Here is a 107340-nt window from a genome sequence, read left to right as displayed (position 1 = left end):
GGCATCTTTCATACAGCCTAAACTCTTGTTCCCGAGTGTCTTCACAAGATAATTAAGCACTCCATCAGGGAGAGCAGACAGATTCTGCCTCATTAATGAGAGGATGAGTAGAGTCTACACATGTGGGTACAGAATCACAACAATCTTTTCAGATGGCTGGAGCTCAAGTTTGGACCAGACCCCACCCCAGTGGCTCCTCTCCTGAACCAAGGATGCACCCTGTGAGAGGTGGCCACAACTGAGCCTGAGATGTCCCATCTCCATGGCACCAAGATCAAGAGCGGTGAGGCCAAGATAAAGGCCTGTGAGGGACCTTTGTTTCTGCATATGCAAGGCTGGCTCTGGAGGGGGCACCAAATGCTATGCAGTTATTTCCTCTCATTTTTGACAGCAACGTGCTTGCTGACCTCTGCAGGGATCTTTTGACCCAGGGGACAGGAGCTCACTCCACTGCCATGGGTTTGCCTTGGCAGCTTCGTCCACCACCTTCTTGCATGAAGCCAAGCCACTGAGGTTAACTTGCTCGAGGAGGAGGCTGAAGCTCCAAAGCAGCTGGGCAAGTCCAGGGAAACCACTTTCATGGCCACATGCTCAAGCAGCAGGATTAAGTCAGTGACTTGGGGATGATGAAGATCCTACATGAAGAGGACAGCACCTTCAACATCCAGACAGACAGGCTGAGCACTGCCCCACAGGGCAAAGCTGCCTCTCCAACTGCCCCACCTTACATCTCCTGAGGCTTAGCAAAGTTTCTAGCATCTTAGCTTTACTCATACTCCTATTTCTAAACCAGGATGGAAATCCTGTTCCTAAAGGCTTTGGGACCCTCACTCAGATTTTGATCATGTATCACAGCAGATGGTCCTAAACCCTAAAGCTAGGGATATTGCAAAAAAACCTTTTCCATGAAAGACCCAAGCTGGACCCATGGTTCACATCTGCACATTGGATAAAATGGTCTGGGGTTTCTAATGCAAACTTCTAAAACACATTGAAAAAAATTAATTCCCCACCATACATCCTCTTTGCCAGTAAGCTTTCCATCTATTTATTTATTTCTCCAGGAAAACCACTATACCAAACCTAACCCCTATGCATCTTCTCTAGTAATTCTTCAAGAGAACAGGAAACTAAAAGCGACTCTTTCCCATCTTGCAACAGATCTGTCACAAACTTTCACCATCTGAAGACTTAACACAGTCCTAAGTTCAGCCTTTCCAAACTTTCTCTCTGCACTGAGTTAGAATATTAAAATGCTCGTGTCTAACTCCAGGGTGGCCTACTCTGCTGCCTTTCCCAGCCACTACCACCTACCTGCTGCGGTAGAGGAAACCACGCATGGCTCCAGCTGCCTCTCAGAGCCCACCCACCAAAACGGCAGGGGAGTTTTTGGGGTCATTTACAAAGATCGCAGACACTGATGCAAATGTTATGGCTACTCTTCTCAGTTTGCAGCTAACAAGAGCACAGAAAGTGTCTCGGCACCTCCATCCCAGGCAGAAGCACAGCTCGGCACCACCTGAAAGCTCAGCAGAGTAGCGCTTTCCTCCCCTGTGCGAATGCACTAAAAAAAACGCAGGGGGCTCCTGCTTCAGCAATACACAGAATTTCAGCTGCATCCTCATTTTTGAGGATCTTAGGCGCAGTCAGACGAGTTTTCCCCTCTCTTTACTGCCTTTGGTGTACAAAACCTCAAGAGATAGTAGGACTAAATGAGAAAACCCTTGATGCTGGAAGCTGGCACTCAAAGACCTAGCAGCATCGGTAAAACCAGCTCAGAACAGCCCATTTCCTCTTTCTCAAAGAGACAGTGAATCGTAGAGCTCTGCCCAAGCTGCTCTTTCCCTCTTCCCCTCCTTTACTGAAGCTGGGCATTGCATTTTCTTGCCTTGCTCTTCCTGAGCAAGGCCATCTGCAATGCAAGCAGACCGTGCTGCTTTGGTGTAAGCGGCTCCTGCTGTCGATTCTCCACCTGAAATCACACAAAGCCTGCTGGCAGGAAGGGATGGACATTTCCAGGAGCCGCCTGAAGAACAAAAAAGCATCTGCGACTCTTCCATGACCAGGATTTTACCTTTGTCACAGGGCTTGTCCAGGCTGCAGACGCTATCTGATTTCCCCCTCTCCTCCCTCCCGTTCCTAGCAATTACTTCTTAAGCTGTTAAAACAACCGTAGCCAGTCTGGTACGAAGTGGAAAAATCTGATCCTAGGGAAGTGAGCAGGCAGAGGAAAAGGGAGGTCAAGGGGAGGTGGGCTGGGAGCAAGAGAAAAGCATTAGGCAAGGAGAAGCTTCCCTCTGCCCTGAAAGCGAAGGCTTCCAGCCTTGGCCAGAGCTGACGCCTCTGGCTTCCAACAGCACCCACAGCCATCCAGGCTCCTCTTCGCCTGCCACCGCTGCTCTCAGCTCGCTCTCTTCAAATGGGAGGATATAAAGCCTTCGCCAGCAAGACGAAGGAGGAACAAGCTTACGCTTACCACAGCGTCCTCGCCCTTTCATTTTGCCATCGGGCTGACTTCCAACTTGTTCCCATGCAGGTGGGATGGCTGAACACTGCTGTCGTTCAGGCCACCACAAAGCTGTGGCGCTTGGCCTGCTTGCTCCAAATTCAGCCAGGCAAAACCTGTTCCTGCATATTGGGGACCTCTGTAGAGCCCCCTGCAAGCTGATGGGAATGGCAGTTTCCTAGAACCATCCATTTTTCTAAATATGCTCCAGGATGTTTGGTTTTCTTAAAGCTTCACTGCCAAGAGTGAGCAATTCTGCAAGCTTTTAACACCAAAGTTTTGGCTTCTGCATGGGAAGAAGGAGAAATGCACCAGAGCCTGCAATCTTGTCTCTAAGACCCCCAAATCCCCAACTCTGAGACTAGCATTAGTTATCCTGTTGCTGAATGGCCTAGAAGTGGCAATACGCACCCATAACGTAGGCAATCCCAAATCCCCATCCCGCTTTGAGCAGGACCGTTCTTTTTCAAACTTCCCCGTCCACATGACATTGATGCAATGCTTCCAGCTTTTGAGTGGCAGTTCAAAACAAACAAACAAAAGGCTTTAATTTATATAAAACAAAACCATGTATAATCAGTTGAACAACATTGACTGTACAAAGGAATAAAAAAATAAAAGGATAATCAAAAAGAAAATCGCAACCAAACCCCCACAACCCCATAGGAATGGTACAAGTGTTGGAGAGCAGCTAAAGACTAGTGTTGATATCAGACACAAGAACCTTTTCCTTTTAAATTAAAATAAAAAATATCGAGCAAACGCTCCAGGTGTATCTTCCATTTTCGATCCGGAGAGGCATCTACTGAGATTTTACAGGGCAAAATCCATTGTGGTCAAAAGATGTGAGAAGTGTCATTTGCTTCAGGGAAAAAAAACAAAAAGCAAGCCGAGGTAAACAAAGTTTGTTCTTTCCTAGATGTACAGCAGTTTTGCGATTTCATGATGGAAACCTTCGTTGCCTCTTCACCCCATATACTGGAGCCTGGTTCTCGTGGAGGCAAGAGACCATGTGTGCTGCCCAGAAGTTTTCCAGGAGAAATTGCCTTGTGCAGTGCTGGAGGAGGGGGCAGGGGAGCATCACCTGTTGGCTGTATATCCCTAGATTCCCAGGCTGCTGAGCCAGTGATTGTCTTCTGCTCTGCGTTAAGTGATGGGAAACAGGTGCCAGGCAGGCCAGACAGGTTCTAGAAATCCCCCAGCTTCCACACCACGAAGCCAAAATTGGCTACAGCTTTGCTTCTAATCCATGCCGCTACTACAAAGGATTCCTCTCCCCACTGCCTGCCCCTCCTTTGGGGTTTAATTCTCTCCTCGCTCATCTGAGCCGGGCAATAAAGCACACTAGAGACAAGCCCTTGGGTTGTGTTTTGTTTTCAAGAGCAGGGAGGGGAAAAGCACCTTCATTTCCTAAGTGAATTTAAAATAAGGGCCCTGCAGAGAGGGTGCATCAGCCCAGGATGTGCCCCCCTCCCCCCCCCTGTTTGAGCAGAGTGGGTTGTCAGCCACGCGAGAACTGCGGCAGCTTCATTCTGCCCGTGCGATGCAACGAGCTGCTCGGAGCAGGGGGGCAGAAGAGCAGCAGTCCGAGGCCTTGAGGAATCGCTAGTAAGCGGAGAAAGATGGCAGTTAAGTCAGTAAAAGAGGAGACTGGTCCAGCGCAATGCAAAGCTGTTCGCTAAGATCTGAAGGCCATGAAGCTACTCACAAACTGCATGTCCTGATTGCCCACAAGAATCTGTCAGCACAGCTTGCTCCCACTGTCAGCCTCTAGTTAATTTCCACAATAAGGGCTAGGGATTTGTTTCAAGTTACCAGGTGAATCTCCAGCACAAAGCAATACATTACTACAGGACTAAGCCAGGGAAGCATGAGCCCTTGTATGACAGATCTTCTCCCACAACAGGCACCTCTCTCAAGCTCTTTCATATTCAGGAGCAGGACTACAGACCAAAGCAGTTTGCAGTTCGCCCTCCCCGACTTCCTGCCGCAGCCATGCGAGAGCAGAACACGCTCGTCGCTTAACGCAACCCTGTGGCTTGTACAACTGCTCTTTTCTACACCGCTTTCAGTTTCTGTATTCCAACAGCAGCTAGCTTTCCAGCCTCAATCACTGTCTGCTCCTTCACCCTCCAGTAGGAAAAGCTGCTTCTCTCCTTTCCCCACTTTCATCTAGGACAGGAGCCAGAGCAACACTAGCTTAGGCATAAGAAAAAAGCCAGGATTTGAGGGCCTTCGCCTCTTGGAGTAGTGACCTTAGGATCTGGACAGCAGACAGATAAAAGGCAGATGCAGGACTCCAGAACCAGTAGCCCGAGCTGTGCAGGAGCAGGAGACTGATTCTGCGCTTCTTCCTCTGCTTTAGGCTTGACGCTTCTACCCTCTGCTTTTCTCAGTCCCTGATCAGCTGCACATCAGGAAATGCAAAGCAAACGTGGCATCAGTTGACTGTATGAGTTCTGACTGCAGAGCTGCACCTCTGTCCTGCCTACCTCCCCCTGCTCCCCAAATCCACATCCTTGGTCTTTCCACTCTGTCCCTCAATTGAGTTAACGCCCCCCCCTCCCCCCCGCAGTACATGCAAGTTTTAGGGTACGATCACAATAAGGTTACTTGGAGTATGCAACACAAATCATTCTTTCCTTCTGCATATGTAGTAATAAAAAAAGTAAACTCATGGGGTGATTGAAAGTCTCTTAAAGCATTTGTACGCTTTCACCTTAAAATCACCCACTTCTCCCCTTTTGCTGATACTGGAAAATTTAATCCAATGCTTTTATTTACATGGCTGCATAAAATTTTCCCTGATGGCTTCTTAAAAAAAAAAAAAACTTTAAAAAAAGTTGTTATATGTGTGTATGTGTGTATATATATATATATATATATATATATATATATATAAAATATTTACACAAGTAGATGAAGGCAGCAAGCAAACTGCTTCCTTCAGCTTTCCAATTGGCCAACTCTTGCCCCCCCCCCTTTTTTTTGGCAACAGCAGGTTAACATCCTGGTGGAAACTGTCATCAGTCCCCTGTTCCCATTTCTTTTTTCCTACATCCAACAATCACTATTGCACCAGCTATCTGTTCAGGAGTCCAAGAGTTAAAAGTTGCAGCACAGACTCTTTGCCTACTCCCTTAAGCCTCTCAATCTTCCATTAAATCCATTCCTCTATTGAGGCTGGATGAGCTTCCCCCCACCTCCACCCCCCCCCCCCAGCCCAACCCAGCAGCTGTTGAATTTTCCACCCCAGACTGAGAGGCAAAGCCTAAAGCATTCTTGGAGGGGCACTTGGCAGACTCTTCTCCCTGCCTGTCCAATGAGATCCAGCCAGCACCACACTTCATATACGAAGCCAAACATCAGCACGTTCCCAATCTTGTGTGCACCGTCGGAAAAGCAATGAAAGCCCATCCGAAAGGATCCAGTCGAAAAGGGTTAAGTGTGCAAACATCTGTACATCGGTGGGTGAGTGTGAATATATTAAGATGCTCATAGTGCATCCATCCTGCTAAGAAATCTTGCAGTTGTTGCGCGAGCAGTTCTGTGGGGGGCTCTGAGGTGGACGAATTGATTTCGACCTCTTCAAGCTGTTACCTTTGCTGCTGCTCCCACCCCCACTGCTGGCCAAAGAATACGACCGGCCATGCATCATCACTGCATTCATCCCATTTGCCATAGAAAAGGATTTCAGGTGACTCTTGATGGTGACAGGCAATGGCAGCTTGTCAATGAGGTGGACTGGAGTACAGGATACAATGGCTCGGCAGCACAGGTCCTGTAAGCTGAACACTGGTGGGAGAAAAGACCAGACAGTCAAGACTGCACAGACAGACTTCTTCCTACAACAGTTCTTTATGCTGTGTTGTTCTCGTTTCTTAGAGTAGAAGAGCTAAGAGAAAAGCCAGGAGCCTTGAATAGAGAACAGATTAGTTGGGAATCCTTTATTTCCAACCTTTTGTCCTAAATTCCAGGCAAGCTCTGCCTTTACAGGTTAGCGTTTTTTGAGACACCAGCTTTGGTGGCAGCACTGGGCGAGACACTACTGCCACTACTCCTAGCACAGTGGACAGGATAGGTAGAGGCCTTGCTCACATTCCTGCCAAACACTTGGTTTCTCAGGCTACCATTTGGCAACCTGAAGGTCAGGCCCAGGGAAAGCAGGCAACAGGTTCTGCAAGCCCTGAGGCTGGACATATTCCCATTTGGGAATGGTTTGGCAAGGAGCAGCCAAAGAACAGGCTCTTTGCTGAGCGACTGCAGCAGCAAAGATCCCACCAAACCAGAACAAGGCTCAGTCACTTGAGGCTTCCCAGTGGCTTCTTTGCTCAGTGCAAAACATGCAAATCATCTTTGGGAAGTCTACTTGGATGCAGTTTCTCAGCAACTGCCACATGAGGGCATGCTTTTAACCTCCAGTCTGCAGAAGGCTGCAACCTGTAAAAGTTGCTATACTATTCCAGAGCAGGCAGAGCAGGAAGTTAGCACTTAGAAATCCTGCCTCTGGAAAAGATTCAGGAGAGGTCTACAGCAAAGAGAACTTCGCTTTCAAACCACAGCTGCAGGCCAGCTGTAGTTACCCACCTACATGAGCTCAACATAAGGCAAGCCTTCAGCACAGAGCATGGTGTCACACAGCACCAAGGAATTTGCTGTCAGGTTGCAACCTTCTACATCTGGCATGAAGAAAGAGCGCCTGAATTGCAAATTCAGGCCAGACTACTTTTCTCCTGCTCACCAGCCTTCCACAGGTATGAAACAGCAGCATACCAAAAAGGTCAGATGCAGTGATCTGGTGATGGGGGCTAGCTAACAGGATCTTCCCTCTCCCAGTGAGCAGGAACTCAAGACCCATATGAAAGCCGACAACCCCATAGATGGGAATACAAAATTCCCACTGCTTAATCTGTCAGTGGGCCACACTGCCACCTCTGGGCAGAAACATAGGACTTAAAACTATTTTACTTCAAATGCAACATGCTGAGAAACAGTATGGGCTCAGCTCACAATCTGCCATGCTGCAGATGTGCACATGACATACTGGACTGTTCCAGCACACTGCTCCATGTCTGGAATAGGCATGCAATTTAGTCCCTTTCAACACTTGTTGTCCTGGTTTCACTCAGCCTCTATGTCTCTCTGAAACTGGAGATACAGGCTCAGACAAGGTTAAGGACAGAGGTGCTTACACTTGAATTCATCCCACACGAACATTTGAGTGAAGTACTTTTAAGTAAGTTAGGAGCTTAATTGCCCTCAGCCTCATCTAGAAAGGAGAGAGGTGTAGGATGCTCCAGAGCAATTCAAAATCTAGACATGCCAGAGCTGCCCATCCCTCATTGCTGGCTACAGGGTTCCTGCAGTAATATAGGCAACTTGATGAAAAGCCTCAAGTTAGACATGCTGCATCTGACCCACAACTTGTCAGGTGCTTTCAGATCCCACAGTAAACATGCCTCCCACCCAAGGGGAGGCAGACAGCCAAATCCTTCCATCTCCATTTCAGCCCAGTCAACTGTCATGCCTTTCCCACTACTGACCTCTGTTGGGTCTCCAGATCTTCTCCATGCCATGCCTCATGAGTACAATGCGAGACAACTCTGTGAAGGATTCTATGACGTTGAAGTTGCACAGTGGGCTGACTTCAAAAAACGTCATGCAGTTCTTCTCTGCATAGGCCCGGGCCTGCTCCGTCGGTACTTGCCGCTTGAAGGCCAGGTGAAGCCTGTTTCCCACCAGGATCCGAGGGACACCTGGGGCATGCTTAAAAAAAAAAAAAAAAAAAAAAAAAAAAGCTTGTGTGATGATGATGAGAAAGGCGAAAGGCTAATTTATCCTCTCCAGAATCCACTTCAGAAGTAATCTTCCTATGTTTCTTGGCTATTCCCAAGCTCTTTGCTGCTACTCTGGATTTATACAGAAGTTGAGAGCGGCACTTATCCCCTCTGCTCTGCTGATTAGTAGACTGCAATGATTCTCCACAGCAGAGCCATTATCCCTATCTCAAAGGTGCAACCTCTCAGGATTTTTAATCACGGATCACTGCACTCCTGCAGTGAGTTTATCTTCCCACACTACCATACACATTGGCTCTTCACAGCCATAAAGGCCAGTACCCTAGCATGTGAATGGTGCATTAAAAACCCTACAGATGTTCTTCTACTCAACTTACCTCATCTATTTCCTTTATCCACCGATCTATCCCATCAAAGGACCAACGATTAGTGATATCATACACCAAGAGAATTCCCTAATAAAAGAGAACATGCAATTAGGAAGTTTCATATTATACAAACTAAAAGGGAGATGCACCTGGAAAGACTATTTCTATATTCAGAAACTAACAGGCTGAGACACAGAAAGAACATTTCTCAATTTGCCTCAGTTTTAGCCCTAGCAAGTACACAAGTATGCAGCAAGTCTGTACTAACTCAGATCCACCAGAGGGGGATTTACACCCATTTCTAACAAGTTACCAGCTCTGAGAAAGGTGCCAATTCTGCTTTTCCTTGAGCATCTCCCACATCACTTCCAAAAGTGTCTGCAAAAAGAGGACATAACTTGGTGACTTCGTATCAGATTTGTGGTTGGACAAATACGTTTGCACAACCTCACTTTCTGAATCTGCTTGGAATAACAACGTGGGACAAGCAAGGTTGTGTAAAGCATGCACTTGGCTAGTAACAAATCTTATACAAAGCCACTAAAGCAGAAACAGGCCTTTTCCTTTCTCCTTATGCAAAACAGATATCTTAAATAACAGGATGGCAGCAGATCCCAACAAAGTTTTTACATCATAACGTATCTTCAGCACATTTTTCCTCTTCTCCAGATTCTGTTTTATTCTGTGCTCCTTTTACTGTCAGGGGAGAAGTTCAATGATTTCAATAATCAAGGTAACAAGAGCCTTTGGAGGATTAAGGACTCAGAATCAGAGTCCACAGTAGGCTTTGCTAAAGGCTGGTGCCACACTGGCAGAAAACAAACATAGCTACAGTGACTTTAGCACATTAGTCAATGTAAGAGCCAGAGTAGATAAGATCAAAGTTCTCCCAAGTGCACAATCCTGTCAGTGATGGGAACCAACAGCTGGTAGCTGCAGAGTTACCTGAACAGACCAAGTACATATGTCTTCTCCCCACAATACTCTCCTAGCACTCAGTTTGTGTGCCCACACACAGACATGTGTGTGCATACACATGGGAATGAGAGGAGGAAGCCTGCACTGTAGGAGACACAGCTCAAGATGACAAAAGCAAATAGCTAAAGACCAACCACAGGGAAGATGCAGTCGTAAGCCACCATCAGCCTATCTGTAAAAGTCCTCTTGCCACCGCTCATTGATGAAGAAATCTGCCGGGCTGTCAGGAAACAAAGCTGCTCAGGTATGTGGCTTGTTCTAGGCCAGCCTGTTGCCCAGTGAAGCCAACATAGCAACTCTGCTCTTAATTCCTACCACTTACCAAGAATGGACTAAAATAGTCACCAACCATTTATTCTTCACTGTAAGATGGAAATTCCTCTTTCACTCTGCTCAGCTGGTGGTACAGTATAATGGCATTGTATTTTCCAGTGGCTTTTCCTTTTTTTTCATTCTAGAAAGAAGGGGTACCTCCTGCACCCTCAGGCCACATCTGTCTTCCCAAGGTACCTCTCACAGTGTTGAGCGCAACGATGTCCGCAAGTGGGACAGGCATGACTGGACATGGGGAAGTTTGTGTCTGCACCAGTAATAACATGCAGCAGCACCTCAGAGGGTCCTCACCCTTGCTCCAAACCTAGCTAACAAGCTACTCAGGTTCAAAAAAAAGCTTGCCTAGTAAGGTGTTGCTGTGAACTGAAGTATTTCTGAGGATAGCCACGAGGAAACTAGGCTATGTCTGACCCTGCAGGTACATCAGGAGTTACCTGTTAGCATCAATGGTCCCACACATATAGGATTTCGAGAATTGTCTCAAGGAGCAGCTAGTGCTCCCATTGTTTTTCCAGTCCATCACCTCTCTTTTCTTTTATAATCAAAAACATTTCAAGTGATGACAGAAACTTCAAGGTCACTCTGCAGAATCGTAATTGAAGATACACTGAAATAGGAACTAGAGAACAGATGAACTCATATTGCTGAGAGAAGGCAACACAGCAAGGCACAACATAAAGCATCACATAGAAAATAACCCAGGAGCAGTAAGACTGAGCTGAGGGCAAAACAAACTAGTTCAACATATAGACTCTGGGACGACAGATCATTTAGCAATAAGTTTGGCAGAACCAGTCTTCTTTTAATCTGGGGTGTCCTCCAGGACTAGTCATCTATTCAGCAAGTCCCCAGTGTATAGCCCCGTAAAATATAGCTTAAGATGGCAAAGGAAAGTCTCATTTGACAGCCTGGTCTTTGCTACTTGAGATACCCAGAAACAGCTCAGTGAAGGAGGGAGCTGACAAACTGCCTAACATCTATCCTCATAGAAGTCAATGATCACTAAGTGTCCTAATGTTCCAGCAAAGCTGCTGCTTTATTCATTTAAACAGAAAATCTACTACCTAGACAAGAGACTCAACCCACTCAGTCCTCCTGTAACACAGCTTTAAATTCTTTGCTGCTGCCAAAGCCCTTGATGCGCTGGGTAAACAGAGACACCATGTACAGAGATGTGATATACCTCATAAGTTCACAGAAAATGATCAGAAGAATGAGATTTAAAGTACACTGGAAAGAAACACCGGGGCGTTTGAACCCTCATAATAATGTCATGTCTTAAGTTGGCACTTAAAACATTCCCATCATTTGGAAAAACGGTCTTTCTTCAAGTTATGCTGGTATATCCAGCATACATGATTTTGCTTCTCATTTTTTCAAAACCTCTCTTGGAGCATGTAGCTCTTACAAAGCCTGCCCAGTTTCTATAGTTGCTTTTAATCTTGGTCAAGAGCTCCAACTCCTGAATGTTAGCCTCATCCTTCCTGCATAGTATTCCCATTGCATGTGTTACTTTCTAAGTGAAGCTTGGCCATTTTGGCCTCACAGCCTTTCTAATATCTACTCATTTGCATTTGTGCCATTTGCAGGAAGGACAAAATATGTTAAAATATGTTAAAAGAAGGGGAAAAGGTAAAAAAAAAAAAAAAAAAAAAAACTTGCACGGTGGGTTGTTCTTCATTTTTGACAGCCCAACATGAAAAACAAGCACTTCCAAGTTCTAGTTTAAGGCTCCTCTGACAGTAAGTTTTCATATAAATAGTAAGCAAGTAGATCGTGCATATGAGTATGTGGTGGGGGGAGCAGACTGATCTTAAGTTTCTTACAGGGAAAGCTGAGAGCTCATTCCTGTCCCATAACTTCTTGGGCTGTCATTTCTAATACAGTTAAAGTAACACTTTTTACTCAAAAAAAAAAAGGCGGGGGGAGGGTGGGGTTGTTTTGGAGCAAAGAATTTTGATTTCTTCTAGGTCTAGGTAGGGAAAAAGAGTAGGAAGTAATAATTATACTTTGTTAAAAAAAAAAAACCTTGCAAAACCAAAAATAGCACTTTAAGAACCCAATCACAAACTACTCACTACCAGGTTGCAACATGTTTTAGGTGCATTTTGAAAATGGAGATTCTGAGCTTTGTTTTCATTTCTGCTATATGAGTTTTGACCTCTAGCTTCCAAGGCTGCTTATGTGAATGAAAAGCTCCAGTCTGAATGACGTTACTGAAAGAGCGCATGACAGCCAGGGAATAACAAAACAGAAAGAGTTTGATGACTCCTTTCCAAGACATAAACAAACTGTCAACAAGTTAAATGAAGTCTACTTTATTTCTGGACTGACATTCCTTTAGCCAACAGAAACAGACTCAAGACCTAGTTTGTCAAGACTGCTTCTGGCAGAAATACGCTCTAGGAGAAGAGCAGCTGGCAAGTGCAGTTTAAGATCTCCTTAAGAGGAACAAGGATGAAACATCAGCAAAAAGGCAACACTGAGTTCTCGTCAGCAAGGTGGAAGTGAAGACAATAGTTACTAAATGCAAGAAAAGACACACTGTTTCCCCCAAGTTTACCCTCTAATGTCAGAACACAGCTCCATGTGCACACATTTAGAATTAAGATACTCAGGTCAAACTTTCCAAAGATCAGGAAAAAAACAAGGCCAAGTTGTCTAAAATCTTGATTCTGTCCCCATCTTCCCCAGCATGGATATTAAGACCAGCTTTACTCTGCATGAGATGGACGAAGGAGCTCTAAAAACCCCTCTCCAATGTGTGGCACTGCCAGATACTTTGTACTTCTGCCAGACAGTACAGGTATGCTCCAGACACCACATTTCTACATGACACATCCGAAATACACTTTGTCATTACTACTTTATCTCCTAGAGAGAACAGTACAGATGTGCAGACAGGGAACTGGATCCATCTCTCCTGAAAATTTTAACTCAGATCTGTCTTTTTTCCACTTAAAAATTGAAATAATGTACTCAGAATTTTAAATTAACCATAAAAGTGAACAGATTTCTATTTGTAACCTGCATAGTTCTCTTTCCAAAAGCCTAGAAGCCTAGATTGCTGTCAACACCATAATTATCTCCATACCTCTCAAATACTACTTGATTTCACAGAACAGCTTTCAAATGTTATGCACCCCAATCTCCCCTGGTTTCCATAGCATCAAGCAGTGAAGAGCTCTACCCAAACTTTACATGCAAGTTCTCAAATCTAGGCTATTCTAGAGCCCTCATCAACTCTTTCTTTCTCTGCTTCCCAGTCTGTCTACATACAGGCTTCTGCGTTAGGAGACTGGACTCATCCCTAGACCTTTATAAAGTCTTTTGACACCTGATTTTCAAAGTTTGTTTCCACTCTGAATTGAATACTAAATTTATTCAATTCCATACCACTGCTTGTTCATCAGCAGTGGAAATTTCCATTTACGTGCTGCCTCTCACAGTGAGCAAAGAATACAAAAGATCATCTGTTACTGTATGCAGCAGCACACTTACTTTTGACAAAAGTTAAACTTGTATTCAGCAGGAGCTTACAGAGAGATCTGTCTACACAGACAAGGAGGGGGAAGTCAAACCATGTCCCCAGGACTGCTTTCAGCTTGCTGCAGGTACCTAAACTGGACTTACCCCAGACCTTACTCATGGGTCAATTACACCCTGCTGCCAGATAATTTCCTAACAGCATAACATATGGGGAGGTTTATCAATCATTAAGCTTTCAGTAAACATCTTGACAGATAGGGGCTGACTCTTTCAGCAGCTGGATAACCTCCATGGAAGAGATGTGACACACGTAAGTGTTTGCAGCAACTGAAAAAGCTGTAAGGTGTTCAGCAAAGACATCTCAAGAGCCTCTTGAGTTGCCAAAAAATGCCAACACCTCCCTGCATACTACAAAGCCCTGAACAGCACAAAGAGCAACTTTCAAGATCAGCTACCTAAGCAGAACTAAACAGTATTTGTTATTCTCTTAGGCCTGCAGCTCTGGTATAAGATGGAAGAATTTTTGAATGCTGGTTATGACTTTCTATAGATGGCCTGAAAAAATTCACAAAGAACTTAAGTTTTTGTATATCACTTTGGCTGTGAAATGATGGCTCTCCTTCCTTCCATTTATATGGCAAATAAGCTGTCTGTGCTCTCTGGAGAGAGACCAGTACACTGAAATACTACCACTACTGCAAATTTGGAAACACAAAAGGCAGGAGATGCCAGAATAATTATGAAGACTGCAGTATTACAGACTCCCCTAGTTTGTCCTGCGGGTAACAATACTGCTGGATTTCCACCTCTACCCTCCTTTGCCCCTACAGTCAGGTTGATTCGGCCTCCATACTCTTCCCCTCACCCTCAGTGCCTAGAGGTCAGTACTGCTATCCTCAGAAAGCACTCCTCCTCCTTCAGCCCAAACAGAGATCCTGAAGCAATGCTGCCAGGACCTGCTGGCCCAACACACTCCTAGAAGTGAAGGGATGATGAAAGCTGTTATGCTAGAAGAGGGGAAATCTCAAACCTCAGGAAAGCAAGGAGAGAAAAGGAGGGAAATATCAGCCAAATCAGTATGCTACAAGCCTTGAACCAAAGGGCCCATTGCCTCCCTGAAAAAAAATCCTATCAGTTAGGCATGGCAGGGAGGGAGAACAAGAAAGATCTTGTTATTCTAGTGACAACCAAGTGATACTCTGTGATTCTACAAACCTGCTGAACACTCTTCAATAATTTAAGACTGCCTTATCTATAGCATAAAAGAGGCACATATCCCAGGCTAGCTCCTTGCATGTGAATGCAAGTGCATTCACATTTTGAAAAATCCTTCCAGTAGTACTACAATATTAGGACTTACAATGCAAGAATTGCATCTGTCAAGCACAGAGTCATTCAAGGCCACACAAGATCACTACGCATTTGCAAACAGTCCCATGACAGTTTTTGTCCAAAGAGCCCACAGGAAAGATTCTCTAAAGGACCTTATACACCTATGGGATTCCTGGTCCTGCACAGAGTCCAAGATTCTGGTTTTGGCCTCAGTTTTTGCAGGTAACTCTGTGCTGTGCTCTCCAGTTACACATTTTAAAGTGAACACTACTCTCCTCACTGAGGACCAAAAATATCAAGGCATTGTGACACACGGTGAATAATTAAAAAGAAAAACAGTTCGCAAGTGGGGATGCATTGAAAGATTTACATCTGTCTAGAAATTGAAATGGAGCTGTAAGGCATTTATACTGCATGTAATGCCTCCATTGGGTTCCTACAGCCTGTCTCTCTTGACACATTTGATGCTGGATGCCAGAAGGTGTCATGTATCTGATTGACCTAAAATTTGAAATAGACTGCTTATATCTTTCTTCCTCAAGATGAGGTTCTTGATGGTTTCTTTACTTGGGACAGCAACATCTTGCCCTTTCATTCTGATCAGTGTTGTTTTAGAGAGTCTCTCTTGAAATTCTCTGGAAAGCTTACCTTGTTCATCTTATCTGCTTATCTCCCTCAAGGGACCTGTGTAAAGGAAAGATGTTCACAATAAACCTGATCAACCAACTTGACAGAGCAGTCTTTAATGTGAATGATTTAATAACAAACGTCAGGGTATCCAAAGACCTTCTGGAGACCTGTGCAGTCGAGTATAGTTTTTCCTCAAGCCTGCCAGTTTCTAGCATTCTGCTTGTGTCAAAAATTCCCTTTGCAAACAAGTTTTGTGATGCTCAATCCTGATCTGCTAAAATAGTCAACCTTCACCCTCAAAAATAACAAAATAGCCCTAAACAGCAAGCCTGCTCTATAGAAAAAGTGGGGAGTTCTCAAGTGGAAAGAAAATCACTGTTGCTCTCTGAACTATATTCCTGAGATGAGCATTGCACTCTGAAAAAGCAGGTGCTTTCTGAAGGCTAATGACTAGAATCCAGGTACAGCCTTCTCCAGATGACCTGAAGTAAAACTTAGATCAGTTTTGGTATCAGATGATCTAGCTCCCATGTGGCAATATATTTATATTCTTGTATTAGTGGGAATACAGATGTTATCTCTAATTTTCTCTCCACAGCTTCTCATGAAAGAGGGAAGTATCTCTTAATGGCTAACCAAAGCAAGAGGACTGTTTATTTTTAGTAGTAGATGCACTGCAAGTATTTTAGTAGTAGGGCACTGCAAGGATGCACTTCAGTGCCTTTAGTTATTTTCACCATCCAGAAACTACTCCTGGCATAGCATTAGCTTCATAATGCTGCCCTTCCTCTGATTGAAAGCTGCCATCTAGTCGATCTGTGATACAGCCTTTTCATCAACAGCGTAAACACAGCTTAGCCCAGTGTGGTCTCAGGTGAAAAGAAATGAAATGCTACTGAGTTGTCTGTTTCTTTAAGGTATTTTTAATGCTGCATGTTCCACTGACATTTTCGCCTCACCTGTCCACTTTCGTCTCTCCTATCTCATCATTATCTAACTTCAAGACTTCTGCTGTGGCAAGTGTGGTACAAATCCAGGTGGAGAAAGGAAAAGCAGTTAAACCCTTATAAGCCAAAGGCTAAGGAAGAACAAATACCGCACAGAAGAGAGGTGCCAGGAAGATGACAAGGCTCTATTTAAAGTACAAGGTGATATTTTCACAATAACAAGTTGGTATAAACTGGCCATGAGCATCTTTAAGCTGAAAACTAGCAAAAGTGTCCTATTAGGTAGAGGACCGAGACTGTATAACCGGACTTCCCAGAAGGAGTACAAGGAGGAGGTTTAAGAATGAATTCAAAATTTGAGTTTCTGACTAGGACTTTCACAGGTTGCTTGCGAGAGCAAGGGCCTGGCCTCAGTAACCTGTCAAGTGAGAATATCTGAATAGTGAGTGCTTAAGAAAATACCCAAAGCAGCTGCATGGTGTGACAAGTGCCTTGAATTAAGGGAAGCACTCCTGACTCCCCTCCCTGCTTTATTGTTTCTCAAGAGTAATGGTAAGAATTGAATCTTCTAAAGGAAATGCTGGAGAGATTGCCAAGTGAAGAACTGTCTCCTAGCAAGGACTAGACTTTCTTTGGAGTTTTCCTTTCCCCCCACAGCAGAGTCTCCTTTTTTTGCCTGGTCTGTGGCTACCCCATCATTCCAAGCAAAAGGACTTTTCTTGAGCACCTTGATGAATTCCCTAATTGCCTTTTTTTTGCAGACTCCACACTGCTTCCCTGGGTAAATAGCTGTGTGTTTTCACAAGCCAATACCTTGAGCAGGGACATCATCTTGAAAACGTCAGAAGTAATAAAGCAAAATAGCTTCACTGTCCCAGTGAAGATGAGTGGTTTCAAATGAGGATCACCTCACTCTTTCAACCAAAGAAAAGTATTTTCATCACCATTCCTTTCACCTCTCACACCTGCCCTAGGTCTTTGTATGGCAGCAGCAGCTAGGAATTCTAGCACGTGGTGCAGGCTCCAGTGGGTTAAGTTCTCCCAAGACACAGCATTTATTCCAAGGAGCTCACAGTCTACACAAAGGAGAGAAAGTCTATTGTACAATGGTCTAGAAAAGCAGGCTAGAGACTGAGGTAAAAGGGGACAGATAATACTACTAGACACAGGTTGGGAAGCCTACCCTCTATTCATTTTCTGCTCCTGGTTTGATTTGGGCATCTGACCACAGTGATTTCTCACTGACCAAAGCTAAATTATGAGGCCATCAGAATACCATGCTGACCAACTCTGTTCATTTATCACTGATAAGGGATAGGATATGGTCTCAAGCAAAAGGATATTTATTGAAGCTCTAGAATTCTCTGAAATGTAGTATGGGTAGAAGGAGGTTTGTCTTTAAACTCATGCATTGGACTGAACATGTAAGTTAGAGGCCTGTATACTCTCCTACTGCACATTGCACACCAGCATTCATGTGCTTTGCACTCCTGCAACAGCCACAAGCCTCAGCTTCCAAGATGCTGCCTCAAAGCCATCCACAACACCAGAGGTGCTCACAAACAAGAATAAACGAGATACTGTAGGAGGTATCAACAGCACATCCTAGCCTAAGTGTTCTCATGTCTAAAGCACAAGTAAATTTGCAGGAGGTCTTAAGTTCATTGAACTTGAGGAAACTTTATCCTGGACACCCCCCCCGTCATGTTACCAAGAGGATTAGCACAACAAGAAAGTATTACTAACAGCAATTTTTCAGGAAAAACACAAGATATTTCTGTTATTCAGAATCTAGACTCTGTTCTGTAGCAGGGCCCAAAGGAGAAGCTCAAAATGTAATGCTTTGTTTCATGTTTTAAAGAATGCACTTGAAAATCCAACTCAGCTGCTCTAGTTTCAAGTCTGTATCCATCATGCAAGTTGGAGGAGTCATATTTTTGGAACTGTCTTGAATGCAACACAGATTGGAAGAATTCCACTGGGAAAGCTGGTGTCATATTTAAACAAATCCGACAAACCTCAGAAAGAACAAGTCCCCACATTAAAAGCAAAGGCAGATCTAGAGGGAGAATTGCTTTGTCCTCTGTAGTCTTCATCTTCTCAGCCCTTAGCGTAGAAACCAATACCGAATTTAGTCTGCCAGAGACCTTTTCTGTAAAAGTCAGTCACTCCCTCTCCCCTCTCTCCCACTGTTTCATAAAAAAAAAAAAGAGTACTAGGCAGCAAAGAAATAGAGTGTGTTAACATAGTTCCCATCCTTCTGATGCTTGATGTGTTCTTCTTCAGAGCTCTTAACTACAGATTGAAAGATTTTTTTTACAGTTGGAAAAAAAAAGTAAATATCCCCTCTCAGGACACTGACAGCACGCTTACCTGGGCTCCTCTAGAGTAGGATCTGAAAATGGTACAAAATCTTCCTTGCCCTGAGGTGTCCCTGTAACAAAGAAAATTAGTTATAGCTAAAGAATCAAATCCCATAGCACACACCTCCTTGGTTGGACCAGAAAAAAAAAAAAAAAAAAAAAAAAGAAAAGAAAAGAGAGAAAAAGTAGTGTTGACCTGCTGACCTCATTAAATCTTAGGAATAAGCACAATATTAGAACTGCTCTGCAAGATATTTTCAGGAAAAATCTGAAGATATTCCTTGAGTGTACTGCCACTTTCAGTCTTAATATGATGCACAACACAGTTCCTCCCTGTCCTCGTGTTTCCCAGGCACAAACAAGATCCCTCAGCACTACCTTAGGATCTACCAAGATGCAAGTCATTTATTTCCTTGGGCAAAAGATCTTTTCTCTAGTTCTCAATAGTCCACTGGCAGCTCAAAAATCAGGATGACACTACAGATCTTTCCTATTCATGGTTAAAAGCTAACCTAACATAAAAAATGAACATGATCATTGAAACCAGGAGAAATTTTCTTGAACTAGCTAGTTTCACTTACTTTTCCAAACAAGGTTTAACCAAATATGAAAGGAAGTGTCTTTACACCTAAACCTCTTTGATAGATCTAGTCTAGCATACCCTACACAGGACCCAGGAACAGTACTAGGGAGGTACTGCTCACTGGGACAACGGGCTTTAGAAACACTAATCTTTGTCCTGACTGCCACTTGTGACAATCCAAATGGGCTACATATTACTGATATGTAATCCAAATTCAGGTTCATTTGCAAAAATGTTATGATGTTTGCTGTATCTGTCCGATTCTGGCCCAGTGAAGACAAAATAGTAACCTCTGAGAAGGTTGGTCAATCCCACAGACATTTGCAGCAGCTATACGAGAAATGCAGTGACCACAAGTTTCAAGAAAGCCCCACTTACAGATCTAAAGCTTTCAAGGGCCATATTATTGGTCTGGAACTTCAATCTAATGGTCTGTGCTCAAACCCTCTTCTGCCCCAACAAAAAAATACTAGGTCAGATGAGGAAAGAAATGTTAAGAGTAATCATTAAGTAAGTCAAAATCATTACGGCATAAAATAATGACGTAAGCTTTTCAGGGAAGGTTATGTGCAGGTTCTCCAACCTAAGTAATACAATATAAAAAGAAAGGGCTTTAAGAAAGAAGCAAGAGGTGACTACACAGAGAGTTGAAATGTTAAAATAGGCATCTTACAAGAAAAATAAAAGAATATAAAAATCACACAGAAAAAACACAATTAGCCATTTCCTTTGTTTCATAATAAAAATGAGGACATCCAACTGAGAGCAGGTGTATAACTAAACCACAAGTCTGTACACTTCCAAAGTCAGTCATTGAGGCCAAGAAACCAGTGCTCAGTTCGCTAACCTAGCGATTCATACAGATTTTCTTGTTGATACAGGTGTTGGAAGTGGAAATTTAATTTCTTGTTCAAGGGACTGTGTTACTCCCTATTAAACCAGGGTGAAATCCAGAATAAGAACTGGCTATCTCTTGTCTTTTATCTACAGGATTCATGTGGCAGCTTCACAGTAGTTTAAACCACAGACAGAAAGCCGGCCAAAAGGACTCCTAGTCTCCTGCCTCTGCTAGCATGGGAAGGAGGAGTCATCATTCACTTGAAGCATTCACATCTCCATCCCAGTGTCAGGTCACTCCAGTAAACCCTGCCCTCCAGGGATTTACTGTAGTCTCATACTAACTGTGAGGTGAATTCATTGCACTGCCTATGGTAGCATTTTCCAACCACGTCATTGAGAAATATCCAGGCTTCTGTAGGGACAAACAAATGGCTTCACATACTTTTCTCCTCCTTTCATATTCTCTTGTACATATTTCTTTTCCTATATGATAAGGAAAGTCCAGTACTACTGCCAGAATAGTTCTGCTCCCCCAGTGATAGAAGGCTGTATGGGAATACAATCCCGTATAGCGGAGAAAGACTGAAATAGGATCATTCTGGCAAACAGGACAGCACACTGTTTGGGCTACTCATTAATGGAAGGAGGCCTGATTTGCTAGAACAACTCACTGAGAAGAAAAGCTAGTAAGCCTCACTGCATGACCAGGGGACGCTCTGTGTTCTCCATAGCTCAACGCAGTATCGTGCTAGTGATACTCCTCTGCTCACTGATGCTGGTCCTACAGTGAATAAAAACAAACTCACCAGAGTTCCAGCTTGACCCTCCTGCCATCCAGCAAGATAGTAGTGGTCTTGTAGTCAATTCCTGAAAAGAAACCAACAAAGAGTTGAGCAAACACTGAGCAGATCTTCAGAGACTGGCAAGAAATCAGCTTTGCACACCCAGACCCACCATTTAATGTTTACTGAAAATGTGTTTTTTTCTCCCTCTTGCTCTACTGCAAGTTTCTAGAGAACTGGGACAGAGACTTGATAAAACATTAATAGAAATCTGCTTCGAAATAAAGAGCACTCTTGTGGAGCTCTTTCCTGCCTCTGGAAAACACAATTAACCCTTAGATTGCCTCCTCCTTTTGCAGACTTGGATAAAACTTGTTAAGACTCCATCTCTAGAAGATTCACTGTTTTGTAGCATTGTCCAAAGTGACAGCGTTCAGTTACAGACTTCTGGGGGATTAGCTAGAGAGAGGAAAAACACAGAAGTTTCTCTGGCAAGTTAGTCTGCAAACCAAGCATCTTTGAACAAACATCACCTCCTGAAAAATTCAAAGGACGTTTTGAAAGGTGGGGATACTGAAAGCCTGCCAGAGTACACAATTTCTTCTTTCCAGCTATGGGACAGAATAGAAATTGAGACTTGAGAAATACCCACTTGCTATACTTGATAAGGATCCTCTCATATCCACTCATCCTCTAGGATTGTGCCACAACATGACAACATGCACTGCTGAATTACACAGCCCACCGTCAGCATGAGAATGAAGTTCCCGAAAGCAGAGAGGGATGAGCTTGGCAACTCCCTTTGCCAAATGCTCTATCAAGGTGGTGGCACCATTACCCTCCATGCTTCATTTCTTCTCCTGCACAGAAAACTGCAGAGTTTCACCTCAAGGTCACAATGGTCTATGAATAGCCAGGAAGCAAAGGTTGATGCAACTCAGCACTGTTTTTCAACTTTTGCATCTTCCCTTGGTTTAAAAGGTGGCATCATTCAGACCACAACCTGATTTCACTAGTTTGCTTTGTGCTTGAAGACCAGAAGACTCTTTTTTTCCCCTAGGGCTCAGTACTGAGTCCCATCTTGTTCAACTTCTTCATCAATGACCTGGATGAGGGGACAGGGTGCCTCCTCCGCAAGTTTGCTGGGAGGAGTGGCTGATACAGCAGAGGGCTGTGCTGCCATTCAGAGAGACCTGGACAGACTGGAGAGCTGGGCAGAGAGGAACCTCATGAGGTTCAACAACGGCAAGTGTAGGGTCCTGCACCTAGGCAGAAATAACCCTAGCCACCAGTACAAGCTGGGGGCTGATCTGCTGGAAAGCAGCTCTGCAGAGAAGGCCCTGGGAGTGCTGGTGGATGACAAGTTGACCATGAGCCAGCAGTGTGCCCTTGTGGCCAGGAAAGCCAATGGTCTCCTTGGGTGAATTAGGAAGAGTGTTGCCAGCAGGTCGAGGGAGGTGATCCTGCCCCTCTCCTCAGCCCTGGGGAGGCCTCACCTCAAGGACTGCATCCAGTTCAGGGCCCCCCAGTATGAGAGAGACATGGAGCTACTGGAGAGAGTCCAGCATAGGGCTATGAAGATGATCAGAGGGCTGGAACACCTGCCCTATGAGGAATGGCTGCGAGAGCTGGGCCTCTTTAGCTTGGAGGAGAGAAGACTGAGGGGGGATCTTATCAATGTGTACAAGTACCTGAAGGGAGGGTGTCAGGGGGATGGGGCCGGACCCTTTTCAGTAGTGCCATGCAACAGGACAAGAGGCAATGGGCACAAACTGAACCACTGGAAGTTCCGCCTGAACGTGAGGGGGAATTTCTTCACTGTGAGAGTGACAGAGCACTGGAATAGGTTGCGCAGAGAGGTTGTGGAGTCTCCTTCTCTGGAGATCTTCAAGGTCTGCCTGGATGCAACCCTATCTAACGTGTTCTAGGTGTCCCTGTTTGAGCAGGGGGGGGTTGGACTAGATGATCTCCACAGGTCCCATCCAACCTTACTGATTCTATGATTCTATGAAGATTTGTTGTACTCTATACCATGGGGCCAGAAGACAGACATGTAAAGCATTAATAATTCAGGCACTCAAAAGAGTTAGTAGAAAGATAAATCATCAGATGTGTATCATACGGGAGTCAAGGCAGTGAGCACTCCTCCTTTACCAGGAGCTGAGAAAGCAGCATAAAACCCTGCTTTTCACAGAGCTGCCATATCAGAAGAGCATATCCCCCCGCAAAAACTGCAATATTAGGCTGTGCTAACAAATGACTCATTTGCACAAGATGCACAAGAGGTGTCCAGTATCTTCATATATGCAAAAAGTTGTTGGATCCTGTCAATATGCTCTCTCATATTAAGGGAGAGAAGAAAAAAAGTCTTTTTTTTTTTGGAAAAAAAAAAGTAACTCAGCTTAGCCATGTTACTTGGAAGTGAAAGGAACGTGCTTTTTGCCCTCAGCTGCAGCAGATAGGAAAGAGCACAACTGCACCTCCAATCCCCTATCCCACAAAACCTAGGTTAGAGAATAAGACAAGCAATTGGCAGGCGGCCAGGTAAACCAGCTTTGCAGGGAGCCTTTAGGATATTGAAGTTGGTCAGACACGGCAAAAAGCACTATTACTAGGCAGCCAGTGGAAACTCATTTACAGGCTTTAACAAAGCAGAACCCCTTCCCTCCGACTGGATCAACTTTGCTTTTCCCTCTCACCGCTAGTTATCAAACTTGTATTTATTTCAAAAACCCACCATTGTGTTACCAGCTGTATTTCCCTTCTCCTTCAAGGGCAACGCTGCCCTGAAAACCTAATGGACAAGTTTGTCAATAAAGCAAATGGATTTTTTTTCTGCGTCATCAGCAGGAGCTTCCGGTTAGTGAAAAACAAATTGGATTTTAGCATTCACAGGGCGCTATAAAATGCAATCAAGATAATTATCTTGAATTCCAACCATTTGCAGTGCTTTATCAGAGAAAACGGATAGTTTGTTTTATCTTCCTCCAGAGACAGTGAATGACCTGTATTTATTTTCATACAGGTATAAATCTCCACTGTCCCAAGGGACAGCAGGCAGCACTGTATTAGTGGACACAAGTCTGCTCTGCAGCCAAAGGATGGACACTCCTGAAGCAGCCAAAAAACCCATGCCTTTTTTCCCTCTCCCTCATCCTCTATTCCAGAATCAGATTTACTCCATAGCACGGGCTTTTAAGGAAAGGGCTAATTAAGTGCATTGCCTTACCACTGAGGAGAAGTCCTCCAAGACTCTGCCCTATGCAGAGCTGTCCCATTGCTTTTTGCACACAAGAGCTCCCTGCAGGCAGAAAGCATTCAATGGCCTCTGCGCCTGCAGCCCAAATGCACTAAGGGAGCGCTTGTGTGAAAGCGCTACGAGCTGACTAAGAGGAAGAGCAATGTGGTGTGCAGGGCAAAGGATTGAACAGCATGTTATTGTCGCCAAGAATGTGGCATAAACCCAGCTTGTCCCACTTCAGACAAGCGATGGAGCCCTGCTTTGGGACAACAGGCATGCAATATTTAGAATAGACAAATACACTGGGCTAATAACTAAAAAATAATTTCCTATGTTTTATGCAAAAGTACAAAGAAAATAAAGTACCAAATCTGCTTCTTCACATTTGCAAACAGCTGCCAGTCAATTGGTTTTTCCTGTCTGGCTTCAAGGTAGCCCATATCTTCACACAGAAATTATCTCCTTAGCAAAGTACTGGAAATAAAGGGTAAAGGCCTTATTCCTGAAGATTAGACTCTTGCAACACTTGAATGGAAGTTAGTCTGAGGAATTCATATATACAAGTTAAAAGCCAAGCTGTTTTGACCTTTTATTTTAAGTTATATTCTGCATTTAAACATTATCTGGTATCATGAGTTGGCATAAAGTGGTTTACTTTGTAACTTGCACCACATATCCAGATTTGGACTAGGGGCTAAATTTACAAAAAAAGACTTTTAAGCAAACATTCTACTTAAAAGCTCACAAATAAACTGTGCAATGGCAACCTTTATGGGGAAAATGTCAACTACCCTTTGTTTCCATGTCATACAGCACCTTGGGACGGCTCAAAGCAATTCTCTTTAAAGCCTGCCTGCCATGTCTTTTGGGGTCTGTTGCACAGTTGGTGAGGTGCTCCAAGCAGGATGCAGATGACAATGCAATTCCAACATTCAGGCAGGAAACTGGCACTTATATAGCTGTGCAGGAACAGCAGTTGCCACAGGCAAATCCACAGCATCTCTACACTACTACATAAATCAATCACAGATGCATTTATAAATTATAGGATGCAACACAATGGTTAACAGCCCTTTATTAGCAAGGGTACGACTGGATGCAGGTTATTATTCTACCCCAGCTGTTATTTTGGAGAGGCCAGAGGACACAGCTACTGCTAGACAGTCCCCCTGGGAGAAGGGGAGGTTGCTAGTCTGCTGCGGGCAGCCGTGCGGCAGATACCTTATTCTTCACACCTGCGTAAAAGAGCAGAGCGGTTCCAGGCTGCACATACCAAGGCCCTGCTCACCATGCTTACGTGGACGTTTTGGCCTGTCTGAAACCAACTACATGCAGAGAGCTCACATAATTGCGAGCAGCTGCAACTTAAATCTAAGAGATATGACTTCTATTTTAACCATATTAACGGGTTCTTTCGCTGTAGCCCGGTACATACCTCCCATCAGCCGCTTACTCCCACCGTGTAGAGCAATGGTCTGTAGCAGACAGATAAGCCAAGGGTCCAAGACCGCTTTCCCGACCCACCTTTAACAGCTCCCCAGTTTAGCCCTGGCTGTTCTTTTGTCCCAGGGATTTTGTAAGGAGGCAAAGTCCAGCCATTTCATACACAGCAGCCACTAGATGCCACTATCGTACAGAAGCTTTTGGCAGCGTGACAGCCTCTCGCCACATCGCTGCTTTTCCAGCCTGCAACAGAGCAGCTCTTTTTGTCTTTTCATTTAAAGCAGTTCAGCTAATGAATTCAGGGAGGTTTACATTTAATTTCTGGAGCTGACAGGGTTTCTCCCTACCTAAATAGCACCTCCGCTTGCGGCAGAGTATAGCTCATTTCAAAACTGACATTTCACCTCTCTCAGAACAAGCTTTGATCTTCTAAAAAAGATGCACTGCTACACACCCCACACTCTGTGCTTCCACACATATTGCAACATCAGCAAGCCAGTCGATCTGCCACCAGCAGCTGCTTCAGGAACCCTGCCTGGTCCTCAGGGCATGCAGTACTAAGCAGAAAAAAGCAAACAGCCAGGTTTAAAGCTTATTTTATTTTATCAGCTGATCTCTTTCTTTCTTGGCCAATATCCAGCTTGATGCAACAAAACAAACGAAGCTTGGAAAACAAGTCTGGGGCGTTCACTCTCATTTAGCGTTCAGTTCAGCTCCTCTGCTATTTTTTCCAGTTCCGCTTTAGACTCCTACTTAAAGTGACGCCATCTCAACTTGTTTTCTGACTAGTAAAACTACCTGGTAGAGAATACTATGTAAAGTGATCTGTTGTCACCAGCCTTGCTGTCATGCACTCAATTCCCCTTGGCAGAGTTAGCTGCATGGGAACTAGTACTATAATCATTCCCATCTCCAGAAAATTCAAAAAAATTCTTTTTAACAATTGACCAGGAAAAACCTTAGAAATTAGGCCATTTCCCCCTGGAAATACGTAGCACATATTACACAAATCTTTTGTCTATTCCAAATTACTAACTTAAGAGCACAAAACACTTCCTATCAATAGCTATATGAACTGAAAAAAACCTTAGGTTTAGTTAAAATTTGGCCGGTCACCTGAAATACAGTACCATCTTCACTGGGAAATGAAACTCCTTCAAGAACGTTGCTTTGCTTGGAAAATTATGAAGCTACTGCTTCATGATCAGGCTGTTGGTCTCTTTTTCCCACTTAGGAATTCACTGCTCAGGGAAAGGCATCCTAACATTCGTGTCAAGTCCTTAAAGACTGTTTGCCCTGGCAGCAGTAAGCCAAAGCCGAAACCGAGGAGGCAGCAGATCAGCAGATACACAGACCGAGTTGCACTGAAGAAGGTAGAAAGAAAACAGGGATATATATTTAATGTTACTTTTACGCTCTCACTTTGTACAGGGCAAAGTTACCCGCAGAAAAAATGGTTTTAAATGAACACGGTCCTATAAACGTTTACCGCTGTACGCACAAGAGTTTCTTGACTTTACATCCATTTTTGCTTTTAAGACAAGTAAGAGACAATTTTGCATTTCCAGACTCTCAAGCCTGATCTGATCTAATGTCTGTAGAGGAGACGAAAGGATCTCCTTCCCTTAAACGGCATTTTTTGAATAAAATTGTTTCAGCTCTTCTGCTCAGCACTAAGATTATGTGTACTTTTCCTCCTTAGGATTTCAAATAAGATTCTCGGTTAGTGATGGGACAAGAATGATATGAGTTTTCAGAGAGCATTTCAGTTTTTAGCTGTAGTTTGTTCAGTCCAAATCAACTGTCCTCCCCCTGAAAGGCTCTAATGAGCCAATCCCCCCAAATTAATGGCTTCACTATACCTGTGGAAATATATATCAAAAGGCTACCACTGGGAGGAGTCCCACTGCAGAAGGATGAAGGGGCTTGCATCATGTTAGAATGAGCCATCAACTGTTTTTTCTGGAAACCTTCCCAAAGCCTACGCTCAACCATGCCGGCAACAGTATCTCAAGTTTGCATCTGCAGCGTCTTTGAGAAGAAGGCCATTCATCAAAAAATCTGGAGCAGAAGACACTTTAGGTGACATGCAGAAAAAGGCACTCAAGTGAGACACTGATAGATTTTTAAGGCAAGCTTGCTTTCCTTCCTAGAGGTACTCTAGTTATCACTTCAAGTCATTTACAGTTTGTGTGAATCATAGGTTGAGCAAAGTGGCTTTTGCCACTTCATTTCTTAAATGGATTGCTTTCTATTCTTGGGAGTCTGGAATTCATTGCCTTCTTTTCTGCTAATCCACCCACAGAAAACACTGGTACATTGAACTTCATTAAATATATAACCAGTTTCCCCCAGCTTACGGAAGTGCTCTGCTCTGCGTAACACCAGCTCATTTTTTTTTTAATTAAACAGGGTTGAATTCATTTATACTTCAAAAGAGAGAAACTGTCCAACTCATTAAATGTGATATTATATATGGTGAACAGTCAAAAATTCTGGGGTGTATAATAACAAGTAAGGCCAATCCTTCACTCAATGCATTATATAAATAAGAAAATAAGGTAGGTTAAGTAACTATCTTTCTCATTCAGTCCTAGACCAGATGGTATCTTTTACCTTTTTGCTTTCAAAGCCTCCTAAGCACCAACAAGTATCTTGCACTGAGACTAAGTAGAGCCTGAACTGTTTGGATATTCAAGGTGGCAATATTCACTTGTGCATGTTTGAGAGATGTAATCCACATCCTGAGTGGGAATGCTTGCTTGCATGGCATGCTAGAAGTCCTCTCTTTTCTCCTCCACAAAGGACTTACACAAACCTTTCAGATGGATTAAAAATAAGTAAATAATAAAGGAATTCCAAAGAAGCTATGAATCTATGCAAAAATCAGTATGACTGTGCCACTAAACAGACTACATATCGAAGCAAAGGAACACTTCAGTTAAGTTCTACACTTCTTTAGGCTGAAGTTACCCCAAATGCCAGTTACCAGCTGAGAAGTATCCAAAGATAACTCTTTATTCCAAAAAGAACTTGCATGTTACAGATGTTACCTAAAATATTCTCAGTCACAAGTGAAAAAGCTTAGTTTCAAAAGTCAAAACTAAGCAGCAGGTGGTGAGATGGGGAGAGAAGGCAAGCCACCAGGCAAGGCCGAGCACTTCTGCACCAGAAAGGAAGGGCCCCCACAAGGCATGCCACCTACCCAGGTGAGAGCTGCCAGTAATAACAGCAGGCATCAAATTTCCAATGCCCAACTAAAGTTCTCCTTTGGGCAGATTTACAGGAGATCACTGCGAGCCACAAAGCTGAGCCAAGAGATGGGCACAGTAGTTCCATATCTGCAGCGTGACCTGAGAGCAGATCAGCTCTGGAGCAAAGGCAGCATTTCTGCTTGGAGGCCTCCAGACGGAGTGAGGGGAGAAGGCAGAAACAGACAAGATCACCCCCCGCAAAAAACCCAAATGAATAAACCCCACACCACTCAAACCTCCCCAAATAACTGTCAAAACATATTAACATAATTGATAGCAGGAATTTGAACAGCTAGGAACCCAGGCACTTGGCACATTGGTTACTAATGCAACGCAAACCGAGGTTTCTCTACTGGCACAAATCTTCCCAACCACTTTATTTCGGGGGTAGAGCTGCCCCCTCTCCCCAAATCCCAAAACAAATAAACAAAAACCCCCCACTACACTCAACTACTTTGCATTATCGACAAGCAGTGTTCTTGGCACGCTTTTTCTAGTGCCCACTTTTATGCATGAACCAATACACACAAGGTAAAAGAGGAACAGAGCGACTCAAGAACAACATCTGCTTCTCAAGAAGGACATTTCATCATGTTTTTCTTTGATGCAGACAGCATCTATACAAAGCGATTGCTTTCTCCACAAACTCATTAGTCAAACTAAACCAGACTAACTATCTGGGACTCATTTTCCTGCAGAACAGTTATTCTACGAAAATTTTATGTTTTTTTTGGGGGGGTTTTTTTTTTAGAAAACATCCTGCACTTCCTCATGTAAGAATGTATTTGAAGATATAGTCAATAAATTATCCATTCACAGTTACTGAATCCAGCAGCCAAGTTATTGCAAGTGCCAGGAAACAGACAGAATATGAAGTCAGGGGGCATTATTAAGACAGTTCAAAATGCCTTATTTTTAGGCTTCTTTTAACTTGTGCCTTTGTGCCTTCTCTAACCTGAAGAAAGGACAGTCAGGGCTAAAGATAAAATGAGTGCATTATCTTGTACTACAATTCCTACTATTACCTTAGAGAAGTAGCTACACTTTCTCCATTATCAGTAAGCGGTACTAAATCTCAGAAAAAAATGTGGTATAAGCACACAAACATTAGTTTATGAAAAAAAATGAATTATATCTATTCAAATAGATAAAATAACTGATGAAGTTATCTGGGCCTAAAAAGTACAGACAACAATTTAGCTACTCGGCTCAAAGCAGTAAGCCAAAGGAAAAAAAAATCCAGATAACATGTAAGTTCATTGGTTTGAGTCATGCATTCAATTACCCAGACTTTAGGGAGACAGACAGTGAGTTATCTTCACCAGCAACAGGGGTCAAGAGAGTTTTAAAAGTTGATCGATAAAGCTCCCTCCTGGCACATCACATTGGCTTCTATCTTCTGCCCAGGCTCTCCTGCAACCACCTGTCCTGATGGTCATCATTGCCTGCTCAGAGCAGCAAATACAAAATCCATTCCCGCTGCACATGGCAGTGGGAAATAACAAGAATCTTCAAATCATTTAACTGCTAAGGAGTTCCACTAAGAAGCTGCGCAGCGGAGACATCTGAAGGCCCTTTTGAGCCTGAGGAGGCCGCCTGAGCCTGAGGAGGCTGCCCAAGGTGCCCACAGCAGTCAGGATTCCATGTCCCAGAAGAAAACCCAGTGCCTCATGCTACTCCTTCCAACCAAAGCTGTCCAAGTACTTGCTAACTATGCAAGTCTGAACAAGCTGCTGAGCACCTAGTACAAAGAGACCTACCGAAATGCAGTGAGAACAAGTGCATATGACTTCATATTACCCCAATTCATGGATTTCTTTTGAAGCATGTGTTCCGCCTTCCACTCATATCCACCTTATTTCAGCTATTTGTTTTAGATTTACACTGAAACTCTGGGATACAAAAGCTGCTTATTTTGGTGTTTGTTCCAGGCATCATCATCTACCACTAAGGGCTCATGGGCAGAAGGGGCCACATCATACAAATAATTGCTTGTTTGGTTTTGTAAATAGCAGAAGTAAAATATATATTCAGAGCCCTCCAAGAAGTTCAGATTTTGCAGAATACTTCATTTGTCAGCTGCCTGCTCCACAATTCAGCAGAGTGAACCTCAGCAGCTACAGTCCTCATGCACAGTGGAACTTTGTTCTCTGCTCATTTAAGGACGGCAACTGCATTTGAAAACTGTGTTCGGAGCCAGGAGCAAATCTGTTCCTAAAGCTCAAACAATTTCAGCAGACACCCAAGAAGCCATAGAAAAGAGTCAAGAGTCAGTCCAGAATTGAGAATGTTAAGTGGATTTGTTCTTTAGAGGAAAATCAAGATTGATTTTATGCACAGAAACTACTACAAACAAAAGAGTGTCTTCATGCTTTGCAGTTCAGATCTCCATAAAAACCATACAGCTGCACTCAAAAACAAAGGCAGCCTATGAGGGAAAAAAAAAATATCATGGGGCACCATAACAATCTTCATTGTTGCTGGATTACCATACAAACACGAAGATCTACTCACAGACAGAAAAAAAAAAAAAAAAAAGGAAAGAAAGAAAAAGGTCTAAGTAACTGTATTAAATACATCCAAAATTCTAGCATTTCAGAATTTAACATTCCACATTTACATCTCTAAACACTGTACACAAATACATGGGAAATACTGGGTTTACAGAGTCCAAGTTTCACAGCATCAATATTAGCCTGACATCCACGTCAGTTTAACACACTGCCTTGCCTTGAATACTTGCATCAGATTCAAGCCCTTGGATGAGGCCACGTGCCCGTTTTTGAACACTGCAGTGGCTCAACACATTCTGAACGTGGAGGCAGTCTCCAGTTACCTGACACACATGCAAGTTCACAGAGGTGCTCCTCGTGTTCAAAAGCAGTTGTTGAAAGCCACGTTGCATTTCCAAGTTTTGCCATTTAAATGGTCACATGGACACTATACATTCAAACTCCCAGGAGAAGAAAAAAGGCTGCAGTATTATTTCGTTTGGGCTTAGAAGAGTTAATCAGCACCATGCGTCTAGCACGCATACTTACAGCACTCCTAGAACAGAAAGACTAGTCACCATGACAACTTTAAGCGAATACTGGAACCTCAACTCTTCAATTTTATTCTCACGGCACTTACAGCGAGTCCCACAGTTGGCAAGGAACCACTCCAGGCTGGAAGCATTAAGACTGATGCTAATTTCACACTTCGATGAACTATTTCCACTGATGACAACAGATCTCACGGGACTTAACTTACCATATAGAGCTGCCTGCACTCAATCCATCCTTGCCCTTAAATGAACAGCTGCTACCGTTAGCAAAGCAAGAGTCTTTCTATTCACCCTTATGAAACACGAAGCTTTGCAGAAGCATCACAGCAGTTCTTAACAGCCTTAGGCCACGCTTGCAAATGTCTTGCTCTCCACGTGAAGGGACACCTCCTGAGGTCCTTCTTATGACCTACAGTTGTGGCAGGATAAAGAATTAATTCCAGCTACCTTTGCTGGAAGCAAAATGAAATGTACAGTCTTGTTAAAAAAAGCAGCATTAACAAATTAGAGATACTGTCTGAAGGGCAGGAGGTAAAGGGAAAATAATGCAACAATTTGTAGAGGCAAAAAATCCAGCTTGAGACAACGGATATCTTATTACTAAACTGCAATTCTTAAACAGTCTTGCTGCCGCAACCTGGAGAAAGTCAGCATTTTATGTTTTAAAAACAGACGTTAAAAAAAATACTGATTTTAACCCCTTACTACAGATAACACCTATGAGAACACAAGCATGACTCAATTTGAGGAAGCATTTGACAGCAAACATGCATTTGCTAGCATTTATGGTGAAAAACAAGGATGAGGCTTTCTGGTGAAAGTGTGATCCACCCTGCGTAATGCCATCTCCTTGGGTCTCAGCACAGAGACTACCTGCTAGTTTTCTCCTACAAGGATTTTAACATGGGTGTCCTGCTGGATCTTGTCCTTACCAACAAAGGAGAACTGGTTGGAGATGTGAAGGTTGGGGGCAGCCTGGGCTGCAGTGACTATGAGATGGAGGAGTTCAGGATCCTGCATGAAAGAAGTAAGGCAACAAGCAGGATTGCAACCCTGGACTTCAGGAGAGCAGACTTTGGCCTCTTCAGGGATCTACTTGGAGGAATCTCATGGGTTAAGGCCCTAGAGGGAAGGGGGATCCAGGAGAGCTGGCTAGTATTCAAGCATTGCTTCCTCCAAGCTCAAGAGCGTTGCATCCCAAGGAGAAAGAAGCCCAGCAAAGGAGGCAGGAGACCTGCATGAGTGAGCAAGGAGCTCCTGGCCAAATTCAGACAGAAGAAAGTACACAGAATGTGGAAGAGGGGACAGGCTACTTGGGAGGATTATAGGCATATAAGGGCAGCCCTCAAGAATCCCAGAGCCTGGATGTAAGGGAGAAAGTCTGGAGAAAGGAAGCCTTTCCTATGGTTGAGGCAGACAGGATTAGAGATCTTCTGGGCAAGCCTGACATCCACAAATCCATGCGCCTGGATGGGATGCACCCCCAGGTACTGAGGTAGCAGGCAGATGTTGTTGCCAGGCCATTCTCAGTCATCTTTGAAAGATCATGGAGAAGAGGAGAGGCGCCTGAGGACTGGAAGAAAGCCAATGCAATGTCACTGCAGTCTTCAAAAAGGGCAAGAAGGAGGACCCAGGCAACTATAGGCTGGTCAGCCTCACCTCCATCCCTGGAAAGGTGATGGAACAGCTCATTCTGGATGTCATCTCCAAGCATGTGGAGGAAAAGGTGGTGACGAGGAGTAGTCAGCATGGATTCACCAAGGCGAAATCCTGCGTAACCAATCCAATAGCCTTCTATGCTGGAATGACTGGCTGGGTAGGTGAGGGAAGAGCAGTGGATGTTGTGCACCTTGACCTCAGCAGGGCTTTTGACACCGTCTACCCTAACATCCTCCTAGATAAGCTCAGGAAGTGTGGGTTAGATGAGTGGACAGTGAGGTGGATTGAGAACTGGCTGAAAGGCAGAGCTCAGAGGGTTGTCATCAGTGGTGCAGAGTCTAGTTGGAGGCCTGTGGCTAGTGGCGTCCCCCAGGGCTCAGTACTGGGTCCCATCCTGTTCAACTTCTTCATCAATGACCTGGATGAGGGGACAGAGTGCCTCCTCCGCAAGTTTGCTGATGATACCAGGCTGGGAAGAGTGGCAGATACAGCAGAGGGCTGTGCTGCCATTCAGAGAGACCTGGACAGACTGGAGAGCTGGGCAGAGAGGAACCTCATGAGGTTCAACAACGGCAAGTGTAGGGTCCTGCACCTAGGCAGAAATAACCCTAGCCACCAGTACAGGCTGGGGGCTTATCTGCTGGAAAGCAGCTCTGCAGAGAAGGCCCTGGGAGTGCTGGTGGATGACGAGTTGACCATGAGCCAGCAGTGTGCCCTTGTGGCCAGGAAAGCCAATGGTCTCCTGGGGTGAATTAGGAAGAGTGTTGCCAGCAGGTCGAGAGAGGTGATCCTGCCCCTCTCCTCAGCCCTGGGGAGGCCTCACCTCAAGGACTGCATCCAGTTCAGGGCCCCCCAGTATGAGAGAGACATGGAGCTACTGGAGAGAGTCCAGCATAGGGCTGTGAAGATGATCAGAGGGCTGGAGCACCTGCCCTATGAGGAATGGTTGCGAGAGCTGGGCCTCTTTAGCTTGGAGGAGAGAAGACTGAGGGGGGATCTTATCAATGTGTACAAGTACCTGAAGGGAGGGTGTCAGGGGGATGGGGCCGGACCCTTTTCAGTAGTGCCATGCAACAGGACAAGAGGCAATGGGCACAAACTGAACCACTGGAAGTTCCGCCTGAACGTGAGGGGGAATTTCTTCACTGTGAGAGTGACAGAGCACTGGAACAGGTTGCGCAGAGAGGTTGTGGAGTCTCCTTCTCTGGAGATCTTCAAGGCCCGCCTGGATGTAACCCTGTCTAACATGCTCTAGGTGTCCCTGTTTGAGCAGGGGGATTGGACTAGATGATCTCCGTAGGTCCCTTCCGACCTTACTGATTCTATGATTCTAATATCAAATTACTTCGCAGTTTCTCACTATATGGAAAATAAGTGAACAGTTCTTGGGACAACAAAAGAAATAATTTAACATTAAGCAAACAGGCCAGGCAAAACAGTTATTTCACACGTTGTGTCTAGTCAGTTTGCCTGTTCTCTGAACCTCCAAAACCACAGGCAGAACGGATTACACTCTTCCCCTGTTAAAAACCTGTAAAAGGGGAAATATAAGACGGAAGGAATTCTCTGAACAAGATCGGGGAGCAAGAAGGGAGGTGCAGAAAGCAACTATTTACCAAGTTGTGCGTTTTATTGTACCACTCGCCCAAGAACTGACCAGGAAAATCAAAGTGGGTGTGGAATGCAAGTCAAAATTATATCCTTTTAAAGAAAAAGCCTCTTTTTTTTAAATCAAGTAAAACATTATTCCAGAGATGCACAGCACCTTTCATTAAGCTGTCAGTTAAATACAGCCTTTCAATACCTCCTTCTGTCTGACTTCTCCTTGCTGTTAATGGCTTAAGAACATATTTCGTTATAATCGCATGAGGATTTCTGTACAAATTCAGTGCCTTATATCAAAATGGCTCTAGTATTGCATAGCACATACAGGACATTAATCACTTTAAGAGAACAGGTGCCCAAGTTTTAATGATAAAATACTACCTGATTTTTCTAAAAGAATAGTAATGAGGAGGCAAAGAGAAAGAAGAAATTGGGGGACAAAGCTCAAGAAGTTTGGACTGTAAAAGTTGTCTCAGGAAACAAACATATGAGCAAACAATTTCAAAATTCATGTTATAACTTTACTACTTCTAGAATTTTTGCAAGAATAAACAGATCTCTGGGGGTTGGGGGGGGGGGGGGGGAAGGGAGAGGATTTTCTTTCACAGTCTTAGCTTCAGATGAGCTCCAAAATATTTAGCACAATGGAACAGAAGGCTTGAAGAGTTTTCACATCAGAGTTTCCTTCCTTTTCCTCAGCCTGAAATCAAATTAAAACCTGCTTGACATGATGCTTCTGTATCACCGCTCATTTAGTGACATAGCTGGGATGACAGAGGAAGAGGAGGGGTAAAGGCAGAGCTAGCAGAGAAATTAAAAAGAAAAAAGGAAAGCAAGGTTATAGGATCTCAGCACTCAAACCTAGGCTTTTAGCACAGCTGTTTGCCAGGGCAACAAAAAGATGCTCTGCTCTTTATGGAGAAATGAGGCAGCTTGAGGAAAACATGCCAGGGAGCAGCTGACAACAAAAGCTGATGGAGAGGGGGAGGAGGAGGAGACATTTTAGACGGGCTTTCATATGCAGTTTATACACCCAAAAAAAACAAAAACAAACCCACAGAAGTGGACAATGGGTCTAGATAAAGCTAAATCCACTTGCTTCAAAAAAGAACTTGAGCACTGAAGAGAAGCTTTTAATTCCAGTTATTATAAGAACACTTCACCCATTTCAGATTTACAGTCTCAGTCTACATTACTTGGACTTACAGCTGAGTAAGCAGCAGTACCAAAGCAAGGCTACAACTGGATTATTGCACGAGGTAGATCTTAACCAACTCTTCAGAGAACATTAACAACATTTCTCCAGCTTAAAAAAAAAAAGAAAAATAAACAAGAAATAAAAACTATACACGGTTCACCTGAAAGGTTATAAATGTGCAATATGCTAAGTTGCTGTCCAACTTTAACCCTCACTGACTTGAGAGCTGAGGGCATCAAGAGCCGCTAGGTGCTCAGAATCTGGAGGGATTTAGCCCCTAGATAAAACATCATTAAGTTATAAGCTACAACTAGTAAGCTGCCCATCAAGCAGTGGAAGAGTTTCAATACAGTACATTAGGAACTATTTTTCATGGGAAGGATTAAGAAATAAAGCAAGGGAGAAGTAAAAGATGCTGGAGTCGTTTCTGATACAAAGAAACGCTCCATTTAGATGAGACTTTTGTTTCCATGATGACATAGAAGCAAACATCCTGGAGTATGCCAATGGGAGCGCTGGCAGGCACAGGGAATTACTATAATAACTATCCTCCCCTTTTCAAGCTATTGAAAGAGGAGATTCCTAGTAGCATGCCCAGTGCCGCTTGACTGAAGCGCTCCCCAGAGATTAATTCTGCAGCCACTAAGGGAAAACGACAGCAAGGCTCCATTAGGAACATTTTGCCTCAGTCCACCCCACATCAGAATACTAAAACCTTAAAATAAAACATCATTTCAATTAACCCAGAGTCATGCCAGGAAACGAGCAGTGGTTTCCACTGGCATACAACATCTGGAACAGCTGGCCAGCCCACTGGGACAGTTCACAACTGCAACCAATGTGGAAAAATGTTCCTCTGTTGAGACACTGTGAAGACACCCAACAGCATGCAGCCAGGCAAGGATGAGGAATAAGCAGAATGGCAGCATCAAGATTAATCTTCCCTCCTTTCTGATGCCAGTGAAGGCCTGGATGCAGCACAGCAACCCAAAGGTGAGTGGTCACTAGGAAGCCTAAGGCCATGCTGCAGTACTGCTCGACATTCGTAGCTGTGCCTTCTCCACCTAAAAGGTGTCACTACATCAGCATTGCCCCAGCAGAAGACCAGACTTGAACCAGAAGATCAGGGTTTCAAGAAAGTAAACGAGCGATGACAAAAACTGCAGCAGCAGCATTTCTAAAGCGCAGAAGGAACTCTAGCTGAACACAGCAGCAAACTCGGAGCCAATAGGTGAGGTGTCAGAGGAGAAGTGAGAGACTGCATTTCCCTGGTAGATCTTGGTAACTTGAAAGGCAAAAAGCAGAAGTGCAGAAGACCAAGAGAATTCCATCTCTTATTCCCTCCATGTTTGTGAGGAAAGGGAAAGCAAGGTAACAACTCTCCTTTTCTCTATCATGTGCATTGGTTGTGCTAAAGGTAAGTCTCTTGGTTAGTGAGTGATTAACTTGAAGACTACTACAAAGCAAAGCTAAACAGTTTCCCAGGTGACATTTCTGGATGCATGCTGGTGACTGGGTGATTAGACTGCACTCTAGACAAGGAGGTGTAAGAGGACATATGGAGAAAGTAATTGCTGTAAAGATGGATTTGAAATGACAGGTAAAGGGAACTTCAAATTTAGGCAACTGAGAAGAAACAGTCAGAGGAAGATATGCAAAGACATGGGTCATATGAGAAAACATTTTAGCAATTAAAATAGCAGCTACGAGGTCCCTAGGCAAACAGCACAGGCTGGAAGGGGCTGAGCAGTGTTTTCAACCATTCTTTTAATGCTGTTTCTCACCGGCCTTCTGACTAGGGTAAGGACACCTAGTAACATGGCCCTAGACCTTGATTTGGGGAACCTTTATTCTGGGAACCAAGAGTTCCAGCTGAGCACAAACACAAGGAGCAGTATGGTGCTAAAGCAGCAACAAAAACATGGGTCTGCAGAGCAGTACTCATAGATCCTGTCGAAAAGTTGAATTCCTTGCATATGTATTACCAGGAAGAGGTGTTGAGAAAGACTCAGTTTTTAATCTAAACAAGAAAAAGCTGGGAGGAGCTATGGTAATTAAGCATTTAAGTTGTCTTCTTCGTAACATTTCCTTGGATCAGTTAATAACAGAGAACTGAGAAACTAAGATTTTCTTCAGTGAGTGAATACAATCAAAGAATGGGTAAGGTCAGAAGGGACCTACGGAGATCATCTAGTCCAATCCCCCTGCTCAAACAGGGACACCTAGAGCATGTTAGACAGGGTTACATCCAGGCGGGCCTTGAAGATCTCCAGAGAAGGAGACTCCACAACCTCTCTGCGCAACCTGTTCCAGTGCTCTGTCACTCTCACAGTGAAGAAATTCCCCCTCACGTTCAGGCGGAACTTCCAGTGGTTCAGTTTGTGCCCATTGCCTCTTGTCCTGTTGCATGGCACTACTGAAAAGGGTCCGGCCCCATCCCCCTGACACCCTCCCTTCAGGTACTTGTACACATTGATAAGATCCCCCCTCAGTCTTCTCTCCTCCAAGCTAAAGAGGCCCAGCTCTCGCAGCCATTCCTCATAGGGCAGGTGTTCCAGCCCTCTGATCATCTTCATAGCCCTACGCTGGACTCTCTCCAGTAGCTCCATGTCTCTCTCATACTGGGGGGCCCTGAACTGGATGCAGTCCTTGAGGTGAGGCCTCCCCAGGGCTGAGGAGAGGGGCAGGATCACCTCCCTCGACCTGCTGGCAACACTCTTCCTAATTCACCCCAGGAGACCATTGGCTTTCCTGGCCACAAGGGCACACTGCTGGCTCATGGTCAACCTGTCATCCACCAGCACTCCCAGGGCCTTCTCTGCAGAGCTACTTTCCAGCAGATCAGCCCCCAGCCTGTACTGGTGGCTAGGGTTATTTCTGCCTAGGTGCAGGACCCTACACTTGCCGTTGTTGAACCTCATGAGGTTCCTCTCTGCCCAGCTCTCCAGTCTGTCCAGGTCTCTCTGAATGGCAGCACAGCCCTCTGCTGTATCTGCCACTCCTCCCAGCCTGGTATCATCAGCAAACTTGCGGAGGAGGCACTCTGTCCCCTCATCCAGGTCATTGATGAAGAAGTTGAACAGGATGGGACCCAGTACTGAGCCCTGGGGGACGCCACTAGCCACAGGCCTCCAACTAGACTCTGCACCACTGATGACAACCCTCTGAGCTCTGCCTTTCAGCCAGTTCTCAATCCACCTCACTGTCCACTCATCTAACCCACACTTCCTGAGCTTATCTAGGAGGATGTTAGGGTAGACGGTGTCAAAAGCCCTGCTGAGGTCAAGGTGCACAACATCCACTGCTCTTCCCTCACCTACCCAGCCAGTCATTCCAGCATAGAAGGCTATTGGATTGGTTACGCAGGATTTCGCCTTGGTGAATCCATGCTGACTACTCCTCGTCACCACCTTTTCCTCCACATGCTTGGAGATGACATCCAGAATGAGCTGTTCCATCACCTTTCCAGGGATGGAGGTGAGGCTGACCAGCCTATAGTTGCCTGGGTCCTCCTTCTTGCCCTTTTTGAAGACTGCAGTGACATTGCATTGGCTTTCTTCCAGTCCTCAGGCGCCTCTCCTCTTCTCCATGATCTTTCAAAGATGACTGAGAATGGCCTGGCAACAACATCTGCCTGCTACCTCAGTACCTGGGGGTGCATCCCATCCAGGCGCATGGATTTGTGGATGTCAGGCTTGCCCAGAAGATCTCTAATCCTGTCTGCCTCAACCATAGGAAAGGCTTCCTTTCTCCAGACTTTCTCCCTTACATCCAGGCTCTGGGATTCTTGAGGGCTGCCCTTATATGCCTATAATCCTCCCAAGTAGCCTGTCCCCTCTTCCACATTCTGTGTACTTTCTTCTGTCTGAATTTGGCCAGGAGCTCCTTGCTCACTCATGCAGGTCTCCTGCCTCCTTTGCTGGGCTTCTTTCTCCTTGGGATGCAACGCTCTTGAGCTTGGAGGAAGCAATGCTTGAATACTAGCCAGCTCTCCTGGATCCCCCTTCCCTCTAGGGCCTTAACCCATGAGATTCCTCCAAGTAGATCCCTGAAGAGGCCAAAGTCTGCTCTCCTGAAGTCCAGGGTTGCAATCCTGCTTGTTGCCTTACTTCTTTCATGCAGGATCCTGAACTCCTCCATCTCATAGTCACTGCAGCCCAGGCTGCCCCCAACCTTCACATCTCCAACCAGTCCTCCTTTGTTGGTAAGGACAAAGTCCCTAGCACAGTAATTGAGCACTAGGAATGAGGCTTTAATAAAGATACTAAGCCTCAGCTAAGGGATGATGTTGAAACTAGTTCTGAGGAGGTCACTGCAGAAGGGATGGTCACCACATTCCTGCAGCAGGACAACAACTTTCACTTCAGCTTTCAGAAGCTCCTTGAAAAGGAAATCAGAATGTAGGCATAAACTTCCTCCTTATGATGCTCTCAAAACAAGCTGAGGGCATGGAAAAACAAGCCCCCCTCCCCCCAACAAAGCTATTTATCTGGAAACATGTTGTATTCTTCCCTTTACACACATTCCTCCTTTCCTTTGGGAACAGCAGTAGGTGGAGGGGAGGTCCCTTCCATAGAAGAAAGCGTGATAATCAGGAGTAGTACATTACATTCACATCCTCATAGTGCAAGCAGCCTGGACCCTGTTTCTGGTGCATGCTGAGCACCTTATCATATGGCAGTAATGGCATTTGTGCTCGTCAAGCACTCTTCTATAAGGAGGCCTCCACATGACTCATTCAGTGGTGATGCAGTACAGAACAGAGCAGGTTTCTCAAGCAAGCCCAGAAACAAGCTAAACAAGATTTTTTTCAGCGTAAGCATATAAATAATTAGATATTCAGGAGAGGCTCTATGACACAGTATTGACAAAGTGATAGATCCTCTTGTGGAGGATGCAAGGTGGTTCCTCATCTCAGCATGTACACAACCTCTTACTTCCATGTGTAGCTCCACCACATCTACTTGTCCAAAACCCTGCAGAGCTCTGCACGTAGAATTTCTGTTTTGTTACAGTATTTGGGGAAGGATAAGGACAGAATGCAAGTGGGCAATTTAAGCACTTTAGTGGCAAGCGATCTGTGCAGTTGACTTGCAGCCATGAGTAAGGCACACAGCTTGGCTTTGAGTCAGCTATTCCATTACAGCTCAAATTACAGGGGCTAGAATAACCTTGCACTCACTGTACCTTGGGAGAAAGAGTGCGTGCAGAGAAGGAAGAGTGTTCTGGAGTCTCAAGGGAAAGGCAAGCTTTTTGGTTCTCTGGGAAGTCCTCTAGCTGTCAAAAGTAATGGTGGTGCTCGGAAAGGGAATGGCAGCCTGCCTCCTCAACAAGAGATTTCAAGGGAGTGGAGGAAGGATGATATTTGGGAATGATGATGACACTGGAAGCCTAGAAGAAAGACTACAATGTTCTCTCCAACTCTGCACTTTTGCCAGCATGTTAGTAAGAAAGTTTATTTCAGGAATTTTTGAACCAAGACAAAGCAAAATGCAAGTCCAGCTTGGTTACAAACCCTCCCGGGTGCTGAGTTCTATGCACTAACAACAGTTTCCTTTAAATCTCATGTAAAGCAGGGAGGGGGAGCCAATATCCAGCACCATGGCACAAACAGCACTCCTGGGGAGCAGATCGTGCTCTTTTCAGGAAGCACGCTCAGCCTGACATTCCTCAGGGGCTGATATATTCATCAGCTTGAACACAAACCGAATGAAAAACTCACAAGTCACAACTAGACCTCAAATCCTGAATCAAACCGCTGCTTTTAAATTACAAAGTTCTGTATCCAAAGTCCTAGCAGTTCTCAATTTTTCTGCTTGAATGGACAAGTATATTACTCTAAGCCATACACAGACCAACAACAGAGAACTATCCAGAGCTAGGATTAAACATACTGACACATATTGCAAAGGCCAACAGCATCCAGCAAGTAAAAACTTACTTTTCAACAGTGACTTAAAAAAAAAAATAAAAAAGAACATTAGTAAGGTCTTGCAATACAGAATAGGAACTGCACTGTTAAGAAGTGTCTAGTTTAATAATGAGATGCCAGGCTACAAGGCTGTGTTGCGAAGTGATGCTTTGGCTCAAGGATCCTGAATAATAACGGACAGAAGTTACTATGAGGCTCTAATATACATATATAAAAAAATAATACATTGTGCTCAAGGCTTTCAGAAACTGGCCATAAGGAAGCAGAGGCTACCTGCTCTTTAGAGCTCACAAAAAGAGCTGCTGATAAACAACTAAGAGATAAGGAAGTCCGATTTCTACTTTCTCATGACAGATCTGCGGAAAAGAAAGAATCCCTCAAACTCTTTACTAGATAACAGCTATATGACAGAGGAGTAGCACCAATAACGCAGAGCTTAATTTCATAAAGAGTTTCACTTCTAAACTTAAGTCTTTCAGAAGAAAATAAATTATTACAGCTGAAGGGAAAACGTATTTCACACTAAATTTCAAAAACCTGTGTTAAAAGTTATCTTTGGCCAATACAGTAAAACAGCAGACTCCCAAAGAGACAAAATGCATGGGTACAATTACTTTACTTCTTCCCTTCCAGGAGTTAGGGAAACTGCGTGAAATGAGAGATGTCCTAACCACAAAATAAGCCTGAAGTATATTTCATTTTGCACCGATAATGGGGAGATCTGTTTTCCAGACAGATTGAATAAGCAATGCACGATACAACACTTTTTTCAAATTGGGGCATGGAGATGGGTGCCAGGATGATGATGCTGGGGGCGGGGGCAGTACTTGAAAGTAAGAGATTTATAAAATAGCCTCTACATTACATAATTTTGTAGTTTTAGGACAGCATTAGATCCATGTTAAAAAGTTTAGACAGAGGGATTCAGAGGTTTTGGAAGCCTGCAACAGAGAATATTAAACTTTTTACCTCCCTAGATTAGAGGTTCAAAGCCAAGCTATTACAGAGCAGGACAACTCTTTGGGTAGTATGCACAGAGCCCTTAATAATCTTGCACCAGCTTGTAGCTGACAAGTGCTCACATCACAAGAAACTATAGTATCTCAGCCAACTGCTTCAACCACGAGGTCAAGCATTAAATGTTCACAAAATTTAAGCATCTTCCTATCAAGTGATGGTCTTGCCAGGGCACAGCTAAAGCATGTTAACAGAGATGCTTGCACTGCCAGTGCTTATATCCCAGCTATACCAGAGACAGAGCAAATTTGATTGCCAAAGCTGTCAAGAATATCAGCAGTATCAGATTCACTCAGATTGCAAAGCTGTTCAATCTGATTATCCAACAAGCATGCAGTTTCGCAGCAGCAGCGGAGACTACCAGAGCATATATTGTTATGGAAAAAAACAGTATCTGACTATATAAAATTCACTACATAAAAATGAGTTCCACTGCCTAAAGACAGGGACTATTTTAGATATATTAGTTTACCGATATTTCTTTCTCTAGAAAAAGATGGTATTTTCTTGTTGTAAGATAGTTGATGCAGAGACAAAACTTCTTTAGTTATATAGAGAAAAAAAGAAATCACAGTTCTTTGTACCATCACACCCACGCTTTTTCCAATCACACCTATTATTTCACAATTTGTTTCTAAACAATGGTCAAAACCCTTCCTATTAGAAGACAATTCCAACTCAAAACAACTGCTCCTGTTATAGTCTTCATCTGTTTTTGTTTAAGCAAATATTCATCCCAAGGAGCACTTCTATAGGAACCGAGGCAGGTTCTTCAGAGATACAAGGTCTCTTCAGGGAAGCTCAGAGGTGTCAAGTATCTCCTCCAAGGTAAACCACACAAGCTCAGCCAGACATCCAAACAGATAAATAATACCACAATCTTCTAGTTCCATAACTTGCTACAACCAATTTCACAACCACCATGACTTCTCTGAGTTACTGCTTCCTCATAAATATCTGCAGATCAGGTGTGCTCTTGCATCAGTTCTTAAAATGATGGTAGTAGTGCTGAGGACTATTAGACAGTTAGGAATCAAGCCACACTGCTCCTTTAAACTCTAAATTCAGCTTCAACCCAAAGCGTCCAGAAGCACCCAATTATCTTGGACTCAAATACTAACTGTTCCAGCTCTCAGGTTGGTTCTGGTGAGGATGCAGGACCTGAACTAGATTGCTTCCGTCAAGCCATTTGAGTCATTATTTTGCATTAAATTGCATGTGAAGTCTGACAGATTGAAAATCACCCCAGGACTTGTACTGTGCCAGGCAATGTTACATTTTAACTGCAGCGAAGGGATGCAGGAAATAGCACAGCGTCACTCCTTGGCTCTTAATTATAGTCTTGTGACACTATAGTTAATGGTCTGTCATGGGCTTCATTATATACCCTGATGTTTGCAGGAGGCAGACAGATGAATCTGTGCTCTCAGTACCTAAGTACCAAGTCATAGCAGCTTTAGTCTGGAAATAATGTTACTGTTCTTTTGTTACAGTACTTCCTTTAGCACCATTCAATCCTTGCATTAACCTCTGCCACGATGATGAAAATAAGATTTGGCTCTTTAAGTATGGTTGGTAATGGTCCAGCTATGCTTTGGGATTTGCATGTCTTGTGATTACATCAGACACCAACTTCTTTAGCATCTCTCTAGTCAGAGCCTCCAAGAGACCCTGGTGGTTTTAAGGAATTTTCAGCACCTTTCCATTACCATGAATGCAAGCCCTGATAAGCCACATTATTTGTTTGCTTTTTAAGCTGAAAACATAAACAAAAAGAACTCCCCAAATCCCCTCCAAATCCAATCTTTCCCTCCCCAAAATTGACCTATTAGCAATGATATAATGCAGAGCTCCTTTCTTCTGTATGTCAAATGACTTCAGAGCTGCAGTTCAGTAACTGTGAAAGCACAGACCATTCATCTTCTCTAAAACTAGCTGCAATGTCACAGGACAGAGGCTTTCTCCCACCACCCCTTCCAAACTCCTTACCATTGCTGTAGGCATAAGGCGATTCAGATGCTCCATCTTGAAGGCTCTCCAGGATTTCTCCTTTTCCAACATCGCTGTCTCCTACCAACAAGAACTTGAGCAGATAATCATAGCTCTTCACAGGGCTTCCCTGGGTTCCCATTCTCCCTCTCATTAGCGAGGAGGCACAAACCGCATACTAAACACGCAGCCAGATTGAAGGGAGCTCCAGAGCTTTTGAGGACGATTATTTCCCTCTCCCTTGCAAAGGGGGGGGGGTGAAAAGGCAGGAGAAGAAGCTGGGCTCACAACGAGCCCTCCATCTTCCCCACCTTGCCTCTTGTCTTCTCTGCCAGGATGTGCTCAGATACCTGGGGGAAGGAGAGGGAAGAAGAGAAAACAAAACAAAACAAAAAAAGGAAAAAAATTCCTAGTTCCTTCAGGCGTGATTAGCACCTTATTCACTAAGCAAGCGCTCTCCCCAGCTGACAAAGGAACCACACTCGGCTCCCCTCAAGGCCGCGAAGCCGCCGCGGTGGCTCCCAGCGTCGCCGGGCAGCGCCCGCGGGGAGCCGCCCCCGAGCCGGGCCTCCCCGCAGCGCGCCCGTGGCGGGGGGCCGGGCCCGGCCGTCAGGCGCCGCGGGCCGGGCCTGGCCCCGCCGTCCCGCCCCGCACACAGTGCGCTCCCGCCTCGCCTCGCCTCGGCGCCCGGCCCGCCCCCGCACTCACCTCGCGGCCAGGGCGCGCCCCGGGGCCGCGGCAGCTCCGCCGGCGGCACGGCCGCACCTCTGCCGCACCACCCCCGCCCGGCACCGCCGCGCAGCACCCCAACCAGCCGCGGCAGCGCGAGAGGGAGGGGGGAGGCCGAGGCGGGCGCCCCGCTGCCATAGGCTCGCCTTCACGTCCGTCATCGCCGGCACCGCCCCACCACGCCCACTCCCGCGCTCTTCTGACCCGTCAGAAGCCGCGACCGAAAGAAGGGGGCGGGACCGGGAGGCTGCGCTGACGGATGGCCTGCGCGAGGCGCTGACGGGGACTGACTACAGGTCCCGGCGTGCCTTGCGAGGCCCAGCCGCGGCCGCTCGGGACGCACCGGAGCAGGGCATGCTGGGATTGGAAGTCGGGAATCGGGGCGGGGCTCGCTGCAGGGCGAAGCAGGGCGGCGCGGGCCGGGTGTGGGGCAGGAGGGCACCTCCAGGGAGGCAGGGCGGCGGGGGCAGGAGCAGGGAGAAGCAGGCCTGGTGTGGGGCAGGGGGAGGCCAGCGGAGGGCAGGCTGGCAGCTGCCCCGGCCGGGATCGGGCCCTGCAGCTCCCACGATGGTGCCGGAAGTGCATCAGCGCACCCGGCTGCAGCTCCCTGGGGTATCTTGAAAGGCCGTTTGAAGAGAGGGTCCTACTGCACTCTGCCCCAGAACAGAGCGTGGGAGAGAAAAGCCAGTGCAGTAATTGTAACAGTTGGGCCGCTGGGCTGCAGGGGGAAAAAGGAGAAAAGCAAATTAATGCTTTTCAGAAAGGCTGGAAGAATTCCTGTGTTTGAGAATGATCCTGGTTCCAAGAGGAATTACACTAAGGCCCTAAACCAGGGTGGTGTGTGTGTGGGGGGGGGGGGGTGGGGGTGTCTCTCCTTGGTTCCTGCTGCGCTCCAGCCTGCAGCTAATCTGTGGGGCTGTTAAGTAGTCAGCAAGCAAAGGGCACCATTAACCTGCCTGTAGATACCAGAGGGAGTGAATTCGCCCTCCTGCCACCAGCAGGCATGGGAACATCTTGCAGCCCTGTTTGAAAGCCACATTTTTTTCCTGTCTTTTTTCTTTCCTGGCTAATCTCATTTGCATTTCAATAGCAGATAGGTCCTCTGGGCTCTGGCTATCTCAGAGCAGGCACCGGTGTCTGTACTCAAACACTCTGACTGTGGAGCACCCAGAGCTGAGCATCTGCTCAGCTCGGCTTGCTTTGCAAGGGAGACTTGCAGGCGTGGGTACTCAACTTGTTCCTCCCCTTGTGGGGTGCTGGGGACCCCTTGGCTATCATACTGTAAGCACCCTGGGCTGTGAGGGCTGTCTGATCCCCAAGAATTGGGGCACAGATTGGGTGTTACAGTGTTATTGCCTATCTGGGCTATGTGAGGCCACTGTGGTGCCAAGGAGTGCTGGAGGCCCTGGAAGATCCTGATGCCTGGCTGAGTGAGGATCCTCTCCCTTGCAAGCCTCACAGAGGTAGCACTGTGTCAAACAATGGACCTTGGCTAATCTTTTTAGAGCAACCAGCCTGCTAATTAGTTTCCCAGCCTAGCCGCCTTGCTGCGTGTAACAATTAGTGCCATTTAAAATGACACCCCAACCTCCGCCCCCAATTTTCCTACTCCCAGAGGACTGAGCAGGCTTTGAACCCAGCAAGCACCAGCACAGCTCATCTGTATTCCAAGGAGGCTGCTGGCTCCCTCCACTCCTGCCTCACAACCCACACATTCGCCTCCTCCTTCAGGGAGTTTCCAGTGATTTTTGAGTGCTGGAGGTCTCCAGAAAACATTGCTCCATTAAACCACCTCCTTTGGGGAGTTTCTGGTGATTTTGAGTGCTGGAGATCTCCAGAGAACACTGCTAGATTAGACCAAATTAACAGGCCAGGGCTGCATTTGGCTGGGAACGTATCCTGGCCTATGGGCTGTGGGTTCCTGGCACTGCTGAAGGGTTACGGGGTCTGAGAGGTTTCTTCTTGGCATACATATGCACACACCTGTGCATGTAAGTGGGGTCTGGCTGCCCACAACCCAGAGCAGGGCTCAACAGCATCCAGTCAACACAGCCCCTCTGACTCCCCCTCTTCCCCAAATCCCTTTTACCTCCCTGGGTCATTTCTAACTGAAAGTAACAGCAAAGATGCTGTAAGAGGGGTCATCCCTCCCTTTTTCAAGAAAATCTGTAATCGGAAGGAGGAGGGGGATAGAGCATATCTCTACTTCTGCTAAGGGCACGGCATGAACTCAACTTTTATTAGCCTTCAGAGCATCAACTCTCATTCTCACATTCTGCTAACTCTGTTAGTGCCACTGCTTGTTTTCTGAAGCATGCTCACATTGATCTCTGAAATCCCCCTGGATGGATGTGAGGATGAACAGATGGGGAGGAAGATGGGATGGATGGAGGGCTGGGGAAGGAGGGTTGGATGACTCAGGAAGAAGATGGGATTGATGGGGGCCTGGGGATGAAGGGTGGATGGCCAGGAGGAGTGGCACTTTGGCTGTTGCCTCTGTGTGGGAGGAACTGGCAACAGGGAGAAGGAGACCATGGCAGCCTTAGGGCACCTCTTCCGAAACATGGAGATAGGGATTATACTATATCAGATGCCAGCAGAAGGGACTTTAAAAGTGGCCTGTAGCTCAGCACACTGCTGAAGCAGGGCTTGGCATTTTTCCCCGCACGAGACGGACAATATGGTCCTTTGCTATGAAGATCCTCCAGTGTCAGGCTCTTTCACTTGACCTCCTTGCCAAATTGCCTGGGAAATGGCTGCCCAGGTGCAGAGGAGGTCCTACAGGAGGGTTAAAGGCAGCCCTGTCTCTCCACAGAGCTGCAGGTCCCTGCAAGCTGTTCTCATGCTGGTGCTGATGGGAGGCAGCTCCTTTGTCTGAGTGCTTGGAGAGACTGAGACTCACAAAGCTGTTGGCAGCACCTTAATTTGGGGTCTATGTGGCCATCTCCCTTCTTGCTGACCCACAACCATTCTCCAAGCAGGCAAGGACAGCAGGGGAAGCATCACAGTCATGGATAAACATTGTCAAAGGCACTCCAGGGGAAGATCCTCTTCGCTACTGGAAGCATTTGGGCCAGTGTTACTACAGGTCCCAGGACAGGAAAGCCCTTAGGACTGATCTGAGATTACTACACACTTAAAGATGGCCCTCGTGTGTTTTCCTGACTCGGGTCCATGAGACGCTGCTTCCAGAGGGGCTGGAGAGCAGCTAGCTCTGGGGTGGCAGCCCCTGGCTCCCCAGCCATCCTTTGGCACAGGCCTAGGAGGACATGGAGTGCCCCAGCCTCATAAGCTGCACTGTGTGCACCTAGCAGAGCCCAGCTGAACTGCTGGCCTCACCCATGGGCGTCACCAGGGCTGATGAGGTGGAGGTGTGGTGAGAACCTGGCCCAGGGCATTTGGGGTTATGATTAGCTGGGCTCCGATCCTTTTCTGGGCTGGGGTGGGGGAGGAGGGAATATCCTTCCTGCTGGGGTTGTGCAGGGGAGTTGTGGGAAGCCAGCAAGTGGTTTAGCTCCAGTCTTATGAAAAATGAGCCTCCACCCATGTGTGGCCAGTTTGGGGCAAAAGTGGTGCTGGTCTACTGGGATGACAAGTCTTCAGAGCCTCAGAGACACCCACTAACCAGCCCTGTGGTGCTCCAGTGATCTTGGCCTTTGCTGTGTCCTTTTAGCTTTTAGGGCCCCACGGGGTGTAAGGCAGCCATGGTAGCACAGCAAGATGGCCTCCAGCCTTGGCAGAAGAAGAAGTTAGAGAGGAGCTGCAGACATGCAGTTTAGAACCAATAGAGCAGCATTTTCTACCAGTGAAGCATGAGAGGACATGTTTAAGCCTGTGAAAAGCTCTTGCTTGCTTTAGATGGTTACAGATATGTTTGCATTAGCCCGTGTTGAAGCCAGAAGCAGTTGGGATGAACTCATGAACTGCAAATGCTGCTATACCTCAGGCCAAGGCTGCACAGCTGCTTCCTCTGCCCCCCAGCCCCAGGCACAGAGGTGCTACCTTGCCCCACTTCCCTCCATCCAGGATCAGAGGCCAGTTTTGAACTCCTTCCCAGCTGCCTTGCACTGGGAGGACACCGGCATCCATCAGATCCTTCCATGCCCTGCTACAAAGATGCCCTCGTGTAGCCCCCATGCCCAGAACCTCCCCCTGCTCCTCCTGCATTTGACTTTCTGAAATCCTGCCTCCTCTTCCCCTGCCTTTCTCTCTCCCTCTTTTCTATGAAGCTCAAAACGTAATCCTGCAAAATCCTGCGATCCCTTTGTGTAGCTGGTGCTGAAGATGGGCTGTGGCTTTTCAGTGCAGGATCAAGGCTTTAAAACATGAGCAGTGACAGAAGGCAATGATTCCCCGCAGGTCAGATGGTGCCCTGAGAGCTTTCTTGCTGTTGTAATTCTTGCCTTGCCCAGTGGCATGGAAACATGCAGCTGTTGGCTCAGTGGGGCTGAATGCAGCCCTCCCTTGGGCTGGTGAGTCAGCTTCTCTGCTCTCTGCTTTCTACCAGCCTCCATGCCTCACTTTCTTGTTCTGCTCCCTTGCCCATGCTCCTGAAGTTGCAGCAACAGCAAGACATTTTACTTGCATGAAATATTAATTGCTGCCCAAACCTGTCTTTTACTGTGTGACTGATTCACTTTCCTCCCTTGGGGAATGCTCTGCATTGAGGAGCAGAACAGGAACAAAAAAGGCAAAAAAGGACTCTCCACCTTGCTGATGCTGCCTGTCACAGCCCCTCTGTCAGCTGGCAGGTGAGCACAGGCAGTCTGGCAGGCTGAACCTCTGACCAGCTGCCCCATGCACAGGACCCTTTTGCCTTGAGCTGCCCAGGGCTATCAGGACCCTGAGAGCCTAGGGCAAGGAGCTGCTTCTATGCCTGCTTATCAGCAAGTGACTGCAGAGGGACAGTCTATGCCTGTTTCCTGACATTGCAGATATGCATCGACAAGGCAGAAGCTGAAGGGAATGAAGTCACTGAGCACTTTGAAGAGATGCAGTGTTGGAATGAGATTGCCTAGATTTTGTGGGGCAGCTGAGGCATTGCAGAGACCCTCGCAACCTCCCCCTAGCACTGGAGTTCATCCTAGCCCTGAGAGATACACTCTGTGACTCAGGCCATAAAATGGGTTTTGCTTAAGCAGACAGGCTGTCTGAGATGAAGAGGCTTGTACTCAAAAGTCAAAATTCGGACAGGAGTATGTGACCATCCCATGTCATGGACTCCTTTGCCAGGAAGTGTGCTTCAGCCATGAGGAACTGCAAAACTCCCAATGGGGATAACCAAAAGGACTCTATAATGGGCTGAAGGAGAGTGCACCAAACCTGCACAAATTGTAGCTAATAAAACCCAACAAGCCCAGCCTCACTGATCTAGCATTACAAGAGGCCTTTTTGCTCTAAGAGGTTGAAGGAGTATTAGCATGAAGCACTGGGAGCTGGCCAGTGACGACGGCATCTGTCGTCAGCTGACTGAGACAGGAAATCTGGGCACCAAATTGCCTTAGCCAAGCCAAGGACTCCCTTCCCACCTTATGCCAGCTTGCTAGAATGAGTGGCACAAATGGCTTTTGAGCTCACTCAGGCACACACAGGGGCATGGCTAGCTCTCACCATCTTGAAACCTTAGCAAGTCCAAATGTCCAGGTTGAACGCTGTTACCATGGGGGTCAGTCTAGATCTCAGTGACCAGATTCTGAGACTCTGGGCCCCTCATCTAGCACCCAAACTGCACAGCGCTTCTGGTCTGTGAGGTGACAGGCCCCTCCACTGCCTTGCAGCTCTCAGGACAAGGGATCTTCCTTTGATCTGACAAGAAACATTCAGAGTCTGTTCCCCTTAAATACTGTAATTTAGGTAGGCATGAGATGTTTCAAACCTACCCAGCTTGTGGTAGAGAAATGATACAGCCCTTCCTGCCATGGTCTTAGGAGGCAGAAGATAAACAGGGATCAACATATACATAAAGTGCTGCAGACTTACTGCCAAGATCATGGAGAAGAGGAGAGGTGCCTGAAGACTGGAAGAAAGCCAATGCAATGTCACTGCAGTCTTCAAAAAGGGCAAGAAGGAGGACCCAGGCAACTATAGGCTGGTCAGCCTCACCTCCATCCCTGGAAAGGTGATGGAACAGCTCATTCTGGATGTCATCTCCAAGCATATGGAGGAAAAGGTGGTGATCAGGAGTAGTCAGCATGGATTCACCAAGGCGAAATCCTGCGTAACCAATCCAATAGCCTTCTATGCTGGAATGACTGGCTGGGTAGGTGAGAGAAGAGCAGTGGATGTTGTGTACCTTGACCTCAGCAGGGCTTTTGACACCGTCTACCCTAACATCCTCCTAGATAAGCTCAGGAAGTGTGGGTTAGATGAGTGGACAGTGAGGTGGATTGAGAACTGGCTGAAAGGCAGAGCTCAGAGGGTTGTCATCAGTGGTGCAGAGTCTAGTTGGAGGCCTGTGGCTAGTGGCGTCCCCCAGGGCTCAGTACTGGGTCCCATCCTGTTCAACTTCTTCATCAATGACCTGGATGAGGGGACAGAGTGCCTCCTCCGCAAGTTTGCTGATGATACCAGGCTGGGAGGAGTGGCAGATACAGCAGAGGGCTGTGCTGCCATTCAGAGAGACCTGGACAGACTGGAGAGCTGGGCAGAGAGGAACCTCATGAGGTTCAACAACAGCAAGTGTAGGGTCCTGCACCTAGGCAGAAATAACCCTAGCCACCAGTACAAGCTGGGGGCTGATCTGCTGGAAAGCAGCTCTGCAGAGAAGGAACTGGGAGTGCTGGTGGATGACAAGTTGACCATGAGCCAGCAGTGTGCCCTTGTGGCCAGGAAAGCCAATGGTCTCCTTGGGTGAATTAGGAAGAGTGTTGCCAGCAGGTCGAGGGAGGTGATCCTGCCCCTCTCCTCAGCCCTGGGGAGGCCTCACCTCAAGGACTGCATCCAGTTCAGGGCCCCCCAGTATGAGAGAGACATGGAGCTACTGGAGAGAGTCCAGCATAGGGCTGTGAAGATGATCAGAGGGCTGGAGCCTCTGCCCTATGAGGAATGGTTGCGAGAGCTGGGCCTCTTTAGCTTGGAGGAGAGAAGACTGAGGGGGGATCTTATCAATGTGTACAAGTACCTGAAGGGAGGGTGTCAGGGGGATGGGGCCGGACCCTTTTCAGTAGTGCCATGCAACAGGACAAGAGGCAATGGGCACAAACTGAACCACTGGAAGTTCCGCCTGAACGTGAGGGGGAATTTCTTCACTGTGAGAGAGCCAGAGCACTGGAACAGTTTGAGCAGAGAGGTTGTGGAGTCTCCTCTGGAGATCTTCAAGGCCCGCCTGGATGCAACCCTGTCTAACATGCTCTAGGTGTCCCTGTTTGAGCAGGGGGATTGGACTAGATGATCTCCACAGGTCCCGTCCAACCTTACTGATTCTATGATTCTATGATCCTAAACTGATGATCAGCAGCATAAAATAGAAGTAGCGCAGAGAAAGCACCCAGGGCATTGGGTTATTTAAGAAGCCCTTAACAGCATGTTGCACAAGGCACCAGCCTCAAAGTTATGTAAATATACAGGGGAGATCCCAGCAGAGACTTTCTGTGCAGTGTGGGCATGGTGTCACATTGATGCATTCAGCTGGTTACACTCGACACTAAGCAGACCTGAAACAGTGCAAGTTTACAGCTCGGTTCTCACAGCGCAGCACATGGCAGCCACACCACCAGCCAGATGCGAGCCCAAGCACTTGTAGCACTGACCTAGCAGAGCAGTAGTGGGGCTGATTCTTCTGACCATCAAGGAGTAGAGCTCTCCAGATGACCAGTCCTCTGAACAGAAAGCCACAGCTGACTGTAGGGCTCTGCCAATAACTGCACTGTAACATGCACCATCTCCCCTTGCGCTCAAATGCCTGGGGAATGGCAGTGCCCCTGTGCCTCCTCTGATTATGGCACTCTGAAAGAGAAGGTGAGTGGACTGGACACTGCTAGCCAGGCAAGATGCAGCTATGTGCAAAGTGCTCGGCTGAGTTGGAAAGAAAAGAAAAAAGGTAAGGGTGTTGACTGCTCTAAGGTGAAAAGGAGCCACAAAGCAGAGGCAATCAGATCCTCTCACACATCATACCCAGGCAGGGCTTACATTCTTGGTCAGATTGCACCACTTGCATGTTGCAGAGGCCTTGTGCCTCTAAGTCCCACCTCTCACATTGAGTAGCACCATATTCCACAAACAGGCTCATGAAAAACAAAGGGGCCACTCACTGAAGCACAGAAAAATATAGGGCTGGAAGGGCATTACCTCAATCATCTCCCTGAGGCAGGATCAGCTAGATCAGTCAGCGCTCCTCATTGCAAGGGCATCATGATTTGGCCTTTGCAGAATACTTTCAACTGGACGAATGGTGAAATACTTACTTTGTGAGTGTGGAGAACAAAGATCAAGCAAACGTCTGGCTGGGCCTCAGGACTGGGAAGAGCAATCACCCCGACAACCAAGCAGAGCCTCCAGCAGACTCACTACTGTCTCCCATGCTGGTGGCAGATGCTACTGCAGACAGCCACACAGGTGGTCATCAGGCAAGTTAAACAAGAAGGAAGACCTTGATTTTTATCCAAACATCTTTATTCTAGTGTAATCAAAATCCATTTAAATTCTGATTAAAGCATTTAATTAACCAAAAAATCCACACCTGTTAGGAGAACAAAGATCTTCACCTCTAAACTGTCAAATACAAGCATGTGTGACAGGTACATACAGAACCTGTCTGGTCCTAACCGTGCATGGACCCATTAGTACAAGTCCTGCTAGCACCTCCTTTGCTCTGCCATGCATTTCTGTTTGGATAAACTGTATTGTGATGAGAGTGAGGCAAATCTGTTTAAGTCAGGGTTTGTTCACTGGACTGTTAAGCCAGACTGCCACATTTTAAATCAGGGCTGTGGTGGGAAGGAAGTTACAGCTTCAAATGGTGTAACAGTGGCATTTTAAAACAAACACTGTCTTGCTGCTACTGCACTTTCTACTAAAGCACTCTGTTCCTGCTTAGCACTTGGTAGTTTATATGGAATCAATGAGAAAATGTACCAGGGCTTTTTAACTAGCGCTGCACATTAAACTTCCTCCTCATCTTTTATGTTCACAAACATAACCACACATACACACATACTTCTAATTACACTGCAAGAATGCCAGCACTCATTTTTAGTATTTTATTTAAAAACAGAAGAGATTATTAGTAGGAAGCTTGATTGGAATGGCTGTTGTGAAGCTCTCACGCATTTTCCCAAAGCCAGCTGCTTCTTAAATAATACTGTGGTTGCACGATGTACCTACAATCTCTCTCTGCCCCTATTAAATGCAAACTGGTCAGTGGCTCTGTTGCTTCCTGGGAGAAACCCAGGACAAGACTTCCACTTGCTTTCCAAGCCACATCACAGTCCTCTTTAGAAATGAGGGGTTTACATTCTGTTGCATTCGACATTTATAATGACATGTATCCTCCTGATATGCAGCTGTCTGAGACAAAAAATGGGGAGTCTGGGCATTCTTGGTTTAATGCCCAGACTCAAACATGGGTAAGCATTAGAGATCAAGCTATCATCTAAATCCGAGCTGAGATTCAAAGGGTCAGACTCTTGCAAACATCTGTTCAGACCTGCCAATGAAAAATGGTTGGCCAGATGGAAAGGTGATGGGCACATTAATCTCATCTGGGAAGGCAGATCAGCTGCTCATGTAAGCGTTAGACTGTTCTCAGTATGTTTATCCTGCACAGTGGAATACATCCTAAAAGCTAGCTACTGAACTAGTTGGTAAGCCCTGTGGCCGTGTGTCATGTGGCTGAATCAGCTGAGATCCAGACACATCCTATCTGTATTCACAATGCACTGCCATAGATTATGCCAGCACCACACAAAGGCAGCTCCCAGATCCAAACAGACTTGCATGGCATCCAGCTTGGGAGTTTCTGCCCCACATCCCTCAGTGTTTCCACTTCAAGGTTTAATGCAGGCATAGTGAGCTTGGCTGGAGTGCAAACACTCTTGCCTACCAGATCCACAAAAACTGGCAAAGATTCATTCAGGTTCATTCAGCCTCTAATGAGCAGGCAACTTTCTGGAACTGCTGAGGGCTTAGATACCACCCAAAAGGAGGTCCCTAAATATTACTGCTCAGGAACAAAGGGAACATGAGACCAGCAAATTCTTCAGATTCACTGAAGAGATGTAAATTACGATGTCTCTTAGCTCAGCGTAACATGATGGTGTAATCAGCAGGTTGAACCACAAAGAATAAATCAGTAAGGGCTTGAGTTTCCCAAAGACGAGCATGAAGGTGGTGTTGCATCAGTATGATCAGGTAGCACATGGCATCTGGAAAACAACTCATTATCTGTGTGATGACAAAGCAGGAGATTTTCCTACCTGCTTTAAGATAATGCTATTAGAAGAAAACTGCCTGCACTTATGACTCCTCTGTGAAATTAGAGCTACTTGGGCAGACAGGTGGACTGTCTTGTCCTTTAGATTCCATGATCTGACTTACATTGGAGACATCAGTCCTGGTGTGGCTACAACTGAAGTAGCTACTACCATAATAAGCAAGGTGCTCTAGGTGGTAGCTTTTCAACAGAGCCATGAGAACATAGGTCTTATGTGGGTGGGTGCCTATTTCAAGGATGGAATTATATACCTCCACTGAAGTTGCTACAGCTTTATAGATGTCTTTAATAGAGCTCACCAACTTTAATAGGATGAGGGCAGGAGGCAGCTCTCTCCATCTTCCTAATCTACAGTTGGAGCTGGCAGGCACTACAGTATCTGACAGAGCCTCAGGGAACAACCTGCCTGTTAGGTGCTCTCAGCATGACTGTCCTGCTAAGATGGATCAGGAAGGTAGGCAGAAGAACAGATTCCCTGCTCCCCACCTTGCCCAGCAGTCCTCTTCCTGAGAGGATGGTGACCTGTGTAATACTTCTAAAGTTCTGGGGAATTGTCTTTGGTACACTGCATACTCCTCCTTTCAAAATCACTGTAATGAGACGACCATGCGGGAGTCATCATGCAGTCCACTACTGTTGGCTTCAAGCAGATGTTTACACATGGATGGACCAAGTATCTGCACTGAGGTGTTCCTTGTATTTTCCCTGTAATTACGATCTGTACCACCACTGCTGAGAGCACTGCAGTGTGTGCAGCAGAGTGTAAGTCAACATACTGCACATGCTTTTGCACATACGTGTAATCCATATGTGCATTGCCTGACAATGTATTCATGTGTGCCATTAGAACAAGGCACAGTCCATCTGCAGGAACAAGGACAACTCCCAAAACCATAAACAGAGCATTCAGAGCAGTGTAATTACTGAGATTTCCCTTCAACTTCATCACACGCTAGTCTGGTTAGGAAAGGAAAGTATTTCTCAAAGGCAAAATTTCTATCTAGAATAGACTTTTACGCGCAGTGAACTACTTTTTTCCTTCACAAAAATCATGCCTATGTAAAGAGATATATCAAATTTTGTCCCAGTACTGGCAACCATTAAGTCAGAAGAAGCAATAATAAAGAAGTACAGCATTAAAAAGAAGTCTGCAAGTTACAGTCTTTGAAAGATTGTCGACAAAGACTGCTTGCTGCTTGCTATAACGGGCTGTGTGATAGGAGTCAGAGAAGGCCTGTAAGTTTCAACAGCTTCTCATCTAAGGACTAGAGAGCTAGCTATTATGGACCTGAGGATAAATTAGTGTAGTAACTACACTGGCAATCTCTTCCCAGAGGAAATGCCAATGCTAGGCCACAGTCTGCATTGTTGTGGAAGGTGGTGCTGATTCTACCTTCTAATTAGATGGCATAAAGTCAAATGTTCCTGAACAGGATGTCTGCCAACTTGTAAAGTCTCTGTGCTGAATCAGAAAAGGGTGAGGGAAGATTATTTTACATTAGTGACTGAAAAAGAAGAGAAGAGACACAACAAATATGCAACTCACAAGCTCAAATACTGTCATGGGCAATAAGTACTCAGAGTATGAGTAACAATGAGAATACAACACCAGTTCTGCATGACACAGGAGCAGGAAAATCACCTCCATAAGAAGCTTTTATTTCCTAGCTGGGTTACTCAAAGTACTCTGTCTCACATAAGATTCAGGATCTAGGGTTGATGGAGGAGCTTGTTGTCAGTTTGACTCTCCTCGCCCCTCCAAAAAAGTTTCACTCACCAGTTAGTAAACCAAACTATGCAGAGACATGGGAGGAAACAGGGGAAATGTCATTTAGCAACTACAGTGGAAATGTGAGAGGGAGCTAAAGAGCTAAAGAGAGTAATCTAAAGAGAGTAGCCAGCTAAGGATGGCTCTCCATGAGCCTGACTTAAGCTGAAGAGGAAACATCATTTAGACTACTCACCCCTTAAATGGATCACAGCCTGGACTTATTTAAACCTAGACTAGGGATAAATACTTGCACACTGATATTCCAAAACAAGAAGACACTGTATTGGTACATAAATTTTAAGCAGTGATTGTTAAAGAAGATAGATCTCCCCAGTGTCTGCAGCTAGTGATGGGGCAATGCTCTACTCAAAACCTGCAATAGTGCTGGGGCTTTTACTTTATTAGTTTCTTTCAATGATGCCTCCTTTTTCTCTGGATCAAAGAAATAGGAAATTTTCCTTTGGTAGCAGTGCCTGTGTAATACTACCTCCCCTCATGACATCCTCAATAAAACTGCAAAAACTTGGCAGTTTCTGCATTTGCCTGCTAAGGAATGTCTGGACCAAAAACCTGCCTACAGATCTTTATTTTGCTCCAATCAAGTTACAGCTGAAAAGGTAGCAGCTGCACTGTGAGAGCCTGTTAGTAGCTACAGATAAACACAATATATCTGACTGGGGTGTACTAAGGCAGCCTACGTTCCTGGGATCATAACCTCTTCAATCCGGTACATCAAGTACACGGAAGAGACATGGAACTGGGCAGACGACTCCTCCTCCAGTTCTCCTGCCAGTGCAGGTGCTGACTGAAGGCTACTAAAGCCCCTAAAGTCCAGGGCACCTGCTTACTGGGCCTTCTGCTCCAGTAGATTAGCTGTGGCTCCTTGCCTTGCCTTGAACAAGTTGCATTGGAATACACAGGAAGCCCTCCAGAGAAGGCCTGAGCAATGCAGACCTAACACACATACATCCTTGGTTTCCTTGGAGAGAGAAAGCATTCTGGGGCAGAGGAAGAGGGTGCAGGATTCAGCATGCCTGTTCACCTGCCAATTAATGCAGTCACTTCAGGGGTGCAAAGTGTCAACTTGATGCAGTGATACACTGTTTAAGCCAGGGCAAGAGGAGCAAGCAAACCTGGAGCAAGTCTACTTCCAGGTAATGTAAATGCCTACACAACAGCAACATACACAGTGAAACATTACACAAGTGCATAGGAGCACATTCCCCAAGACAGAGATTAGAAGACACATCTGAAAGAAGAGACATCAGAATGAATATATCATTAGAATGGGACACAGTAAAACTGAGCACAGCTGTACTGTGGAAGTAGTATATGAAGAAAAAAAATTCTCCTAAGAGAATGTATCTGCAGTTCCAGGGTAAGAAGTGGCTATAAAGGCTTCATCTGAGATAACTTCAAAAGCTTCTTGACTATCAGAAGGTGCAAAAGATGAGGCATCACATTGAAAAGCTCTTATCTGTACCCTGAGAAACATGGGATGTGCAGACCCTATAGGGGAGGGCAGCACACACTTCCCTGCGCTGGTCAATCCACAGAGCCTGCAAGGTTGCTGCAGTCCTCTTGTACACATACCAGCTGGGGCTGCATTCAACAGTGCTGTGTTTGCCTTACATCACGACTAAGCAAAGAAGCCTGGTCCTGGAGAAGAGGAGAGGCGCCTGAGGACTGGAAGAAAGCCAATGTCACTGCAGTCTTCAAAAAAGGCAAGAAGGAGGACCCAGGCAACTATAGGCTGGTCAGCCTCACCTCCATCCCTGGAAAGGTGATGGAACAGCTCATTCTGGATGTCATCTCCAAGCATATGGAGGAAAAGGTGGTGACGAGGAGTAGTCAGCATGGATTCACCAAGGCGAAATCCTGCGTAACCAATCCAATAGCCTTCTATGCTGGAATGACTGGCTGGGTAGGTGAGGGAAGAGCAGTGGATGTTGTGCACCTTGACCTCAGCAAGGCTTTTGACACCGTCTACCCTAACATCCTCCTAGATAAGCTCAGGAAGTGTGGGTTAGATGAGTGGACAGTGAGGTGGATTGAGAACTGGCTGAAAGGCAGAGCTCAGAGGGTTGTCATCAGTGGTGCAGAGTCTAGTTGGAGGCCTGTGGCTAGTGGCGTCCCCCAGGGCTCAGTACTGGGTCCCATCCTGTTCAACTTCTTCATCAATGACCTGGATGAGGGGACAGAGTGCCTCCTCCGCAAGTTCGCTGATGATACCAGGCTGGGAAGAGTGGCAGATACAGCAGAGGGCTGTGCTGCCATTCAGAGAGACCTGGACAGGCTGGAGAGCTGGGCAGAGAGGAACCTCATGAGGTTCAACAACGGCAAGTGTAGGGTCCTGCACCTAGGCAGAAATAACCCTAGCCACCAGTACAAGCTGGGGGTTGACCTGCTGGAAAGCAGCTCTGCAGAGAAGGCCCTGGGAGTGCTGGTGGATGACAAGTTGACCATGAGCCAGCAGTGTGCCCTTGTGGCCAGGAAAGCCAATGGTCTCCTTGGGTGAATTAGGAAGTGTTGCCAGCAGGTCGAGGGAGGTGATCCTGCCCCTCTCCTCAGCCCTGGGGAGGCCTCACCTCGAGTACTGCGTCCAGTTCTGGGCTCCCCAGTATGAGAGAGGCGTGGAGCTACTGGAGAGAGTCCAGCGTAGGGCTATGAAGATGATCAGAGGGCTGGAGCCTCTGCCCTATAAGGAATGGCTGCGAGAGCTGGGCCTCTTTAGCCTGGGGAGATCTGGGGGGGGGGGTCTTATCAATGTGTATAAGTATCTGAAGGGAGGGTGTCAGGGGGACAGGGACAAACTCTTTTCAGTTGTCCCATGTGACAGGACAAGAGGCAATGGGCACAAACTGAACCACGGGAAGTTCCGCCTGAACGTGAGGTGGAATTTCTTCACTGTGAGAGTGAAGCAGCAACCCTGTCGAACATGCTCTAGGTGTCTCTGTTTGAGCACGGGGATTAGACTAGATGATTTCCAGAGGTCCCTTCTAACTTTACCAATTCTATGATTCTAAGCCCTGAACCTTGGTAGTGCCTAGAGCTTTCAGCTGCCATCTAAACCTGAGCAGTCTAGGGTTTGAGGCTGTGTTCTCTGCATTTCCAGTTCTGGCATTATCTTAGGGCTCAACTTCCCCAAATCACTATTTGCTTTTGAAAATGTAAACGAGACCCTCTATCTTTCAGGCAGGCTCAGATGCACGGTATTCTGTGTTTCTGGGCCTACAGTCCCTGTTGTTTCTATGCTTAGCACCTTGCTCTGCATGAGGGTTAATCTGAGCCCAACCAGAGGGAAAAGAATATCGTAAAAACCCAGATAACCCAACTGTACTGTTTTCAGTGTGTGACTCTAAAAACTGATTTCCCCTTGCTGGTTTTGATCAGCTGGCTTCAATACTGAAGCATAAAAGATCCAAAATATCCAGAGGCATAATACACCTCAACACTGTGGCTTTGAATGGCCCCAAGAGCTGTTTTAATATGGTCCTGTGAACTTACATGGAAAGATACAAACTGCTAAGACATACAGGAGCTACTTCCTTGATTACACTAAATGCTGGTTCCATGAGACACTGACGGGCCTAACATTTTGTTTTAAAGAAAATCATTACCTGCTGGTGCCACCAGGCAGACAGTTTGTAATCTAGGCTGGAATATCACTGCATGAACCGGAAACAGCCTGGAAACCAAATCAGTTCAAACACAGTGTAGGAGAAGGAGAGAGTTGAAGAAGAATGTTTAAAAATATTTGCCTTTGGAAATTCAGCCCCTCCCACATGTTACCAAAATCAAATTTAAGGGATCCATCAGCTGCTGGCTCCTAGCATTAGAATTCAATATTCTGGCCAAGTCTTTCAAACTTGGTTCCTTTGCTTTCTTTAGTCTTGCTTCTCTCCTTTGTGCTTCCAAGGGTAGATCAGCTCTCCAAAAAACAGCTTCTTGCAGAGAGATGTCCAGGAATCCTTGGGGTAACAGCTGTAGGTTGGCAGCCTGTATGTCTGTACCACACTGCCATATGATAGAGGGTTGATCTGTGAGAGGGAAAGGGATAGCAACAATGAAAATATGTTGTAGTAAGAAGCACGGAGAGATGACAAGGGCAAGTGCAACTTTTGCATAGCCTCTGTTAGAACACCTCTGCAATAGTGCTGCTTACGCAGTGTTAAAGTCCCTCTCTAGCTATTTAAAGCTGTTTAGCCTTCTAAAACTTAACAAACTGCACTTGGCAAGGAGTGTTATTAGATTCATTTTCCAGGAGAGAAGCAGAGGCAAGCACTGGCAGGATTTGAGAGTGATACTTGTTATAAAAGGTTGTCGAATAGTCACCTTGTTGCTTTAGTAAGTTGTAGTGGTTAGGGAGATGGGGGCCACCAACTGCCAACAGCTGCATATTCCTCTGAAGATGCACTAGGATTCCTATGAACTCCTCTATAATGTGCCAGTTAAACTCTCTTTTTCACTAGCCTACTCCTTTAAGGTACTGAGCTCTCAGCTCACAACTATCCATTAAGCTTAACCTGACATCACTTATCTGATACTTGTGATCAAGTCCTAGCAGATTAGGATGCATACCACAGTTTAACACACAGAGCTGTTCATTACCATTTTAAATTAAGACTCCTTTGCTGGGTTCATTTTTTTCAATTCGATTTCAATCACCACCCTATGAATGATCATGTCTGCAGTCTGCTTACGCACAGCTTGTGGCCTCTAGTTATGGTTACAAAGTTGTATTGTTCTTTTGGTAGATGGAGAAGTCAGAACACATGTTAGCTGGACAAGTGGCAACAGAAGCACATTAGAACTTGGCAGTTCTCATTCCAGTGGAGCATTCCAGGGCAGAGAGATGGCTGAAGTCCTGGGCATACAGTCTGACCAAATTCGGATGCTTGAAAAGGATCTGTAGCAATAGACTGTCCCGAGAAGAGTAAAGAGATTACATAGAATTGGTGGGTCTCAGAAAATAACTCGAGAGATGTCAAGGTGAGAGGATTTAACAGAACTAGAGAAAGTTTGGACAGTGGAAAGAAATGGAAGGTCATATTCTTCTAGTGAAAGGGTCCCGCTGTATTGGAACCAGCCAAGCAGCTGCATAGCAGAAGACTCCATAATTCACAGCAGAAAATCCAAGTACAAAAGGGAAAGAAAGGCAGCAAAAAACACACGGACAGTCATTACTTTGTCAAAAGGTGAATATTTTGTCCCCTGAAGAGCTGGTTTCCTGGGAGTTTGATTATCCTATCAGTTTGCTTCAGCTATCTGGTGTTCATGGAGAGGGGAAGGATGACTGCAGAGTGCCTAAAAAGATCAAGCTTTGGGAAAGTGTGGTTAAGTAAATAGGGCATTAAAAGTAGTCCTGAAGACCTTTGCTGAATTAGTTTCAAGGCACAACATTGTTAAACAGAAGGAGAAAATGCTTGTGCCCAGAAGCATCTCTAAGAAGTTAAGAAAAAAGCCAGGGCAGCAGCTCACACAGGCTGAGGGAAGCCAAAGAACAACCAGATCCAGCATGGCCTAGCTGTGGAACAATGACTCACTGGCAGATACTAAGTGAGTTCCAGACAGATTCATAGGGAAGCTAGTTTTGAATGTAATCAAAATGAACATTCATACCCAAAAACTAAGAGCTGAGCTCATACCACCTGTGGTATGTCTAATCCAAACTCTTGCAGCTCATATTTCAAATGCACTCTACAATCTCAAGGTCAAGAATTAACCACAACATTTACTGGACATTATTTCTGAATATAAACAGTCTCATCCCATTGTGGCCATAAACAGTTTGCCAACCACCCCCTGCTTCAAAAACCCTATTTCCTCAGTTTTGTGAAGACCAGTATGTCAGTGGTGAAAACAAGTTTATCCAGAAGGGATAGGAACTGCTGCTATACAATGGAGATAAAAAGTTTGGATGACCTGGATGATATTTGGACTCAATATTTCTGGTTGAAATCTGGTTGGACCCAGTATTTCTGGTTGAACACTATGCAGAATGATGGTGCTGAGGGGTATAATTTGTGTACTTAGAAATAATAAGACATGATTTTAAACCTAGTACAATATACATTTCTACCTCTTCTATAATAAAAGGAAAGAAATAAGTAACCCCAAAACAACTGTTTTACTGGGGAAGTGGCAATCTGAGTTCCTTTTATGCAATTTATGTAGTTCAAAGCTATACTATACCCTGGTATAATACACACATCCTTTGTTTCATAATGGAGCTGTTCCTTTTTCCCTTCCTCTGTTGCTTAACCCTTTTCAAAGCAGTTCGTGTGAAAGATGACATTTCTAGAAGAAGGCATGCGGATGAATCAAATGCAGCACGTCCTCTCGCTAGACTACCAGTCAGCTGACCTGTACTGCCAGAAATATTTCTTCTTCTGTACCAAAATAAACGATTTTAACCCTTATGAAAACACTAACTATGTAAGACTTCCTGGAAAAATTTAAGCAGCATTTGGATGGAAATACCATCCCCCATCCTCCATCTGCCTGTGTCTGGACTTTGCTTTGCAATGACACCATCTAAATAATCACCTAGCTGAACTACAAGCTGAATAGGGATGCTCAAAATCAGTATGATTGATTTCTAATCAGTTACCAGTGCTCTGAAGGACAGATGTGAACATTCCAGTCATTTATAGCTTAAATTATTTTAAGTATGGTTAAACTAATACATAATCTTGCTTATCTTGCTTCCTTCAGGTATGGCTCCAAAGGGCTAACATATAGAGAGGGGACAAGAGGCAAAGTCACTGTGAAATTTTTAGAAAAAAACTATCACTATGTACTCTAAAAATTCTAGCATGTCAGCAAAATGTAGGCTTTTTAGATTTTCCTATGGAAAGACCTGTCAGAAAGTGGTATACTCAGCAGGAGTTCTGACACAGAACAGGAGTTCTGCCTGTATTTCACTTCCACCAGCACAAGTACCTTTACCAACTCTCTGCTCATTATTATTTGAGTGGAAGGCCAAAAGAGACATCTACTAAAGCACTTCCACCTCTTGAGCTGATGACTCATGCTATATTCTAGGTAACATAAAGACCTTTCTGCAATGGTCCAAGGAATATTGATCATACTAATATGATTCACTGCCTCTGCTCTCCATCTAAATCCTGATCCTTTTCCTTTGGAGAAGCTACCCACCTTGTCTCACAAGCATATTAGTGCCAAATTCTCTGCTTCACTTAACTGCTTCTGTGCCTCACTACTGGTGTCCACAGCTTCCTTTTTATGGAGTCTTCTGGGCATGGGCATGAGAGACTTTGGTTCTTATACCACTGCCCTACCTAAACACAGGAATTAGGAAGACAGCATGCTTAAGAGTATGCTACAGTTTTGCTCTAAAAGACATCTGCTGATGGGATGTCTTTTGAAATTTCTGCTAGCTGATATGCCAGTGCCATGTCTATCTAACCTCTGCTGAAATGGGGCTGGACATGGGATGAAAAAAGCAAGAACTGGGAAACTGGTTAATTCCTTCCCATACATTCTTCTTGTGTCCAAATATTCTTTATACAATTCTATATACTGACTCAGGCTGTCCTCCTAGGACAGTCTTTGCCTTTTCTGGCGAAGAGCCAGAACAGCAACTGTGTGATACAGCAGGACTGCTGCAAAGTCAGGAAATGGGAGTTTTACAATCACTTCTGAAAGGGTAAGGAGAACTTCACTGCTACTATCAGATCATTTTTTTTTCCAGAAAATTTTCCCTTTATTATGTCTGGCAACAGAGCATAGAAATGCAATGTTACGAAAGCACAGGTAACTGCTATATACCTTGCCAGAGCAACTTAGGAGATTATAAGAGGAGGCCATTCCCTCTCTTCTCTCATCCACACTCTCATCCTGACTGCATCATGAAATAGCTAAAGCTTTTCAACACATCTGGAAGGGAAGATCTTTTTTTAGCCCATAATTACCTTTCATTAAGGATGGTTTAGTTGCCTTCTTTTGCTTCTCTTAGTGTTTAGCTAAGGAGCAGCTCCACATAGCCAGGAAGTGAGGTGACAATGACATTAAGTTTTAATTACAGAAGCAACAGAGCTTCATGTTTCTTGTATCTACACACATTCATTTTCATGCTATATCAGATACTGCATTTTCTCTAAGCTGAAGAGACAAGCAGAGTATTAAAAAGTACAGAAAGCAGCAGTTATTGCAGTGTGAAGCATATTTCCCTTGTTTCAACACTGCACTGTTGACATTTTTTAAGTGGTGCCTTTATAAAAAGATACCAAGTAATAGGACCAGTTTCAGAACTCCTACTGAAGAGAAAAGGTTATTAGGGATAATCCAAATGGAAGCCTTGAGCAGAAAATGTAAATGAGGGCACAAAAGTGGCTTACCTGCATAAGGAGTCGAAGAGGTTTTCCATGCTTCTGTTCAAGAACTCTGAACTTCACACCAGCTGAAAATAAACAGAACAAGGAAACCAAAGTAATGCTGGAGAGAAGCACCTGCTATTTGCTGTTCAGCTTTGTTGGCTGAGTACCACTTTTCTAGAGATGGGGTTTTTAACCTTCTTGGATTTATGAATCCCTACAAAGTTTCAACAGGAAGCACAGACTCTCTCTATAATAATTTTAAACTTAATGGCAATGGATGCATGTTTCTCAGCTTCACTATAAGTACCCCTTGACTTCCAGGTTGAAAATGCAGTCCCAAAGAAAGCACAAAGCCTAGAAATCAAAAAGAAAGAACTGATCATGACAGAGGGACTTCAACCTTTACCTGCTCCCAAACCTCCAACAGAATGGGAACTCCATGTTAATAAGAGGCAGAGGACTCTCCTTTAATTTGTGCTCATGTGGATATGGCACATGTGCAAACCTCTCTCCCTTTCAGACTAAGGGGGGAAAGTGGCCCAGAGGCTTTAAAAACATTTCAAAGCAATCACTGCCAATTAATCCTAGCATTTGTATGTTTTTAACACACTGCTCACTCTATCAAACCTGTCAGTTTTGTACTCCCTCTTGCACTTGCTACATTCCCAATTCTTTAAAGATAAATAGGAAAGATATTGGATTCCAAGTGTGACATATTGCACATGAATGTTTAATGTAATGTTTCAAAGAAAGATTATGATCAGGACTAAAGAGCCTTAAAAACAAAAAAGAAAAAAGAAAGATCTCAAATCACTTCACAGAAACAAAACCAATCCATCTTCAGCCTATGTGTAACAACCAAGTGTGCTCTATTATTCCTTTCTATAGGTAAGAAGACAAGAGAAATGATCTGCCACAAATCAAATAATGACTCAGAAGCAGAAACAGAAATAAAACTGTTCATCTGTGTTGGCCCCACTGATAGAGTATCTATGTGTCCTTTACATATGTAGAAAATAGATTTTTTTTCTCTTTTTCCTTAAGCTTTGAATTAATTCTAACTCTACAGTTTATTCTTTCTTCTGGGAGGGAATTCTCTTGTCAGGCAGAGGGCTCTGATTTAAACTACATCTCCCAAAATCATAAGGCCTTTTCTGTGCAGGACAGGAAGGAATGATTTGCCTTTTGTTGGGTTATATTGAAACATGGGCTTTCCCAATAGCTTCAAAAAGATGTTAAAGTTTTCTGGATCTCGACAAACAAATGTGCTGGAAGGGAACAATTGCTCAGAGTTACTCATTGAGTTTTGGCTAAGAGGAAATGTCTGAGTCATTCCAGGAACTTCTCTTCAGGAAGGCAGTTTGTCAGAGGTAGACACAAATAAGTGAGCACTAGAGTTTAAGGTATGTGGTTTAGTACTCTGGAGCCCTATGTGAGGAACAGTCTTTTAGACTAGCAAGTGCTGTATTCTGTAGGTCACGGCTGCACACTCCCCTTCTACAGCCGCAAGCTAACAGTCTCTTAAGACTATTTACTTGTTCAAGAGTCTTAAACTTCTAAGAAAATACATGCACAGAGTGTTTACAAATGAATTTATTTTGGAATGACCTACAGATTACTATAATGTTTAGAACCCTTTGAGCAATTCACTTCACAGAAAAAGCAAGAACGCTCTGTCTATTCCAGATCATTCCAGGAGAGAACTCCAAATTATCTCCTGTAATTACCAGCCAGCTCTAGAGTCTAGGGTTCTCTATTTTATGTGAACAGTTATCATCAATGGCACAAAAAAATTCAATACGTGAACCCATTTGCTTTGTTTCACAAGACAGCACTCTGAAGAAAGCTCACTGCTTATTTGTTTTCCACTAGCCAAAGAGGCACCAACATGACTGGACCTAGAACCATGCACTGAGAATGACAACCCTGTCCCAAAGTTTATAAGGTAAATAGGTATTGGGCAAGAAGGAAAGAGAAGTACAGAGAAATGAACTGACTTGTCCAAGATCATTCAACTTAGGTGAGGGCAGAAACCCAGACTCCTGAACCTCACTGCTAGATCTTAACACTTTAAATCAAGATAACAGTGTACCCATCCCTGCCAAGGTGGCAGCCCTTTAGCTAATGCTGAGCAGACAGAATTCTTGCACAGAGGACATCAGCTGTGATGCATTTTCAAACGGCTTTTTAAAGTCTAAAGTATTCCACTTCTGATGTGTGGAAAGAAAATATGTAGTTCTGGCATTTGGACAGATCATAACTCACCTATCTTGGCCCAGGCTTCGTCAATAATAATTGTTTTGTCAATTCAGAAGTTGAGCCAAAAAACTTGGGAGGCCAGATGCCAGGACTGAACTGAGCTGAACTTAAACACTGCACTCAAACCTTGCTGACGGGAAGAGCTATCTATCCATGCTGGTAGAATCATTCTGATGATGCTTGTAAAAGCTTGTAAAACCACCAGCTGCCATGACATATGCCAAAAGATGTCCTATCCAAGTTCTAAAGCAGAAAATGGAGGCAAAAATTAAGCATTAGGGACATCAGGTGAAGAGTACTCTCTAAAGTCTTTCGAACTGCTCCTTCTGTTACCACTCCAATAAAATGTTTTTATTCTGTGCCAGGAACACGGGCCAGAGAAATTTTCAAAGATGCCTTCTCATTTAGCAGGCATAGCATTGTGGTGTTCTCTTTTTAAATGTTCAAGGGGAGCAAACAAATAGTCAACAAAGAAAGTAAGTCAGGTAACAAATTCAACTGAGCAGACAACTTTCTGCTTACACCAAAGTTTTCTATCCTGCAGAAGGTGGCAAGCTGAACAAAACCCAGAAGTAACCCAAGACTGACTGGATTAAAGGGCTTTATGTCTCTCAGTGGCAACAAATTTTCCTTCTGCCCTTTGACCTGATGTTTACTGCATCAGTTTTCTTCAGCAGCATTTCCTGTTCTTCAAAGACAGCCCTGATGGGTTAAGAAGATTCTGCCAGTAAGTTCATAGGAACCTGCTGAAGGCACACATGGAAAAGCAACAGATTTCGTAACACTTCTCAGCTCTACCTTACGAAAATCAAGTTTGGCACTGCTCCAACAGACAAGACTGTTATCAGTTGTCTTGGGCTTCCTTTGTATTTGACCACTGGCCGTGGTTTGGTGATGACCATGCTCTTTCTTATATTTAAGGTTTCTTGCTACATGCTCTTAAATGGATGGGAGATGATGATTTAGATCTGCTTGACTTTAGCTGGGTTAACCATACCTGTTTTCAGTTAAAGCATTTCAAAATGACCTGTTACTCTATACCTAATCAGGTTATGAGAAGTAGAACAAAAACGAGTAGTTTCAAAATGATGATAGGCTGAACTCAAAAAGCCAATGATTACATGAAACCTACCTAGAGCTCTGAAATTTAACTGAACACTTCAGTTCAGGTCTTTAATTAGTCAAGTCAGCAGAGGACTGAAGGAGCTGCACTGGTATGCCCACTGCAGATCCAGCCCTTTTAAAGTGCTGATCTTCCAAGTATTTTTGTAAAGTGCTTCACAGCCAAAAATTTCAAGCTTAACAGATTGTTTAACTCTCAGAAATTGTACAGGACCTAGTATACTAGAACTGGAATAAAAATCTGAACTTATTAAAAAGGTGCTTGTTTGGGTGTCACTTTTAGTTACGACTGGCTTTGTAAAGGTGCTTCTGATTCTGCTTCAGCATCAAATTTCTTCCATTGACAGCCTTATCCTGCTCCTTGGGGTGACCAGTTAACAATATGGACAACTGCAGGACTGGATCTATGCACCTGAGACCTCAGTTCATTGGCCTACTGCATCTTTTTATTCACAAACTATTCCTGCATCAGTTCGAGGAATCACCATGAAATGCAGAAGGCAAGATCCCTAAATTTCTGCCTGAGCCAGTCCTGAAGGACTTACCTGCAAGTCTGTAGGATCTGCAGAGCCGAAGGATGATTGAGTAAAGAGGCAGAGAGTCAATCAGGTCGACTAGCAAGTGTATCAAGCCTTGCACAACCACCACCAGCAAACGGAGCTACAAAGAAAAAGATTAATTGGCAAGGCTCAGAGAAATAGGAGGACCAACATGTGCATCTTCATGAGTTGATCTGCAATCTGACATTTTTATGTGCTAAGGTAATGCCTCCCAAAGTAGGTTTGATGTCTAGAAGTGCTGGGCATCCAGCCACTGCAGGAGGTTCTTTGACAATCTTAGCCTAAAGTTGTAACTGTAATGAAGTACTTATTGTTTTAGAGGCTATGACCTCTAAATCCACGGCAACTATTCTACTTTCATTGCTCACAGTCTAAAAGGGGGAATTCAGACTTCTATTTCTAGTAAATTCTATCACTGTACTGCTAAATATAGAATTTTCTCTTTCCAAAAAGGAAGCACCTTATTTCTGACTGAAGAAACCCCATATAAAGCATTTAAGTAAGAGCAAAGGAGCAAGAAATGGGCTTCTTGTTTTGTGTTTTGCATCCCCTGCACTTCCTTTTGTTGGAATGTATTTATTTTTGCTGTCAAACTCATCTGAAAAGAGATGGTTCAAAAGAGATGTTGAAATTTTGTGGAGGCTACTGCCTGTGGAAAATTTTGCTTCAGGCCTCAAATCACACTGGTCATATTGGAGGTAGAAAAGAAAAAGTCCAACCCTCCTAGCAAAACCTGGCTGAGAACATGTAACACAGTAGGTTAATTTTCAGAAAGAGAAGTTCTGGATCAAACTACAGCGGCCATTATGCCAGATGTGGGAGGAAAGATTAAAAATGACTTTTAAGTGAAATACATGGAATGTTTTGTCCTGCTGACTTTGATTTGCTGGAAATACCCTTTGGAGAAACATAGTCATGTATCCTGAATTCCATTTACTTGATCTTTGTAAGCTGTGTGGCAACCTTCTTGGGACACTCAGACAAATATTTTCTTTGTGGATGACAGTAAATGACTAGGAATCCTTTTTCTAATATATCAGAAGATTATATGTGACTGGCTTTAAGGGTTAAATCTTACCAGGGTAAACACCAAATAATACAGTGCAGTTGTAGGCAGAAGGAACAGTAGGATCGTAAATAGCAAAGTGCCAATAAATAACTAGAGGAAAAAGAAACACAAACAATCATTAGCACAGCAATTGCAAAAAAATAAAAATAAAAATAGAACAATAGGAAGTGGTGAGACAATGAGCATTTGCAAGATTCTAAATACTTTTTTTTACTCTCTATGTGAATAACTGTTACCTTGAATATTTTCAGTGCTGCTTCTCTCACTGGCCTTTTTAGAAGGCTCCCTGTTACAGAATTATGTTTGGAAGGATATGTAAGATAGATTCTGACAGCATTTTTTCCTTTTCAGACAATACTCGAGATTTCCTATTTTAGGCCAGCTTCCTTAGGAAACAAGGCTTATGCGATAACGCTGTCTGTCCATCCCCTACCCCCATGATCTGTAAAACCATTGGCCAGTTTTTACCTGAAAAAAAGATAGAAGGCTAGAAAGAAGTAGAAATTTGGTAGGTAATTCTGCAGAAATTTGAAATGTGGTTTTTTTTTTTCTTTTCTCCAAATTGGTGTTTCCTTTTAGGGAAAAGCTGACAGAAAATAGTTAGCACTAACACTGCCACTGGAAGCAACTGGCTGGCCAGCCAGCAAGTCTGCAGCTCAGGAGCAGGCACAGAACTTCTGCCTATTGCTCAGTGGAGGTGTCACCAAAATCAGGGCCAGAGGGAGAGAGAAAGAAGCTGGGGTTACTGGGGCAAAGGGGAGCAATGTTTAGGAGATAAAAGAGAAAAATCCATAGGAAAGCATTTGTCATTAGCTCCACTGCCCACAAAACACATTATTTTTATTTCAGGCCAGCCCAGTTGGCCAAAATCAAACTAATTCCAAGTGGAATCAATGGAGAAATGCAGACTTATGACAGATGAGGATTTGATTCTTCAATTTGCAGGCACAGCTTCCAGAACAGAGAAGATAAAAGAACACAAGGCACGGCCATTTTTTCAGAAAGAGAACATGACTATGGCATATTATGAAAGAAAATACCCAGACAGTCCTGTCCCAGAGGCAGATCAACATCCCAGCTTTAAGTGTGTAATCAGAAATAGATCATAACCCATCCCTCGCTCACTTCTCTTCATAACGTGTTTCTCCCCTCCTTCATGACTCCACTACTGTTGCTTAGCATCTCAGTAAGTCTTTTAAGGTCTGCTTTGAATGTCTCTTCCCACCTAGGCCAATGACAAAACTCCCACTGGCTTCCATAGCAGCAGGATGAAGCTTGAAGTGCCAAACTAATTATTCTCAAAGCACATAGGGACAGAAGACTGATGTAAATTGTGTTCCTGACACAGAGGCTCTTACTTTTCCAGCACTATGGAAAAAGAAAAATAGCTCTTCCATTGTGATAGAAGAGGCTTAAGAGTATATGTCACAACGGAGAGAGAGAGATACTGGCCCTGGAAGTTACCAAACAGCACTGCAAGCTAGATTGCAAAGAAGGCTGCAGAGACATGAGCCAGCCTCTCCAAGCCAGATCTCTTCATGGTATCTACGATTCTCAGCAAAATAAACACCCAGAGCTGTGAAATAACAGGTAACAATTGGAACAAATATTACTATCGTGATTTTTTATTCCCAGACATTTTACTCGTGTTTGCAAGAGCAGGCATGGCACAGACAGGCTTGGCTGAACTCTTCTGTGCAATTTCAGAATTTGAAATGAGGTTAAACTGTTTCACACACACACCAAAAAAAAAAAAAAAAAAAGCATTCGCTGTTCCAGTGAAAATGTGTGGGCCAGGCTCCAAAGCAACACGAATTAAACAGGGCCTTTTAATAGAAACTATAGGAAGTCTGTTACCATGCCAACACCCCTGAGCAACACTTCTTAAATTGCATCCCTCCTCCATATTCAGTCTCCCACCTGTGCTCAGAGAGGGTGTGAACATCTGCACCACCCACTGATGTTCACAAGGGTGCCCTGCAGGTGCTCAGCACCTCCAAGAATTAGGTCTCCTGAGCATGCAGAGAAGTGATGGGGTGCTATAAGACAGCAGTGTCCAAGGATTTGTTTGAAGAGCCGACAACACAAAGTGTGAAGGTATGCACTTTTTTGGGGCCCTATGAAACCTCCTGTGGTTTGTGTTTCAATATTAAACAAAGCAGAACAGGGTCATGTTGCCTGCAGGCAGCATCCTGCAACATGTCCCTGGCATTGTAGCACTACCTGGTCCAAGTCATAGGAGCAGGAATCTACCCGCTGTCTGAGGACGTTCCACTTCTTCCCACGGAACAAGCGCCAAAGAGACGACAGGCCATAAATTTTCAGGCAGTAGAGCCTGAGCAAAGAGAAGACACTGTGAATTAGAACTGTGAGCTCTCCAGCTTCAACACAAAGCAGCTGTCATCATCACACTCATGCACCCACTGATTGATGCCACAGAACTCAGGGTGGCAAAAGAAATCAACACAAGAATGATGCCGATAAAATACTAATTGCTCAGTCATCTGTATATGGGCTGTCCCTTGGCATGGACAAAGCAGGGTACTGCTGAAAGCTATGGATCAGTGGAGGGCAATAGTTATGTCCATGTCCCCTGCCTATGACGAAGCTCTTGATTGTAGGATTTCTGCTACTATTGATAATGGAGTTGGCATATGGGGAACAGCAAGTTCTGCAGGAGGGAGGATCCTATGAGCAGGAGCAATCACTAGTCTCCTGCCACTTCCTTCACTATAGCAAAATAAGCAGTAAGCTTACTCCCCAGGGCTCAGCTTTTTCTCTCCATTTTTTATCTGCTCCGTTCCCCTCACTTCACACCCTTTCTACGGCAGCAGCAGCTAAATCTTTGCCCCTTTCATCTGAGACAATACAATTCAATTTTGCCTACACAGCACAGAGAGACAAAGGGGTAAATAGGAAAGGATGGGAGTCCCTGGCAACTGCTTTAGTAAACCACAGTTTCAAACACCTGTAAAAGTGAGAAGAGATCAACCAAATAGACGGTGGCACCCCTTTGACATCTTTTCATCATTAGGCTTTAGCAAGTTGGTGCTATGACACTTGAAGCTACTTGCCTCCCATAAAGATGGCAACAGTGGGAGAAGCTTGGGGTAATAAGAGGTGGGAAACAGAGGCACCTCCAGAATACCTTGATATAGCAGGAAAGAGCCCATGGAGTGGAGAAGAGGGACAAAGAACCCTGGGCAGCAATCTCCAACATAAATGGATGTAAAGAAGTGGGATACAACTAATCTGTGGGGCAGAACAGAGCTTGAGAAAGTGCGACCTACTAAAGGCAGACTGGTTAACTAGCCTAGTTAAAGTGTAACAGCTGCTCAAACTTCAAGACAGCACTGTGAAAGCAGTGGCAAGGAGTCTTATCCAAGAGAGTAATCTGGTTTGAGGAACACTAACTGCTTCAAGGAATTGGCAGGGTGCCCCCAAAGGGCTGGCAGGCACAGCTCAGTGCACTAATCTCTAGGTAAGAGGGTGCCAGAACAACTCCTTCAGTTGTCCTGCCTTGCGGCTCAGACTAAGCACCTGCCTGTTCCCCCATGCACCATGACATAATATCAAGCACGTGTATCTGATATAGCATCTGCCCCACCTTGACTGGCTACCTGCACACACATCACAGAATCATAGAATTGGTAAGGTTGGAAGGGACCTCTAGAGATCATCTAGTCCAACCCCAAACGAGTGGCCCATTCGGGGATCAAACCCATGAACTTGGCATTATTAGCACCACACTTTAACCACGTGCCCACTTTCATTTCACTATGTGGTTAGTTTCAGAAGAGGATCTTAGATGTCACCATCACCTGAACCAGCAAATTCTCCTGCCAGCTACACAAACACAAAGTGTTGTGATTTCGTGGATGTGGGTGACTGGCATCCTTTCCTGACTCTCCATGGGGGACACCAGGCACAGCAGGGCTGCTGCTTGCTTCAAGATAAAGAGCTGCAGCAGACATCTGAGGCTGGCAGACTGGCTCCCTGTGGCTCATGCAGGAAAAGCAATTAGCAGGGAAAATGCTTTTCGTATTTCCATTCACTGCACAGCTATGAGGGACTAAAGCTATGTATCCACTCCTCAAAGCTCAAGAAAGAATCTCCACAAAGTAGGGGTGCTGGGAAGAGACTCCACATAGATAGTACTGATCTCAGGTGTAAGCCTCATGCTCACAACCAAGCTGATTCATAAATTGTATCTCAGTATTTCTAACCATCTCCGACATTACCTGTTACTAAAGTTCTACTATTTCTTCTATTGTTTAAAATGTACAGCCCTCTATTCTTATCTTGTGAAGGAATGATGATAATCTGTACTTTTTAGGCCAAAGATTCCCTTATTGATTACCTTATCTCTTGTCTCCTTTGAAGGAGCAGATATTCCCCAGTACCCTGTGTGATGCCGAGTGGCCACGTGTGTCAATGGAGGGCATGAACAGAGCATGCTGGTTGCACGGTAAACTCAATGTGCCCAGTAAACCCAGAATGTGCCCCAAAGCCCCTCACACCCCTCCCTCAGAGCTTCTCCCTGGCTCCCAGGCCATGAGGCCCTTCAGTAGGTCTGGGCAATGATGCAGGGATGGTGTCACAGCCATGCTGCAACCTCAAACATGCCAGCTAGGCGCCATGATACAGACAGAACCTCTAAAGCAGGGCACAGTCAGGGACTGAACTTCTCAGCTCCTCCTCCTCCCCTCCAGTTCCCCTTAAACTACTGAGTAGGGTACAGCTAAAAAGAGGGAATCAAAAGTACAGCATGAACTGCTTTATTGCACTATACCTCTTATGTAGTTTTTTTTTCCAGGTCACCACCACAATAAGTAAACACTAAATGCAAGGGAATTGAAAGATAGGCTGCTTGTACTGCTGTGGCCATCACTTCTACATGCATAAAAGAATGCAATAAATTAATTTTCAGCTTAAATTGTGAATTCAAAAGAGCTATACCAGGAATGTATGTACCCAGTATGATATCTGGGTTCATGACAAAATGAATGAATATCCCAGAGATATGATACATGAAGGTTTAGGTTTTCTGGCTTCTTTGGTAAAGAATCAAGCCACTGTGACCAGGTATCTCAGATACCTGCTTTTAGCTAATGCTTCTGTATGATAAGGGTCTTGCTCTGATTTAGCAAGAGGCTTTGGCAACATCAGCAGTAAGCATCTGCTACAGCAGAGAGCTGTTAGCTGCAGTACTCCACAAATTAAAGACATGCCCTGTGCATGTGCATTAGCCCTTCTCTCCAAACATACCTAAGACACAAACAAAAGAAATCAACTCACCTGGCTCCGTAGACATAGAAGCAGTAGATGTGGAAGGTCAGAAGAGCAACGATGTCAGAGATAATGCAAAGAGCCACAGTCAGGCCCAGACAAGCTGACAGACCAACATACCAGAGGATCATCTCAATGAATGGAGACATCAGGTGAATGTAGCCTAGTGGACATCACAGAGTGTCAGAGTAAGAAAAGGACATTTGACTGAAACCCTGCTGAAACTCCCAAAAGACTCTGCCCTAGAATATTACTCCAGAGATCACAGCTAAGACAACATGGAAGTAAAACTAGAAAATTCCTTCAGATGGCCATCTTCTATTTAGGAGGGCCTACAGAAATTCTCTTCCCTCCTAGGTCTCTGTCCAGGTGTGTCAGTTCTGTGAGGAAGGGGACCATATGCTCAGTTTGAACAGAGGAGTCACTGAACTCCATATGTGATTTATTTTTCTGGATTTGTGTCCACGTTCATAGATACATTTTAACTGCACATGTCAGTCTTCACTGAAACAGCTTCCTAGGATAGGGTCTGCATTTGGTTCTTGAGATAACACTTCTCATTCCTATCCTATCAACTACCTCTTACAGGGCAAAGACTAAAAAAGTCTATATAAGAACTAAAACTTTACCTTGGACACTAACCACTAATGGCACCAAAGAGTAAGTTCTGCTGTAACTTCCATTATTTGCAAAGCATCAAGACAAGCACTTTATTTAATATGCATGACTTTCTTGTGTGGGAATCCAACTTTGGCTTGAGTTCCCAGAGCAGAAAGACTCACAGACAAGTATGCACTTGCAGCAGTGCACTTTGATTCATTATTTACCTCTAGGCAAATATTAAACACTTGGGAGGGAAGAGATGAAAGAGGAGGCTGGGAAGTTGAACAGTTGCACTTACTAATCCAAAGATGGATGTGGTAAAGGAAGAAACGACCCAAAACCTGATCCAAAGCTCGGTTCATTTTCAGTCCAGCTGGTGCTCCCATTAGCCACTGGAGCAGGTCCTGGAGCTCTTTAGCTATATGCTACAAACAAGTAAATGATATAAAAGACTTATTGCACTGAACAGGTCAAGTGTACTGAACATGCTACCCCACTGCACAAAATATTCTCACCACACCCTAAAAACCAGTGTGGAAAGAAAGCATGCAAGCAAAGAATTATTTTGCAGACAACTAGCTAAATCAGCTAGTTTTTGCACAAATGATTCTTTTCTAAACCTAAACATAACAGCACAAGACGAAGCCAACCTGCTTAAATGGTCTCAGTGCTGGGAACATGAACCTAGTGTTTGTTTCTGGTCAGCTCTAGTAGACTCGCACAGTATAACTTCTTGACATATTGAGACTTCTTGCAAGAGATGGGCAAATGCAAGTGCACAAACCAACTTCATTAGACCAACAACTGAAGAGTCAGAATTGAGGGAGCAATTTAACTATGGAGAAGGCTATCAGGATTTTTAAAGAGCAAGAGGGTGGTGCACCCCTGGACAGGAAAGGTGAATTTTTACACCAAAACACCTGTGTGTGTTTACGGCAGGGCAGCAAACATTAAATAAGCACACTTTACATATAGGTAAACTTTGTTTATAACCTGTGGTGTATTAGGCAAGATTAACTGTGTTGTAAAGTGCTAATCTTGCTTAGCTACATTGTAGTAGCACTGCCATTATCTTGTCTCTATTGCAGGCTTCTGGGAGAGATACCTATTGCATCCAAGTAAAAAAGAAGCCCTCTGAGTCACTGAGAACAAAGCCTCAGTGAGTTCACTACCTGAGTCACTGAAAGCTTTGACTCACAGTCTTTGGTGATTTAATCCTAGGTTGATTTTATTTACTGATTTTAACTCTCCATCCCATCCCTCTGCCAGAGGTCCTCATTGCAGTAGGCAGAGCAGAAAAAGGGATGGCTCTGCTCCTCAGCCGTAGCACTGTGCAGCTTAACCTCTTCATGTACGCTGAAACCAATGGTGAAGTCCATTCACCAGATTGTTAGTTGAGGTAGCTGAGAGTGGTAGTCTCCAGCAAACAGGTGGGGAACATACCTGGGAGAAATGACCTCTAACACTTTCCTGCATGAACTGTTTGAGATTGTGAGTGAAAGCCTTCAACCTCTGAAAACTCCAGTCATAACCAAAACCATGCATGTCAGTTGCAGTGAAAATTGTGTGTGTGCAGAAGAATCGAGACATGTTACCTGAAACTGATGCACTGCAGCCTACTTTCCCCAACGTTCACATGCATAATTTCTCTGTAGGCACATGATTTCCAAAGAATGACTCCATTTTATTTATTAACCAACACAATCATTGTAAAATGAGTTTGTAAACATGTACTTTTAATGTAGTGGCAAAATTATGAGCTCCATCTTCAGCTTGACCAAAAGTTCCTTTAATAACATGGTTCCCTTTTTTCTTTCATTCACTTTCCACCTCAGCAGTTCTTAAACTATCTCACTGCAAATCAGAACTGGCTTGAACTCATGGCTCTTAGCCTTGTTGCTGAGAAAGAAGTGTTAGCTACTTTATAAATAGACTGTTTTTAATATTTAAAATGTTGCAGTTGTAACTCAGAAAAAGCATTTGGGGATGTTAATGAAATATTTAAATGCTTGAAAGTAGTCATTCAGCAAGGCTGTTTTCCAACACTGAATATTTCTCACATTTCCAGTTCCAGAGGTGCCGCTAAATTCTGACAGGGCACTGCAGCTTTGGCAAGGTGCCTTGGCTTGCTGTACTTAGCTGGGCAAAGCCCTTCAGAACGAGGTCATAAGTCATAACATTGCAGGTTGTTTTCCCATTATATTGATCAACAACAAGCAGAATCAGAAAAGGTGGCTAGGAAGTCCAGTCCTCTTGTTGTAGCCACGAACGCTGAATGTACCTAATATTAATAATTGGAATACAGTGTATTACATGGAAGTTGTTTCATTAAGGGGCTGTAGGGACATTACCAACCTGGAGACTGCAACTAGGGTGGTTTAGATTAGATCACTGTGGGCATATTTTCTTTATAGTCATAGTCTACTTGCTAAATTTCATATCTAGAGGCTCTAGTGGTGATGTGACATCAATAGAGAAAGATACACAAGTCTACCACTCTAAATTATCTGTCTAATTCTGCTTATCACTTGGGTTTTTCTATAAGCTCTTAAAGGTTGTTTCAAACCGCAATATATAGGGCTAAGCTGCATGTAACCGGTGTAAGGGAATAGAATATTTATGCACATGCTCTAGTTAAAGAAATAAAAGCCCTTCTTAACATACACATTTGCCCTGTGCCTGTTGCAGGACTTTGGGGCTCTAAGTTTCACTGTTTTACAAATGACATCTAAGATTATTTTCCAGGTAGTATTCTCTCTGCTTGGTTTACAGATTAGCAGAACATGACTGAATAGAATCTTGCATCCTATTTATCACTAAGTCCCAGTAACATTTTGGGAGGTATGATCTATGATACTGCTCCAAAGATACTACAGTGTAAGGAGAAGAAAACACAGCCAGGATGGAAGAAGTGAGGGAAAAAAGGTTTATAAGCAGTTCTTTTTAAAACAGGAAAGCGTAGCACTTTCAATTGGTTGATTTTTTTTAAAGGCTGTCTCAAGGAAAGCAAAAATAAGAACTGTCATTGGAAGCCTGGTGGAAGCAGGAGGAAGGTGGGTAGGAGTTGTGAGGGCACTTACAGAGAGATTATTCACATTTTCCATGCTTGGTTTTGAAAGTCTGCTCAAAATCAGTCCTTTGTATTGCATACGGCTACTCCCCAGGTGTCTCTGAATCACATCTGCTTTATATACCGACAAAGGCAATTTGCTATTACAGTCAGCACAGCTCATCAAGCAGTGAAAGTGGGAGCTGCAGTTCATGATGTCTTGTGCATCATCAACAGTCGCCAGCTAAGTGCTGATTTGAGAACCATTATATCAGGAGATGATGAATGACAGCCAAGGAACATGGCTTGATCCTCAGGTAAGCAGGCTGAGCTTGTGACCCTGACAACTGACAAGAGTTAAAATAACTTACCTGCTCCTGTTTCTTTCCAGAGAGATATTTGATTGGGGGCAAAAAATAAAAATAATAAAAAAAGCCATAGCAAAAGAAGTCTAAGCTACAGTTTGGCAGCTGGATTTCAATTAACATGCAAAAACAAAACAAAAGAGAGGGGTACACAACAGTACCCGTGGAAATGATAGGCTGGAACTGCCAGAAGAAGGCAGAAAAAGTACGCACATTATTCAGCTCCCACACCTCCACAATGTTAAAAGTTTGTCAGTATAAAAATCAATCAAATCAATAACGTTATTAGTGAATAAAACATTATATATAACAGATACACTGGTGAAAGGAGATTAATGCTATCATCAGATCTGGGGTGCTTATCAGAAACAGAAGAGCAAGGAGGACTAGGGAAGAAAAAGTCACTCATCCTGCACATGGGAAAGTTTTCATTACTGAACTTGGTAACACATAAGCACTCGAGAAAGCTCAAGTGATGGGAATAATGCATACCAGATGGAGACTCAGCAGTAAAGCGGAAACCTACTGTTGAATGGCTAAGAGAAGATTTTGCTGTCATATTGGAAAACAAAGTGATCTTGGCTTGCACACCACATGCTTAAGTCATTGGTTTATTTTGGGATCACTCAGTTCTGTATTTTTTAAGGCCCGAAATGCACAAGAATCATTGCCCACTAAAGGCAGTAAAAGGCCAAATAACTTTTCGTCCACAATCTAATACTCTTAAAAGAAGAAAGCGATCTGGGAAGTCAGAGGAATTGTAAATGGCCTGAATCAAAAAGCTTGGAGATACCACAAAGAAGAAAGAGGTACAGAATGAGTATTAGGCCACCTATAGCAGTGGGAGTTAATGCTTCCAGGAAAGTAAGTAAACAGCTCTTGATGATCTTCAAGTCTGCCTTTTTAGGAGACCTGGTGGAAATAAATGACACTATGATGTGCAAATGGGCTGACAGATGAGCTAAATTATTGAAAGAGGAATGAACAAGCAACTCTCACAGGCAAGCCCATCCAGGACAGGTGCTGTGATCAGATATACCTTGAGCACGGAGAGCATGCATCTGCCAAAGACATTGGGCAGATGGAATGGTTCCTGGAGCCACCTGTGAAAACAGGACTGCAGCCAAAAGCCACTTCCTTGCAGATTTGTTAAGAAATCAGATTTCTAAGAGCTAGACCCTTACATTAATCCCTGAGGAAGAGCTCTAGAGAACTTAAACATTTCCAGCTGAAAAATCTGTAAAGAAAAAGACTTAGAAGTAAGACTTACCAAAGATTTTTAATTTATAGCTCAAAAACTACAAGATCAAATTTATTCCAAGAACTGCAGTCTTTTCTCATACCTATCACTGCTGCTGAAGAAAATGTTTGAAACATGTCATCCTTGTAAGTTTCAGTAGAAAAGATAAAAATAGTAACAATGATGATCCACAGCTAAGCTGGCTACTCTGTACACTCTGAAAGCAGAGCATGTGCAAGAATGATTAGAGACATCACATCAGCTCGTGATGCTGAAAATGTTAGACATGGACCAAGTAGATCATCGGCAGGGGAACTCCGAGCTCTTCTCAAGAAAGACGAGTAGGAGAAAATATATTGTCGCTGGAATTCTATAATTAGAGTAAAATTCCTCCGAACTTAGAAGTTGGAGAAAGAGCAAACAGAAGACCCACAGTTGCTAGAAAGAAACCAATGGAAATATTGACCTTATTTCCCAGCAATGAAAAAAAAGTGGGCAAAGAAGGGATTAGGCTGTGCAGGGTCAGGACAGTGCTCAACACTGGCTACACACATATTCTCAGGACAAAGAAGCTCTTAAAATAGAGCAAACTTCTGATTAATGATCTGGTCTCCAGCCTCTAAAGTACATTAGATATTCCTTATTACCACTGAATAGATGTATTGGAGTGATGCACTTAAAATAAGCTACCTGAAAATCAGGATATTATGAGTCATACTTGTTCTTCATGAATTTATGCTGGTGCTGAGCGTTTTTAGTGGGCAAGAGGTGCTGATGTTTGAGAAAAGCACAGGACACAGCAAGTCATTCCTGTCTATCACCTCCACACCAGAGTCCTTAGAAAGGATTTCAAGGTTTTGGATCCTGACTGGCTATGGCCTTTAGACTTCCTCGTGAAATTCCTCTTCACAAGAATAGCTGCACTGCTTGTCAAGTTTGGTTTTTCAGTAGTTTATCAGACTCAACCCAGACTACTGTTTTCTTTTTCTAAATGCCCCACATAACAACAACTTGAGGACACTTCCTGTCAACTCCATAATAAAAGTACTCTGGCTTAGTAATGACTCCAGTCTGCTGCTGCATTGTTGCGTCCGAGATATTCTTGTTACTTTGGGAGCTAGAGCAGTCCTCCAGTAAATTTCTAACTACTACTCACTACCCACTCAAAGCACAGCTGTATTCCTTTTGAGTAGCCACAGTAGGCTTGATCTGAAGACTTCACTGGTTTTGAGGAGTCCTGATTTGCCTGACTGGAGACAGGCTCTCTCTGAAATTCTTGTACATAAGGCGCTGCCTCCTTGAAACTACCTCAGGAATCAAGAGCTGGTCACTACGCATGGTAGGCAAAAGAATAAAGGCTCTGTTGAGACTCACATCAGCCACAGGTATAAGAGTATCAGCAAGATGACCAATCCGGTTCTTTCTGTACAGCCAGGACATTAGCAGTATCCCCAGAACCACATCAATCATCAGTGAGACAAAGATGTTGGCTTTCCTGAATGCGGGATAAAGAGAAAGAACATTAAAGAAAAAGGTCAGTGTTTAATGTTTCAACAACAACTAGTGGCTTCACTTACATAACCTCTTATCATCCAGGGAAAAAGGACAATTTATTTAAGAGATGCATTGTAGAGATCTTTTGACTTTCACTGCTACTTCTGTGGCAAAACACTGGGCCAGTTGGAGCCTGCTACAATAAAGTACCATTTTAGCAGGATGAGTGAATAGTGACACTGAAGCTGCAAAGAGGCATGTTAGGCAATGTATAAATACTCAGCGGGGATTTAGCAATATTAAGGGCATTGGCACTCAAGATGAACTTCACATTGAGATCTGATGGCTCTCCAAGAGGTAAACTTTTGTTGAACCACTAGTCAATGTAATAAATAGTGTTTCTGGGTAAATGAACATATTCAGAAGGGTTGATGAACTGCCCTTTCACTACTAGAGTTTCTGAATGGAATTCCATGACCTGAGTTATGCAGGATATCAGATTAAACAACCACAGTTACTTTTAGCCTTAAAATGTACTGATCCATTTTAAGTATTCCTCAGGAATCTACTACTGCAGGATCAGAGAGCCACACAGAACAAGACTCACTATGTAATGGCCACAGGGCATTCAATATTTGATCTCTGACTCTCCCTCTTCTACTCACTGTGCTGCACATCTGCTTTTTCTGTTACACTGATTTTGTTACTATTGTTGGACTCTCTGGTTTTCAGTTACTTGCAGAAAGATTCCCTGAAAGAGTGGGCAAAAGACAGGAGTATCCAAACCATTCTGCTCTTATAGAAAATGCCAGTAAATATTAAGTTTTTGGTTAGCAGCGACACCATCTGTGAAAGTATTAAGCTTGTGGAAGTCATGATAGCAATGCATTATACACAGGTAGAGTACAAGCTTTCCCTGGGCAACCTTGGCAATATCCCAGTCTTGGTTCCTAGGCTAGAGCAGTATCTGGCAAAAAGCATACCCGTAATATAAAACAGCCTGCAGGGTAAAGATCAGCAAACTAGAAGGGAGTTGAGAGAGCAAGTCAACACAACACAGTGCAGTGAGGACCTTGCAGAGTTGCTGTGCTAGCCAGGCCACCTGTGGAGCCTTGCAGTGGGCACAGCACCCATGGTTTGGGTTCACTGAACCTCCAGCTCCAAAAGGAGCCACCTCACCTCTGTCTGGCCATACCACTTGGGCGAGGTAGGTGCCTGAGACTTCTGAGTGGAAAGGAAGGAGATTAGCAACACAAAACAGAGCCCAGAGCTCCGTAAGCAACTCAGCGCAGGAGCAGTGGTATCCTGCAGAATAAGTACAGGGTCAGAGTTAGGAACAGAAAATACATCAAGCCACTACAGGCCAAAAATCACAACACAAAGCAACAACAAACTAGACAACATCCAGCACAGAAAAACAACAAGACGGCAGCTGTAGGATAAGCTTGCTGATGACACCCTAGCCAGGGAAATGATTTTTTTGGCAGCTAGAGCAGAAATCAGTTGGTGCATTGATGACAAAGGCTCCAGAAGGAGATAGAGCAATGATGTGTGTGTCTTTGTGCATACTCCATACCTCATTAGTTGGATCTGGTTTTGAGCCTTCTTGTTGCTGCTGATGACCTGGAGGTGCTGCAGCCGATGTCCCAACTGCTCACAAGTTGAGAGTTTACTCCATAAGAAAGACAAGGGCCAAAACTTCAGCATTCTGTGGAAAAATAATGTGAATCTTCCCTTTTGCTTTTGTCACAAATTAGGTTGTATCGTGTTTGTACAAACTCCCACACAAAACATTCAACATAAAGTAAGGTTGTGTAACCACAGATGGTGACAACATAGACTGATTACAGAAGATTAGACATTAAAGACTCTCTTAGAGGTTAATACAATTTGGGCAGCCTTTCCAAACCAAGACGTCTAAAGCAGACAACATGGCCTCCTACTTCCACCTGTAATCCTGTAAAACAAAGTACCTATCTCTTCCAAAAAAGCCAGAATGCAATATTGATTCCAGCATGTGTTTTAGGATGCATCATTACGATGGCATGCAGCTTTATGTCTCTGAGAGGCTGACGTGAAGGCAGTTCTGTATATAGAGCAAGGATACAATATAGTTTTGAATTAACAACTGGATTTTTGGACTGGAATATTACCAAGGATCTTGCCTCTTACTCTTGCAACTTAAATCCCAATATTATTAAAAACAATTCTTTAATTGTCTAGTTGCTTCTGTCAGGTGCTAGGTATTACAAACAACTTGTTTTCTCCTGCAATTCCCTTTTATCTCTTTCCTTTATTTCCCACTTACCTTTTTCTTCTTTTTTCTCTTCATTGCTTCCAAATTTCTTTCTCGAGGTCTTCATTCCTATCTTCTTCACATCTCCTTGGCAAGGGTGACCAGTATTAAGTAGCTAACGCAACACTTAGTGTTTAATTAGGTTACAAAGTTAACATCCACATTAGGCTTGTAGGGGAGGGAATATTCATACACTTCTTTTTTATGACTCAGAAGAAAAGTACTGAATGACGCCCAGTTATCTTTGGGAGTTACTTTTATTACCACACAACCCAGAAAGCAGAGAGCAATAGTGATCCTGTGTAGTCCAAAATAAAGCCACTGAAGGTAGGTTGCTGAAAGAATATGTAGTAGCAGTACAGTGACATAAAGTACCATATTTGATCTGAGGAATATATTTGGACATTGACATAACTGGGATCACTTCTTTCCTGCATACAATAGTTATTTCTCTCATTAAAGGTGCAGGAATCTCTGCTCACTTCTTGTTATTTTTTCACCTACTCTCTTTTAGTGCTTTGGCATGTTCCTTCAGTTTGCATTCATTCCAAATGCTAAATCCATTTCTAGTAGCCTGCTTTGCTTTTGAGTTTGTACAGCTGTTTGGATCATTAGTGAATTTGGACTAGAGAATTCCATGAAAAGTGTACATGCTTTCATCAGATTTCATCTAGCAGAAATTAGCCTGTGGTCTAGCAGCAGGGTAAGTTTATAAGTCGACAATATAAAATGCAGAGTGGGGCTCCTGCTGTTATTTATAAAATATTCCACCCTCACAAGCAAATCTACAAATGGCAACTATATGGCTAGTTCAAAATCATGTTTGATTCACTAGAGTTGTTCTCTCTTTCCTTCCCCCATCCCTCTAAGCCTTTTCAACCATACTTTATGCAAGGTTTGTCAGTTTAAAACCAGGGTCCTTAAGTCTCCTTCTCCCTCTCTATTAAAATTTCAGATACATTGGTTTTGAAATCCGTGCAATGTACTGTGAATCATTCTCCTTAATTCAAGGCCTCTGAGTTATTCAGCTCTTCATTACAGCCACCTTCCTCAGAGACAAATGAACGTACTGTTATTCAGCTGACTTGTCAGGAGGTAATATCTAAAGTGACAGAGGAAAGAGCATGATATGGGGGCAGGGAGACACAGTGGATAATCATGCTGGCCACTGATCTCAAAGACCTGGCTTTGCAGATTCACCAAGGCACAAGTGCAGATGAGTTTTCTCTTCCAATTACATTCTAGCCCAGTAGTTCCAAATTCTGACCTGGAAAGCCTTCGTTACAGCAGAGAATTGCACTTGCAGAGAAATGCTCTCTTTTCCAGCGAGGTTATGTCCAGAAGAGTAAGGATGAAAATTCAAGTAGGAAGTAATGGCTCTGGGGCCTTGTGCTCAGTGGGCTGCCCCCCACCCCACCCTTTCCAAGCAACATGTGTTTCTTTTACTATTCTTGCTGCTCCATGACTCCAAAAGCAAGAGGCTTGGTGGTCTCCCACTGACCAGATACCTCTCATCATCTGTGTCAAAGAAAAGGAGAGTCTCCTGCTCTGCTCTGCCAGCGAGGAGTGTGTCACATAGGTGATAACCATTATCAAAGGAGCCTTGTCCCTAGAAGGTCATCCTCCATGTGTCTACCTGCTCCAATGTTTTCCAACAGGCAAACATGTCTCCTTAAACAAGATGGGCCATGAGGCTGTCTCACATATTGGAAAAGATACTTAAAACGTCTGTGCTTGTCTGTATTACAGCTACCTCTTTCACTTTTCTTTCCATGAAATATCAAGTAGACCAACCTCTACTCCACTCTTAACCAAGAGAAGGCATATAAATGCAGACATTTAAATGAAGACACATAACAAAAAGTGCAATAAAAACAGTCGCAAGATGAGCTATGAAAATTTCCATCTGTAAAATCATTGAGGAAGAAAGCCAAAAATACTTCCTGTGTGGTCTCCTACCTCCTGCATCACCATAAATGCTCCCACCTGTTTATCACACATAGTATATGGAATGATTTTTAGAAGTATAATGGAAAACTAACCTAATACAAAAAAAAAGACTGCATTTATATCATTACATTATTTAAAAAGCATGCAGCAGGAAATGTTTGAGGTATTTCCAAAGGTAAGGGATTCTAACAATGAATTAACATAGCCTTCATGAGTACACCTTGAGTTTCCAATTCAAATTCATTCCAAGAATAAGAATGGACTCTTCACACATTGGATAATCTTTTTGAAATTGGATCACAGGCAAATGTTAAAGCTCCATTAACCAGAACCCCCTGGCTGCTTTGTTGCTCTTTGCTAGAAACTGCAGGAACAATATTTCTCTTATGGATGAAGAATCAGAAGTCACACAGTGTCAGTAAAATGCTATTAGGCAGCTTTTCTTTTTCTCTCTCTCTCCAAAAGGCGCACACATAAACTGTTGCCTCATTCCTAAATCACTAATGTTCCCAACAGCACACTAGAGACTTTTCAGTGGTAATGGAAATTCTGCACACAAGTCCCTCTGAAAGATTAAATTGTAATGACCACCACTTAGCACAAGGTGGTGCTGAAGAAATGCCTTATCTTGAGATAAGCAAGACTTGTACAGGACTTAAGGGTATTTTAAAAGCTTGTATCAATGTTAGTGCCTAAAGAAAACTTGCTTTCTGAAATTTCTAAATATATCATTCTGCTTCCTCACACAAATATACAGCAGTGGCATATACAGATGATGACAGAAACATGCCAAAACCTCCAAGACTCCACAGCTCAAGTGCACAGTGTTAATGTATTTCTTTAGCTTTTCAAAGCTGACTTTCCTTTAGTATCTCAAAAACCTAGGAAAGAAAGAAGTCTTGTGGTATATCTCAGAAGAGAGAAAGCTGTCAGTGCAAAGGGAATATGGAAATTTTGAAATTGAGACTCTCTCACTGAAAACTGTCTAAAGAAAGGACTTTTTCTTTACACAGGAGAACAGTTAGCCAAATTCTACAGTGATCTCCCTAAAAGGCATCAAATAGAATGTAACAATCAATGTACAATATTTAAGTTGGACAATTACCAAACGACATAAAACTTTTCAGTGAGTGTCATTGGAGAGTGGCTCCATTATCACCTGGTTTGACTTCAGCAGACCTGTTTCAGCCTCTGAGTGGTGCTTGGAGAAGTTTGGACAAGGAGACATCCTTATCTCCCTCTCTCTGGAGAGAGAGGGGATCCTTTGGTGATTCTATCCCCAAAGAAACCAAGGAAACTACCAAAAGGAACTACCCTAGAGTAACGAATCTTGAAACATCTCTGATTCAGGATGTATAAGTAGTGCAACACTACTGTCTTCCCTTTGAGACTGGGAGAGTGTGCCACAGTGTGGAGACAGAGACTTGATGACTTGTGTTGGGACGCGGAAGGGTATAAAACCAGCGGGGCTCAGTTCCAGCCAGGCCTTGTTTCTCCTTCTTTATCTTTCCTCTGATCAGAAGCAGAAATGACCTGGTAGATCTCACTTTATGCTAGGTATGTCCCAGCACAGGGAGTAGGGGACAGGAAGGACACTGATCTTCAACTACTACGAACTTTCCCTGCATTGTGTACATAAGCAAAAAAGGAAGTTGTACCTCGCATAACATGGTAAATTGAACTGAATTGCATTAAATGACTTAAAAGGTCAGGCAGAAGGTTTGTCATAAAACCAGGTATTAATCTCTTTTCTCCCAGACTGTTTTAAAACACCCATAAAATAGATAAGTATCAAGCTGATACTACAGGTGAATAAAACAAAACAGGAGCAAATCTGTATCTATCCCCCAAGATTAAAAATATATTCAACCTTGGTTTAAGCACAGCAAGCCTCACGTTCTGCATGCTGGTATACACAGTGGCTGCTACCTGGCTGCTGCTCTGGCTCAAAGCAGCTGTACTGGGTTTAGGAAAAGCTGAAATTAGAAGATCAGTTACCTGTGCCTGACCTGCCAAGCTGCATGGAATGAGCCTGAGCTCCCAAGTTATGCTTGGATCCTTGCCTTCCGGAGCCTGTGAGGCTTGGGCTAAACCTGAATTTAAGCCTGGTCTGAGTGCTAGCACTGATCAAGGTGAGAAGTCTGATCTTGAGACCAAGTGCCTATGCATAAAAAAGTCAATTTGTTTGTTGGTGGTCATATACAGTCCATGAAAAGCTAGGGAAAGGACTTCCAACCTTCTGCCTCCCAATCTTCTATCTAATTACAAAATTCTGACTTCATTACCATTGGCAGCCAAATGCAAAGCCAGTGTCTATGAAGCCATTCCATGAATCAGTGGTTCCTGATTATATCAGGTCTGATTGCAAATCTATTTTATTTGAACAGTCTAAAAATGGACAGTTTCCCCTTCTACATCAAAGTGAGTAATCCTACTGTTCAACAAATCTTTGTATATGAAGAGTTTCACTGTAATTTTTCACGACAGTATCATACAATTGGAAACCTGTTAAAAGATTCTACTTCCCATACCCTTAGGCTATACTTGAGAAAAATTTATCCATGAATACAGTAGTAAATTTGATTAATCAAAGTGTCCTCTTGCAGCTTGGAACCAGAACTCCAATCTCCTTTCTGGCAATCCAGCACAACCTTACCAGTCAATTGCCCAGACATGTTATTAAGCTTTTCCTTTTCAAATCTGCTCAGAATTTCTCTTTAGTGCATGCACTTGCCACACATTACAGCTGAAGCATCCTGTTCACAACAGTGAAATCCCACTCCAGTCAAGGACAGACAACAGGATTTAACCAAAGACTCAAGTACATCAGTATTCCCTGTAACCTCCTGCTATAAGGTCACAAGGTTGCAATACTGTTGCCTGTTAGAGAGAGGATGGATTTAGACACACTATTTTCTGATGTTTCACAGCCATGGAGGGATTCATAGCAAACAGAGATTAGGGAGCCCCAGCGATCAAGCCATTAAGGAAGACCCTCACATCATTCTGCCAGCCATGCTATAGCTGGAAAACCTACATTTCAACTATAATGAAGTTAAAGCAGGGCTGAGCTACCCATGCTACAAATGAGGAAGAGCTCTGTGCCTTCCCCCAAAAGACCTTCCAGGTCCTCCAAGAATTCCACTATGTTTGAGAATCTTTAGCCTTGTGCTTAACCGTGAAACTCCCCAAAGTTTAACAGCAGGTCCGCTGTAGCCTGTCTGCAACAGATGATTTGGCAAGGTGTTTCTCTACCTGCTGTTGCCTGTGGAACCTAATATATCACTAGTTTATACTGTGTTAGCCTGTAGTTGTAGTGAGACTGGCATGAACAGCAGCCCTTTCCCCTTCTCTTCTAACAGCCAAGACACTTATGAACTGGTTCCCACATTTCACCTCCCTGCAGTTGGGTCTGCACTTCCATAGCAAAATACTGTGTCAGTCACACAAGGTAGTCTGTCTGACCTACAATCTGCTGGACTGTGCCTGCTGGGATTACAGTCCACGAAAAGGGCTGCAATGCTGTTGGGAAATGCCATCTACCACGGTCCTGTTCTCAGAAAAGCACTCTATAAGACATAATCTCCTGTCAGATATAGCCCAGCTCTGCAGTCCCTACCCATTATGTGAACTACTGTAGCATCCAAGTGCCTTTTTACATGCTGATGATCTCAGAGATCAGGAAATCAGACACCTGAAAGGCACCTAAGATCTGTAGGACTACAAGCACTACTAGGAGATATGATGAGATTGGTACAATTTATACAAAATCCATTTCCTAGTCAGTATTTCTTATTGCAGCTGAGCAGGATCACTACCTGCACTGTCCTAAAAGCACGAATTACATTTCCATGCAGCAAGTAAACTGACCAACATCATATTGCTTACCTGCTCTTACAGATCGCAGAGGTAAATGAAAGCAGGAATGTCAACAGCATGCAGGCAGGCACAGAGGCCTGCTTCATCAGCTCCACGATGATACTTGCTTCAACTCCATCTGACTGCCAGTGGGTCAATTTGATGGGCCCATCATCATATCTGTCTGTCATGAACAGTACTTTGCTCTTTGCAACTGTGTCAAACACAGCAGCGAGCTCTGAAGCATCATCTACCTTACGGTCAGTGGAGGTAGTTGTGTCCACTAGGGGATGCAGATGGGAAAGCATGACTTTACGCTGGTCATAATATACTAAGATGATTTCTTCTTCCTTAGGGCTGTTAGACTGTTTCTGAAGTGTAGAACAACTCCAAAATTTGCTGTCTCTCTTTTTGCTTATCTGAATCCATGGCTCATGGGAAAATATTGTCCCAAGGTCTTCCAAGAACTTACTCAGACTCTCTTCTTTCTCCTGTTTGCTGTTGCTCCACGAGCCAAGCACAGAAACTTTGATCTTGGTCACCTGCTGGACTTCACTGAGATATTGCTTCACCTGGACAGGAATAAAAGGGAAATGCACCACTGCAAGGATAATAGCAGAGTTCTGTTCTGAGATCCAACGGCCGATCAAAATGCCACTTTCTGCTGAGGAGCAGCACGAAGGAAAGAAGACCTTAAGTACCATGACAGCGATCCTTACAGAATAGTACACCTGCCAATAAACACAAACACAAAATTAGAGGATGGCAATTACATACAAAGAAAATCTGATCTGATCAAAGTCATTGGTGAAGTGGCCCAGTCAGGTTTTAAAACACTAAGTCCAATCACTTGCACTTGTACTGAAACTAGGTATTGTTATTTGTGACAACCAACAGGCATTTCACATCACAGAAGTATTTAGTAGGCTCCTAATAAACCCTAGTCCTTGAAATGATGGGTGGTGAGACTGGAATTTCTCAGCAAAGTCATTTTTCCTGCCCTGGAACAATCTTTCATGACGGTACACTGAGAAGCACACTCACTGTTGGACTGGCCAAGATCAGGAATCTATCCAGTCTTGGATCTTGGTATCTTAGTTCTGACACTGGATACTCCTGAAAACTCCACAGAGAAAAGCCTAGACAGACACACACTGTGATACCTCTGGGGAATATTTCTTCCCATTACTCATAATCAAATATTGGTTTATGCTATGAAGCAAGATAATTTCAGAGCCTTCTTTACCTTCTAAGAATTGGGAGCTGTGTTCTCTAACAAACTCACTGAACAACCTTGGTCAGATCACTCAACTCTTCTTGTCTCACTCCCCTCATCTGGAAATAGAGATAATAATTTTGAGTTATGTTGTGAAAAGACTATGATGATTAACTAATTAAAGTTTATACACTAGTTTTAATGCATTAGATGAAAGATCCTAAAGAAGAAAACCATCTTTACTTTATCAGTATTTTTTTTATCTAATCCATTTTTCTTCATGTCATTAAGAAAACATTTCAATGGCTTTATAAGACCTTTACAAAAAGGAGCTTTAAGGCAGTTGACAACATCTCTTTAAATAAGGTCGAGATTTCTAACAGAAAAATAATTGCAGTAAGGAGTGCACTGGTACAGAACAATCAGCATCCGGTGCCTGTTGTCCTTTTCTGTCCTTTAGTGCTTTGTTAGAGATGTGAAAACTCTACAAGCCCCTAAGGCTGGCTCCTGTACAAGGGACCCAGTCAATTGGAAAGAAAAACAGAGAGTGTATTTATAACATGTAGATAGGATGCACGATGTGGAAGTCCCCAGCGTTTTTGTTCTTCTTTCTATTTAATACAACACAATTGATCGAGTAAATCTCAGCATCTGGCAATTTGCTAAGGCTTGGAGTAGGCAGTGGGTAAGCAGCAAAGGCAAGTGATTAACCTAGGCTCAGAACCACAGCTCTGCCAAATACAGCAGCAGCAAATGCTTGCTCATGAATGAGTTGTCAGCCCCTCGAGGCAAAAGGTGAAGTTTCCTTGGCACCTATCTCACTCATGCCATGGTGGAAAACCAAACAATTGCAAAGACTAATGTTTTTCAGGGCCTGAATTTTCCCTTCTACTGCAAAACTGCAGAGCACACCCCAATACTGCCCTTCAAAGAGGTGTAAGGGTGCTTGTGAGAGATTTTGTGTTTGCAGCACGCTGCTGGAAGTAGATGGTGTTCTCAGCTCCTGAGGGGAGGGAGCACCTCACCTCACTACCTGGCACATCCCTCTGGCATTTTGAGGCCACACAGGGAGATAGAGCTCCCCTTCCTTGGCCCTCAGCAAAAGGGAAAAAAGAAGCGGAACCCTGTATCAAAAGAAAAGCAGAATGAGAAAATAGCATGTGACATCTCAGGGCTGCAAAGATACAGGACACCAGGTGTGGAGAATGTGACTGACCTGAAGTACAACTGAAAGACTTAGTCTTTCACTAGACAAAGCATAGTGTCTATTAGATTCAGGTAGACTGAAAAACAAGATATCAAAACTTGTTTTCCACTTCTATTGAAACAGATATCAGGGTGGCTTTTCTGAGGAAGATCGCGAGGAAGAAAAAGTACACACTTCCTACTGAGAAAAATCTTTCCTGAAACAGACAAGAAACTTTGATGAAAATCAGCAAACACTATTAATTAGATTAGTCCTTCACAACAAATATGAAATAAAACCTATCTCCTACATTTCACTTCTCCCTTCTTTAGAAAGATGGTGTGGTTTGTCCAAGACGACCAGCCAAAATAGTCTTTCCTGCACCACTTCCTCCATGCCTTACTCAGATTGTTAAAGAAATACTAGGTGAGATGAGATTTGGTCCAGGATTTGGCTTTAGGTTTGAAAAAGCATTTTTTTTCTTTTCTTTTCTTTTTTTTTCTTTCTTTTTTTTTTTTTTTGCTAAGACCTATATACATATGAACAGAAACAAGGAAATAAATAATATGTAAATAAAGGAACATACACACATATGCTCAGAAATTATTCAAAATAATATAAATCTAGCTAGAGGTATAATATTCTAGCTATAGTACAGCACCAAAAACTTACAAGTGAAGTTTACCAACAACCAAATACTTTACAAATGGACATTGAATTGGCCATTTTATAGGCCTGAGAGAAAAATGAAGAAATAACCCTACTTGAATGGCTTTTTAAAATATTTGTTTTATTTATCAAAGCTACTTTCAGTAATACTGAAAAGATAAGCCTCCATCTTTTTAAAATTGAGTTTTTATTCTTACTTTTCCTCAAGAGGTGTCACCATTGGTTGACAGTATCACCACCAGAGATCTCCAGTGTTTCTATATGGCTCTCCTTCCTAAACATGTGCCCACAGAGTAGACATTTCAGAGAATACTTATCGAACTGACTCTTTTATTTAGTTATTTTTCAACAAGAATTTTTTTAAAAAACAGCCATATAAATAGTGGGGAAAAAATCTCATGGAGGAACACCATTTCTCGTCCTTATCTTCTCTATCTTGTTTTTTCTCTTGCCCTTCCCAACCTTTTAAGTTAACTTAGTTTCATTTGGCTTACTACCATGACTATAGCTCAGTTTGAACAATCAACAAGTATTACAACAAGCAGTGTAATACTTCACCTGTTCTTCTGAGGCTACATAATACTCCTATAGTTGAAAGCAGGCTGTGTCCTATTTATATGTTAATTTGGCATATTGGCATATTTATATACTAATTTGGCAGGTTTTGGAGCTCAGGAAGCAGAGCTTTTGTTCCCAACTCTATGATTTGTTGTGTAAAGATGACAGGCGTATACCTTACTCATTTTAATATACTATTGGAAACCTAAAATTGACATTTTAAATGTCACTACAGCCATCTATTCTTCTGCTGCTCATTTTAAAAGAAATATCCAAGTATGTTTACTCCATGCTTCCAAGTAGATGCCCAGAACTGCCCACTGTTTCTAAGCCAACACCCCCAGCCTTTCCCCAAGTACCCATACCACAAAAAAAAAAGAAAAAAAAAAAGAAAAAAAGAAACCCTAAAAGGAGAAAAAGATGATAGAACACAAAATTAGTTAACTTGCTATTTAAATCAAACAAATGAACACAGGCTACAGGGTTCATTTCATAATTTTAAATGTTAAAGCACTGGCAGTGCCACAGTCTCATCAAATGGGCTCCCACATCAGTACGGGCTATGCGAAGGAGTAGTGGACAGGTTGCCTTCACAGGCTTTGGTGAATCTATGGCTGACAATTCAGAAGTCCTTCTGCAGGGTTTAGGGTCACCAGGCCAGGAAATACCAAAATCACTGAAAAACTGGTTATGCCCATCCCTTGCAAAAAGCTGTAGGACTGTCTCCCAGCAAAGTCTTCCAACTTTTTGCTATTTTCTTTTGTGATTCACAAATCTGATCTTTGTTCAAGAAGATACTCAAAGGACATGGACAGGCCAAGAAACATTCCCAGCTGTAAAATGCCTTCTCTTCAATCCCCCTTGTTTCAATCCAAGCCTGGTTAAAGGCTATTTAATTAAAGTGCTACCCTTTGGCTCTTCAGCTGCCTCTACAAAAATGTGCTGGGAGCACGTCTGCCGCCCTCTGCCCAAGTCCTCCTAGCGATGGGAGTCACCGGACGCAGTGCAGAGCAGCCGATTAGCCCCTTCAGGGCCAAGCCTGCCCACAGCTGGCGGACCGGAGGCAGCTGGGCGGAGGGAAGGCCAAACCAGCGGGACCCATGGCACGGTAAGGCAGGCCCGAAGCTGAGGGCAGGCAGGGCGCTACCTCCGGGGGAAAAGGAGAGCCCCCCTCCCGCGGCCAGGCAGGCAGAGAGCAATGACCTCATCGCCTCGCTCCCGCTGCCCCCCGCCCGGCTCCCCGGGCCCGCCGCCCTCCTACCGCGCCGCCCGCTCCTGCCACCCGGGCCACTTCCGGGGGCGGCCCAACGGTTGCTAAGATACGCCGTCCCGCCAGAGGCGCGCTTGTGCTCTCGCGGCGGTCCGGCCGGCGCGCTGGGCACCGGCTTCAAGGTTCCGCCGCTGAAGGCTCCAGGGGAGAAGCGTGCGCAGGGCCGCGGGGGGACACCGCGCCGGTGACTGCCGCGCTGCGGGCGGTCTCCGCGCCTCACGGGCCCACAGGAAGGGGGGGCCCCGTAGCCGGCCCGCAGGCGCCCTCACCTCTGCAGCGCACCTCCGCGAGGGAAGGGAGCTAGGCCGCGGGGGAGATGGCCCCTGCTTCCCCTCGCTACCCCTTGGTTTCCTCGCCGTGCTGCGTTCACATAAGCAGTGTGTGCCCGTTTTGTTTCTCTGCTGTGCTTGGCGTAGTTCCTTCGCACAAAAAGGGGGTGTGCACGTGGGAGGGGGTGCTCGAGTTTGTACAGTTTTAAGACAGTCCCTTCTAAATTTCTGGCAGCCAAACCCGCCAGTTTTCCAAGCTTTCAGCCTGCCCAGGATTTTTCCCTGAGGCCCCAGCAGTTTACTTTGCCAGCTTCTGCTGCAGCCTTTCTTACCCGTGGGCTGCGGAGAGCCAGTGCCAGCCTAGGGCATCCCCTAGCCCCATCCCCTTCCCTAATCTCCCTGCCCGATTTTCTCACTCAGTCCATTTCTTTGGCTGTCTTTCAGCTCCCCCTTCCCCCTTGTTTTTAAGGTCAGGTAGCTCAACAGCCTGGAAAGGACCAAGAGCAGCTCCATTTTCCTGGAGCCTGGTCTTGTCTGCTGAGGCTAGGGTCTGCCACTAACTCCCCACAGCACAGGATCCTGTCTTCTGCCCGCCTCAGAAACACAGGGCACGCTGGTACATCAGCTTACCTTTCAACCGCTTGTCTCCAAAGCTTTTCCCCAAAATGAGAGCAATGCACTGTGTTCCAGCTGTAACTGCTGTGCTGCAAACACAGGCTGAGCCTGCTGATAAGGCAGCTTTGTACTAACCTTTCAAACACTGGTATCACTCAATGCCATGACATCTAAGTCAGAAGAAAAGCCAGAGACTCATATTCTATCATAAGAGCCTATTTTCCCCCTCCCTATGGCTTTGGTGAGCTCCTGTGACCTCTGTTTCTTGACATTAAATGGGGGAGGGGGGATCTGATATAAAACCATCAATGGTAACACTTGTTCAGGAGTTTCACTGCTGTCACATTGCTCTGTTTCATATGTAGATAGTATGTATGCATACACACCTTGCTCATTTTTGCAGACTGCAGTTGTGTGAGCATGTAAGGTCAATTAGGGTAGCAAGGAAGCCAAGGACTTTGGCAAGACTTTGAACAAGGTGAGAGTGTCCTAGCCAGAAAGGGAAAATGACTGCAGAGATGGAGAATGGAGGTCTCACAGGGGTTCAGAATGCAAGAATGCCAAAGAGAAGGATTTTTTTGGGTGCCTCACAGAACTGGAAAGAAGGTGGGGAAAGACAGTTTTTTCAGGAGCTCACGTGAAGGAACGGAATGAAATAGTCCACACAATCTCTGTCTCTTGCTGGGCACTCCCTGTGCTCCCTTGCTTTGTCAGTAGTAGAGAGGGTCTTGGAAAGCACCACAGTATGTCCGTCACCTTCAGAGTATATTCCAGGGTTAGGAAGGAGAAAGGGTCCTCTCTGGAGTTCATTTGGGGATGAAAGATAATGACTGGATTCATATGGTCTTCTAAATTGGACAGACTTTGGGGACCAACTGCAGGGGCAAGTGAATCTCCGCCAAGGGTGAATCTTACATGACACCTTTCCAGTGCTGAGCACAGCCAGGCCAAATGCTATGTGTGTTTGGAGGTCTCAAACATCTGCAGAGGCTGAGGAGGTCGTGCAATGCACTTTACCAATGCTGACATCTTGGAAATGGAAAACACCCTTCCTTCCTCTACCACACCCTGCCTGCTTTAGCGTTGGTCTCTGCTGATAAAGGAAATTGCTGTAGTTCTCAAAACCCTTCTGTCCAGAGGCAGAGCACTTGTCCAGGTGCAGATGGCAACAAAACAGCAGGGCAGGCTGAGTCCCAGCACATGTGTTTATGTGAGCATTTGCATGGTTTACTCCATGCAATAGACATTGCTTCCTTGCAGAGGCCAGGAATGAAGCAAGAAATGTGTTACCTTTATTTAAACGCCCTCCTGAAGTTTGATCCAAACTAAATGTGCCAGACATCTACCAGTTCTGACCTGGCCATACCCCTCCATTCACACTCTGTCCATTGGCATCAGGAAGCCTGGCCACAGAAAACGGGTATTTGGGGAAGAGAAATAATTCTATTAGTTTTGCAAAGACACATAAGAACTGGAGAGATGGTAACAAGTTTGTGAAGGCACGATTACATAGCCAATTTTGAGTATCTGGGTCCTCCTTCACTTATTCAGAAGTAGCTGAAGGATCCAAGAATCTCAGAGTTAATCCTTGTTTGGTTTAGTCCTTACTTCTGCTATCTGAGGGCTGGAAGGCAATAAGCCTTCAGTTAAGTCTGGGGACAATGCAAAGCTATGGGAACAGATGAGTTCACTATCTGACAACAGAACCAAAGCTCAGCAGGGTTGCAATGGAAGCAACCACACTCTCTACCCAGACATCAGATTGAGATTGTCACAAGATGCATAAGGGTTGCCAGGGTTGTAAGAAGGCCTCACAATCCGTAAAGACTTTACACAATTCTCCCCTGTGTCTGCCACAAAGAGCTGCCTGAAGAAGGAACAAGCCACATCTCTAGGCTCCTTCAGATCTGCAGACACCAGGCAGATAGGAGCCCCACTCTCTGTGAACAAGTGGACTGTGTGACACTGCTCACCTGCCACCAGGTTGTTGCCTTCCACATCAACACAGACCCCAGCTGGATTGCCAGACTATGTCCATATTTGTTTCTGAGAGAGCACACAACCTTACTGCTGCAAGTGAATAGCTTGACATCTTTGCATTCCTCGTTTACAATAAAGCCTCCATTGGGAGCTAAACTGGCATAGTGAGGTCCCCACAAGTTGGGGGCTGAAAGGATATTCAGTGTCTTAATGGTAGGGTCCAAACCAAATCTGTGGACTTGGCCTTGAGCTTAGTCTGCTACCAAGACTTGCCCATGGAGTTTGCTCTGTTCCTTCTAGGGGAACCGACCTTTCTGATCTTTATCCATTCCCCTTTGGAGGAACTAGTGTGATGGTTAAAGAGCCAGATGGCTCCCTTCATCAAGTTGGCCACAGCCACCATTCTCATCTGAGTCACAGTAATATCTTCTGACAAGAAAACACTGTTCTCCTACTCCCCTTCTGGGCAGAGCAGGGACTGCAGCATTTGGCCTGAGCTGCTGAGGAGATGGACCCATCCAGGGAGCCATGAATTACTGCTTCGTGGGGAATATTCTCACCCACGGCTGCCAGTGGTTTTGGGCATCTGCTTGAGCAGATCATCTTGGCAATAGTGGAGGAGGTTTTAAATCAAAGAAACTGGATTTTACACATGAGAAACTAAGTTGCCAGCCATGGAACAAACTTGCTAGTCACCACACACCCAAAGACAGGAGTGTCCACTTTGCTTCCATGACACTGGGCACCAAAAACTGTCATCGGACCCCTGGCAATGTGTCCTGAACCAAACCCAGGTTGCTCATTTACAGATCTAAGACCAGAAACAGGGCCCTGACTCCCTGTTCCCAGCATAGCTCAGGCCAATGACCACATGTGTGACTGTGAGCCCAGCCCGATAGAAGTCATACCTCTGTTTTAACATCCTGGAGGCAGATTGCCCTTCCATGGCAGTGCTACTGTCTTGCTCGCTCTGTCCTGTCCCTTGTTTGGCTCAGGGCAGCAGGGTGGAGAGATTGTGTGTTGTTAGGGATGGCTGATTGCTCTTAGGTCTGAGTAAACAGAAAGTCTCCTAGTGCTAACAAGCAGGAGCATTGAGAGAAAGGCTGATATGTAGATTTTATTCCCTGCTGGTCCTTTACCCAGAAAGTAATGATCAATACCTTTCCTCCAGGATCAGGGCCATATCCTGTCTACTTGCTCCTGCTAGTGAAAGAAGGTGGTCCAAGGTGCCCAGTAGCAGTGACAATTTGGAGTTTCTCCTTAAAGAACCAGGGAAAGAGGTTATAGTGCTCCTGACCATTAGCATGAGACACAACTTTTGGGATGGGACAGAGACATTGTATACCTTGAGATCAGGACTCTTGGCTTCACTCACTTTTCTTTTACTGACTTACAATGTGCTCCTAGACTGGTCTTTGCTCAGCTCTGTGCCTCATTTTCCCCATCTACAAAAAGACAGCTTGTGACTTTCTCCCCAGCCATAACAGGCTTTGAGGTCCTATAATGAAGAAGCTCTAAGAAGGTTTATTTTGAAAGAGGCAGATTAGCCAGGACTCATGAGCCATCATGCAGAGCTTTTTTTCTCCACACTGGTCAATCTTCACTCCATCCAGTTGAGTAAGGCAGTTTTGGGAGTTGAAGGTGATACTTACTGGTTTGGCTCAGGCAAAGAGAGTCAGAAGCAAAAGCAGAATCAGCTGGTTCCAACTGGTAAAATACTGGTCAAAGTTGGTCCTCCTACACTGGCAGCATTCATTTTACAAAATGCTCAGTCAATCCTTGCCAGGAATGAGTTCAAAGCATCCATCTTAAATTTGGCCAAGACTTTCCCTGAGCATGAAGGAGTTTGTGTCTCTTCATTACTCATATGCGTCAAAGTCAATGAAGTTCAGATCAGATTTTCCCCACTTTTTGAGATGTTTGGATGGGGATGTGTGCACCTGGCCCTTCCAAAGAACCATGTGAGCAGGAGCAGGGGTTTGGCTGACTTCAAGGAGCTGTGGGGTTGGGATCTGCCTCTAAACTGCCCATGGCCTGGGATCTCCTTGCTTTTTGTGTTTATGGCACTACTGGCTTTGGATCAGTGTAGCCCTAAAATTCACAGGATCTGAGAGGTTTATTTGGCTGTTTTAGCTGCCAAAAGGTACAAAAATAACTTGATATGACAAGTGCCAGGGCCACTCCATCTGAGCCCAGGCAGGATAGGAGGCAGCTTCAAAAAAACATCTCCAAGGGAAACAGAGTTTGACCTTTTGTTTCGCTGTTGTGTGCTCCATCACCAGGATAAACAAACATGGACTGGTCCTGGGGCTCCAGTTCACCTTTTCAGGACTGTGGCTCTGTCACAACCTGCTTGAAAGCCACACCAAACTCCACCAGACACATGTATCAAGGCAGGGCCCCAGTAGAGCTAACAACCCCACCCTACCCATCCCCATACAGATAGGAGGGGCTGCAGGGTACAAAAGATAGGGACATTGTCTGGCTGCCAGCTCTACAAATGGACCAAAAGGAAGAGAGTTTGGGCCCAGATCAGGCTTCCCTGGAGCACATTACTTGCAGGCATTAGCAGTGAGCTTCCTGTGCAGTTTTTCCTTTCCTGAACCCCAAGGACATCAGCTCTGCCTCATCATCCTGGAGGCTTCTGTAGGGCTCTGTGCCAGCTCTAAGCAAAGCGCCAAGCTCATTGCAGGCTGTGCTGAGGGGCTCCATGCCGTACTGCATATTCCCCTCCCAGGGTTTCCTGAAGCCCAGCTTGACTCCATGCTGGTAGGATTTCTGTGAGGAAAATCCTACAGGCAGGGGAGTACAAGCCCTGGGTCTCTGCCAGACCATATGCACCACGGCACAACACCCACCTGGCATGGTGCACGCATGCAAGAAGCCAGAGGGAGATTCCATGGGAATAGTTGAATTGTGAGGTCTGTGATTTCATTGCTACCTAGTCAAGGAATTGTGGAAAAAAACCCAGACCTGTCTGTTCAAAAAAATTTGCCTGTCTAGATCATGCCTCAGCAAACAGGGAGAGGACCATGGCCAGTAGACAATATTGATGAGTGAGCATATCCCCAGCCCTGATTTCACAGGATCATGAGAATGCCAATGCTCATGATATCTGTGGATGGTTAATTGCTGCATTGCAATGAACCCTCCCTCCTCCGATTGCCTGTTTCTGTAACTCAGATTCATGCTGGGACTGCTGGGTGCTCCAGTTGGGAGAATCTCACCAGTCCCTGGCTTGCCAGCCCCAGACTGCTGCTATCAGTGGGAAGATTTTGTCAGAGATCTGTGATTATTTGCTGATAAACCAGATACAGACCATCACTGGGACAAAATGCAGCTGCACTGGAGCTCAACCTAGGCTTGTTGTTTCTTTGCCTAGACACCAGGCGGCTCTGTCTGTCCAAATAACCAAGAGAAAGATAATTGGTCCTAATTAAAAAAAAAAAAAAAAAATCAAACCCACCATGTGCATTTGTGCATGTGTGTCTGTGCATGCAGCAGAAAGTGGTGTCCCAGGGCTGTATATGAGAGCTTTGGATGGGAACACCTGACTGCACAGCCAGCCTTAGAAAATCTTGCCTCTGGCCAGAGGAACCTCTTAGCTTCAGGAGACAGAGTGCCTTTGTTTGTTGTCCCACTGCCAGGCCTGTGCTCTCAGACAACTGCTGTGCTTCACCTTCCTTAAAGGCTCCTGCAGACTAGTAAAGAACAGCTCCCAGCTGGTGGCAGACGAGGGCTTAAGGATAGCTTTGGTGCAGGGGCTGGGAGACAGGGACTTTTGGATCCAGGTTGCTGAGGCAGGTTGGGGTAGATGGAATTTTTAAGCCCAGCTAAGGAAAGGAGAGGACAAAAATTTAATTCTGCTTCAGACATCATAGAGTCCCCTCCAGAAAGGGGACCTGAGCTAATACCTTTCCCTTGGCAATAATAAAGCTCTCTTCTTTCCCTGTGGCTTCCACTTCTTGTAACACTCACAAGAAGATTAAGTAGTTAATCCTCCTTGAGACATCAAGCTGCCTGTTGAATTTAACCAAATGGGCTGAAAGCCAGGAAACATAGATGAAGCAACAGCACAAAGCCCCTTTCCTGCAGGAAACAACCTTAAGGATGAGACATGACTGATCCTAGAAGCAGCCTCCTTATTGCTTCCTTCTCCATTCACCCCCAAACACCACTCTGAGCTAACTGCCTGTCCTCTGTCTCTGGTTGGGCTTCTCTTACAGCCTGTCCATGCTTGGCTTTTGCCTCATGGTGCATGGTGGGAGGAAAGTGAAGCATCCTCATATCGTGGCTGGAGACACAGCTTTGAGGCTGTACAGGATGTGGGAGAGAAAATAGAGGCTCTCCCCAAATGCATCCAATGCTCTTTGTGGGGATCTAGGGACAGTCCTGTAGCCCCAGAGGCACAGAGATTAATGGAACAAAGCTATATGCCAGGAGCATCCTCTTTCTATACACTACTGGGCCATTTTAGTTTCCAGGAAGGATTGTTCTGGCTCTGAGCAAATTTCCTTTGAGCAGTGCAGGCTCTGGCAGGGTGAGATCCCAACTGACAGCAATGATCTTTGGTGCCCCACACCTGAAATTAGGGAGGAAATAACAACAACGTTGGAGATTTGGCCTGCTGCAGCCCCAGATTTAGGAAGATGATGTGGGCATTTTGGCTCTACAGCAGTCCCTGCCTCGGCTGGGAGCAGGGCTGGGGCTGCTCCAGTCACCCTCCCTGACCTGCTCAGTTGCTCTCATATCTTCAAGCCGCTTTTGCCTTTGCAGAAACAGTTCCTCCTTCCTGCAGCTGTTCTGCTGTCAGGAGCTGTATCTTCCTCCTGCATCCCTCAGCAAGCAGAGGGAAGCTCCAGTCTGGCTCTGAGCACCAAGTCCTGATGCGTCTGTGGTACCTCAGCATCTTCCTTATCACCTTGACCCCAGCCAAGCATGGGCTCTCTTGCATTCATCCATTGGGCAGAGGAGATGGAAGGCAAGGGAGGAGATGATCAGACATTGCTGTCAGTTGGGATCTCACCCTGCCAGAGCCTGCACTGCTCAAAGGAAATTTGCTTTCCACTATGCTTGGCCAGTCCTGGTGAGAGGCAGGAGAATGCTGTTCTTGCCCTCTCCACTCCGAACAACCCCTTTAATTGTTTAATCCCTCTGCTTCACTCTGTGGGCCTTTGATCCAAATCCAAATTCAGAATGGTTCTGCACTCAGCAAATACCCAGGGAAATAGTCCATTCAGAGGCATCCAAGAGCAAGGAAAGGAAACCTCCAAATAGAATAACAGATGGACAGGAAAAAAATACAACAGAGAAACTTTAGTAGTCTTTTCTACTTCTTTTCCTCACATAGAACTGAGTAGAGGGGGTAGCTCCCACTCCTTACTCGTCTGAACTGGTATCACAAGTAGGGGGAATGGAAAATACAATAATTATCCAAGCAACTAAGGACCATCAGTTCCAAGACTTCCATGAAATTTAGTGTTCATTGCCACATGCCAACTTTTAAGATCTGACTGAAGGGTTCATACTAGGGCTGGCTTGTGTGGCTGCCATGCTGGAGGAGGCAGGGCGAGTTGAACCATTGCAATATTATCCCCCCAGAGCCAGAAGACAGTTGCTAGAGCATGGCAAGATGACTTGATGCAGTGATGCCACCGAGGTGGTTACAATACCAAAAGCCACAGCGAGCAGTAACGTTGCTGCAACAACCAGATGGGATTAGCAGATCTAAGATCAGTGGAAGGTACTGTGCAGGATACCTTCTTCTGGGCTGCCTGATCTCATTTATTCATTTATTTATTTATTTTTCTGGAGAAAAGGTCCCAGGAGGATGAGAAGGATTCCCTAGTTTCTCTACAAGTGCTGCAGTTTGAATGAGAGAACAGACAGTGTCTGCAAGATAGACTATAAGTTCCTGTAACTGTATTGTCCTTGCAGTTCAGTCCCCTGCCAGGTCTCAGCACATCTGAATTGCTTCCATGTTACTCTCTGGCTTGTCATGAGCTCTGGGGACATTTCTGCCTCTAGGGGAGACTGTATCCTGCTCCGGTTGCTCCTAGCATGTGAATGCTTCTAAGCAAGGGGAGGAATGAGGCTGAGAAGAGACTCAAGGAAGAGCACAGAGGATAATCTTTCCTGGTCTTGCTAGGACACTTTGCGCAAGGCTTCTGAAAACACCACTGCTCTTCATTTAAGATCATGGAGGGAAAACTTCCCAACATACATTAATTTAACAGAAACAAAATCTTGCATGGCTTTCTCTGCCTTCTTTTTCCTACATAGGAAGCATAAGGTAGGCTGGAACTGGTTCCTGGAGATGACTGGGACCCTTCTGGGCAATTCTTAATTTATCTTCCCAGCTACAGAGTCCTCTTCACCTGTCTCACAGTTAAAGAGTGTGCACTGCATTCAGGCTGCCCATCACTGCAAAGCCGGTTCATTACTTCTCTCCTGCCTGAGACAGTGTAATTCTGCTCCAGCTTGTCTTTGCACCTTCACATGTCTGCTCAGAAATCACCTTACCGACCTTGTCCCCCTTTAAATCCATGTTTGGTAACTTTCCACTATTCTGCATTCTGGCCTGCCTGCTTTGAGGTAAGAGAAAACTGGTTGTGCTGGGCAAAAACCACTTCTTGTCCTGAGCTGGTTCCACCTCGTAGCCCACCGTTACGAGTGAGCAACCAGCTGTCCAGGACCTGCCTGGGGAGGCTCATGGGAGAGATTTCTGGAGGCGGATAGGATACATCACCTTTGCCAGCCTGACAAAGGTAGAGCAAATAAGATCATCTCGGTGCTCGCCTTCCTTGAGTCATTCCAACTGTGGCCTCTAGATTCACGTGGTCCTAAATCAGTTCGATATCACCCACCCAGCTACTGATCAATGCACAAAGGATTTACTTAACTTGGCTTCAGACTTGCTCCATGGCTAATTTCTTGGTGTCTGGGAGGCATTGCAAGCACCCCTCTAGCATAGCTTTTCTTGGCAGCACCCTCTTCCCTTGAAAACATGAAGTTGCTCTCCTGGTGGTTTCTACTCCTTCTTTTACCCAAGGGCAAAACTGCATGCATTTCCAACTCAGACTTTGGGACTGTGGTTTCTGCTGTTACACTGGAGCTTGGCAGGAGGAGGCAATACGTGCCACAGCCCCTCTGCCCACCTCACCTCGCAGCTCAGCACTCCTCTGTGGAGCTATGTCTCATGCAGTGGGGGGGCTGCTCATCTGCAAGTGAGTGGAACAATGACTGTCCTGTTTCTGGTATGGGACCCATCCCCCCCCCCTTCCTAAATTTGCCACTGGAACTTTGCCAGATAAGGCAAGGGAATTTCTGTGGGGTCTGCAGATGTTCCCATGTCATACTTGGACCTACCCTTCTCATGCAAAGCCATCTGATGTGATGGCCTGCCACCCTGCCCTACAAATAATTGTACCTTCCATATGCCCGTAGGTCCCTGGGTAGCCCCTGTGCTGTCTCACCCTCTGCTGCTGGCTCTGGCAGCACATAAAGCTGATAGTAATAGCTAAGACAGCTAACATGGCACTCAGCCCACAGTCTGCCTTGTGGGGAGGTTGGAAAACTTGTTTGGGATGCAACAAAGCCACCCTCAGTATCCCAGTTCCATTCCCAGTTTTGTTCAGGCCACATCCTTGTGCTGGTACAATGAGGAGAACAACTTCTTCTTTCACAAGGAACCTTGAAATCTGTTCCTTCCACTGCCCTGCTTGAGATAAGCCTTCCCTGAGGGTTTATTAATTAGGAAACTTTCCCTTTCGTCAACTCTTGAGCTGTCCATTGCTCTTGAATCCGGAGGAGAAGGAAT

The 107340-nt window shown here is 44.7% G+C and overlaps 2 protein-coding genes across 5 annotated transcripts; both read right to left on the bottom strand.

Annotated features, from left to right (window-relative positions):
* Positions 1-5736: 5736 nt before the first annotated feature.
* RAB40C (RAB40C, member RAS oncogene family) lies at positions 5737-46121 on the bottom strand. Its single transcript, XM_062588083.1, has 7 exons — positions 46042-46121; positions 45334-45683; positions 20974-21034; positions 18755-18815; positions 8682-8759; positions 8050-8272; positions 5737-6301 (listed from the first exon to the last, which is right to left on the bottom strand). Exons 2-7 carry the CDS (start codon positions 45485-45487, stop codon positions 6021-6023), a joined length of 858 nt encoding a protein of 285 aa, XP_062444067.1. The 5' UTR covers positions 45488-45683; positions 46042-46121; the 3' UTR covers positions 5737-6020.
* A 15602-nt stretch (positions 46122-61723) lies between these two features.
* On the bottom strand, positions 61724-96672 carry PIGQ (phosphatidylinositol glycan anchor biosynthesis class Q). Of its 4 annotated transcripts, none has more exons than XM_062588151.1 (12): positions 96649-96672; positions 93005-93093; positions 91789-92489; positions 85231-85362; positions 83535-83655; positions 77805-77931; positions 76913-77066; positions 73838-73949; positions 71624-71704; positions 70531-70645; positions 66626-66687; positions 61724-62302 (listed from the first exon to the last, which is right to left on the bottom strand). In XM_062588151.1, the coding sequence occupies exons 3-12, from the start codon at positions 92460-92462 to the stop codon at positions 62150-62152; spliced, it is 1731 nt and encodes a 576-aa protein (XP_062444135.1). In that variant the 5' UTR covers positions 92463-92489; positions 93005-93093; positions 96649-96672; the 3' UTR covers positions 61724-62149. The 4 variants fall into 4 exon arrangements, with proteins under 4 accessions (XP_062444135.1, XP_062444137.1, XP_062444136.1 ...); XM_062588153.1 differs by lacking the exon at positions 96649-96672 and adding an exon at positions 96591-96606; XM_062588152.1 differs by lacking the exon at positions 96649-96672 and adding an exon at positions 95388-95475.
* Between the last annotated feature and the right edge of the window lie 10668 nt (positions 96673-107340).

The sequence above is a fragment of the Rhea pennata genome, chromosome 15 (genome assembly GCF_028389875.1).
Source record: "Rhea pennata isolate bPtePen1 chromosome 15, bPtePen1.pri, whole genome shotgun sequence".
Classification (NCBI taxonomy): Eukaryota; Metazoa; Chordata; class Aves; order Rheiformes; family Rheidae; genus Rhea; species Rhea pennata.
Note: the sequence above shows the minus strand (reverse complement) of the source record. Positions and strands in the feature narration are given on the sequence as shown.

Coding starts and splice junctions, on each gene's coding strand:
- RAB40C (XM_062588083.1), bottom strand. CDS start 45,487: ATGAGAGGGAGAATGGGAACCCAGGGAAGCCCTGTGAAGAGCTATGAT. Junction 8,760..18,754: donor CCTACTCTAGAGGAGCCCAG/GTAAGCGTGCTG, acceptor CTCTTTTATTAG/GGAATTCTCTTGGTGTATGA. Junction 8,273..8,681: donor GGATAAAGGAAATAGATGAG/GTAAGTTGAGTA, acceptor TTTTTTTTTAAG/CATGCCCCAGGTGTCCCTCG.
- PIGQ (XM_062588151.1), bottom strand. CDS start 92,462: ATGGTACTTAAGGTCTTCTTTCCTTCGTGCTGCTCCTCAGCAGAAAGT. Junction 66,688..70,530: donor CAGATCCTACAGACTTGCAG/GTAAGTCCTTCA, acceptor GTTTATTTTCAG/CTGGTGTGAAGTTCAGAGTT. Junction 62,303..66,625: donor CTCTTCGACTCCTTATGCAG/GTAAGCCACTTT, acceptor TCCCTCTCACAG/ATCAACCCTCTATCATATGG.